The sequence below is a fragment of the Phoenix dactylifera genome, chromosome 11, assembly GCF_009389715.1.
Source record: "Phoenix dactylifera cultivar Barhee BC4 chromosome 11, palm_55x_up_171113_PBpolish2nd_filt_p, whole genome shotgun sequence".
In the NCBI taxonomy this organism is placed as follows: domain Eukaryota; kingdom Viridiplantae; phylum Streptophyta; class Magnoliopsida; order Arecales; family Arecaceae; genus Phoenix; species Phoenix dactylifera.
Genome location: NC_052402.1, coordinates 24859275 through 25003453, shown reverse-complemented (window position 1 = coordinate 25003453; position 144179 = coordinate 24859275). Strand labels below are relative to the sequence as shown.

At 39.9% G+C, this 144179-nt stretch overlaps 6 protein-coding genes across 12 annotated transcripts in view; 3 read left to right on the top strand and 3 right to left on the bottom strand.

Annotated features, from left to right (window-relative positions):
• Positions 1-12, bottom strand: part of LOC103710513 — a 4651-nt gene extending 4639 nt beyond the window's left edge. Inside the window, 1 exon segment of the mRNA XM_026805952.2 lies at positions 1-12. This exon segment is cut by the window's left edge and continues 137 nt beyond it. The gene's annotated coding sequence lies outside the window, so the exon portion shown is untranslated.
• A 12096-nt stretch (positions 13-12108) lies between these two features.
• Positions 12109-34291, bottom strand: LOC103710512 (suppressor protein SRP40-like). 2 transcript variants are annotated; one of them, XM_008796248.2, is made up of 7 exons: positions 33901-34291; positions 21937-22013; positions 19852-19895; positions 18248-19650; positions 17388-17477; positions 17223-17284; positions 12109-12521 (listed from the first exon to the last, which is right to left on the bottom strand). In XM_008796248.2, exons 1-7 carry the CDS (start codon positions 34249-34251, stop codon positions 12416-12418), a joined length of 2133 nt encoding a protein of 710 aa, XP_008794470.2. In that variant the 5' UTR covers positions 34252-34291; the 3' UTR covers positions 12109-12415. The 2 variants fall into 2 exon arrangements, with proteins under 2 accessions (XP_008794470.2, XP_008794472.2); XM_008796250.4 differs by having other exon boundaries at positions 21937-22001; positions 33901-34290.
• A 24159-nt stretch (positions 34292-58450) lies between these two features.
• Positions 58451-60470, bottom strand: LOC103710511 (photosystem I reaction center subunit psaK, chloroplastic). Its single transcript, XM_008796247.4, has 3 exons — positions 60302-60470; positions 59847-59927; positions 58451-58826 (listed from the first exon to the last, which is right to left on the bottom strand). The coding sequence occupies exons 1-3, from the start codon at positions 60380-60382 to the stop codon at positions 58599-58601; spliced, it is 390 nt and encodes a 129-aa protein (XP_008794469.1). The 5' UTR covers positions 60383-60470; the 3' UTR covers positions 58451-58598.
• A 4119-nt stretch (positions 60471-64589) lies between these two features.
• Positions 64590-86309, top strand: LOC103710510 (single myb histone 6-like). Of its 5 annotated transcripts, none has more exons than XM_039131965.1 (7): positions 64590-64803; positions 66438-66622; positions 66813-67033; positions 78675-78759; positions 79794-79877; positions 80530-80877; positions 85877-86309. In XM_039131965.1, the coding sequence occupies exons 2-7, from the start codon at positions 66473-66475 to the stop codon at positions 85889-85891; spliced, it is 903 nt and encodes a 300-aa protein (XP_038987893.1). In that variant the 5' UTR covers positions 64590-64803; positions 66438-66472; the 3' UTR covers positions 85892-86309. The 5 variants fall into 5 exon arrangements, with proteins under 5 accessions (XP_038987893.1, XP_038987890.1, XP_038987892.1 ...); XM_039131962.1 differs by having other exon boundaries at positions 66424-66622; XM_039131964.1 differs by lacking the exon at positions 64590-64803 and adding an exon at positions 64834-65691.
• A 15868-nt stretch (positions 86310-102177) lies between these two features.
• Positions 102178-124330, top strand: LOC103710509 (BTB/POZ domain-containing protein At1g30440). 2 transcript variants are annotated; one of them, XM_008796244.4, is made up of 5 exons: positions 102178-102301; positions 102416-103532; positions 121360-121429; positions 121947-123146; positions 123488-124330. In XM_008796244.4, exons 2-5 carry the CDS (start codon positions 103474-103476, stop codon positions 124034-124036), a joined length of 1878 nt encoding a protein of 625 aa, XP_008794466.2. In that variant the 5' UTR covers positions 102178-102301; positions 102416-103473; the 3' UTR covers positions 124037-124330. The 2 variants fall into 2 exon arrangements, with proteins under 2 accessions (XP_008794466.2, XP_008794467.2); XM_008796245.3 differs by lacking the exons at positions 102178-102301; positions 121360-121429 and having other exon boundaries at positions 102747-103532.
• Positions 124331-136924: 12594 nt separating this feature from the next.
• LOC103710508 (cationic amino acid transporter 1-like) lies at positions 136925-142922 on the top strand. Its single transcript, XM_008796243.4, has 3 exons — positions 136925-137076; positions 138592-139058; positions 141291-142922. Exons 2-3 carry the CDS (start codon positions 138635-138637, stop codon positions 142670-142672), a joined length of 1806 nt encoding a protein of 601 aa, XP_008794465.2. The 5' UTR covers positions 136925-137076; positions 138592-138634; the 3' UTR covers positions 142673-142922.
• Positions 142923-144179: the final 1257 nt, after the last annotated feature.

The window sequence follows — 144179 nt, the reverse complement described above, 5'->3', positions numbered from 1 at the left end:
GGCGATCTTTTACAAATCCTCTGGAGCATTTCCAAAACCTCGGCGATTATTTTGCGGTCAGATCCCCACGTCCACCGTGGTCTTCCCCGTCCTTTTTGGCTGTCCTCACTGGGATCCGCTGCGTCGGTGACTCTTTCAAAACTCCGAGTCCAGCGAACCGAAACGGCCCATTTAAGCGTTGGAGGTGCAGTTCCTTCCACTATTCTATACGTCTATTCTATACGTTTCATAATTGTAAAGCTCGATTTTGCTGTTTCGTGCGATGTGCGCCTCAGGCTTAAAACGTTCGAGTCCGGAGCGTAGGGTCACGTGAGGGCTAGGGAGTAGATTGGGTAACATGGCCGCTGGAGGTCTGAAGCTGAATCTGATGCTGGTCCAAATTTTTTTGAACCGGTGACGGTTTGAGTTGGGCCGGTTGAGGATTGGCTCCTTAATGACCGCTCGGTGATTAAAAAAAGTAGGGATGCAGGAACAGCAGAAAATTTACTTAGAAGCAGCCATCTTTGAAAGAATGTATAATAGCTCACTGATGGAACGCTCTTGCACCGAAGATGAGCAGAGCCAAATGATCTGCTAAAGCTTTGCAACGTAAGAATGCATCAGCAGAGAGCGTTCAGTCCCTATCAATACTTTATTTTTAATATTGAATCAAACCAATCAATATTGAAAACCAAATTGGATTAAACAAACCAATGTTTGCTTGATTTGGATTTTTCTCTAATAATCAAAAAATAAAAATAATAAAACTTTGTTGTGATAGGAGTTGCATCCCAAAAAACAAGACTCTATAATCAATTGGGCATCATCTTCTCAAAGCATTAATCAATTGCGCATGAAAGAATGACTATTATGCTAATTACCTTCAAACATAAGTTTGGGAAGCAGATTATTGGGGTTTTTATATTTTTTATGTATGTGTGCATGCACACACGTGGATGTGGGATGAAAAGAATAATAGTGGCACAACAATCAATCATCTTGAAGAGAATTGGAAATATTACTTGCATCAAGGACCTCATATATGTCTCTCAAGGTTCATACCATTCCAGATATAGCTCAATCAAGTTCATTTTCTTGATAGACTTTTAAGTACAGATATGCCGATTTTGGATGGAACCTCCACTCCATAAATTAAAGATCCAAAAATTTCAGTAGTCTTTAATTAATTATCAGATCAGATCAAGAATTATATAAATAAACAATGATCAACAGAGTTGAAATCAAATTAAAGCAATGCTAGGCCTTCAAGTGCCTGTAGACTAAATAATTTTGAAGAAATTGGGCTAAATATGTTGAAACAAAGGTGGCCCATTGGGCCCGTTTATGACGGGTTGAGCCATCCGGACGCGGGACCAGGTTAGGTGCAGGAAAGAGAGGTGAATTTTTAGAATCCAGGAATTATGCCCGAAGTGAACCAATCCGGCAAATCCTCGGCGAGCTTTTACCGATTTTGACGGCATGGTCCAGGCTTGCAAAGTTATTCCCCTCGGGCCGGTCAAACATACTTCCCGAGACCTAAAAAAAAACCCTCGTACGCATACACCCCATTCTCAAAGGTGTCAGCCCCATCAGACCTCTTTATGGTGTATGGTGTAAGATGATCCCGCTCGTGCGCTACATGTATCTCTTTCGTAAACACCCACACCCTGCCCTATACTTGCAGATAATACTAGGCACTACACCCTATATTCATATAACAAAATAACATAGGTTAGTGTGGAAGAGTTAAGATGCTATCAACCCTAATAAGGTCAAGAGAAAACCCTAATTAGGATGAAAACAAACCCTAATTACCTATTCAAAGGAGGAGGACGGCCGTAACAAACCCTAGCATCTAGCAAGCATGCTTATTTCTAGGGTTTCTCAAACCATTATCATCCGTCTCTTTCTTCCCAACCACACTAACAAAAAAATTATATAGCTGTGCACGTCGCCAACTATAGCCATTCGTCCTAATTAGAACAAAAATAAACCCTAATTGCCTATTAAAAGAAGGACGGCCATAACAAACCCTAGCATCCAACGAGCATACTATTTTTAAGATTTTTCAAACCATCATCATCTTTCTCTTTCTTCCTGACCATACTAACAAAAAAATTATATCCTCCATGGTGTACACTATATAATGTGCACATCGCCAATCACAGCCATGTATTTTTATAAAATTTATTCATCAAGTGCTTGATAAACGGCTATAATTGACCGCCTGCATGACTACGTATTATAAGATATAATTTCTCTGCACTAACATAGATGCATCATTCTGTTAAACTTATTCATAGATGTCACAAAGCCCTAGTGTTGAACTTTGCAACAATGTATTAGATATGGAAGTAATTTTTAATTGAGGACAAGAGATTGGACAGCGATGGATTTGAAGAATGGGGACAGGGTTGTTTGCGGTGAGCGTTTTCTTATATGGATCAAAGTTTGGGAGGGGATTTCGAAATCTGAATGACATGCATATATATAAAAAAATGAAGAAGTTTGAAATGGCATGATAGCATTTTAGGTGCACTCTTCCACTGGGGTTTAAAATGGCCATCATTGTGTACGGCTAGCCAGAGAAGGCCCAGTATGCGGGGTTCCTTCACTGTTAATGGATGGTAGATCTGCCATTCTAGTACGGTGTAAGCCACTGATAAAAGTAAGACATTGACCACAATTGGGGTACGTGTGAGACCTCCAAGGGAACATCCAACTTGTCACCTACTTCCATCATGGAAAATTGGCTCTTTTCTTTTTAATTTCTTTGCTTTTGTTGGTGGTGGGGATGGTAAGACGGCACCTACTCCTTCGCAGAAAGGGTAAGAAGGGCTCATCCACGTGCATGAAGGGTGGTCAAGGTTTTAGTAGAGTTATAATTTATAATGCAGGTAGTGACTTAAAAAATATTTCTATCAACTATTATCATATTTAACAAATCATCAATTAAATAGCATCTAATAGAAAAAAAAACATAATTATTGATATTTTATTTTATTTTTAAAAAAAATTAAAAAGAGCAGATATGTTACTGATTTAGTATTATAAAAGGTCAAATAATACATGTTTCGAGCAAAGAAATGTTGATTTTCATAAGTGTCATTTTGTCTCGAACATTAATAATTAATCTTTCTAAAAGTATCTGCTGTTCAGATTTAAGGTAACTGCTGGGGACAAATATAATTATATTGTTCATTCTTGCAGATATCTGCGAAATACAAGGATCGAGAACTTCGGTCTCAATTATGTTTGCGCCCTTTCTATTCAAATTAACCAACATATCGTAGATCGATCGACTGCTCTATTTTAATCGAAACCTAACAATGATGGATGAATAAGAGCTCGTAGGTAATTAATCAAAATTCTATCATGTGTGGAGTGCAACAAGATAAAAAATGTTGCTACCTTAACCTTTTAGGATATGGTATGTTGATGAACAACATGAATGTGCTGCATCGGCGGACAAACGGCATTCATGATAATTGGTAATCACAACAAACTCGTTTGCACCATCAATGCCGGTGTTCCATTCTTATGAGCAGCAAAGAAGTAAAGGTGGAAAATTAAGCACTGGGTGGGGTCGGGGTTGGGGTGTGTTCTAAATGATAGTCCATTCTCGCCGTGATTTGGTCCTTTGGACGCTTCATCCTTGACTCCATGTACCAAGGGCGGGGCCAATTAAGGGAGTATCTTTTCTGAGGTCTTCTAATCTTCAATAGTTTAATCCCTCTATTTGCTTTCAGGTGGTTGTTTTCAGTAGTAGGTCTGTGGATTTAAATCGTCGAAGAGATATATTGGTCAGAAAAGGCTGACAACCTTGTGAAATAAGTCAAGCATGAGAGCCCTCTCCGAAGGGCAATTTCAACTTTAAAAGCTGCCGCAGTGGGTGACGGATGAATGAGTCCATGTGGTTCTTCCAAAGTCTTAAATAGCTGCCTTCAAAAAGATAGTCCCACATAAGAATATTACATCAATTTAAACAAGAATGAATTGCTCAATTCCTTCGAGATGGATGAAGGTTTGTTGGAGTTTTTAAATGATAGGCCCCCGGCAGCGCTTGATGGCTATCGGAGCCACCTGAACTACTTACCACATTTAGTTTGCTAGGAACACTTGAATCTTTAGCGAATGCAACCAGTCTCCAAGGTTCGCGGTGGAGTGTGCTCGGGTACAGACAGTAGAGCTCAGTCATGGTACCTCTACATATAGGCCTTTAACAGTTCGGGACATCTAAGACTCCTCTTCTGCTCAGGTAGCACCACGTATGGTGTTTTTTACCTGGAGGCCCCACCTTCGAGTTTTCTGAAGGTCAATTTCAATGGGTCGGTACTGAATGGAGGGAGTAAAAGGGGCACCGGTTTTGTCATCAAGGACCATGTTCGAGGGTTGTGGTGACTGGTGGCTGTCGGCTATCTAGCACCTTGATTTTCGGTGTTGAGCTGCAAGCTGCCTGGACAGGTCTTCGCCATGTGCGGCATGCCCTGCAGGCTAGCTCGATCATACTGAAGGGTAACTCAAACACAGTAACCAGGTAGATCTAGAGTGGCCCGAGCGATATGGAAGAGACCATTCCTTGCTTTGAGACATCTGGGTGATGGGCAGAAATAGAGAGGCCTTCAAGCTAAGTATGTATTCAGAAAGGCCAATGGAACCACAGATTTAGTGGCTGCTTATATGGCTTGCCATTTTGGTGGTACCGTATGGAACTGGAAGGAAGAATTGCATAGGCACTTCGTGACATTTTGTTTGCTGAATTTAATGGGTATGTTCGTACTTGTGCAGTATGACTCTCCCACTTTAGCGGGAAAAAAAGAAAGTTAAATAGAATAAACGTCTCTTGTTCCATCTTAACTTGCCATATCCTAGAAACGTAGGCAATTTATTTCAAGGGAAAAGTGGGCACTTTAAAATAGGGGGAATTTCTTTTTCCGCTTAATTTGGAGCAAATTATTCCACTATGTACGGTAGAGTGAGTTAGGAACAATTTAACCTATTTACACTGTGTTAACTTATCCCATAATCAAATACAATCTAGTGTTTGCTAAGTTAAAAGTGGAATAAATTGGTTAAACAGACAATCTTGCTTTAACATTGAATCAAACATGGGATATAATTTTATTTCTTTTTCTATGCGAGACTTGATGAGAAGTATTTTTGCTAGCTATGAGTACACGACCCATCGACACAATTAGAAAAAAAAAAAAGGTCATCAAAATTTACTTTCGATGCTTATATATTGGAGAGCTCAATAAAATTCAGAATGATCATTCACTCAAAAGGAATTAAGCAATCTATGGCAAAAAAAAAAGAAAGGAAAGTTTCTGTGCTAATACAGTACAAACAATTACTTTGTCGTACTTTGGTGGTGGCCGAGCAGGGAAACGTCTGCCCTAGTTGCAAAGGACTCAGAGTGGGGCTGTTGCTGTTGGCTTTTGAGGGAAGGAATATTTTATGAAAATATACAATTAATTTTGTTACTTCCAACTTGGTGCACACTTTTAACCTTCCACAATAACCATCAGCATTCTATAATGCTCTTAGGGACGGAATCAGGCCAGGTAGGGTTGGATTTCAATGCAACTCCGCTTATGCTCGAGAAAAAAAAAAAAAAAAATCAGGCTTTGGATTCGGTCTAGGCCAAAATTCTTTCCAAAATTTTTACCCGAGTCTAACCCGAGCTCAAACTCAACCTTGGCTTGAAACCCGATTGAACTAGCTTGGATCTAGGCTCGAGCTTCTCACCGATGCACAACAAGAGAGGAAGAGAGAGAGAGAGAGAGGAGAGATAAATCACGAGAGAGGAAGATCACAGGGGAGAAAGAAAGAGAGAGATTGGGAGGGAAAGAGGAGAGATTGGGAAAGTGTGAAGCCTATGATATTTAGGATTGACGGTTGTTTTGATAATGCTTGAAGAGAGCTTGGTACTCATTGATATTTAAAATATATCTTTACAACAGATAGGTATCATGGCTATACAACATGTTTACATATACAGCTCACATACAACCAAAAAATCTTGTAAGAGTTGGTCTTATGGTTACCGAATGCAACAAAATGCAATAGCATTTGTTGCTGCTGAGAACTAACTGACCCTAGGCACTATGGCGAGAAGCATGATGATGCTAGAAAGCTCGGTGGTCGGCTGCTCTAGTCAGAATTAGAGAAGGCAAGTGGCACTCAATCGTTGCAGCTGAGATCCTCATCAAATGGCAGCGCTCCGACCGAAAACAGCACAAAGTAAAAAAAATCCTTTAGCCGGAACGTATCTGGTCGTGGACCCTCTGATGCCTAAATCAGTGTGGTAATCAGAGAATGGGAAGAGGTTGTCTTTCAATCTGTAAGGGCGTTCTTTTTTACTTGCCTCCTATGTCTCCTCCTTTTTGTCAAGTGAAGGCGTCTACCTACCACCAAAAAATTAAGGCATGACAGTCGACCAGAAGTGACTGGCTTGAGTACAGCCTGGACGTCGAGCGTGAATACTTTGCATGCGGATGATATTCTACCTGCCACATCTAGGGCTGGAAGTGGGCTCGGGCCGGCCCGAAGCCCATCGGGCCGGGCTGCCTGCGGGCCGGGCTATGGGTTAAAAACTTAAGCCCAATTCTATTTCGGGCCGGGCTCGGGCTGAAATCTTAAGCCCAATTCTATTTCAGGCCGGGCTCGGGTTTTCCATTGGCCCGGCCCGGGCCCAGCCCGAGCCCGGGCCCAATGCGAGGGCGGAGTTAAAAGGGGGAGAAGATTCGAAGAGAGCGGGCGAGAGAAAGAGAAAGCGTGCGCGAGGGGGAGCAAGAGAGAGGCGAGGAACCGGTGGAGGGGGTGGGTGATTCGAGGGAGCGCTGGAATCTGAGCCGTTGTGTCTGCCGCGTGATCGGATCTGCGCCGTGGGTCGCCGGTCGTGGTCGCGCCGGGGGCCGGGGAGGCGGTCGGCGTTCTTCCGGGCGAGCTTGGCCTGCTTCCTGACCAGATCCGAGGCTCTGGTGAGTTGGATTTGGGCAATTTTGAGGATTATTTTGGACTCGGTAGGGGTTTGTTTGCCGGTGATTTGATTCATGGGAGGAAATGGTAGGGTTTAATTTGTTTAGTTGAGTTTGGAACAAGATCTGTGAATAGTTTGAGGGATTACTCTGAAAATCTGTTGATCTTGTAAAATACGTTCATTTCCTCCCGAAATCCTTCATTTTTTTTGGGTACATAAATCTTTCATTTTTTTTCCGAAAAAGGATCATTTCAGTATGTTGGTCCACGAAAACTAGGGATAGTGATCCCAGAATTTGGAAATGATGTAAAATTGTACATGAATTTCTCTTTATTTGTCGTGTACAAAATTTTTCCTTTTTAAAAATAATCACTAAAAATTTATTCTTTTCATTCATTTTTGTATGATTTTGTGGAAATCTCAGGATTTTTTATATATTTTTTGAAATAATTGTGATTCTTCGTAGTTATTCGGTGAATATTTAAAATTTATTTCTTAGCAGTTTATTATGATTCTTCTACAAGATATCAGCAGAGCTCTCTTTCAACTCGCCCCCACCCCCCCCCAGCGGCGGCTGCTCTCTCATGTCGTGTTTTATGATATTGCATTCTGGATTATTCGTAGGTTAGGGCCCAACTGGGCCGGCCCAAATGGGCTCGGGCCGGGCTCGGGCCTTGTTCCTTAAAAATTTTTCGGGCCTCGGCCCGGCCCGAAGTTTGAAAAAAAAATTCGGGCCGGGCTTGGGTAGGGGTTTGGCCCGACCCGGCCCGGCCCACTTCCAGCCCTAGCCACATCGGTGGAATCTCGATGATCACTGGTTCCCCGGTTAGGATTCGGTCAACTATGGGAAGCTCCTGATATGCAAGCTTAGCGGTATAGCGCTGAGCCCTCCTAGTGGCCACTCCTGATCCACTACGTATTGGTGTCGTGGTGTTTTAATTGGTTTGACCTTTCCGTGAGTTGCAGCTAGTTTGAAGGCGTATTAGCATCCTTGTCCAACTTACCAATAGGAAGAGAGAGAAGAGAGAGAGATTGGAAGGGACAGCTGAGAGGTCTCTCAGGGAAAGAGAGGAGACATGAGGAAGATAGAGGAGAGAGGGGAGAGTGCGGCGAGGGGGAAGATAAAAGGGAGAAGGGAGAGCAGAGAAAACATGGGGCAAGACAGACCTACTTACGAGCTTTGATAGGGGCATCGTCAGGCTCAAGCTTTAGGTAGGGCCTAGACCAGGCCAAGGCTAGACCCAAACCTGGCCTAAAATTTTTTGGGCTCAATTTTCAAGCCCAACTTGAACCCATTGTTCTCAAGTCAGGCCCAAGCCCAATCCAAAGCCAGCCCGGCCGAGCACATTTCCAGTCCTAAATGCTCTGGACCCCTCCACTCAAACACGTTTATTATGTTGGGCCTACGACATGTCTGAGAAGGATGTGCGTCAAGTAGCAGAGGTTGCTCCTATGACTTTTGTTTGGCATTTTGTACCATTAGAGGCTAGGACATTATCTTTTGGCAAACCTTTAATGGAAAAGGGAAAAAAGATCAGGATCACCAAGGATCAAACATTCACCAAGTCATGTGACAAGAATATTATTGTAATTTCAAGAAGTCACTTTCAAAACTTATTATTGGAATATATCCACAAATTTAAAAAGATTATAGTGATTTAATTTACTTGCACTAGGTTTTAGGAGTACCATTCTGGAAAAGCTTGTTATGCTTTATAGACGCAAAATCCTACTAAGGATTCAGTGGATGATACTGGCAAGCCTTAGAAATTTTATTTTTCAAATTTGGTTAAGACTTCAGGCTTATATCCATGGTCAACCCCGCTTGCTAAGCGAAGATTCTAGATTTGATTCTTGGATGGTGCATCTCAGAAATCTAGACTTGAGTAAGTGAATTTGGAGCTACTAGCAAGACTCAACTCATTTTCTCTACCTACTCAATTCTCTGTCTCCGTTCATGATCATGTCTATTAAGGAATTCCAGAGATAAGAAAGGTTTTCATCTACAAACATATAAATGAAATGATTTAAAAAAGGTTATATGCAAAACCCAAATTTATCTGATCAAGTTGGGATTTGTACAGCAAGTGAATTTGGAGCTACTAGCCGAGGAGCTACTCAGTTCATTTTCTCCTACCTATACAATGCTGCATCCATGTACATGATCATGTCCATTAAGGAATTCCAGAGATAAGAAAGGTCATCTGCAAACATGTAAATGAAATGATTAAGAAAGCTTATATGCAAAAACCCAAATTTGTCTGATCAAGTTGTGATTCGTAGGAAAAAGAAACTTATAATGCTTGCATATCCACAAGCAGGGCTGTTGCCGAGCAGCTTGTGCTTGGCAAGCTCAATTTGCAGTTAAATGATCGTGCTTGAAGCAGCAAAACAGGCTCGAAATTAATTTCAAGCCAAGTCAAAAATTGACCTAGCACAATCAAGCTCAACTCGATAAGATGAATTAAATATAATAGACCATCAGATTGAGGGTCTAATTAATGTATTTTTTTTTATTTCTTGAATCAATTAAATATAATTTAAGCTTGAATCAAGTATGAAACTAAGTTCAAGTTCAAATTGATTTCAATTCAATTTAGAATTATCAAGTTGATCACCCAAACCCATGTTTAGCTCACTTTAAATTTAAGCTTGAATTGAACTCAAAATGGCGTCAAACAGATTAAGCTTGATCTCAAAGTTCAAGCTTGAAATTAATTTCAAACCAAATTTGATTAGACTCAAGCTTAGCTCAATTATGCACCCAACGACAAGGATCCAAGGCACAACTATGTAAGGATTTAAAAAAAAAAAAAGGTTCCAAGAGTATTGCAAAATAAAAACTAAGAGAGGTTTGCGATGATTTTGAAATCTTCTCTACTAGGTAATCTTTTATTCTATTATCCTAATGCAAGAAGATAATAAATCCGACCAATGGTGAGATTTCAATTATACAAAGCCAATTCTAATAGATGTTTTGAACCTTTCCATTTGACCATGAAAGTGGTACCAAATCGAAGCAAATTCTGAATACTAGATTGGACCCCAGAATAATAAGAATCAAAGTTGGTCAATGTGACGATGGGGGATAGGCTTCATCGTTGAGAGAGAAACAGTTCTTGGATCGCCAACTAAGGCCTCTAAATGGCTGCTCGGTGATAAAAGAAGTAGAGGTGCAAAGATACCCATGAGGTTTGCCTAGATACATCTGCCTTTAAAAGAGTGTGAAATAGCTTACTGATCCAATGCTCTTGCACCAAAGATGACTAGGCTAAACCTGTGATGCAAAAATGCATCAACAAGAGAGCATTCATCTTCAAGGCAAGCACTGATGCAAGTAGATGTGCACAAAGTAAAAGTGAGAATGTTGATTTGAGTGGCACAAACATTGATGAGAATACAATACCCCAAAAGCCTAAAAGTTCCTCAACACGTTCGCCCATGGAGGGTGAGTCAAGAGTTAAGATAACATACTCAATGGACAACAAATGAATATTCTAGTAGTCTCCTTTGTCGGTCCCAAGAAATGAAGAAGGCTACGTTAGCCGAACGATGGTTAATGGTTCAAGGATGCAAGGTAGCCCTACTTTTTCAAGATAAGAAATGATAGAAAAAATGTCTCGAGCCAATGCCCTCTAGCACTGAAATAAGTGTCGAATAAGAGGGAGTTTAGAAGAAAAAAAAATAAAGCTGAATCTGGTATTGTTCTGCTTTATAACAAGAGAAGTCAGAAATTGATTTTTCCACCTTCTAATGAATGAATGCACTTCTTTTGACTTATTCTTCTTATAAAACCACTTTCCTAATAATGTTGTCAAACATTTATTTTTTCCTGAAAGTACATTTTTTACCTTCAAAACTATGAATGACTCATTTAGTTCATAAAAAAAATCTCCTCATTTAAATATTTTTTTTTGAAAAAGCAGATATTTGAATATATGATATTTAAAAAAATAATTTTTACATATTTCGTTGACCATAAGAAAAAAAGGCATATTTTAGAGTATCTTATATTTAGTTGAGCACTTATTTTTCAAAAAAAATAATCTAAAATACATGTTATGCTCTTAATAAAGAAAAAAATCTTACACCGTTCTATATAAAAGCTTAAGAGCACATTTAAAAAAAAAAAAAAAGACACGTTAGTTTTTCTTTTTCATGTCCCACATGAGTTTTTCTTCACCAAAAAATATAAAAGTTATATTTTCATGAAAAAACTACTTTTCTATCTCTCTCCTTTAAAAATTTCAACCAAACATAAAATCTTCCTGTTGACCATATTTTTCCCGCTGCCCATGAACTAAACGAGTCCAAAGGCATTTTGTTTCGCAATACCAAATATGCCCTAGGGAGCGAATGATTCTTACCCAAAAAAACAAATGATTGACTAAGATGAGATAATTAGTGAAGCCGTTGAGCCTTATTAACGGAAAAATGGTGAGCTGCAAGGATGATGGTCGATGGTCACTAGGATCATCTGGTTGAAATTTTACCACACAAGGACTTCTCTGCTCCTTCTAGAAGTGCTGAGCTTAAGTTTTAATTTCTATTTTACTCTGTATTTACATTGTTATCATTGGTAAGTGCGTTCCTTGCTGGCCTAAACATGACTGCCTGTAAGAAGTAAAAAGGACTGCCTGTGAAAGATTTTGAGTTCTATCTGCAGCATAAGAAAGAAACAATGAAAACAATCACCAAACAACAGAAGATTGAAGGGGCATAAAGGATCAACTGAATTAACATACAGGTTCAAAGGAACGAGGCTTCATGAAAATGCAAAGGACAGGAGAGTAAATCTAAACAATCTAATGAAAACTCAGAATTTAAAAGAACTAAAGAAAAAAACTACGGGTACATAAAACACTCCACTAGTAACATGTCTTTAAGCAACATACCAAGAGAGAACCTAAAAGACAAGGAATGCTATAACATTGACAATATCCCGTGCAAGGTCTGTATAGAGTTTATTCAAAGAGAGAACCCTTGCACAATCTTATTTCAAGCATATAAATGAAGGCCTGTACGCATATATGTTGGTGAAGTAGAATTGATCTCATCCAATGCGATGACCCTTCCATAAGAACTACCCAAATTTTAGTTATTTAGAGAGCATGCATATCATACAGCCATTACACTGGCATACAATGGGATCAAGAGCAAATTCAGCAACCAATTGATCAATTGCAGATGTTTTACATCACAATTTTTGAAATATAGATCACCACGTACAAGAAGTGGCAAAACTTTTAACATTTACGGTCAAAATTTTGGGAAATAATGATAATCAAATATTAAATATTTTAAAATAATTACTACAATATCAAAATTATAAGGACTCATTTTTGCAATAGCATGCAAGTATGTTCAGTGACCCGGTATATCAAATCAAGCACAGCCTGACAACTGACAAATGCAAACGGAAGTTTGGGACCTGATTGTTTCACGGGCATCGCTTCATTCCTCATCTGAATAATTGAATTTTATAGAATATGACTGTAGATCAATCTGTCCTCCCTTATAAGTTCCACGCTTCTTCTTGGTCTTTTCATGTCTGAAGTCCCTGCAACGTCAAAATTAAATGATAAATGAGCATTTGTATATTACCAGGTAATAGGGCACTACCTTAAATGATCCATGACAGGAAATACAGTCGCATTTATGCAGATAATATGGAGCAAATCATTGTACAGTAACAAATTCCAGTACTTCCTCAAAAATCAAGAACCATGTCAGAAGGCATGAAGTAACGACCATGGGTGAAGCTTTAAGATTCAAATTAACCACGACCAAACCTAAAGAGTCTGATTTGTCAATTTACACATTGAACAAATTTTTTCCCTCTACTTCTTGATGATAGAAATTTAGACAGATATATATTATTGTCTTAAGGTTCAAAATAAAACCAATCTTCGCTTTTTATAAGTCAACTTTGAATTTAAAATCTTAAATGAGTATGAAATGTACTAACCGCCCAAAGTGGAAAAATGCAGTCCGAAATGTGGAGGGATCACACAAGAATACAGCTCTAAAGCCAACTCAACCAATGCGGTCCAATCATACGTCAACTTCAAGGACAACCAAATCACAGTTCATACCAAGGTTGGATAACCATGAGGTTGGATTTGACTTGTCCTCTACTAATTTATTTTTCAGGATGAGTCAACTAGGCGACTCCAGCAAGTCATATGGATGCTTCTATAAACAATTCCACTACCCAAGTATGGTCCCTACAATCCAGGGTCTCCAAAGGGGCGAACTAGGGACATATGCTTCTATGAATCACTAAAAATATTTGGTTGAGTTAAATATCTACTTAATTTGAATTCAATATGCTCCAATCTTTTAAGAATAATGAAGAGTATATAGATGTTATAGACTCAATGATGGAAACTATATGCAAAACCAAATGGCAGACTAACATTAGCGAAATAGTCATCCAAAATTCCAAGTTGTTCAAATCAATCACGTCCAAGCCATTTTGTCTAAAAAATATACAAAGTCTAAATTAAAACAAAAAAGATCAACACTAAAATTTTGCTGATATTCTTGCTTATTTATTGTGATTAACTAGTCCTTCACATAAGCATAAAAAGATCATAGCCATCTCTAGTTGTTGCCGGGGTAATACGATCTCGCTTCTACATCACTTTCTTGACCCTTAATTCCCACGAACTCAGGGATGACTTGTTCTAACTCAGCAACAACCCAGTTTAACTCAGCAACAGCTCAGCCTACTTCGGCCGAGATAAGGTCTTAAACAAACAAAAATAAACTAAAAATATGACTTGGCCGATTTTGATGATCCAACAGATTCATGAAAGACTCATCAACACTCAGTCAAGTCTTGCTCACTTTTAGTACTATTCTAGTCATCTTGACTTTTGACCCAGTAGCCTTATTTTTTGACTTGATCTCATCAAGACACGATTTGACTCAAAAGTTTTCCAGCCTTGGTTCATAAGTCAAAAGGCAATCAAATTTCAAGCAGAGTTTACATGAAACACCAAATTAAATTCATGGCTCAAAAAGCCCAATCAAAACTTGAGTGGTTTATGGTCAAACCAAATCCAAGTCACAGTTAGTTCTCTAGTCCTCAAATTTAAGCTAAGGATAGTCCTCTGGCCTCGGTCTTAGTTAAAACCAAATAGGGGTAGTCCTTTGACCCTTCTCAAATCCAAGCAAGGATTAGAACTCAACCTATCTTAAATACAAGCTAGGGTTAGCGCTCTGTCCATTGTGAAGTTCAAATCATGATTGGTCCTATGACCCTAGTCAAATCCAAACTAGAGCTAGCCATCTGACTCTAGTTACATCCAATTTGGTTAGTCCTCTGACCCATTCTAAACCAAATTTGGACTTGGTCCTCGAAGTCCATTGTGCAAGATGTGGGGTCAATCCTCTAGACTAACATCCATGGAAGGGTTGCTAACTCGACCACTCAAACCCCAGTTGGTGACCCTCTTCCTGATATAACTAGGGCTAGCCCTCAGACCCTAGCCAAATTATGACTAGAGTTAGTCCTCTAACTCTGTTCAAATTCAAGCTCAGACTAGTCCTCTGATCTTGGCTAAATTCAAACTAGAGTTAGTCCTCTGACCCTGGTCAAATTCAAGCTAGAGTTCTTCCATTGACCTTGGAAAGTTTAAATTAGAGTTAGTCCTCTGACTCCAATTAAATTACCAAAACTATGGTTAGTCCGCTGGACCCGGTTAAATTCAAATGGGAGGATCTGACTTTGGTCAAATTTAAGTTTGATCTCCACATCATTAAACTGGGCAAACTCAAACCAGGTCGACCTCTACATCATTAAACTGGATAAATACAAATCTCAAATTGACCTCCATGTCATTAAACTGGATAACTTCAAATCAAATGGATCTCCCACTGCATTAATTGGGCAAATCTAAATCAAGTTGACTTTATGTCCCCAAAGTGGACTTTAAGTCTTTCAAAAATAATGCACCATTTATTCAAATGTACATCAGATGTAGAGTTTTATTTATTTATTCATTGACGTAAATTAAGGGTATCCCCCTAGTTAAGCCATGTAATATGGAGTGAGCAAATTAATAAAATATATATATTATTATGTTTTATCTTCTTTAATACTTGTGCATAAGGTCTCTTAATCAATGGTGCCTCGACATTTGGGAGTAATTCATGGTGAATCTTGAGTTCATCGAAAGCTATAGACCCGTGTAAACAAAAAAAATGCTCTCCCATAGGGTGAATCTGATAGGATCATAATCAAATATCTCATTTGTGCATCCCTTTATCTCTTCAAAGGAGCACTCCTCTAGAGGAGCAAATTTGGAATTCCACATAGGAATTTAAGTAGGAGAGGGAATAAGAGCATCCGTGGCTCAGCTAAGGAGAATAGATCTCAATCCATTCTATTTTCTTCACCCACTTCCCCAAATAAATGCAAACGACACATATATGAACCCTAACTATCTTGTAACCAAATAATCTGAGTTTCAAAAGTAAGGAAAAAACACCCCTCAAATATGGCCAGCCCCTATAGATGAGCAAGGAAGAGGCTGTGGATAGGATACATGTATGCCCAAGGGAGATGGGGTGTCCATCCGTCTCCTCTTTCCTCTCTTGGATCTCAATCCATTCTATTTTCTTCACCGACTTCTCCAAATGAATGCAAAGGACGCATATATATGAACCCTAACCATCTTGTAACCAATCAGAGTCTCAAAAGTACGAAAAAAATGCCCCACAAATATGGCCAGACCCTATGGATTATGAGCAAGGAATAGGCTGCGGATAGGATACATGTATGGCCAAGGGAGATGGGGTGTACATCGTCTCTCCTTTCCTCTCTTCTTTTCTATTGCCCAACCCAACTAGAGGGTGCCATAACTTACTTCCAAGTTGTGTGTTCAATTCATCATTAATTTAAGCTGTGGCATAATATAAAAACTCTTGATAATTCAAAATTGAGATTGCAATAATCTGTACCGTACAATTAAAATGAGCACTTAAAAATAAAACCCTAACTAGATAAATCTAAAGCAAATTTCAGAAATCTAAGGCTTCAAAAATCAATCACATTTGTTATCAATCAAGGTAGCTCGAAGGGTACCATCAAGGTCTGCCGAACTGGTCCGGTTCGCACCGGTACAAGCCAAAACTGGTAGGCATACCAGTGCGAACCAGTCCGGTTTGTAGTGGTACGCCCCTGTACCGCTTGGTTCCGGCCAGGGCCCGAACCGTTTTCCACCGCCATACCGTACCAACCCGAGCTGAACCAGCCGTACCATAAGTACCATTATTGATCGTTCCAAAAATAATAGATGTCATTTGCCTAGGCAACCTTTAACTAGACTCTGTCTAAAATAATAATTATAATAGAACATAATCGTTAATAATAATAATAAACTGTTTAATTTTTTAAAAAAAACTTCACAGATTATAATATCATTTTTACTATCAAGATTAATGTGTATCTACACAAGATTATATTAAAACAACATTTTAGTCTGTAAATGTTGAAAATAACAAAAGACGCCCGTTACGACAGGATGACAGCTACATGATGGCTGCTTATAGTATATACGTAATACATAACCACATGCCTTATTAATCATCATAACAGCCACTATAATATTATTGCAGCATATATGTTAGACCATGACTGACTCCCTTGTGTCATAACAAAAGGGCAATACAGGAATGTAACAGAATAAGAAATAAAGATTGGCCTAACAGCCACCAAAATATAACCTTTATTTATGTAGAGTATCTTACTCTAAGGGGAACCAGTAGGACCCATTAAGAACTCATTTTCATGCAGTATTCAGTCCAAGAGATAACCCACTAGCTAATTGAATGCTATAAAATATGATAACAAGAAATCTAAAAATTGTGCTATCTACAATTCAGGGTGTCCTAGTGTACGAGGCTCCCACCATTGTGGGGCCTGGGAAACAATCTATGATTCGATCTATCAAAAAATTAACCAATTATTTTTATGGATGAAAGCTCACTCATCATGAAGAAATTAGATAATTTGTTCTAATGACTGACCAGCAATGCAAATCAAGCCTCTAAATGTGAACATAGATTTTCCATCTACTTGAACGCATTAATGATAGCTTCCATGAAGACCAGAACGACAAGCTTGGTTTAAAATAATTTCTATCTTCTAACGGAAGAGCTGATGTCTTGGATTACGTACATAGGCACCCTGGCAAAAGAAACAATTCCAAAAATCCAAAATGGGATTTCAAGGAAGAACGTAAACACATACCTTCCTCTGACTTGACCAAGAATTTCTTGTGCCTTTGCCCCATATCCATCATCTGCACCAGCCTGCCGAATGATGCCAACCAGGATAATTAGGTGTATGATAGACCTAGTAGGTATTGATAGAATTTTGATTAAAAAAAATGGAAGGAGATAAACAAAGATATACCTTAGCCCAATAAGAATTATCTTGAAGTCTCTTGTCAGCAAATTGAACATCATCCGCCTTGACCCTTCGAAATGAATTGACCGTTTGAGGCTGCAACAGTAGCAACAACTTATTAACCTGAATAGTACCTTCAGCTAGAAGTCTCAGGCTTGGAGAATTTACTGAATGCAATTTTCAGATATCAACTATTTGTACTGTAGAATCGGCAAAACAAGAACACAAGTGACATTCTATCACCAGGTGGTAAGTAGGTAACTTCAGCCATTCAGTCCAGTATGAGTTGGGGGATTTAATACTTTGACTGGGCCAGAGATGATTTTGGGTTTAGCATTGATGTTGCCGCTATTTGGCCAGTTCAGAAGATCATTATCATAACCACAACAAAAAAAGGATTAAACCTGTCAGAAGCCTTTTTAGATTGGTTTGCTTAACGGTCATTGATGCCCCAAATGTAAATAAGGTAGTGGTAAAAATGCAAGCCATGAAAAACAGACATAAGAATCAATCATCAAGGTTTTAAGTTTTTTTCTTAAAAGGTAATAACTGTTCACCTTGCTCAAAAAGGTTGTGTACTTGTATCCAACCTACAACCGAAGCTGCATGCCATCTCAACATGCCCATATTAATTTTCACGAGCACAAAATATATATTATATCATATTAAAAGCACGGAGAGTAGTTAGATGTCCTGTTAGAATGCATAGATAGTATAATTATTTCTGTTTTTCAAGAAAAAAGGTTTTTAGGTGGGGGTATTTACATGAGTTCCTGATAAAGCTACGAACCAGAGTCCTTGTTTTTACAACAAATGAAGAGAAATAACCTATATAAGGCAATAAGAAGAACAAATTATGTACACACCTCTGCTGAACTCTTTTCTTTCTTTATTGCTTTTGCTGAGTTGCCTCCTTCCCTTTCCTTCTTTTCACCGTTCCCATTTGCCACTTGATGTCCTACTACTTCCTTCTGGTAATCACATGTGCTAAGATTACCATCAAATTGTTCACGAAGAGGTTTGGTATTCTCATTGTTTTCTTCTGTTTTCCTCTTTTTAGCAGGAACAGGGTTCTCATACTGTGTCAAAGACTTGTTAGATTTTTCAAGGGACCCTGTTTCCTTGTTATCTTCAGTAACTGCTGGTTTGATTTTGGATGCCTTGCCTGCAATATCATTGTCTACCAGTGCCTCCTTTTCTTCAGAGGCTAATCTTTTCCTTTTCTTAGAAATTTTCTTCTCATTTTTAATGACATTATCTTCAGATAGGGGAACATTTTCCTTCTTGACATCTGATTTTCTTAAATCTTTATGAGATGTTCCTCCATCCGCTTGATCAAAGCTGATAGCACTTTCAGAAGTTGATTTGCCTTTCCTTTTCTTCTTCTCCTTATATTCAGAATCTTTATTATCCAATGATTCCTTGACAGAGGGATGCATGGTCACAGAATACAGTAGTTCAGAATCTGTGTTATTCTCATAGACTGTAGATTTGAAGTCCTTTGATTTCTTGTTGATCACATTTTGAGATGCTTCCAGTTCTGATTGCTCAATGTTCTGAGCAAGAGAATCAGAGATTTCTTTAGTTTTCTTTTTCTTTTCATCTTTATGTTTGGCAGTCGACTCAGAATTCTTGGTCAAAGACTTCAGTTCCTCTATTTTATCTCTAACTGCCTCTTGAAGTTTCCCATAGTCACTAGGCTCAGATTTCTCATTACAGGAATCAGAGACCACCTTATGCTTCTTCTTCCTCTTTTCTTTTTCATTTTCATGGGGTTGGGGCAACTGATTTTCATGAACAGAATTCTCAACTGTCCCATGACTAACTTCCAACTGATTCTTTTCAGCATTTTCACCAAGAGAGTCAGACACCAATTTCTTTTTCTTTTTCTTATCTTTAGTTTCAACATATGAGCCCTCAACTGATTTCAACTTTTCTAAGTCAGTTTTATCATCCACACTTGTCGACTCTTTCAAGGTCTTCTCTTGAGAAACTTCAGTATTTTCAACAGAGCAATCTTCAGAAGCTGACCTTTTTGTTTTCTTCTTAGATTTTACCTGTAACTCATCCACTAGTTTGTTTGATATCTTTTCCACAGTATTAACAACTCCATCAGAACCATTTGGCAGTCCAGGTTTAGATAACTCAGTATTTGTACTGTTATCAATGTCGTCACTTTTCTTTCTCTTTTTCTTGTGTGTGTGTTCAGAGACATCATTATAAATATCCTTCCTTTGTGCTTCTGTAGAAATACCAACTTTTTCTGAATCTGCAAGTTTCATAGATCTGAAATCAGAATGACAGCCAAGAAATGGAAAGAGAAAATAAGCACATAGAAGAGCAAATCTCACCACGTGCTTAGTTTGGCATCATTGTAACATCAAAGGATATGTATAATTTGTTGTAATGCACAATAAAAAAGAAAAAGACTACAAATACAGGGACCATGAATCAGAATAAAGGAAAGTACCTTGCTCTTTCAGCCACTCGATGCTAGCTTCTGCATGGCCTTTACTGCATATTTAGAATATTCCAAAGATAATGAGAATGCGAAGCATAAGTAAAAGAACTCCGGAGTAAATCAAGCCAGATTTTTTCTTTTTTTTAACAGGAAAAAGTAGAGTGCTAGGTAAGCTTCTCACAGCATGATAAATAAAACCATCTAGAAGACAAGATGGCTGGTTCAAATCCGTCCTTTCAGCAAAAGAATAAGTGCTTTGGTTAATTTAAACACCAAAGGGGACCCTTAAATTTCATTGGAGAGAGGCCATATTTTGATTCTGTGAAATAAACGTGTTGCCCAAAAACATGACACCACTTTTTTCATTTTTCTTATTGTTTACAGAGTTGAGCTCTTTTCTTAGATATAGGATGACAGAATTTCACGTAATAAGAAGACCATATTCTTAATCTAAGCAGGATTTATTGCTGTTTCCATATTACATGATTCAAGAGAGAAGGAACTCAACTATTCTTAACTGGACAACACTATATGAGCATGGACATTTGAAATAAAACTCATGCTCCAAAAACTGTTTGTCTATAGAGTTGACCATACTCCTAATCCAGGCAAGGGTTATTTTTTATGTCATGTAACATATTAGATTGTATGCATGGGTAAACTTGGAAAAATACTTCTCCCACTGGATTTAAATTTTGTTTGAATTTAAGGATAGACGTTTTTCTCTCTCAATCATTCCTTTCTGTTTGAATTCTATTTTTTCCAAATCTTATCCATCAGAAGCAATTAAGTTATTGAAATGACCAGTAATGTCAATGCTTTTTTTTTCTAAGCATGCATTTGCACATTCCCATATGCAAGTTTTTTTCAAAATGAATATTGAAAAACAGAAAACAAATCAAAATGTTACATATTCATATTTGTTTAAAAAAATTGAACACAAATTGGAATTTAATAGGTGCAACCTTGGTTCACAGCAAGGTCTGTAGAACCGCCCCAAACCGGACGGTTCGGGGCATCTTGGGCCGTACCGACGGTGCACCGGGATGGTTCCGCCAATGAAACCGAGACGCCTCGCCGGAAGGGAAGGAGGAGGAAAAGAGAGAGAGAGCGGGGGAGGGAGGGAGAGGGATAGAAAAGAAGAGAGGCTGGCCGGCGGAGGCTCTCCAGCCTCCGTTGGCCAGCCCCGACCAGCCTCTCTTCCCTCCTCTCCCTCTCTCCCCCGCTCTCTTTTTTCCTCTCTCGTTCTCCCTCTCCCCCGCCATAGAAGATGTGTTGGTACGAGCCTAGCACGACACAGCGTGGGCCCGAACCAACTCGTTCTGCCGGGCAACCGGAACGGCGCTCGATACCGATTCTGTCGTCCTTGGTTCGTCGTCTCGGTACCGGTGCCACACGAGCACAGTGTCAGTACTACCAAGACCGTGACAAGGTTGCTAGCCGCTTAGAGATGTGATGGGAGCAGAGGAAAGGATGTTGGAGAGGAGGGCTCCAAGACGAGCAGGAGAGAGGGCGTAGAGATAAAAGAGAGGGAATAAGAATGAACAGGTTTGATTGTTCACCATTTGAGTTTTAAGGTTTTTTTTTTTTAATTTTCTTTATAGCAAAGCAGATATGTGAATACAAACCACATAAAAAAAAAAACTTTAAATTCAGTTTTGTAAAATTTGAATGTCTATATATGGATCCAAATCCAAGTCCGGTCTGATATAGAGATGCTTAACAGTGTCCAGCTAAATCTGGATACGAATATAAGTAGATATAATCCGAGCTGTTCTCAACCCTATAAAGCAATGCAATGAAGGCCCTATTGAACACCCACTTAATTGGTTGTATAAACTTAGCCCATAGAATGAACAACAATTGATGCAAGCTACCTTCTCTCTATCATTATGTCATTTTCTACAAGAAAAAAAGGGTATTATCCTCTTCTTTAGTTACTTAAATATTCTTTTTCCTCTCTTTCAGCTTACACTCCAAGATAGTTTGGGCAAACTAGTTTAGCCTCTTAGTTCTTTAGGCAAAACACTGTTGCTCAAATAGACTAATGTTTACATTTTCATGAAGATCTAAAATTAATGAGAAAACATATACCTTGGCTCCAAGCACTTGCTGAATAGGTCCTCTAAGTTCAAAATGGATGATTTCCAGCCATCCATCTGCACCAAAAACTATTTTGCATAATCTACTTAGAGAGATAAATACATGTAAGATAACAAAACAAAGTAGCTAAAAAGATGCATACTATGACAAACTTATGACATATTACAAAATCTTAACTCTGTAAATAAAGTAAGATGCATGTAAAATAGGCTTGTTTGCCTTCCAAGCAACCATACATGCAAATCATTTCCTAAACATGTAAGTAGCAACTACACAACGATGAATATGAACTTTAAGATTGAATAAGCATGGAAGGTAGCAACTATACAAAGATGAGTATGAACTTGACAATTTGTTCTATAAACAGTGCAAGCGATGAAGCTTTAAAAGGTAATACTTCACAATTTACACATCAACTAGTTACTAGAACATGCTATACGTAAATGTAGCATTTTAAAAATTGGCTTTGTACGCATGAATAAGCATGCAAAAAATATTCAGGTTTGACAGATGCACAAGGGTGCACAGTCTTATCTAGACTAACAAAACCATGATTATGGAGAGACACGTCTCCACATAGATTGGGGTTTCCTAGGATATGAGTTTTTATGAAGTTCCCTTTTTTCTATTTTTTTAAGGGACTTGCTTCACCATACCTACACTGGACCTTCTTCCTGTAACTAAGGCTCAAATCATAGTTTTGGGCATGAGATCAACGTGCATCAAAATTTTCATATAATAGCCCATACTCCCATTAGCTTGAAGGTCCCAAGAGCTCATGTTACAATGAAGAGTTGTAGAGATGTTCAAAAAGATTTTAATGTCAAGCCATTGTACTGATACTATAGCAGGTACTGTTCATGCTACTGTAACAGAGACTGTTCATGGTACAATAGCAGCAACTTATTTGGAGATGTGTATTTTATCTTTTCTCTCTCTTATGTTTAATTGATGGCTAGGATTTCTTTTTTTGATTCAAGGATCCAGATTTAGTGCTGTTAGGGATTTGACTTTTTGAGTCTATATAAAAGTTGTAATCTTCTTGTTTGAGGGAGAGCTTTTTGAGTTAATTGGATTGAAGAAAAAAGAGAGCCAAGGTCAGGCTGTTCCCTCCCTTTTGTCTTATTCTTTCTGCATATTTTTCTTCTTTCCTCCCCTTTCTATTTTCTACTCTTTTTCCTTTTATTGTATTTTCTGCTTTTATTTAATGCAATTGCTTACTGAACTAGAATCTGATTATATTTGGATTGTTATATACTTGGGTTACACTACTTTGATCCCTTAACACCACCAAAAGCCTTGTTATCCATTATTACCTTTAGAAAGAAACTTCAAAAGCTTTGTTTCCTCCTCATAAAACCCTAAAATCCTTTGCCCTATAACCCTAATCCCTTGCTCCAAGGTCCACCATCGCACAAAAACAGCACTAACCACCTGCTGTCCTACATCACAAACCCTACATGAGTATGGCAGGAAAAGGAGGATAATGTATTGGATCATAAATTTGCTTTTCTAAGTTTCACAAACCGACCTCCTTCATGGCTGTGAAAATCAAACATTAAACCTTTTGTTTTTTTATCATAGGAAGAAATTGAACAATATGAAAAGAGGAGTTTCTTTACAAGTTTCATAAAGTTAACTTATTGTCATTTACCACAAGGCCCTTCATAGAGAAACTACCGGAAACCCACTGAAAACTAGTTTCTTAGTTGTTTCTCCATGGTCTCCACATACTTTTGCATACATTTTTTATAATCCACTTGTTTGTTCCATGATCACATTTCCTATCTCTAGCATTAGCGACTTTTCTCATCCATTGTTCCCGTTGGTTGCTCTTTCATTATTTTTTGCATCAGTTTCTGATGCATGACCATCACCCTCATTCCCTTGGGCGTGACACATTGGGTCTAGGTGAGTGTGGAAAAATTAAGTCCAAGTAGTGGTGTGATTGAGTCCATATAATAAGTGATTTAATTCACAATGGGTTAGTGTCTTCAATGCCTAATCAGATTGAGTCCAATGCGTCTTTGATTAATTAGGATTGATCACATGTCATATGGGAGAGAGTTTTAGGAAATTTGGACTTGATCCCATGCGTATGGAAGGAGTCATGGCGTGTGGTTGAGTTGTGCCTAGTGGAGTTCCAATCCACACACCCAAGATAAGGATTCATGGGTGTCTAGAGTTAGGTGATAAGGTGTTTGATTGGTCAATTAGGAGATTTAAATTTTAAAAGAGTCCTCATGTGGTTAGGAGTCTAACTAATTTGGTGGTAGTCCTTATCTTTTCCAACCTCCATTTCTATATAAAGAAAGGTATGAAGAATAAAAATTAGAATTCTTAAGTGTAGTTTTGAAAGGAAATCCTTGCCTACGTGAAAGAGTCTCTCCCCTTCTTTGGTGTGACGCCACTAGGCTGAAGGAAAGGGGTGAGACGCCTCTTCCTCTCACACCTTGATGAGATTGGTTTGGGTGAGACTCCCACAACCAACTCATCCTTATCCCTTCCTTAATTCAAGCCTCCCTTTGCTCACGCCTTCTTAGATTGCCACATCAGCATCCAGCCAACTCCTTACACCCAAACCCTCCTTGTTTCCTTTAGAATCCCCACTCCAAGTCTTCTAGATTCTCTGAAAGAGTCGACTCCCCAGATCTCGAGTCGACTCCAAGGATACTCGAGTCGACTCCAAGTTTAGTCGAGTCGACTCCAAGTTTAGTCGAGTCGACTCCAAGGATACTCGAGTCGACCCCAGCTGAAAGACAGAAAGCTTATTCTTTGGAAACTCTGCGAGAGCCGACTCCCCAGATCTCGAGTCGACTCCAACATTGGTCGAGTCGACCCCAGCTCGGCTGACAGCATACGGCCAATTTTGCAGAAGTACTTTTGCAGGCTCCACCCACCTCTCTTCCACCCACAAAGAACCCTAGCCACCATTGCCAAAGGAGGGAGAAATTCTACAACCCATCTCCCACTGTGCCAGTTTGGTATCAGAGCAACCATCCCACCTCCGTCATGCGTCAATTGGTATCAGAGCAACCATCCCACCTCCGTCCTGAAACAATTGGTATCAAAGCGAAGATCATCATGAGCATTCGCAACGAACACCCCTACAATCTGGAGAGGCAACTTGCTAAAGCCGTGCATGAACTCACCCAGCAAGTGGCTACCTTGAATCAGAAGGTGGACACCGTTTGGGATCGCCTCTTTTCCGAGCCAAACAATCTTGAAGATGATCATGGCGTTCCTGCACACCCTGAAAATTTAGAAGTGCCGTTAGGACGAGAACCCGATGTTGAGGCTTTCTCCCCAAGGGGCCTATCACCCCAAAGACCACCTAAGGGCCAGCGGATGCCACCTCCAAATATTCCTCATATGGAAAATAATTTCAAGAACCCCTATGTTCATCAAAATCAGTAGGAGCACAACAACTCCGATGAAGCCATGAAGCGGGTTCACGTAGAAGTTGCTGATTATAGTGAAAGCATGGACCCAACCCACTTTCAGGATTGGCTGATGTCCCTTAAAGATGACTTTGAGTAGTTCAGCATGTCCAATGAAACCAAGGTGCGATTCGTAAAGATGAAGCTAAAGAGCTAAGCACGCATATGGTGGCATAGTGTTGAAGAAAAGCTTCATCGACTCCGACAACCCCCTATCAATGATTGGAAGGAGATGAAACTTCGTCTGAAGGAGAAGTTTCTTTTCCTCAACTATAAGGAGACACTCTTCGAAGAACTTCTGAAACATCGTCAAGGAAACTCTTCCGTAGAGGAGTATACAGCCCGGTTCCATAAGTTGATCCGCAGCAACCTCACAGAGACGGAGCGCGACAGCCCCTAACTCGGTACCGATCCGAGCTGAGAGATGACATTAGAAGGGAGTTGATGATGACGCGCATCTTCAACCTAGAGGAGGCATACAAACTCGCCATTCGAGTTGAATCACAGCTGCGACAAAGGCGCCCTGCGCAAGCACCGGTTGTACGACGGTTTTTCGAACGCAGCACCAACCAAGGAGTTCCTTTTCCACGAGGTAACGCCCTTGTTTTCACATCTGAAACCTCTATTAATCGAAGTACATATCAGGATAGAGGTGCCACAAGGGCCAATGAAAATGGTAAAGGTCCTATGCCACAATCTACGCCGCAAGGAAAGAACTCTGTTGAATGCTACAAGTGTGACGGGCAAGGCCATTTCACCATCGTTTGCCCCACCTAAGACCAACGTTTTGCATTGGTATGTGAGGAAGACGAGATCATAGGGCCTTCTGAAGTTCCTCCTTCCTCTCAGCCCGCTGATGAAGAAGAAAATGAAGGAAGCGAAGAACCTGATGAAGAAGCCCCTGTGGTTGAGTTAAAAGCTTCGGATCTATCCGTGTGCGTCGTACGACGGATTCTTACGGGCTGCAAACAGGAGGAGAACGTGGAGGAAGATTGGAGGCGCACCAATATCTTCCACACTCGCATCGAGCATGCCAACAAGTCCCTAAACCTTATTATTGACAATGAAAGCTGCATGAATATCATAACCAAAAATGTGCTGAAAAAGCTGAATCTGAAATCGGTACCACATCCAAAGCCGTATCAAGTAAGTTGGATCGAAGACTCCTCCATCCCTGTTAAACAAAAATGCTTGATCAGTTTTCACTTGGTAAAAACTTCCGAGATGAAGTATGGTGCGATGTTCTACCCATAAAGGCGTGCCATCTTCTAGGAAGACCATGGTTGTATGATCGTAGTGTCGAGTATAACGGTCGATCTAATTATTATTCTCTATATAGTACCAACAAAAGAATTGTATTAAAGCCCCTTCAGATCACTGATTTTGCTCCTAAAAATCTGATAATCCAATGAGTTTTAACTATGAGAAAGTTTGAAGCTTGTAGCCGAGAGATTGAAGCTCGTATGCACTAGTGGCTAGAAAAGTTGGAGCTGAAATTTCAAAATTTGTTCCTCTTGATTTCAAGTCTATATTGGATGATTTTTCTAATGTAACACCTGAGAAACTTCCCAAAGAGCTTCCATTGATGAGGGACATCCAACATGCCATAGATTTGGTGTCCGGTTCAAGCTTACCGAATCTTCCTGCATACCGGCTGAATCCTAAAGAACACGAAGAGCTTCACTGCCAAGTCCAAGAACTTTTGGATAAGGGATTCATCCGAGAGAGCCTCATCCCATGTGCCGTCCCGACTTTACTTACTCCCAAGAAGGATGGTTCATGGAGGATATGCGTAGACAGCACGGCAATCAACAAGATTACAATAAAGTACCGTTTTTCGATCCCGCGAATTGACGACATGCTGGATTTGTTGAATAGAGGCATCATCTTCTCGAAGTTAGACCTTCGAAGCGGCTACCACTAGATCAGAATCAGACATGAGAACGAGTGGAAAACAATGTTCAAGACCAAGGATGGACTCTTTGAATCGATGGTTATGCCCATTGGCCTCTCTAATGCGCCAAGCACCTTCATGCGAGTCATGAATCAAGTGCTGAAACCGTGCATTGGGCGCTTTGTAGTTGTTTATTTTGATGACATTGATTTTCAGTCATGGCCATGTGGAACACCTAGGGCTGGAAGTGGGCCGGGTCGGGCCGAGCCACACCCCTACCCAAACTCGGCCCGAAATTTTTTTTCGGGCTTCGGGCCGGGCCGAGGCCCGAACAATTTTAAAGGAACGAGGCCCGAGCCCGGCCCGAGCCCGTTTGGGCCAGCCCGATGACGAGTCCGGCCTGATCCCGAGCCCGGCCTAATTTACAGGAGTTGTTTACAGCCAGTTGTTTACAGCCAGTTCCAATGTTAAATAAACTCTAAAACCGCCGACTTATTTCCTCTCTCTTTTCATCGCCGGCGAGGGATCGGAGCTCGGACGCCGGCGAAGGAGGCAGCCATAGAGTCTGGCGGCGTTGCGGTCACGATTAGAATCTGTGGCACTCGCGACAGAGGAGCAGTGTCTATATATATATATAGACAGACAAAGGAAAAGGATTGAGGGAATATAATATTCTATTGCGGCGGGGAGGGTGAGGGGTGGGGTGGGGAGTTCTTGCTTGCATTGGAGGGGAAAAGAAGGGGTGGACGCTCGCGCACGGCACGGATGCCGAGGGGATCACTTCGTGGAATCCCCTTCTTCGCCTCCGACGCCTCCTTGCCATATGGCGTAATCCATTCCCCGGCGATGGTTTCTTTTAAATTCTGCCTCCGTTGGCTTGTTTCGTTATGGTTTTAGTCTTTTAGAGGTTTTTGGGCGAGCGGAGGAGGAGAGAAGGGCGATCCGGTGAGGTTTCCGCCTTTTACCAAGGTTTTTGGTTCTTTTTTCCGTCTTTACGCGTTTAGCTGCGATTCGGGCTTGCGAGTCGGGCTGGGTGTGGGCTCGGGCTTGGACAGGCCCGGGCTGGGCCAATGAAATACCCGAGCCCAGCCCGAAATAGATATGGGCTTAATCATTCAACCCGAGCCCGGCCCGAAATACATTGAGCCTAGCCCATAGCCCGGCCCGAGGGCGGCCCGACCCGATGGGCTTCGGGCCGGCCCGAGCCCACTTCCAGCCCTAGGAACACCAGCAACATCTTCACCAAGTGCTTCACACCCTCAGATCAGAAAAGCTTTAAATCAACTTGAAGAAGTGCTTCTTTGCCGAACCACAAGTTTCCTTCCTCGGTTTCATAATTTCAGCTAATGGAGTCGCTGCCGATCCAGAAAAGGTTAAAGCTATTCGAGAGTGGCCTATACCCCGCAACATGCATGAGGTGAGGAGCTTCCATGATCTGGCATCCTTCTACCGAAGATTCATAAGGAACTTCAACAGCATAATGGCCCCAATCACAAACTGTATGCGGGCTGATTCCTTTCATTGGACTCCGACGGCCACCAAAGCATTTGAAGACATCAAGGTACTCCTAGCACAAGCCCCAATTCTTCGACTTCCAAATTTTGATCAGGTATTTGAGGTTGCTTGTGACGCATCCCACATCGGAATTGGTGGAGTTCTAAGCCAAGAAGGTCATCCCATCGCCTTCTACAGCGATAAGCTCAATGACGCGAAGCGCTGATATTCCACATACGACATCGAGTTCTACGCCGTGGGCTAGACCCTTAAACATTGGAGGCACTACCTCCTACACCGGAAGTTTGTCATGTACACCGACCACGACTCTCTGAAGCACATCAACTCCCAAAAGAAGTTGAGTGCACGGCATGCTAGGTGGGTAGGGGTGCTGCAGCAGTTTACGTTCATGCTGAAACATAAGCCAGGTGCAGAGAACCGTGTCGCTGATGCTCTTAGCCAAAAGTCACATATTCTAACTCTATTGAAAGCGGAGGTAATAGGGTTTGATGATCTGAAAATTTTATACCCTACTGATGCCCAATTTCAGTCCATATTTGCGGAGATTTCAGTAGGAGACCGGCGGCAGCATCCAGAATTTTCAGTGCATGACGATTTTCTCTTTCGTGGCACTCGCCTATGTGTCCCGGAGTCTTCACTTCCAGATTACATCATTAGAGAGGTTCACGGTGGAGGTCTTGCAGGACATTTTGGCCGTGATAAGACTATCAGCATAGTGGAAGATCGATTCTATTGGCCAACATTATGGAAGGACGTTAATCGAATCATCAAGCAGTGTCGCATTTGCCAACTTGCCAAGGGATCCAAGACTAATGCCGACCTTTATTCTCCCCTGCCCTTGCCATGTTCACCATGGAAAAATCTCAGTATGGATTTCGTCTTGGGTTTGCCAAAGACAGTTCGAGGCCACAATTCAATCAATGTGATTGTTGACAAGTTTTCCAAGATAGCTCACTTTGTGCCATTTGCAAAAACTTATGATGTATTCCGAGTTGCTGATTTGTTCTTGAAAGAAGTGATTCGCTTACATGGGCTACCAAAGACCATTGTATCTGATCATGATTTCAAGTTCATTAGCTATTTTTGGAAGACACTTTGGGCGAAGCTTGGCATCCGTTTTTCTTTCTCCAACGCCTATCATCCCCAAACCAATGGGCAGACCAAGGTGGTCAACCGCAGTCTTGAAAATCTTCTTCGATGCTTAGTCCGGGATCATGCGAAGTCATGGATCTGATTTTGCCCCATGCCGAGTTTGCCTACAACAGCAGTGTCAACCGGACCACAGGATTGTCACCTTTCGAGATTGTTCTCGAGTTGAAGCCGCGACAGCCCATTGATCTCATTCCGCTTTCCATCAACACGAGGACCAGCGAAGGTGGTGAGAATTTTGCTAGGCACATACAAAACATCCATGCTGAAGTTCGACGTCGTTTGGTCACCAACACCGAGATTTATAAACAATAAGCAGACTTGAAGCGACGTCCCTTAGAATTCAAGGAGACCTTGTGATGATGCGGTAGAGTGCTAATCGTTTTTTCCGCAGAAATTTTCAGAAGCTTCACCCTCGTCGCGTCGGCCCTTTCAAGGTGCTAAAACGATTGGTACCTAATGCATATGTGCTTGATTTGCCTGAAAACTTGCAAGTCAGCCCAATCTTCAACGTGGAAAACCTGCAGCTCTATGAAGGTCACTATGCAGAAGATGAAGACCCTCCAGCCGTACCACCATCATTACCATGTCGATCAGCCCCTAAAGACAACATTGAAGACATCTTGGATGATTAGATCGTGTCCACAAGCCGAGGAGGATATCAGAAATTTTGACGGACAGACCAATTTCAGATTGCCCATGGTTGAAGACAGAGGAAGTCCAACGGCTGAACCGGACCTCTACGAGCTCTACCAGTCGCAAAACTCGACAGAGTCGAGTCTTTTCCAGCAGGAGGGAATTGATGCAGGAGCATCACCCTCATTCCCTTGGGCGTGACACATTGGGTCTAGGTGTGTGAGAAAAAATTAAGTCCAAGTAGTGGTGTGATTAAGTCCATGTAATAATTGATTTAATTCACAATGGGTTAGTGTCTTCAATGCCTAATTAGATTGAGTCCAAGGTGTTGAATGCGTCTTTGATTAATTAGGATTGATCACATGTCATATGGGAGAGAGTTTTAGGAAATTTGGACTTGATCCCATGCGTATGGAAGGAGTCATGGCGTGTGGTTGAGTTGTGCCTAGTGGAGTTCCAATCCACACACCCAAGATAAGGATTCATGGGTGTCAAAAGTTAGGTGATAAGGTGTTTGATTGGTCAATTAGGAGATTTAAATTTTAAAAGAGTCCTCATGTGGTTAGGAGTCTAACTAAATTTTGGTTGTAGTCCTTATCTTTTCCAACCTCCCTTTCTATATAAAGAAAGGTATGAAGAATAAAAATTAGAATTCTTGAGTGTTGTTTTTGAAAGGAAATCCTTGCCTACGTGAAAGAGACTCTCCCCTTCTTTGGTGTGACGCCACTAGGCTGAAGGAAAGGGGTGAGACGCCTTTTCCTCTTACGCCTTGATGAGATTGGTTTGGGTGAGATTCCTACAACCAACTTATCCTTATCCCTTCCTTAATTCAAGCCTCCCTTTGCTCACGCCTTCTTAGATTGCCACATCAGCATCCAGCCAACTCCTCACGCCCAAACCCTCGTCGTTTCCTTTAGAATCCCCACTCCAAGTCTTTTGAATTCTCTGAAAGAGTCGACTCCCCAGATCTCGAGTCGACTCTAAGGATACTCGAGTCGACCCCAGCTGAAAGACAGAAAGCTTGTTCTCTAAAAACTCTGCGAGAGCCGACTCCCCAGATCTCGAGTCAACTCCAACATTGGTCGAGTCGACCCCAGCTCAATTCGAGTCGACCCTAGCTCGGCTGACAGCATACGGCCAGTTTTGAAGAAGTACTTTTGACGGCTCCACCCTCCTCCCTTCCACCCACAAAGAAGCCTAGCCACCATTGCCAAAAGAGGGAGAAATTCTGCAACCCATCTCCTACTGCACCAGTTTGGTATCAGAGCAACCATCCCACCTCCATCCTGCGTCAATTTCCCTTCCAGCAACTGTGAATAAAACTAGATTTTATCCTATACCATCACATTAAAATTGACCTGCTACTTTTCAATGAAGAAATTGAATTGTAACAGCTCACATGATTCAGTAAACTCTTGCCACCATATGTCACAAATAAATCTGCTAGCGACAACCAAATTCTTATCAGCTCAAGACTATTAATGACATCAAGAAAATATAACTAGATGTTATTATGATATTACAATTTAGAACCAGCAATTTACAGAGATATGAAGGGAAAAAGCAATATCTTTCAAAAAGGTACAAAAGCAAAGAATAGCAACATAATGCCTTCAAAACTCCTAAGATAACAAATACAAAGCTCTTTCCTAGCTGCATCTTCCATAAGGAATGTGGGTTTATAACCATCAAATAAATGCACAGTGTTATCCTGCACAATACAAACTAAACATCAACAAATTTCTGCCTTGTTTGATATTTCTAACACAATATCCCTAGGAGAGTCCCATCTCTTCCAACCTCTTAGTCCTTAACCCTCCTTTTCCGGTTTCGCACACTCTCTAAGTCCCCCAGAACCCAGAGTTACTTGGGATTCTTGGCATTGCTGCCAAGTATCAAAATATTGTCGTATTGGAGATGACAGACCAACAAAAATCTAGGCACCTGGACATAACACACACACACACACATATATACATGTGTATGCACGTACAATATTTAGGTCATCATTTTTATGTTTGTCCAGAAAGGGAATTGAAAAGGGGAAGGATATTGTCCAGCAATTTGACACTACTATAAAACCACAGATGTTATCATACAAAAGTAATAAATCATGATACATTGCATTATATGCAATTATTATAGACACAACAAAGGTTGATTTCTAGTTGGGTCATGGCTAACCTAGACTTAAACTGATGACCTTTCATGCTTAAGAATTCAGATATGACATATATGATACAGCAAAAGGCTATTGTAATTCAGTTAATTCTACATTAGAGTGTCGACTTACCTTTGTTGACTTCGTAAATATCATATCATAAAAAGTATAAACCTTATTGAAAGGAGGATTATTTTGCTTCACACCCTTCTTCTAATGAAACAACCATCCACCATCAAAAACTTGGTGATGAGACAAATTTTTATTTCAATCAGAATACATCTTTATCCAAATCCAGTACTTACCTCAAAATTTAGTAAATGACATCTCCAACCAACACCATAAGGTATTTATTTCAAATGTCAACAGAAATTTTAATTATCATTGTTGTAGCGAGCATCAACACATCCATAAAAAGTCAAACACACACACGTGCCCCATCATATGTGGAAAATCTCATAGTTAAAAACAGGTGCCTCAATATTTTCCTGTATATTTCAACAAGTATCCTTGCCACATCCAATAACCTTCATGAGGTAGGCTTAGAGCTTGTTGGATGTGTGCACCAACCATCCTCAAAAGGCAGAAATGGCATTGCTGTAAACTCCACAATAGAGATTAACTCAGAAAGGTTTGCATTTTAACTTATAAAGAGTTCACCATCCTTTTATCACCTTATCAATAGCTACTGTAATGCTTCCTAAGAAATGTTCATTTCGAATTGTCCAGCATACTTATAACCATTTTAGCATTATAATTTTGCCATATTTTTCTTCCAATCCATGTCATCAAAATCACTTAACTATAACAGTAGCACAAGTTCATAATCACAATTTTACATTTTTTACTAATACAAAAATTATCACGGCCATCTCATATAAATCATAAGATTACGTAGTCTGAGGGGACAACAATGCAGCAAATAATTCGAGCTTGAAGGGACTAAATCAATAATGCATCTAAACCAAATTCCTCAGTAGACCAAATGCCATGTAGAATCACCAGAATAGGATTTCAATTATTAAATAACAGATAATATCAACTAACAGCAAATTTTTACTATGAGTGAACGATAAATTTCCCCCAAAAAACAATTCTTTTTTCTTTTTCGTTGGTGGTCGCAGGACGGTAATGATCAAGGATTCTTGAAAGAACCGTACCTCGAGCTGGGCTTCGGACCGGAATGCCGAGAGGGTCTTGAGGAACCCATTGCTCTCAAGGAAGGCGGCGATCGATTGAAGAAGGATTTCCTTCCCCTTCCCCTTGAGGGGCGCGCCCCCGCCTTTGCTCGCCCGATCCAGGTCTAGAGTTTCCGATCCCCCGGGGCCCCCTTCTAGGGTTTCCGAGGACCGCCTCTTCTTCCTCTTCTTCTCCTTCTTTGCCTCCGTATCCTTCCTCCTCTCCTTGCCCTCCTCCTGGGCCACGACGCCGGTGTGGGACTCGAGCATGATTTGGCGAGGAATGAAGAGAAACGGAGTCGATGTGTTGAGACGTTTGGGGTTTTCCCGCATGAGCAGATGGCCAGGGAGGCGGAGGGTATCTAGGGTTTAGGCGATGTGTGGTCTTTTAAAGGTGTCCGGCAGAAGCTTCCGGAGATTGGCGGAGCATCCGACGAACGAAGATTCAGCACGTGACATGCACGTTGCTGATGAGAGGGATTTCTTTTTTTTTTTTTTTTTTTGGTACAATGGTTGTTTGTACCAATTTGTCATGAGCACAGCGAGCAAAATTAATAAAAAAATAAAAAAACGGTGCAGAGATATCTCCCTGACAAAACCGCAGAACCTTTTCTAAATGTTAAGCAGTAAAGAAGACCACTCAGTCAGCTAACAATCGATAATCTTATTCAATGATACCTGATAGGAGGGAAATGGACCGTCCAGTCCACAACTAAAAGGCCGCCTAGTTTTGGCCCAGTAAACGTCAACGCCAATCGGCTGAATTTTCACTTCAGCCTAGAGTCAACCCGACTTCGGGACTCCGTCAAAAGCTCTACCAACTTCAGATATTCGTCGACTCCCCCGACCAAGCATGGAGTGCCTTCAGACATTCGTCGACCTACCCCGACCAATGGGATGCCTACCTCAGTAGTACACCCCGACTTTTAAACTCGGGGCACTCCACCGAGCACACCTCGGAGTCCGGAAAGCCGAGCTACTCCCAACACCCGTCAAGCCGACCTCGTCAAATGCATAACGCGACCTTTTAATGAGTTCGGCCTCACCAACGACCGCACCCATGTGCGCGCCTACGTCCATCTGCATGGCCGTACTTTGTAACACTACCGTATTACATTTTCATATCCGGCCTTCAACAGTCAGACGGCACCTTAACCACTCCGGCCATACCCTATTGTGACTGTCAACACCCTATCGTTCTCAAGAACGGGCAGTACTACACGCCACCAGCCAGCCTAAGCTTCGCGCCACCCGGCTCAGAGCCACGCCCCCTCATGATTAGGGCTGACAGTGCCTCTGCCACCTAGGTTACTCCACCGAGACTATAAATAGCTTGGTCAGGTAACTTCTAAGAGACTTTTGGGTTGGACCAAATCAACCATACTCTAACTTGATCGTCGGAGGGCCCTCACTGGAAACACCGGTGAGGCTTTGTGCAGGTTCGCAGCCGTCGCACAGGAGGTGGCTCTCATCTTCTCCTTTCAATCACCGGTGACTCCCTCGACTCCACCGACGTGGACACCCTCGGGCCAAATTTGAACCACAACATTTCTGGCACTGGAGGAAGGGCCTGAGCCATGACCACAAGGATAATGAGCCAGGGGGTCCCAAACGCGTCGAGCAGCGGGGAATCAGTGCTCGACTGATCTCTCCAAAGCCCACCTCCTACATCGCACATGCCGGTAGACCAAACTTCTCAAATCCAACCAGAGCAGTTTTATTTGCTCGCCCAGCAAGTCCAAACCCTAGCTGTGGTTATTCAAACCCTTCATTTGGCTGGAGTTTCATCAACTGCTGAACTCGATAGGAAGGTCGAGGAAGCGGGACGACAAAACCAGATGCTTTGGGATCAGGTCACGGAACTCCACGAGGAGTGTTATCGATCGAGGAGCAGGTCCCCTCGGAAGTTTGGGAGACATCTCTCCCACCGAAGTTTTGAGGAGTATACTCCTCTTACATCCTTCCGGGCCAAAATCCTCACGAAAATTGAGGGTTACGGCTACCTCCAATCTCCCCCGAAGATGAAACCATCCAAGTCACAGAAGCGTTTAGGCAAATACTGCCGCTTCCATAGAGATCACGGCCACGACACAGAGGATTGCTATCAGCTCCATGATAGGATCGAAATGATCGTCCGCCAAGGCCTTCTGAGCCGGTTCGTTGGCGAATCAACCGACAGAGCGGAGCCCGATGGGCAGACTCTAGAACCATCTGACAGACCCAACGACGGACGCCCCAGTGCGGGTATTATCAATACCTCGTCTATAAGTCTCACACGTTGATGCCGCCCTGGCCTCAAGTGGCCGAGAAGAGGCCACATTCACCGGCCCGAGGCTGGTGACCCCAGATGTAAATTACTTCCCCAAAAAAGGACCTTAGCTTCCCTCAGGTCAGGGCTTTCTCCCTCAGACCGTAATCTAATGAAATTATCTTCCGAAATTTTCTCAAGGCATCTCTGAAGTATCCTAGGAAGCTTGGCGCACAATTTATGCCTTTGCAGCGCGAGTTATATGCCGATAACTTTATAAAGTCGTCCCTAGAGCTTGCCTCAGGGCGCCCTGCAGGACTTAGCGAGAGCCCGAGCGTCTCGCAACTGCAAGTTCCATCTACAAAGTCATCCCTTGAACTCGGCTCGGGATGCCTTGCGGCATCAACGGAAAGCCGAGGAAGAGGACCCTCGTCCGCAGGACTCTACAAGTACGCCCCTGATCTGAGTGGAGAACATCTATAAAGTTATCCTTTGAGCTCAGCTCGGGATGCCTTGCGGCATCAACGGGGAACCGAGAAAGAGCACCCCCCTCTGCGGGAATCTACAAGTACGCCTCTGATCTGAGTGGGGGGCATCTACAAAGTCATCCTTTGAGCTCAGCTTGGGATGCCTTGCAGCGTTAATGGGGAGCCGAGAAAGAGCATCCCACTCCTCAAGAATCTACAAGGATGCCCCTGATCTGAGTGGGGGCCATCTACAAAGTCATCCTTTGAGCTCGGCTCGGGATGCCTTGCGGCGTCAATGGAGAGCCGAGGAAGAGCACCCCCGTCCGCAGGATTCTACGGATACGCCTCCTCTCTTGGAGGGCAATGGCAGGGTTTGTTTAAACCTCGCCGACCTCGGGTAGATGTTTATCACTGAGCTTATTATTATTTCTGAGTTGGCTTCGGCCTTCGGATGGATTTCTAAATCTCGAGTTGGCCTCGGCCCTCGAGTGAATTTCTGTTCTCGGGTAGATATATATTCCCGAGCTCATTATTATTTCCGAGTCGGCTTCGGCCCTCGGGCAGATTTCTAAATCTCGAGTTGGCCTCGGCCCTCGAGTGGATTTCTGCTCTCGAGTAGATGTTTATCCTCGAGCTTATTATTATTTTCGAGTTGGCTTCGGCCCTCGGATGAATTTTTAAATCTCGAGTTGGCCTCGGGCCTCGAGTGGATTTCTGCTCTCGGGTAGATATTTATCCTCGAGCTCATTATTATTTCCAAGTCGGCTTTGGCCCTCGGATGGATTTCTAAATCTCAAGTTGGCCTCGGCTCTCGAGTGGATTTCTATTCTCGGGTGGATGTTTATCCACGAGCTTATTATTATTTTCGAGTCGGCTTCAGCCTTCGGGCGGATTTCTAAATTTCGAGTTGGCCTTGGCCCTCGAGTGGATTTCTGCTCTCGGGTAGATGTTTATCCTTGAGCTTATTATTATTGCCGAGTTGGCTTCGGTCCTCGGATGGATTTCTAAATCTCGAGATGGCCTCAACCCTCGAGTGGATTTCTGCTCTCGGATAGATGTTTACCCCTGAGCTCATTATTATTCTCGAGTCGGCTTCGGCCCTCGGGCGGATTTCTAAATCTCGAATTGGCCCGGTTCTCGAGTGGATTTCTACTCTCAGGTAGATGTTTATCCTTGAGCTTATTATTATTCCCAAGTTGGCTTCAGCCCTCGAATGGATTTCTAAATCTCGAGTTGGCCTCGGCCCTCGAGTGGATTTCTACTCTCGGGTAGATATTTATCCCCGAGCTTATTATTATTTTCGAGTTGGCTTCGGCCCTCGGGTGGATTTCTAAATCTCGGATTGGCCTTGGCCCTCGAGTGAATTTCTACTCTCGGGTAGATATTTATCCTCAAGCTTATTATTATTTTCGAGTTGGCTTTGGCCCTCGGGGGGATTTCTAGTCTCGGGTCGGCTTCGGCCCTCGAGTGGGTTTCTATTCTCGCGCAAATGTTTATCCCGGAGCTCACCTGTGCTTCCGAGTTAACGAGAGCCCTCGGGCAGACTTCTATCCTTAAGTTAATCTATGGTTGTTTGTTTTTCCTTCTCTGATTTTGCTCCCCTGGGCAAGGCTTAAAGCGGCCCGCACTATTGAATGAGGAGCTACGAGCTCACCTCATATAAGGCTTATTTTTAAAATCGGGGGTGTACCGAGCCCGGAGACTTCCACATGTGCTAAATACAACCCCTGTTATATGAGGTGGGCTCGGATCCGGGCCCCACAATTCGGATCTTGATGTTCGAGCATGGAGCAGAACAAACTCAAATACTTATTGAAAGAGAAGAGATTTTATTGATAGAAAAGGCCGAATACAAGGATGCCCGACCTTGTGGTCGGGAGAATTACAAAGGGCCTAAACGGCCAATCTTACAAAAATAAAAATAAAAATCAGTCAACGTTGATAACCTCCACATTGGTGTCAGCTACGACCTCAAACTCGGTTGCGACCTCAGGAGTGCCATCTCCGCCTACTTCAGCAGCTTCAGCTCCGATGCCGGCATCAGGAATGGCTGTTGATTCCATCCCGTCGGCGGCCTTGGGAGCAATCTCCGGCCTGGCCATGGCAGTGGCTTCCATAGCGTTCCCATCCGCCTTGGCAGCTCCATCCAGGTCTGGTTCAAGGCCGCCGAGGTCGACTCCAGGGCAGAACTGCTGAACTTGTAGACGACAATTATCAAAACCTTGGACCATAGCAGCAGTAGCCCCTTCCGCCAGTTCAGTGAGGTACTCCTCTAACTGATAGAATTTCTCACTAGCCTCACGGGCGGATGATTCCACCAGGCTCTCAAGCCGCCTGACCTTCAGCTACCGCTCCTCTGCCTCGCCCTGAAGGCTAACCAGAGCAGCTTTGAGCTCGGAGTATAGCTTGCAGAGGAGCGAGCCCGGAAATGCTCGGCCTCCATGTCTTGGATCTGAGCCAGCCTATCCTTTATTATAGCCTCGGAAGCATGTACCTTCTTTTTGGTCTTCTGAAGCCGCTATGCGGCGGCTGCAGCTTTCTCCTCGGCCTCACGCCGCTGCTGCTCAACAGCGGCCGCCCGATTTTCGACCTCCTGTTGACGTTGCGCAGCAGATGCCGCTCGGGCTTCGAACTCTTATTCTCATAGCTCGGCATGCTCCGTCCTCAGCCTGAGCGCCTTCAGCTCCTCCTGGTCGGTAAGTATGCTGGACATCAACACGTCGACCACGTGAAATGACTAGCACGGAAAGAGAAGAGTGTCAGCAAAAATTGAGCATTCACAAAGGAAGTAAACAACGGACAGAAGGACGGCATTACTTACCCGAAAACTCGTCAGAAAAGGTGGACAGGCAGAGAAGAAGAATGTTCGCTGGAAGAAGAAAGCAATAGCTGGTGCCAAAGTTGACAGAAAGCTTCCGAGAGCGTCCGAAAGAAAGCTCCAACACCACGGCAATGGCGGCTGAAGAAAGAAAATCAAGAGCGAGAGAGGGTCAAGTAATGATCCTAGGACCCCCTTTCCAGGCCTTATATAGGCCACTACAGTGGCTCCGATCAGGCAACATAAATGATCAGACGATCCGGGATCCGCCGCATGGCGGGCCATAAGACGGCCTCAACAAATCTCCCCGAATCACCCCCATTAAATGCTGATAATTATGGAGGGCACTTCAGAGCTCAAAATACTGATGGCTGATCTCTCGCATTCCGCCAGACGAGACGCTTCGAAGAAGGAAGCATTAATGGCCGGCTTTTCACGTTCCGCCAGACTGAGTGCTTCGGGGGATGGAAAATTAATGATCAAACCTTCCTCGTCCTACTCCAGCAACCCCCCAGAAAAGAACGCCCACGTGGAACACTAGAAAATTTCCACGGTGGATTCTACTCAAGAAAATCTGGCAGCTCGAACCTCTCAAGTTCGACGTCGAGCTCTTGGCCAAAAAATGTGCCAAGCCATACCTAGTTCGGTACACACCTCTTCTTGTCTATGTGATTGAAGCACTGGACAATCAGGAGTCTGCCTACTTCCATCATCCGAGCTGCGAGGCAGCTCGACCTTGGAAGTGGGGGGCAAATGATAGAAAAAAAATGGATCATCCAGCCCACAACTAAAAGGCCACCCAGTTTCGGCCTAGTAAACGTCAACGCCAATCGGCTGAATCTTCACTTCGGCCCAAAGTCAGCCGAACTTCGGGACTCCACCAAAAGCTCCACCAACTTCAGATATTCGCTGACTCCCTCGACTAAGCTCGGGGTGCCTTCAGACATTCGCTATCCCGCCCCGACCAAGCTTGGGGCGCCTACCTCAGCAGTACGCCCCGACTTTCGAGCTCGGGGCGCTCCACCGAGCATACCTCGGAATCCGAAAAGCTAATCTAGTTCCAGCACCCATCAAGTAAACCTCGTCAAATGCATGACGCGATCTTTTAATGAGCTCGGCCTCGCCAACGACTGCACCCATGTGTGCGCCTACGTCCATCTGCATGGTCATACTTTGCAACACTATCGTGTCACATCTCCATATCCGGCCTTCAACAGTCAGACGTCACCTTGACCACTCCGGCAATACCCTGCCATGATTGTCAACATCCTATCGTTCTCAAGAATGGGTAATACTACATGCCACCAGCCAACCTAAGCTGCGCGCCATCCGGCTCAGAGCCACGCCCCCTCATGATGAGGGCAGATAGTGCCTCTGCCACGTAGGTCACTCCACCGAAACTATAAATAGCTCAGTCAGGTAACTTCTAAGGGACTTTTGGGCTGGACCAAATCTATCCCACTCTAACTTGATCGTCGGAGGGCCCTCACCAAAAACATCGGTGAGGCTTTGTGCAGGTCCACGGCCGTCGCACAGGAGGTGGCTCCCGTCTTCTCCTTCCAATCACCGGCGGCTCCTCGACTCCACCGGCGTGGTCACCCTCGGGCCAAATTTGAACTACAACAATACCTACTGACCAAAATTTTTGGAGTTTTTTTAATCGATACAGGAAGTTAGATTTGATTTTTAACTCACTCCGGTATTTGGTTAGGTCTCCATCAATCCAACAAATAGATTGTAGCGTGGTGATAATATAAGAGAGGACAATTTTTAGGATTTGCTTGTATTTATATTAGCTTGCCTTCGTATGTTACAAAGATTAGGTGAATAAACCCTCTTATGTTAATTTCTAAAGTTGCTAAATAAATAGAGGAAAGATCTAAGGCTCACAATTTAGGTCGATCCTCATCAATTCCGTGGATGCCATGAAGATGCCAGACTTGCTGATTCTGAACCAACTATTGAGAGTCGAAGGGATTTGTCCCTCTTTCTTCTACTTTTGTCTTCTCAATAGTCCCTTTGAGCCCTCTAATATTGACTAGCATGTTGCTTGGTGCAAAGAAGCCAGAGATGGAGTTCAATGGAGATGATCAAATACAGTGATGGGCGTGGCTACATGCTATTATAGACTTCTCCTAATACACAACGAGAGAAGAAGAAGAAGAAGAAGAAAGAGAGTAGGAAAATGAGAAATTGTTTTTATATATCTTAGTGTTTGCAGGTTGTTTATAAATCACCTTTTTATTAGACTTGAACTTAATTAATGTATATATGGGTTGAGCCATCTGTTGCCCAGTAGATACAACCCAAGAGGGGGGGTGAATTGGGTCTTTTAAAACTTTTATGCTACTTCTAAAACTTTTTGATTAACTATGCTAAGTTGTATAGATGCACAGTGAAAGTTAAACTTAGCAAGGGTTTGATGTATAGACTTCGACTTGATTAAATATGCTTGCAACTAAAGGATGTACGGATAAGAATTAAGCAAGCAATTTATCTAAGTAAGTAAGTGTGTTAGTTAGACAATAACTAGAGGCATTACAAACACAAAGGACATATAGTGGTTCGGTGCACCCCAGCACCTACATCCACTCCCCAAGACCTCTTGGGAATTTCACTATAATCCTACCGATTACAGCCGGTTGTTTTACAAGCTCACAACCCAACTTGTTGTTTTACGAGCGCACAACGAACTCGGTCGGTTTTCCCAGGCTCACCGACTAGAACCTCTCCGATTGTTTTTCCGGGATCACAATCAAACCCTTACACGTTGGTTTTACCCTCGGCTCACCAACAAACCTATCACCGTTGGTTTTTCCTTTGGCTCACCAACAAACCTTAACCCCTTGATTCAATCCCTTGATTGAATCAAGTTACAAGATATTAAAACAAAGTATAAAACAAAACAAAGCTTCTTAAACAAGCAAATATGACTATATAAACAAATAGAGTAAAGAGAAGCCTTCAAACGAGTTTTGAAGATGGAGGAGCTCGGCTTCTTCTTTACTTGATCCTCCTCTGATTTGGCATGAAGTAGAGGATCCCTGAGGCAGCACACGGATGGAGAGGAAGCTTTCGGATTCACTTGGATGCTCTTCTTCTCTCTATTTCGTTTTGGATGGCCCTTTTGTGCTTATGGGAGATTTTCTTTGTAATCTCTTTGAGATCTCTTTCCTAGATGATCTCTCCCACTTCCATGAGTTCTCCCCTAGCTCTCTTCTTGTTTTTATAGCTTTAGATGGCGTGGAAACAAGAATATAGCCGTTAGAGACAAGAAAAAGAGCCGTTGGACACAGTCTGCATTTCCTGACAATGTTACCGTTGGGATTGGAGTCGACTCGCGCGATCAGGAGTCGGCTCGCCTGTTGCAGGAGTCGGCTCGTGTTTTACCGGAGACGACTCGGCCACTGTTCCAAATTTGAATTAATGTGCTTGCCTCGACTGGGAGTCGACTCGTCTTAACCTGGAGTCGACTCGCCAACTTCTGGAGCTGACTTGGCAATTTCGGAGTCGGCTCATCCACTGAAGTCCGTGGATCCAATTTTGAATTTTGTCCTCTCGAGTCGACTCGACTGTCCTGGGAGTCGACTCGAATCTCAGAGCCCGAACTCCCGATCCTCTGTCTTTTGGCTCGTCCAGTCTTGGAGTCGACTCGAACTTCCTTGGAGTCGACTCGGCTCTCAGTTTGTGAAACACAGCCTTCTGCCATCTTGGTGTAGCGCTGCCTTGGAGTCGACTCGAGCTGTCTGGGAGTCGACTCGAATCTCAGAGGCAGTAACTTGGTTTTCTGTCTGTTGATGGTCGCGGAGTCTCGGAGTCGACTCGTGCAATGCGGGAGTCGACTCGAATCTCAGAGTCCCAAAAATGCTCTCTGACTTTTTCCTTGTGTTCCGCTGAGAGTCGACTCTTGCTTTCTTTGGAGTTGACCTACCAACCATCGGAGTCGACTCGCGTTCCACTGGAGTCGACTCGAATCTCAGACCCGAAAACTGCTCTCTGACTTTTCTGCCTGTGACTCCTAGGAGTCGACTCATACTTCTCCGGAGTCGACTCATACTTCTCCGGAGTCGACTCGAATTCCACTGGAGTCGACTCGAAGACTGTTCTTTTGAATTTTTCTTTTGATTTTACTCCTCCAATTTGAATCCTTTGAACTTTAAACTTGGACCAATAAATTGTAGCTTTCTTCCAACTTGAGAGCTTTGGAGGCCTTCTTGTGTTCTTCCAACTTGCTATGTTCCTTGCAAAATAAATATCTTTCTCCTTGCAACATAAACATTAGTATCTATACTTCAAGGTTTTGTGATCATCAAAATCAATCTATGAATCAATCTTTGGGTCATCAATCTCTCCCTTTTTGATGATGACAAAACTTGGAGTATATGCAATATAAAAGATATTGATTTCTAGAAGTAATACATAGCTAAGTTGCATGAAGTGGAAAACATATATATTTAAAAACATACTTCATGATAATGCTTTAGATTTAATCAGCTTAACACAATCAACATATTTAAATTTTAAGCTGATTTGTATTTAATTCAAAGTAATAAAGCATTCTGAGTATATAGCATATACTTAGATATTTCTCCCCCTTTTTGACAACATCAAAAAGATAGTGAAACATTAAGTACAAAGATCAGAGCAGAACACATCGAGTGTGAATTCAAGAGGTTTTTTAATTTGATACCACAGATAGTTTTCTAATCAAGTGTAGGTGGAATCTTGCTTAGGTTAATTCAAGAAGTACCACAAATGATATTCAAGGAAAAATATGAGTGAAAATCTAACCTCTCTTCACTAAGTATGAAAGCTTGTTCATTTAAGACCTTTTGCCTAATCTATTAGGTATTTTATCAATAGGAGAGCAATTCAACTGATTTTCAGAGTAAAAGATCAAAACTTATATATTTGAAAGACATATCATCCTGTTGGATCATTAATTCTTAATGACTTCAAGGTTCTTTTATGATAATAAGAGCATTGGGGCACAAATACCAAAATATGAATTCATGCAATTTTTGATACATCTTAAAACTCTTTTAAAGACTTTCTTTTATTTCTTTAGAGAATAAGCACAATTTGATATATAAAATAATGAATTGGCACAAAATTGAAGTTCTAAAGAGCAAGCCAATTAGGACTCATTAGTGAAGTTCAAAATAGATTTTCTAAGAGATACTCAAGAAAATTTAATACATTGTTCTCCCCCTGTTTCATTAAATTAGAGGCTCTCAAGATTTGTAATTTGGTTCATGAGTGATGCATAAGATATACTAACCAAATAACACGCCTCAAGGTGTATCATAAAGATTTTCAGATTTAAATTTCAGATGATACATATTGGAGAGTATTAGAATCACTTTTCATTTAGTGTTCTTTCTCTCTCCTTTAGTTATAGATTTATGCGATTAAGTTCCATAAGACCTTTCCTTCTGAAATTTTCTTTCTCCCCTGCAATTGATCATTCCATTTAAGAGTTTTAGAATCCTAAGATAATGTTCAATAAGATTGTCAATCTCAAAAATATATTTCAGCTTATTTTCATAAGACTCAAGGTTTGAGATAAGACAACCTTTATAGAACTCATCTCAAGGAAATTAAAGCATGTCTTGCAATATAAGGAGGTTCATCAAAATCAATCCATAAAATTCAAAGTATGCATCAAAATAAAGTGTCTTTGGGATAGGATACTGAATATCTAAAGCTCCCCCTCAAAAGATGCATTCTTCTTTAATCATTTTAAATTGTTGAATTTCAGATTTTAGTGATAAATGTGAATAACACTGAAATTCTGTAATATCGAGAATGTAGAGTAATCTAGTATTATTCCAAAATTTGTAGTAATTACTCTTTCTAATCCTTTACGAACAAGTTATGCTTTCTCTTAATCTTAGAGAAAATGTATAGAAATATTACTCAGAAAATGATTCATTTGAAGCTCAATTTCTTTCAAAAGCATTTACATTTTCTTTCTTTTAGAGTTATTTGAGTGAACTGAAATATTTCTAGTTTTAAGATCATTCACTCTATTGATGGAAGTCTTTAATAATGTAGGAGAGAAAAACATATAGATGATCATTGAAGTATATCTATTTATAGAACTCAATTTCTTAATTATAGTTTTTCTGCAATGGATACATGAAGCACAATAAATCTTTTTAATATCAAAATAAGATCATATATTTAGAAATTTTTGTTTGCAATCAAGATCTTCGAAAGACACATCATTTGAACCAATATTAGTATACTTTGAAGATAAGAAATGATATGTTTCGGATGTGTATCGGAGCAATCACCAAAGGCATCAAAATTAATTCTGTTTTTCTTAAAGTAAGACTTTATTTAAAAAAAAACATTTAGTTTAAGCTTTTATACAAAATCAGATTCTGAATTACATAGGATTTTCAATAGAGGCTCTCAAACTCATACTTTGAGATATGTATCTTCCACATTATAGCTCATCTTAAATGATTACGATTGAAAATACATATTTCAAATATATAAGAGCATATTCAGAATCTTTGTATTAAATGTTGAGTTTTGGTACGAATTTGAACATTATATACCAAATTTAGGCAAGTTGAAGGATAGAATAAAATTTATTTTCCCTAAATAGAGATATCCTTCTCTTCTTCTTTATTCAACTTTCAGATTTTAGAGATGATTGCTAACAACAAATCTGAAATTTCTTTTCAATAAAACTAAGCAAAAAATGTTATGTAGTATTTCAAACATTCAATTAAATTATCTAAGCATGGAGCATTACAAAATATTGAGAATCCATAATTCAGAACATCATGCCATATGCAAAATATATCATGTGTTAAGTCATGCATTAAAATATTAAGAAAAAGAATGTCAAGGATCAAAATCAATTCTTTTCAAATAAACTCCCCCTATTTAAATATAATTTTGCACTGATTTCATCCTTAAAGTGTGTTTTCAAGTGATTAAAAATTTGACTTGATTCTTCTTATATACTTTCATTTACTTTGTCTTTCATTTTTAACTTTCTTATGTTCTATACTCTATTTGCTCCCTATCCGGTGGAGTTGGGAAGGGGCACGAGGTACTACCACTAGCCTCCCTCTTGTGCCGTCCCTAATATGCCCTACACCGAATAGTTGGGTCAAATAGTGCCGGGTACTACCACTAGCCTCCCCATTGGCACCATCCCTATGATGAGCAATATAGAAAGGTTAAACTATTTACTTTAAACTCTCCCTCTATTTAAGTGTAATTCATTACGGATTTTATCCTTCCAAAAGAATGCTCACACAAGTGCTGAATATATTATGCTTGTTTTGCTTTTTCTTAAGATTGGAGTATTTGCCTTTACTTAGATCTTTACTTCTCTTGAATAATGTTCATTTTCTTTTCTTTATCTCTCTTTCATTTTGTTATTCTCAAGTAATTTACATGAAAGAGCAGAATAAAGAAATAATCAAATGTATCATATAGAGGTATATCATGCAAACAACATTTTCATTATGCCCAAGAATTCGTAGCTTCTCACAAGTCATTCTAAATCAAAGTTTTAACCATATACTTGTGTATTTCATGGTTATGATATATCCATAGAAATATTTTAGTTTGAGCAAACCATGAAACAATTTCCAAAAGCATAAGTCAATTAATACATATATGGACATGATATCAAAAGATTAACAATTAATGATTTTAATCATGTCATAATAAGATTTAAAGTTATTGACTTTGCTCAGCTAATTTATGAGAGAGATATCTAGAATTACTTGTTCATTATATGTTCTTCAAGCCAAACTAGATTTCTTATGTGTGAACTTTTGGCTGAAGAAGATCCTCTCTCTTGTTTGCATGTGAATGTTTATTGTATCTTATGTGGAGGTGTCCTTCAAGCTGAAATCACTCATTTTCTTGCTCAAGGATTCTGCATTATTACCAAACTCCTTTTCTTTCTTGAAAGAAAGTCTTTAGTTTCTTTAAGATACAACCCATTCATCCAACATATTTCTAACTAGATGACTCAATTTAAGATAAGATAATAGTTGAATATTGAGTCACTTTACTCAAGAGATTGCCTAAATATAAGCAAGCACATATCACTTGAACTAAAGAAATAGTTTCATTAACCAAGATAGTTCAAGGACAAGCATGTGAGGCAATGGAAAGATTTATCAAGGTCAAATCAATTTCTTATTTCCAAAATCAATTTAGTTTAGATTCTATTTGCTTAAGATAATTATCAAAAGGATATGTTAGCTAGGTTCTAATCAGCTTATCTTAAACGGTTGTTTCTTTCAAAATATGATTCATTAAAGTTGGATTGAAGTCTTGCATAAGGTCACATAATAAGCATACATTCAGGTCTACTAGCTGTATGATAAAATAATTATTCTATCATGCTTCAATACAGCTTTAAACAATAGATCTACTTTGCTCATCCTTTTCAAATTCTACAAGATGGGGTCATAGATATACCTTCTTCATGCCAATCTTCTATAAGGGTTTTCTTGTGGACTAACGTTGGTCAATGAAGATCCCCTTTCCTGTTTGTCTTAATTTGGAGTTTGAGAGAAGATGTTAATTCATTCATCATACGTATTTCAAACTCTCCTTGCATGAGCTAAGTAAAGTCTTCATATAACTCTTCATTAGTAGAACCAAAAATGATGTCATCAATGTAAACTTTGAGCAAGTAAGATATCACAAATTCTTCTTTTTGATGCAAAGATTTATCACTATTACTTTCTATCAAAAAGGTTGCTTAAGCTTTTGTATCATGCTGTTGATGCTTGTTCCAAATTATATATTGCTTTAACATATTTGTAATGAGTGTTTTCAAATATGATGGTTATTTAACATAGATCTCCTTTTTAATGAAATAACCACATAGGAGTGCATTCTACACATTCATTTGACAGAATATAAAGCTCATAAAGCAAGCAGATGATAATAGTGATCTTTACTTCTAATCATGCAAGAATCTTATCAAGATCTATTTCATCTTTTCTTGATTTAATCTTTTAGTAGTCATCATTAAGTGTATATCTGAAAAATCCAATTTGGTTCTAATTAACAAGTTTTTCAGATTGTTATATGTAAAAGATTTAACCATATAATTTGATTTTAGTATTTTGATAATAGATCATTAGTCTCATAAAGAATAAAATGAATTGATACTTCTACATCTAGAATTTTTCATGAATGTTCTATATGCATTGCTTGATGAATGATATCCAAGGATAGAAATATCTTTATTAGATTTGGCATTATTTTTCAAGAGAACATATCAAGCATAACATGTACGACTGAAAAATATGAGAGATACGCAATAGTTCGTTTTCTATTTTTCAGAAGATCAAAAGAAGTTTTCATCAAAGATAGATCTAATAGAAGTCATATGTATGACAAGCAGTGATGATAGCTTTTAAAAATCATTTTAAGTAGATGACTATCATACAACATTGCCTTTTTCAATTCTTCAAAGATTCTATTAATCCTATTTTACCTATAGTGTTCTTGGTGCAGAAAGAATTGTATTCAATATTATTTTCTGTGCACAACTTAACACAAAAATTGGTTTTCAAAACTATGCCGTGATTCATAGTTTGCAAACCTTTATCATTTGATCGCTTTTTGTGAGTTTGTGCCAATGCAGAAAATATTTCAATTTGAGTGCCAAGAACAAGGCTAATGTAAGCTTTTGAAAAATTAGTGTTGGAAACAACATCTCTAGATTTAGAAATTATTTTTGTTTGTTTCCTTAGTTAGCATGCATAGTAAAACTTTGACCTTTAAGAGGATAATCTAAGTAAGCCTATGGCAAGGTCTTTTGAGATTAAGTACATACTAGCATGAGCTGATTTCATATGCCAAATATGGTTTCTTTAATCTTGGTATTCATAGTGCATATATTCAAAAGCATACCAAGTACACATTATCATATCTATGATCAATAAACAATAATGCCATAGATAAAAACTCTCAATCAAGCATATAGAGAATTCATAGAGTTATTCTTAATAAGTTGATTAATCATTTAGCACCTTATCCACTAGTGAGTAAAATGAAATGATTTGATTATATTTCCAAAAGTATTTTCTATATCACAAAATTGATCACTACTAGCAAATCATATCGAATACTAAAGCACAAATAATGATGAGATGCAAGAATTACTGATTTCATTATTATTTTTTTGTTAATAACTTTTTAAGTTTCTTTATGTTCCATGGGTACCTTGGTACACCTATGTGTACATCCTCATTTTCTCATTTTGGGTACCCAAGCTTGCTTGAGTCCTTGAGAGTTAGGACATATGGTTCCTTTTGGAACCCATATCTGTTTAATAGTAATAACTTTACCATTTGATTTAATTATACTAGAACGATAGGTAAAGTTGTTATTCCCATCCTTTTTATTTTTGAAATAAGTTATCTTATTTAATGGTTTGCTTGGTAAATTGATAACCTTTTTCTCTAGAGATTTATGGCTAAGTGAAGGAGTCAAGCTAAATTTTGATTTATCAAAATCAGCATGTTGGCTTTCGAACATCATTTTTAATCTTTCTGAGCTTACGGTGAATTTGTTAATGCAAGATTTTAATTGATTAATTTCTTCGCTTAAGTTTTGATTTTCTTTAATTAAGCTATGATTTTTCTAAATCAATTCTTCTGAAAATGATCTTAAGCATTCATTTTCAGAATTTAGTTTCTCTTGTATTTCATCATTAGAATTTCTTTCTTTTGAAATTTTCAGATTTAGTTTCTTAAGATTTTTATTCTTTACAGCTAATTTTCTACATTCACCATACAAATCATGAAAAGCATTTAATAATTCATCATAAGAAAATTCTTCTTGAAAATTATTTGATGTAAGAGTAGATTCAGTTTTTACCTTGTCTTCTTGTGCCATAAAGCACAAGTCAATTACCTCTTGTAGTTTCTTGGAGCTAATATCATCATTGTTGCTCCTAACCTTTATTTTTTGGCTTGACTCTTTCTTGGTCAAGGCTTTCTTCCTTTTTATCTCTTTCTTCCTTTCTTCTAGCTTCCTCTTTTTCTTTGTCTTTAGGAAGCTGATTTGCCTCGGAGTCGACTCGGACCTTATTGGAGTCGACTCGACTAACTTGGGAGTCGACTCTGAGCTACTTGGAGTCGACTCGACTGAGGGAGATTCATCACCCTTTTCTGCAGTCTCATTGTTAGCATATAATTGAAGCATATGAGAGCTAATCTGAGATTTATCATAAATATTTTCTAAAGTATCCCAGATCTCCTTAGCAGATAAGCATGCAGAAATTTCATTAAACTTTGTTTCTTGAATAGCACAATATAATATGTTCATAGCATTAGCATTTAATTGTGCTAAGTCCTTCTCATTAATATGAGAGAGTGTGTGAAGGTCATTTATTATGATTTTCCATAGATAGTAGTTTTGTGATTGAATGAAAATGCGCATGCGTATTTTCCAATGTGGGTAGTTTATACCATTAAACAGTGGAGGTGTATCAATTGATTGTCCTTCTCCTAGAAAACTATCTATTTGAGTTGTCATGATCTTTGGCTCTAGTCGGTTAAGACTACAAATAATATTTGAGCACCTGCTCTGATACCACTTGTTGCCCAGTAGATACAACCCAAGAGGGGGGGTGAATTGGGTCTTTTAAAACTTTTATGCTACTTCTAAAACTTTTTGATTAACTATGCTAAGTTGTATAGATGCACAGTGAAAGTTAAACTTAGCAAGGGTTTGATGTATAGACTTCGACTTGATTAAATATGCTTGCAACTAAAGGATGTACGGATAAGAATTAAGCAAGCAATTTATCTAAGTAAGTAAGTGTGTTAGTTAGACAATAACTAGAGGCATTACAAACACAAAGGACATATAGTGGTTCGGTGCACCCCAGTACCTACATCCACTCCCCAAGACCTCTTGGGAATTTCACTATAATCCTACCGATTACAGCCGGTTGTTTTACAAGCTCACAACCCAACTTGTTGTTTTACGAGCGCACAACGAACTCGGTTAGTTTTTCCAGGCTCACCGACTAGAACCTCTCCGATTGTTTTCCCGGGATCACAATCAAACCCTTACACGTTGGTTTTACCCTCGGCTCACCAACAAACCTATCACCGTTGGTTTTTCCTTTGGCTCACCAACAAACCTTAACCCCTTGATTCAATTCCTTGATTGAATCAAGTTACAAGATATTAAAACAAAGTATAAAACAAAACAAAGCTTCTTAAACAAGCAAATATGACTATATAAACAAATAGAGTAAAGAGAAGCCTTCAAACGAGTTTTGAAGATGGAGGAGCTCGGCTTCTTCTTTACTTGATCCTCCTCTGATTTGGCATGAAGTAGAGGATCCCTGAGGCAGCACACGGATGGAGAGGAAGCTTTCGGATTCACTTGGATGCTCTTCTTCTCTCTATTTCGTTTTGGATGGCCCTTTTGTGCTTATGGGAGATTTCCTTTGTAATCTCTTTGAGATCTCTTTCCTAGATGATCTCTCCCACTTCCATGAGTTCTCCCCTAGCTCTCTTCTTATTTTTATAGCTTTAGATGGCGTGGAAACAAGAATATAGCCGTTAGAGACAAGAAAAAGAGCCGTTGGACACAGTCTGCATTTCCTGACAATGTTACCATTGGGATCGGAGTCGACTCGCGCGATCAGGAGTCGGCTCGCCTGTTGCAGGAGTCGGCTCGTGTTTTACCGGAGACGACTCGGCTACTGTTCCAAATTTGAATTAATGTGCTTGCCTCGACTGGGAGTCGACTCGTCTTAACCTGGAGTCGACTCGCCAACTTCTGGAGCTGACTTGGCAATTTCGGAGTCGGCTCATCCACTGAAGTCCGTGGATCCAATTTTGAATTTTGTCCTCTCGAGTCGACTCGACTGTCCTGGGAGTCGACTCGAATCTCAGAGCCCGAACTCCCGATCCTCTGTCTTTTGGCTCGTCCAGTCTTGGAGTCGACTCGAACTTCCTTGGAGTCGACTCGGCTCTCAGTTTGCGAAACACAGCCTTCTGCCATCTTGGTGTAGCGCTGCCTTGGAGTCGACTCGAGCTGTCTGGGAGTCGACTCGAATCTCAGAGGCAGTAACTTGGTTTTCTGTCTGTTGATGGTCGCGGAGTCTCGGAGTCGACTCGTGCAATGCGGGAGTCGACTCGAATCTCAGAGTCCCAAAAATGCTCTCTGACTTTTTCCTTGTGTTCCGCTGAGAGTCGACTCTTGCTTTCTTTGGAGTCGACCTACCAACCATCGGAGTCGACTCGCGTTCCACTGGAGTCGACTCGAATCTCAGACCCAAAAACTGCTCTCTGACTTTTCTGCCTGTGACTCCTAGGAGTCGACTCATACTTCTCCGGAGTCGACTCATACTTCTCCGGAGTCGACTCGAATTCCACTGGAGTCGACTCGAAGACTGTTCTTTTGAATTTTTCTTTTGATTTTACTCCTCCAATTTGAATCCTTTGAACTTTAAACTTGGACCAATAAATTGTAGCTTTCTTCCAACTTGAGAGCTTTGGAGGCCTTCTTGTGTTCTTCCAACTTGCTATGTTCCTTGCAAAATAAATATCTTTCTCCTTGCAACATAAACATTAGTATCTATACTTCAAGGTTTTGTGATCATCAAAATCAATCTATGAATCAATCTTTGGGTCATCACCATCTTTTCCATTAGACATGTGGCTAACTTATTATTAGGTCTGGTTGGCCAAACCAAATATTTCCATCTTTCATCCAATATCAAATTCTCGATTGGGCTTGGCATATTGATAAGATTGGAAACCAAGCTGCCTTCTTGTTTGTCGAGTTCACACCTAATATACCTTGACTCAAACTAATGATTAGAGTTGCCTAGGAGAAGATATCAGCTTAAACCAAACATTATATAATCTATTTGATTGATCCACTTTAATCAAACATAAATCTCTTTCAAATTCCCCATGCTTGTAATTTGTTGAGTTAATATGAGTAGTATTCAACCTCAAAAAAGCTTGGATCCAAACTCAATTCCAATTATTAATTGCGTTTGAAGGCAAATTCTGAGCTTAATTTGATGGATATAGAATTGGATCTTGAGTTTAGATTCAGATATAGCATGGATCCGACCGAGTTCGAACCTTTTATAGCCCCTTGGTAGATTGGGAAAGAATACTTGAAATTGTTTAGATTTGAAATTAGTAAGGGGATCCTTAAAATCAGAAATCTATTAGAGGAAGAAAAAGGTGGGAAGAAAGTTAGAAGAGATGAGCTTAGTGGATTGAAGAAACAATGCTCCTAAGTCATTTGAATTTAAAATTAGTAGGAGAATTAGTCAGTCTGGAGAGATAATAATTCGAGTAATTGACAAACAAAAAGATAAAAAAGAATATTTTAACTATGATATTTATTGACCATGTCATTCATGATATGAATTTTCAAATAATGTTGTTCTAACTAAGGGCATTTTTTCTAGTAAATTTATCAAAAGATTTTATTCCATACATTCCTATACTATTCTATAATATACTTAAAAAAGTAAGTGCAATGCATGTTTGAAAATAATAAAAAATAATATTTAAAATATATAAAATTAAATGTAAAAAATAATTTATTTTCTATAAATTAAATAATTAAAATATAAAAGATAAACCTAAGTGTGCAATCTAATACATTAAGATGAACAATTAAAAATAATTCAAAAAGAAACTCGTGTGGATGGGTACCCATTAACCTGCCTTCTTATTAGAGAATTATGACTGTTTGAATTTTTGGAGTTTTTGATTCTGCTTGGTTAATGGGAGGGAAATGGAAGGATGTGGGAATTTTAGAGAGGGGGCTTTTGTATTTTGAAAAGTTAAGGGATGAATACATGATTTAGGATGAATATTAGAATGTATGATACCCTAAATCTTGTTCTTTGGTACTCAAATATATATTGATCTTTTGCAATAAATGATTTTTGATAAGAAATTATTGGTCTGCCTATTTGTCTTTGTGACATGGGAAACGTGGAACTCAAAACTTCCACATTTGGGTAATAGATCATAGTAGATATATGATATAATAGGGAAGCGAGATAATATGGTTAGTTTATAACATAATTTGATATGGGCAGGCTATCTTATATATATAAAAGCTATGGTCAAGTTACAATATAAACAAATATGAAAATAATGAAAGATATATTGGTTATTAGATAATTTTAGAATTATATTTGTTAGAAATTTAAGGGGTAAATTAGATGCTTATATGAAAATATGGATTGTTAAACCTACAGTGAAATACCGATTAGTGTTCTATTATATTTTTTTATTAAGACATACATGGGATGGTGGATATGCTAAGTTTGTGAGACTAGTGTTTGAACCACATCTTGAATATGCACCATGTGGCATATTAAAATGGGTTGGTAAATTGGGTCTATTAAAGTTGCTGATGAGTAATACTATAAAGGAGGATGATATGACTGGTTTGTTAAAAGTGGTTAAAAAGTAGGGTGAAGAGAGTTTGAAGGAGATATCGAGCTAATAGAAATTATTCTACAAGAGAGGCTGAATGTAGTTAATGAGAAAGAGCTCAAAGTCAAAGTTCTGTGAGTATTTGCATCTCGGTAATGCTAACAGGATGGTTGGAGTGGTCTGTTTTATATTTGGAATTAGTTAATCGCCACTATAAAAGAAAAAATTAGTGGTTGTAACTAATTGAGACTTGAAAATGGGGATAGTATTAGGTAGTTATTGATCTAACTGCATGGAGTATAAGAAAGGGTTATTGTACAGAAAGAGAAGATTGCTGGAGAGGAATAAAGGGGATCGGAGTCGATGTGTTGAGACGTTTGGAGTTTTCCCACATGAGTTGTCGAGCAGATGACGAGGGAGGAGGAGAGTGACTAGGGTTTAGGAGATGGGAGGTTTTTTGAAGGGTGTCTGCCGAAAACTTTCGAAGATTGGGAGAAAGTCCTAAGTGTTAGAATTAATTGATTGATTGATTGTGCCAAACTTAGTCGGCCTTACCAAACCTTGTCAGCCTCCTAGTAATATATAAAGGCTGCTCCTATACATTATAATGACGGGCAGAAATATAATTCTTTTATTTTTTTCTCTTCTTTCCTAAATATTTCAATACTAAGGAACTAGGATTTAGCACGTGAGATTCACGTGGCTGATATGAGAGAAAATTAATAATATATATGAGAGAAAAGAATCTGACTTGATTCAAAAGGAAACAAAAAGCGCACATGATTAGAATCATTAACATATTTTTGGGATAAAAATAAGAGGTACTTTTGACATAAAAAACGATATATATATAAAAAAATTTTGATTTAAAACTTATTTTTAATAGTAGTATAGGTAAGCACATGGCCAAGGGTGAATATGTGGGAGAGAAAAACCAGAAAGTGGATTTGATTGAGAGTAAACATGCTTCCTCGAGATAAAAGATAGAGAATAAGATATAGTTTCATAGCCAACTAGTTGACATTGCAGCCATCCATTTTATAAAAATTAACACTAAAATCAAAAAAATTAACATGCAGAATCAAGGAGTGTGGATTTGTTGAACTGGAGAGAGGACTCCCTATTTATTTTAATTTGAAATTAGCAGAAGAACTTTTAGGATTAGAGATAACTTGAACGAGAAAAAATATTGGGAGATATGAGATTGGTGGATTGAAGAGAGATGCTTGCATATCATTTAAATTTAAAATTAGTCAAGGAATTGTTAGCATAGAAAAAACCTAGTTTGTGCAACTGCCAAACAAAAAGATAAAAAAATATACTAGTTTCTATATTTATAGAAAATATTATTGATAATATGATTTTTAGATATATTTTTACAAAGTCAAGAACATTTTGATTAGTAAATTTGATAGATGGAATCTACTTAGTATATTCCTTTTTTATTTTAGAGAAAATAGATAGCATAGATCAGCAACAACTAGAATTCCTAAAAAAGTTTTTCTTTTACATTATAAAAGTTTCTACACAAAATTCTATCCTAATTTACCAAAGTATACCCTTTGCAAATCCAATTTCAAATAGAATCCAGCCTATATTTTCAAAAACATATTTCCTGTTGAATGTTTTTCAGAAAAAAAAAATTGCATAAGATGGTATTATCAAACAAATTGAGCTACTTTTGGATTCTAAAGACCAACTTTAATTTTTAACATACCTATAATATATATGATAAAACTTAAATAATTATATTATTAAATTAATATTCTTAAATTTACTATTTTTTATTTTTTATCACACTTAAATGTATCACACATGCATGCATCCTAGTACTTAGTAAAAGAAAATAGCATTAAGTTGAATCCTGTTGATCTTTGCCAGAAAAAGCCTCAATCTAGCTTCGGCTTAACTTGCTCAAGTTCGTACTTAGGCCTCGTTTGGCAGAGCTATTGGTAGTAGAGCTTTCAGAAGTAAAGCTTTTTGAAGTAAAACTTTTATAAAAAGCTATTTACTGTTTGGTAACTACATTTTTAAAGTATTGTGAGACTTCAATATGTGTTTGGTAAACCAACTGAAAAAGTACTTTTGATATGATAAAATGACCATAAAGAAGATTGCATAGTATTATACAATAGAACATAATAAAATACAATATGTATTAATACATAAATATTATTATAATATAGTAATATACTATTGTATACTATAGCATAATAGTATAACATAATTTGATATTATACAATATAATATATCAATGTATTATGATATAATATAATATAATATAATATTTATATTATAATACAATAATAAATGTATAAAATATTATAATTAATATCATTACATATTATTATTATTATTATTATTTATAATTATTATATTTTATCATGGATATTTTGGTCAAAAAGGAAAAAAAATTATAACTCAAAACAGCTTTCTGACGGGGCCTAAAAGTGCTTTTTCGGAAAAGCTCCATTTTGGAGCTTATCCCAAAAAATTGTTTTAGCTTTCTGGCAAAGCTAAAACAGCTTTTCGATTTTCTTACCAAACACCCCTATTTCATCTAAAAGTACTTTTAGAAGGCTAGAAAATACTTTCTGGCTCTCCAAAAGCTGAATCTAAAGAACATGAGTTTGCATAAATCAATAGAAGCTTAACCGGTTAAGCTCAACAACCCCTTAAATATAATAAGCCAAGCTTGAGAACTACATGGCTTTACTTTGACTTGTTTTCACCCCTACTAACCTTTCACCAAAATCAAATTGTTATTATTAGACTTCATGCTAGCAAGTCCAAGCTATCGATCTATCCTGTTGCTTCAAACAATTGGACATATATTGTTGCAATACATTATGATCATGATTGTTCAATTTTATTTCCTAGTTAAAGCTAAAGTGTCACTGCAAGGTATCTACTTCTCAGGATTTATTTTCCTGGTTCTCATTGATATACAGGGCCTTAAATCTTAGCGTTTGGATACATCATAAAAATCAGGTAGTTGATGAAAAATTGTATATTCTCTCTAGTGGTCAATAAAGTTATGCTTACATTAGAATCATGCATATATATAGTGGCCAAGCTAATGTAGCATGAAGAGTGAAAGGTAAATCAATAATCGGAATTAGGGCATTAAATCATACACAAAATTATACTAGAAATAGAATCCAATAATAAGAAAACATGTTAGAATTATTCAACCGTTAAAAAAATTAATAAAAAAATCCGGCAAAAACTTCTGAATCTAAATATTTGCTGGTCGAATTCTCTCCACGAATCTACCAACCATTGTAAAGCTTGGTATGGTAGTAACTGCTCATTGTACCCTATGTTGTATCACAAGCTACACTCTAGTCTTTGACTGGCTCATATTCGTTGATCATTACTACTTTCTTTCGATCCAATACATATGCTAATCGATATAATGCATTTACTTTGCCGGAGTAATACGTGGATGACATAATTATTTTTTTATGATATGAATAAAGTGTATAGCTTTCTTCTTTTGGTTCTTGCAAGCCTTACAGAAATGTAAACATTATATGTTGACACTAATTTGAGCTCATTTCTGGTCGGAACCTCCGGTTGATGAAAGAACTAATTTACAGCTCATTTGCAAAATAGCAAGATAAGTAGTTGTTCTTTGCATTAAAAGAAGTTGTGTACACCAGCCAATCTATAGAAAAACTATCATGAAGGAGAGGCACTTTCTTTTATATGATGCCCAGGTTCTTGAGACCCAGGACGATTCCAACGCCCATTATGTGGCCTACTGTCCCACATGCCAAGGTATCAGCCAAGGTGAATCCGGCCGGATCGCCGGTCTGCAGCCCGGATTCACGCACCTCGAGCTTCAGCCCTGCCGTCGCCTTCCTGTTAGCCGATGGTGCCAATCCAAACCTCCCGGCGAACAGCATCAAGGTTGTGGTGGTCACCATTATCTGCCCAAATTACATAGATCATCCCATCAAAGAACATGGACATGGTCTGCTTGTCATAAATCTCGTCTAGAGTTGAATTCATATACCAAAACATATCAAGATGTAGTTAGGTTTTGATGTCATGATTGCTTGTTCTCGGGCTTAATTTCCATTCATCAGAATATTTAAGTTCTTTTGTGTACATATTTTCCTAAATATTGAAATTTATATAAATACTCTTCTAAATTGATATTTGCATGTACATCCTTATAAAATACTTGCTTTGCATGTATACCCTTTTATTTTCTTTTTTTCTTGTATATGTATCCATACCATTTAATGCCGTAAAAAAAAATAGCAGTTTAAAATTAAAAATGATTGAAACATCCTTAATGAATAGATAGGTAAAAAGAAACATTTATAAGGATATATATGCAAATAATACTTTGCGAGTGTATTCATACAATTGTATATATTTAGGAGACTTTACATGCAAAAAATTCTAATTTTATTTTTTTTTTCTATTTCAACTTGTTTTAACACTCAGATTTGTTTAGTGCCTCCTCCTCAATATTTTTTATAAAAATATTGCTTAAGAAAAAAATAGTATTTTGTGAGGGCATGCATGTAAATATTAATTTGGAGAACATTCATGCAAATTCTAATATGTAGAAGGGTATCTATGCAAAAAATCTAAGATTTTTTTTTTTGCGTGTATACCCTTCTAAATACATGACATTGCGTGAATAACCTTCAAAGTTGCTATTTGTGTGTATACCCTTATAAACGTGTCTATTCATATATTTGCCTACTATGGGTATTTTCATCATTTTAATTTTAAATCGCTAACTTTTTAACGGCGTTAAATGGCATGGATAGATACGCAAAAAAGAAAAAAAAATGATATACATATAAAACAAGTGTTTGATAATACTATATATATAAATATCAATTTTAGAAAATTATTCATGCAAATTTTAACATTTAGGAGGGTATGTGCGCATAAAATTCCATTTTAAAAGAGTTGTCTGCAGTGCTTACAATGTTTGTTGGTGAGCCAATGAAGCCACAGCGAGCACCCAAAGCTCCTTTTCCCCGTTGCCTGGTCGGTGGCAGCATCACCTGCCAAAAGAACAAGAGAGAGTTGGCCAGAAATGGTTGGACTCATACAAGAAAATGATTGTGCAACTTAAACCATAACATGCTTCCCTTCATTTCTTTTCAAAAATACATCTTTTTTGTGTAATGATTACTAAAGTTGAAGAGAAATAGTAGATAAGTTGTATAGAATACCAAAGTCTAGAACTGTGAAGCATAGTAACATCAGGAGCTTATATACCCTCTAACCTTTGTTTTGTTAGCATTTTCCATCTCTACAAAGTCATGAAAACCCACTGGAGTTCAAGGAGAATCATGCAATGGACTCCAGTGGTTTTTATAACTTGAAACTCATCACAAAAACTTTTGAGGTGGGCAAGTAGTGGTATGTAACTTACCATGGATGGTTGGGCCTTGAGGCCACTGAAGTGTGGGAGAGAAGTCATGACTGTGGGTGGAGTGGCGAGCTTGGAAGCCATGGCTTCTTGCCAGTGTAGGAATCAAGAACTACCCTTCGTTGGGTTTTCAGGTCTGGGACTTGGAAGAACCTTTAAAGCTTTGGAAATGGAAGCCTCGAAATCTTGGCCACAAGAGAGGCTTGTGGCCTCAGGCCGCCAGCGGATAATCTCTAGATTTCTTGGTGCTGACGTGGCTGTAGCTGGTTAGCGTTTGCCAACTGGATAAGATATCGTTTTGAGACACCGAGTTTGATGCTCAGTCTAACTGGCCATTTTGGGCTGAAAATTTCATTTAAACTTGGGTTGGGTTCAGGCATGACCACATCTATGGATTAGCTCTTTTTTTCCCTATTAAGGGATTTATTGATCTCTTATCTGGTGTTTCAACTTAGCTGAAGGCATCTCGTGTAGCACCCACTAAGATGATCATTCTTTTAGGCTAGATGTGCGTGTGCTCATCAAGATCAAAATTATCCTAATTAACATGCATTTGCTCAGTTTAAGCTCATCTATCTCAAATATCAAAGCACAATGTTCCTACATTTATGACTCTCGATTTTTTTCCCACCGCCTAGTTTTTTATAATTTAGACATTTATTATTGCCCTACTAAAGTTTCAAACTGCTTTTAACCAAACACCTTCAATTGGAATGAATAATTTTTAAACAAAAATACCTCATTCTTAATTGGCATTTCTTTTTCTAATGTGGTGCTTTGAAGCCTTCTTTGTATGCATCCCCATAGAGTTGCTATTACGCGCTTTTCCTTCAAGTTTAAGATTCTTTCTCTAAAGCGCAGCCTAAACCTTGCACTTACAAAATAAATCCTCAATACTTTTGCTAATAAAGAGAATATGAGAGTTTTCTGAGTGCTAGGTTTTCCATATACAAACATTTTTCTTGTTTTTATTGGCCTCCCAAAACATAGTTGAGAAGCGATTCAGTCTAAGAGTTAGTATTTTTCTTTTAATTCCTCCCCCATCAGTATAGACTGCAATTCTATGAGGTAAATGTCTTCCTTCGACAGCTGCTTGGAGTGACAAAGAACAGGGTCACCCCACTTATTTCTAATGATACCGTCAATGCCAGAGTAACTTCTTGATGTAAAGCTGTCAGTGTAAAGTTTAAGCCATTGAGGAGAGAGCTTTTCCTATAAACAAGTCTTAACAATGGAGCTTTTAGTACAATTGGATGGGATCGATTTGTTTCCAAGCTGGAACCAGTCTAAATTTTTTTTGGTCCAATATGAATTGAAGTTACTTGGATTAATATTGGATTCAAAAACATGATCCATTTCAAATTTGAATTGGATTTGGATTACTAAATTTCCATTCCAAACCAAACTGATTCCCTTTATCTTGTTCTAGTTGATACTCATTTCATAAACTTTAACTCTATCTTTGGTTGGGGTCATGAGAGGAAGGATAGGTAGGGTTGGAAAGATGGATGGCCTCCATCCACCATTTGATCCAAAAAAATCTTAGGAATGATGAATATTCGATAAAAAAGGAGAAATTACCTATCCATCCTAACCCACCAATTTGCATCTTCTTAAATTAAGAGGATGCAAGGAAGGATGGATGGAGCATGCAGGGGGTGAGTTTCTACACTGACAAAATTAGCTCTCACTAATTTTTGATAAAACTCTAAAACTTTTCATTCTTTTACTAAGACAAGAGACCCTCACTAATTTTCTGGCAAAATCTAACCTTTTATTAATAATATTACTTTTTTATGAAATAATAGTTTAGTAAAAATAGCATATAAATATCATCCAGCCTCCATTTTATTCCTTCTATACCAAGAAAAATTATTTTCTGCACTGCGTACATCACGTTGCCATGCATGCGGTATATCACAGTCATTTGTTTCTATAGCGATGCATCGAGATGAGCACTTGATGAATGGGTCCCACAAGAATGAGTGGCTATATACACTGCATGCACGACCATGCGGTTCATGCATGTACGGAATAATTTCTTCTATACCAAATAATGAAGGAAATCATTCTATCCATCTTTTCACGTTTCTCCAAAGCATGGAAAGATGAATAGAAGACCTATCCATCCTTTCCTTCATCCATCCTTCCATCTCTATCCATCCTCTTTTGCATCCATCCATCAGAGAGAATATAAACTTTTCACATAGCAAGGTAGCTACTTTGGATACTTTCTTCTTCTTTTTCTTCCTTAATATTAAAAAGGCCAGTTTCAATCTGCCCACAGGAATCAGCGGCTGATATACTGCGTGCACGACCACGTGGTGCATGCATATACAGAATAATTTCTTCTATACTAAACAAAAAAGAAAATCATTTCTATCTATCTTTTCATGTTTCTCCAAAGCATGGAAAGATGAATAGAAGACCTATCCATCCTCTCTTTCATCCATCTTTCGGTCTCTATTCATCCTCCCTCGAATTCAGCCTTCAAAAAGAATACAAGCTTTTCACATTGCAAGGTAGCTACTTTGGATACTTTCTTATTCTTTTTCTTCCTCAATATTAAAAAGGTCAATTTCAATGATCCCTTTTTTTTCATTATATATCAATAATAACAAGAGAAAAGGTAATTGCCTTTATAATGTTAAACAATGCAGTGTCACAATTCATTATAACATAAATAATGGTTGCCATTTTACTTATACTTTTCTCTCAATGAAATCTATTTATTTTCGAAACAAATTTTTTGCGTACTTTTTCACCTAAAAATGTTGTATTGTTCGGATTTAATCTTTCAATCAATGAATAATGAAATCAAAATTTAATGCCAATATTTTCCTATTATAGCCCATTATTTTATGATATATTGGTTGTTTTATTCAATAAAAAATCAAAACAATATATTTTTTGAGTAAATAACCACCATTATAACCATTATAATGGACAATTAATGGTTTCAACAGGTCTGTTATAATGAAATAACACCATCATTAAAACCTTGCCTTCTTCTTCTTATACGGCATGTGATTCAAAATACATTGCTATTTGTTTGCCTATAATTATATAGGTTGCAGTTGCAAATGCTATAATTGAATTGTAGACTGCATTAAATAGCAAAAAACGATTCGAACTTTATATTTATAACTACAAGTAAAATTACACGTAGTTTCAACTACAAGATTTATTGCAAATGCAAGTAGCCACCAAGGAGTCCCCTCACCATTCTCAAACAATTAAAATTTGATGTTATAAAATTTCAACATTAAATATTAATTATTTTAATAAAATATAATAAATAATAAATTTTAACATAATAACACATGTAACTATTATAATATCAAATTATTTTATTGTGATATAATTCCTATAGCAACTGCCGTTATAATAATCTAATAATAACTTATAAATAATATTTTGTCTATTATAGTTATAAGAATAATATGATGATTATTGTACTATAATAGAAAAATACATTACTATAGTTATTAAAATTCTAAAGTTATAATATACATTTAAAAATATAGCTATTATTATTCTTATCATCATAATAATACACTTATTTAATTATTATGTATCATAATTAATTTCTTACTGTAATATATATTTATAATATTATATAATAATGATAATTATGTTATAATAAATATTATCCTGTAATTATGAGTTATTACACTAAAAAATTTAAACTTTTGTTAAGTCTAACTACATTTCAAGGGCTATTAAGTTAGCAATGAACAATAACTAGAAATGCCAATATAACATACAAGAGATTAACTATGAAAAATTGTCCAAAATTTGGCAAAATTGGGTCCGAACCTAGATTTCAATTTTGCTAATTATGATACTTTGGGTTTGGACCAGCGATTAGGGAATGAGTATAATGCAATCGAAGTCACGTAATTTTGACCTTGGCTAGAGAGCAAATCTTAGAACTTAACAAAACTAGAGTTTTTTTTTTTTTTTTTTCAAAAAGTCAATACATATGCTCGACATGGTATGGATATCCAACAATTAGCATAAAAAATTCACCTAATTATTGATTTTTCACAAAAAATCGAATTATCTTTTTTAGAGAAATATGCATTTTGGAAACCCATTTTTGTCCCTTGTTTTATTACAAGAAATCCAGATAGACATCTATGGGATGTTCACTGCACTTGATGGGGACCATACAGTACACGTTGGAGTTGTGGGAAGCGCACCGTCCCCCCTCCTGCCACGTGACAGTTGGGCGCTTTTTTTGGTTCAAAAGAAGCATTTTTCTCATTGTTTCTTTTAAATTTCCATCTCCCAGGCTCTTACATCCGGCGCAGCACAATCGCCAACTATTTTTCCTTCCAAGTTTATAAGCCCTGCGGCCTCCGGTCGGAAATGGCGTCTTCGTGAAGGCAGCCGCGATGACGTAAAACTCCGGCCAGAGAACTCTCCCCCTTGCCCCCCCCCCCCCCACGCGGCGAAATCCCGTTAGAGAGCTCGCCCTATCGCCATCACGACCATCCAAGGTTGTACCTTTCTTTCTCTCCGTTTATATCTTCCCTCGTTACTATTTTTCTCTTTAAACCGTTATTCTCTCTTAATTCCTTTTGGTTCTTCGTTTTTTTCTTGTTTGTTTTTTATAAAATTTTTGACCTTTTATGACGAGTTTCTTTGTATTTAGAAAAAAATGGCGATTTTTTTGCACCCAAATCGTATCGTTGTTCGGTTCTCTGAAAATTTATATTGTTTTGTTTGTTTTGGCGGTGATTAGGGTTTATGGATACGAATCTGGATCCTTCCTTGATATCTTTTTAAATTCGGGCCTTTCTTGTGGTTGGTCTGTGCGATTTGTTGGCTGATTTGAGTAGTTTAATGCGAAATTAGGTTGGGTGGGTTAGAATTTGTAGAAGTTCGGCCACTTTTTTCATGGAATTAGGTTTTCGCATCTAACTTGTTCTCGAGTTATTTAACAATGATGACTTTGAGCTTTGCTTCAGGTCTCAGTTTCTATGTTTCCTTGAATGTTGCTGATTCCCTTGGTTCTATTTACATGGGATTTTGACTTCTGAACTGTTTTCTATAAGTTGACCACTATTTTTTGATGAAAATTAATTTTTGAAGTCAGTTCGTTAATAAGATTTGCAATTTTTGTTGGTCTTGTGGGTCTCCTACAAACTTTCTTGTTGTGCTGTTTGAGAAGTTGATATTAGTTCTATGTGTCCTAGAGCTATGTGCTTTTCTGTCTACTTGTATCATTTGGGATTCATATTTTATGTTGATTTGTTTCTCAGCTGAAAGGCATTTGTGAACTTCTTATATCTTGGTATCGAAAGATGTATCTTCATGATAAAGAAGGGATGAAAATACAAGTTTTGGAATCACTGTTGAATTTTCTGAGCTGTGTTACTGGAAGTGTAAGTTATGCAATGGCTAGAACCTAAAATTTATATGTTTCGTTGCTATTTTCCCCCAACTCCGCTAGAGGATATCGTTAAGTTTTTTAATATTTTATATGTCCTTTTTCCGTACATGTGGAGACCATGATCTTCAGCCCTTTCCGAAGTGAAAATTTTAGAGTTCTCTTGTAGTCGGAATTCCAGTCTTTTGTTCGTGCTAGTCAAGTATTATTGTGATATATTGGATGACTTTGGAGATGACTGGAGTTTGGCTGATTATGTTTTGCATTTGACTTTTTTTCATTAATTTAAATTTGAATCTGACCGTGAGATTTGATTTTTCCCTCTAGTGTGACCCATTTTGGTCATTGAGTGTATTGAGATATCGGATGACTGTGGAGGTGTTGAAGTGATTGGAGTTTGGTTGATTATGTTTTGCATTAGACTATTTTTCGTTAATTTAAACTTGAATCTGAACTTGAGATTTGATTTTTACCACTAGGGTGACCCATTTTGGTCATTGAGCATATTGCAATATATTGGATGACTGTGGAGGTGACTGGAGTTTGGATGATTCTGTTTTGTATTTGACTATTTTTTGTTAATTTAAATTTGATTCTGAACATGATATTTTTCCCCCGAGCATGACCCATTTGGTCATTGGGCATAAAATTGGTGTTGCTTTCTTTATAGACTTACAATTTGTGATTTGTTCATCTGTCTGTGTATTGATGTGGGAGTACATGTTAGAGGACTTGAATCAGTAGATTCCTCTGGAAGGGTTTTGTGGCTTTTCTCCATGGGGGCTCCCAAGCAGAAATGGACAGCAGAGGAAGAGGCTGCTCTCAGAGCTGGAGTTGTTAAACATGGGGCTGGCAAATGGCGAACAATATTGAAAGATCCAGAATTTAGTGGCATCTTACGTTTGCGGTCCAATGTTGATCTCAAGGTGAGTCTTTTATTAAATTGATTTATTGATCAAATTCAGTTATTGTAAAATAATTTAACTTGTCAGACTTTAAATAAAAAGAATATTGAAAGTGGTAGTATTGGTACATGATAGCTTTCTCAATAATTTAATGTGATTCTAATGCTTGATGCTGAATATCAATCTAAAAATGCATTGGGTTGGTTTACAGGACAAATGGCGGAATATGAGTGTGACTGCAAATGGATGGGGATCTCGAGAGAAGGCACGGATAGCCTTGAAAAAGAGCCGACAGATTTCTAAGAATGATGATAACCCAAAGGTTCTCAATACGGAAGTTGAGGATATTGATAATGAAATTGTTGACACCAAGCATCTTGCAATGTCTAGTGAGAGTTTAAAGTTTTCTGGTCCAAAAAGATCTATCTCAAGGTTAGTGTATAATTGCATCATTAATTCCTGGTTTGAAGTTATAGACATGCAGATTTGCATCAGGCAGTTATGCCGGCCTTTTGCTATCTTAGTTGTAATTTGGACTCTAACCCAGTAATTTGAGGTAATTGTATTTGCTTTGTAAAGGGCATATATCTCTACTGTTATAACACAGACTATAAACTACTGAGAGATTTGTCCATGTTGTGTGCGATTCCGTCAGTGTGCTAATATAAATTTGAGGGCACCAAGCACAAATCTCCACGGTCCCACTATTCTCCTTACCTCTATAACCACTCGCATCTTTTAATAGATTCACCTCACTCTAAAGTAGAGAAATAATCAGAGTATACCTTACAAAGTTGGATTGTATTCATGTAGTAACATAGTCAATAGGATCTGTTTTTTAGTCAGATGGAAAATAACAACCTTCATCTTATGTGAATTGCATGTCACAATTACACCTTATTGGGTGTGTATCGGCATAGGAGATCCCTTTTCATGAGGGTGCTTGCACTTGTTAATAATTTGGAGATGAAGAGCTTTGAGTGGGGATATTGTAGGAGCCTTAAGATTTGGAAATGTCAGCTATTGATTGGGAATATTTGTCGGTATGAACTTATGAGCCAGAAGCTATGAGAGTGTGATGGAATAAAGATTTAAGAAAAATGACAGTTATTCTGGATAGGAAATATGGATCCATGCAAGCATGCTAGGATATATAGGGATATAGGATGTTGTCTTAGTTAGGCATTGATGAAGGGATTAGAAGGGATAACAGAACATGCATATGGTCTTTCCTGTCTTAAAGAGCATATGGTAAGCTACGAGCACAAGGAATAAACAATATATTACAATTCCCAGGACATGCATGGGCAGTGACATGCCATATTTAGATCTTGCATTTTAAGTAAATTTTAGTCTACATATATATCGATGAGATGAGAAAAATTAAATGCTAAATTGGAACTATTTAAAAAACATCGGATGATATAACTTGCACAGAGACGGGGTGGCCGAAAAGCTCAGAATCTCCCTTATAGTATGGTCATAAATCCAACATCATCCCTCCCCTTACAAATTTGGCATGGCTGCCAGCAACACGTAAAATATTGCCTATTTTATTAGGAAGTAATGTTTCTCAAATTCGGAACAATGATCGGTTATAACCCATTCTGATAGATACCTTTCTCTCAGTGCAGCATTTTACATGCTTAGGAAGTTGAAGAATTCTTCTCAAATAAGAAAGCCTTACTTGGTATGATCATATGGAAAAATCACCGCTTATATTGCTTCCATTATGTTTTCAATTGGCTGCAAATGATTCTTGCTGGAGACTAGCATGGTTTTGCCACCATTTTCCCTCTCCCTTCCGTTTCAAACTTCCAATTGTTTTCCCAATTATGCGTCATAGGTGACACACAAGGATACAACACCCTTCCTCTCTCTTTTAATCACAGCAGAAAATAAGTGCTACTCTTTTCACATCTTGTCATGTGTTTCTATTGTGCATGTGCCTCACGTTAAGACATGATAAATTTTTTTTAAGCTACTCTAAGGTGTCCTTTCAAATTTTTATTACTTTAAATCTTTTATGTTTTCTTTTCTCTTTCATTCCTTCATCTTTTTTAAGGCAAGTACCTGCTAACATATAGAAAAAATATGGTTTGAAAAATATTGAGGCTATTTTTTTGGCTTTTATACTCTTTAGTAGCCGAATTTAATAAAAAAAGTTATTTGTTCATCGATATTAGGCACTCATCGTTATGATATAATCAATATTTCAACCCATAATATCTTGCCCAATATAATTTGATATAGTTTGGTATGTAGGCCACTAAGGTTTCAAGTCTTATGGGATGGGGCTGTCCCAGTTTTTGTGGAATGGAATGCACCGCTGTTCTGCCCATCTCAACACCAAGGATGGGGGATGTCCCAAGACACGCAGGTCAAGATGCTTGGACGATGGCAGAATGGTCCCATCCTGATAGTTGGGATGGTACCCCATCTCGACATCCCACGAGATGTCCTTCCGGGATTTGAGACCATGTAGACCCCTATAATATCAAAATGTTGGCTAGGATTTCCTACTCAGTCTTTTACCATTTTAACTTAATTTATATATGTTCAATATTCAAATTAATATCTTAAAATAGTAGTTAATCTTAATCTTGGATTTATCGTATCTACCCAGATTTTAGTATTTCGATTCCTAAGATATTGGTTGAGACCCCAAATATCTTGACCCTTTTCCCTTTTTGCCCAAGTTTCCATCTCACCCGAGATATACTAAAGACATGGTCCATCTTGGTATCAGCTACCCACCAAGATAGCCAAGTTCTCAAGGTTTTGAAAAGCTTGTTACTAACATCTATCCTAATCCGATTCCTTACTTGAATCTATCTGGATATGTACATGAATTTTATCATCTAACTAATATTTGTAATCATAGCTGTCTCTGTCAGATAAAAATAGCTAGGAATATGAATACGCAAATTCTGACATATTTAAAAAATATACAAATCAGTTTTCCGCCCTCTCTAATCTCATATAATTCTCATGAACTACAAAAGGGTAATAAGTGACAACATTGACATATTTTCAATGTGATGTTTCTTCGTCGGTTGACATCTTTAATTTAGCGAATTGCATTATTAACAGTTAGACGTTTAACCAGTGTAATCGAATAGAACTATAGGATCTAGTAAAACAGTCATGTGATCAAAGTTTTAAATATCAGTGGGATGGCAGAGCTTCGATCATCTCTAGTGTTGGGATAGGGCAATCTCCCTAGCATCGGGACAAGATGAGTCGAAAATTGGATTAGGATAGGATGGGATGTCCATCGTATCCAGTGCTGCGATGCGGGGGCATCCCACTCCATGGACATCCCATGATATCAAAACCTTGGATTTGATAGTGGATGCAATCATTATTTTCTTTAGAAATAGTAAAAGAAAGTCGGGAGGCCTGTATACTTTGAGTTAATAAAACACAAAATGCAGTAATATCCTTTCCTCAAAGTTTAACTTTCTGATTTATATCTGCAATTTTGTCCATATTGTTAATAGCTGATTTCATCCATTTTTATCCCTAAAATTACATGCACATGCAATGCATGCTATGGCAAAAAGGAAAAAAACATACACATGGATTAAATAAAATATATTATATTTAAAAAGCACTTTATGAAATTAAAGTTAATGATTTTAATTAGTTTAGTATAATAATATTCTGATTATAAGCTTTAGGAAATTATAATTAATGCATTAAGTATAAGAAACTTTGAAGAAATATGTCATTTTATACTCCTTTGGTGGTTCCTTAAGACAGGCATGTTCCCACTGCACTGTTCTGTGTACATTTATATGTTTGGAAGCGTCATAAAGTTAAATACTTCTCAAGATGGATGATTAGAGAAATGATAGACTTTCTGCCTAGTACATTAGAGGCATTATGTTCAATAGGTAATCATGAGCTTATCATATTGAATGCAAGTAGAATAAAGAAATACAAATAATATAAATAAATAACTTATAACACTTGAAGTGCCTGATCTTACACTATTGGATGTAAAGTTGTTGAAGTATTACTGATTCAAAATACACTGAATTAAAGTGAATCTTGGAGATAAAATTAAAATTAAAAGCAAATATCAGTTGTTGCATTTTTTTAGATATGCTATGTGCACCTTACACGCACTTTGTTGTTCTTCCGTTAAGAGATTCCCATCAATTTTATTCAAGGGCCAATTAATCAGCAAACTAGAAATACCATATGGGCAAAGAAGGCAATGTGATGTAGGGAGCTGGGAGTGGTGTGGAAACTTAGGGCATGAACTAAAGCGAGTTATAAGAGGGAGGGAATATAATGCCAAGGTTTTTATAATCACAAAAGAAAGAGGGAGCCAATGCGTGCGTAAGAGAGAATTGTGCCAACTAAGGAGTTACATTAGCTCACATTTTTGAGTTTCACTAGAGATAAAGATGATGGGGGCACAGTTATCAGAAAGAGCAGTAGAGGAGATCAATCTCATGATCTTGGGAAGAGACCAGATTTTAAGCACAATAAGTTATTTTTAAAAAAAAACAAACTTTGGCAAGGCCTAAAGGCAGGATGGACTGCTTGAAAATCATTATTTGGAGGTCCATGCATAGTATCTTTTATGTGCTCCCTCGCATGCGTAAGATCTTTTATGTGTTCCCTCACATGTTGATGCAGCAAAGAGTGATTGGAAGTATTCACATAATCACTTCAAATCATGCATTGCCATGTCAGCACATAGGGGAGCACTTAAATCACTGTGCATGGTTAAGTATGAAAGGGGAAAGATGTACTACTCATGTATACAAGGAAAGAGAGATGTGAGGTTCGTTGCATGAGATTGTTATGAAGGGAAGGAAAGAAATCAAGTCATGAGACATGTAAATAAATAAATGGAAACAAGCCTTGGATTCATCTAGCAGCTAGTGATTGGCTGACTTGTGAGGTAGAAAAGAGAGAGTAGGCAGAATTAGAAAATATAAAATAAACTGAAAATAAAACAAAAAATCCAATATTAGACAGAACATAAATACAAATGTAAAAATAAAATAGACAACTGAAAAAAGTTAACATTGAAAAATAAAAACACACTAAAAAAATAAAATGTGGGAAGAAAATTTGATGGATGGTTGTGATGCTATCTAAGAGGTACCGATACTTCAAAACAGGTGTTGTGGTAGTATCTAAATGTCGGATATGGACACAGATCCAATACTACCCGATACATGTCCGATATGGAAAATAAGTATCATGATTGTTTTATATTTATATTAGGGCTCAGATACTTCTAGGATATGTCTGGACATTTCTTAGATATTCCCGGGATACTTCTACGATACTTTTAAACTTAGCGGTCGGCCACTAGGCTTGGGTCAAGCAGGTTTTGAACCCGAATTTGCATCCAGGTCTAATAACTTCAACTAAATATGGGATGATACCTAATCTCTCTCATGCCCTATGTTCTACCCTAAATCCCAGTTGAGAGAAAAGAAGGAAGAGAGGGAGTGGACGGCTTGCTGATTGAAAGAGAAGAGAGAAAATGTAGTATGCATTTTTTTTTTGTGTTCTGCATTTAAGTTTTGAACAACAGAATTTGTATCATATACCTGGCTTGCTGATTTATTAGTTCTTTTCTCTATATTTGTTTATTTTGTTGCTAGATTGTTTAATTTTTCAGCCCTTGCTCTTGCTAAGTTTTGCATTTTGCTGCATATTTTCTTATTATTTTTTGTAACTTTTTTAAATTACGTTTCTGGCTTGCTGGCTGCTGTCTATGTATTTCCGGTAGAACGGAATATTATATTGCTGCATTTGTGTGTCTATGAACTTTTAAATGTTTGCTGGATGCATTCTTATTATGTTCTTATTTATTGAGTTTTCTGTTGTTGATATTTATTAGGTTTTTAAAGCACACATTTAAAAAATACCATATCCTGGACATGTTTTATCCTATTTTTTGCAAGATTTGCTATATCGACGTATTCGTATTGTGAATCTGTATCCATGCTTCCTAGGATGCCATTTGTTAATATTTTTGTTATCATTTATTTATTTCTTATTTATCTGAATCTTTAAATAAACTTCTACTTTTGATTTGGTTAACTTTTCTTCTCTTCTAAGAGAGTGAGATAATGAGGACGGAGAAAGCAAGAGAAAAAGGATACAAAATGGATGGACGGAGTTTGATTACAATGCAAAAAAATGAAGCCTAGTTTTGTCAGGGAAGGAAGATGTTAAAATTTTCAAGAAAGTGTATTGAGAGAGAAAAAAATCTCATTGAAGAAGAGGTGCATGAGAGAATCATTTAGAGTCTGGTTCTTCAGGAAAGAAATCAGTTGGTTGCCTAATTGGTTAAGATATATGAAAGAGATCTTGAGTGCAACTGATTTATAACTCAAACAAGTGGAGAAAACATATTTACTAGAAAGATTTCTTGATTAGACTTGATCAGATTCACGGAGATGAGTTGAATAAGTGCGTTTCTTTTTTTTCTTTCTTTCCTTGTTGTGGCAGGTGGACTATAGATAGCAGTCATGAATGGTGCTAGTGTAAGGCAGGATTTTCCTAGATTTTTTATGAATTTAAAAAAAAACTATCTTTTTTAAATAGAGTACAGATGTTGATTAAGGTGAAGTAGTGATAGACCATATCATCAAATATTTTATAATCCAATATCATAATGATTGTAGTGGCTGACCAATTTGGAGTTGTACTGACATTAAGTTATCTTGGTCAAGTGGAATATTTGAAGTTTTGAACAATTACCAAGAGAACCAAAATATTGAAATCCCTTGGCCAATTTATAACAATCAATATGTTGGATTATTGGATGATATAGCAAAAGGAAGACAATTACTCTTTTGTTTAATATTTTGATTTTGATATTTCCTGATTTTAAACCCATTGTAAGAATGTGCATGTCTGTGTACATGTAAACAGGCATGCGCGCAAGGTCATGGTTTGCAGCATCTGTATGTCTACTTATTGGTCAAGACCTCAACTAGATAATACTTAACCGTGCTTATCATTTTTTAAGCATCATTTAAGATGAATTTTAGTTATTGTATACTGTGAATACAATGAGAATAGATATTATATGCACATGATTTAGTATAGAAATCTAAACCACCCATCTTGACTTCCATTCCTCACCTGTCCTCTTCATTTTCTTTGATTCTCTTTTTTAAGCTCTTGACATCTATTCATGTATACACCTCTTTCTTGTATAAAAGAGCACAGCACCCTTAGTTCTTTGCATGCAATTTTCTTTTTTTTTTTGCTAATTATCCTTTTATCCTGCGAATAGGCTTTTTCTCATTTTGCCGGACAGGGTCATAAAAACTAATTGTATAATTTGAAGCATATGGACTGTAGTTGCAATGGATATGGAAATGAAAATGGAAATGAGGTCTCAGTTGAAGCTGAGGGTCCAAAATTATGTGATTGGAGAGGCAGGCAACATTTTGCAATGTGTATATTGATGATTTTGCAACTTTCTTATGGAGCAAGATTGACCAATTTGACTAGCTATACAACCTCTTGATTAGAGGTATAAAGAAGATCATATATTTCTTTTGACTTCCACTTCGCAGTCGTGGTTCGCAATGGCGAACTTTTAGATTTTAGGTGTTTTTTTTTGTACATTGCTTTTAGATGCTTTAAGTGACATCATTTGTTTCCATTACCAAGCAAGCAGCATAAATGAATTTCTTCCTCCACTTCATTCTTCAGGTTTTTTTAAAAAATCAACTAGGAAAGGCAGAAAAATGGTCTTGTCCGAAGAAATTAAAAGTACCAATTCTTGCTTTTGTGAAACCTCTGGATAAGCCTCAAATAAAGTTATTATAGCCCTTGTTATATGCAAAATGAGCTTTGGCCCTTATGTTTGGGGTCAAATTACTCTATAGGTCAACGAGATTAGTTTTGTCACACTAAATTATTGTTTTAGGGAAATTGAACAGAGGTCCATCAAGATGGCGGCATCTAGTTCTCTGGCTTTTAGGGTGTAAAACTTTCAGTTGGTGAGGTACAGATTTCTCAAATTCTATAGGTGAATCTAATTTGACAGGATATTTTTGCATAGCCATTGAGCTCAACCTGCGAATAAATAGAGCTCCAAGTGCTGAAATCTGTCTGGCTAAATTGAGCTTGTTGTTTTGACACTTGGAACATGGAAATAGAAATTTGTACATGGAAAATATGCCCTAGGAAGCATTAAATATTGCACCCCTGTCTAATCTTCTAAAATACAATTGAGCATAGTCTGTCTTGGATCTTATTTCCATAAAGTTGCTTGAAGTGGTCTCCTCACCATCAACTGTTGAGGTGATCCTTGTAGGTCAACGAGAGAATTCTGTTCTGAACAATTTTGTTACTTTTATATCTATGATACAGAAAAAAGGAGAGATGAAAACTTGACTAATAGAATGAAAGCTGGGTGGGTAACTTGACATTGTGCTTTTGGGGTATTTTGGGTCTGAAACTTGCTTTCATGATGTGCGGGAAATTTGATAAAATGACATTTTATATTGGGCAATGAAGAGGGTCTAAGCAAATATGAATGTAATGGAGTTGAGAATGGCATGATTGATATGTGGTACGACAAGAAGGATAGCTCGAGGAATAAGTCACACCAGTTAAAGACAAAGGAACAAAGAACTCATTGAGATGGTATAGGCATCAGCAACAAAGATTTAGAAACGGTCTCGTATGAGAGATGCTTCAATCTATGTTGATGGTCAACAATGAGGAGTCTAAGACTAAGCTAAAATGGATAAAAGATGTGAGAAAGGATATGTAAGGGTTTGTGGTAATGCCAGAGATGACCCTTATCATGAAAGATGAGAATTAGGCATGATCCATTGACAAGGATCTATGTGGTTGACATTGGATAGTTGCAATGAGGCTTGATGGTTGAGGAATCAGCGATGCTATATATTTTACTGAAACTTCTGTTAATTCCTATGAATGCATCAACATAAACATAAATTAAGATATTTTTCCCAAACATTAATAAAATTTTTGACAGTCCTTTCATTGCTAATGCCCCATTTGGTTGCACGATAAAGATGAATAAACCGGAACAAAGCTATCTTTTTCTGTTTATTCTACTTTACTCTTCCAAACACTAAAACTTTATCCCTGAAAAGGGACTTGGACGGGCAGTTTTGAGTTCCCTCAAAAAAAAAAAAAACAATTTATACTCATGGAATCTCCAAAGCTGCATTAAGTTCTGGAAAGTTGGTCAAATAGAGTTATTCCTCCATTTTCTCTCCAAGTTGTTTTTCCTTTTTCACTTTCCTGGATAACTTTATTCCTGAACCGAACGGCGCCTAAGGGTCAAGTTGTTTGTCAGTTTTTATCAATTGCATATACAACTATTGATGTCAGAGGCAGTTTTCTGATAAATTATGTTAGCAACCTAGTTCTTTACACTCCAGCATAAAGAATGTGAGCCTTCGTACGTAATGCTTATGTCATTGTCTCTTTGGAGACATCTAATGAAAGAGTTTAATTTGATGCTTGAATTGATAGTAAGTGATAAATGTTTTCCTAGTTGGACTATCTGAGTGGCTTCTTCTTCTTCTTCTTCTCATCATCATCATCATTATTATCTGATAAATTACATTAGCAGTGTCCTAGTTCTGTATACTCCAGCATAAGGAATGTGAGCCTTTTTGCATAATACATGTGGTGCTAAACAATGACTTTTCATGGTCTCTTTTGAGACATCCAATGAAAGAGTTTAATTTGATGTTTGAATTCATAGTAAGTGATAAATGTTTTTCCTAGTTTGAACTATCATCATTACCACCACCACCATCATCATCATCTTCTTCTTTTTCTTCTTCTTCTTCACCACCACCATGTACCTATTCTTTGAATATAAATTACATTAGCAGTGTCCTAGTTCTCTACACTCCAGCATAAGGAGTGTGAGCTTTCTTGCACAATGCTTGTGCTAAATAATGATTTCTCATTGTCTCTTTGCAAACACCAAATGAAGGAGTTTTTGATGCTTGAGTTCATAGTAAGTGATAAATATTTTCCTAGTTTGAACTATCATCGTGGTCGTCGTTGTCATCATCATCATCATCATCATCTTCTTCTTCTTCTATTACTACTACTACTTCAAATATCTCCTGGTTTTAATTCTTTGAGAGGAACTCCAATGGAACCCCTACTCTTTTTAACTCTCTGAAAGCAACTCTGATAGATGAAGTCCTTCTCCTTCTTTTTCTTCATTTTTGTTTGTTTATCTGCCATGCAATATGATACTTGTTGAAGGACCGATAGGTACTGCCCTGATGCCATTGTACGCGTTATTGAGAATTGACTTCACTGTGGAGATAGATTACTAAAATTGGAGAAGCATTGGGGCTTCTTTTCATAAATGAGTTGGGGATTCAAATATTATTAGATTTGCTGAGGAGTCATTGAGGTAGAAAGTATAGCTACTTAACAAGGACCAACAACATTGCCCCTCTTTTACCATATTTCTTATGATATTAGAGCTTTTGGTGCAACCCATTTGGCGGACAATCGTGGCTAATTTTTTGAATGCTTGGAAGAAATTTCTCTGCTCTTGTAATTCTTTTTCTTTATATATTGGATATGTTATTAATAAGGAAATCAAGTTCAAACTTAAATACCTTAAATTGGATGTTCTTCCATCATGAGACTTTCTGGAGTGCACTGTACTTGATATAGTAAATTGATTTATAGTAGAAATATGTAGTAATCTTGCAATGCCTTGCAATAACTTTGCTATGAAAATGGCCTCTGAATTGGAAGCTTCAGATTTTTCGATTTCGTTTGTCATCATAATTATCTTGTTTCTTATTTTAACAAATACTACTCTTAAATCATAATGAATAACAGATAGCACAAATACGTTTTTTTGACTTGTTGAATAGGTTTCTTTCCGTTTTGATAACTCCTTTTTTTAGGAATGGAGTCTTTATACTATTTGGGAAAGATGCAGATGTATGTATTGAAATTTTATTATTTTGATTTATTTAGAAAGCTGAGACGTATTTCAAGTAGTTTATCAATACTATCTGCTTAATGCCGCAAATAATGTAAAAGAAACCAATTTCAAAGTAGAATTTTTGGCAATTCTTTGGCTTAAACTAAGTTGATGTTGATCTTCAAACTAGATTTGCTATATGGGGTTTGCTCTATAACCTGATGTCTGATATGTAGCTCACAAAAACTCGTAAGAAATGTGACATCATTTTGGATGGATATATAATTTTGATTAGGTTTACATGGTTTGCTTCTTAATGTTTGCATTATTTTTGACTATGGAGGAGGGGATTGATGTCTTAATTAATAGTGAATATTTCCAAGTTGGTGTTTCCCATCGATTTAGTACATCTAATAATATGTCATGTTTAATTTTTTGGTTTTTAAACTATTTTTTAAATATTTCTCCTTATGTTTATTATATTTCTTAAATTATCTTTTTGTTGGGCTTCCATGATCTTTGGGCATCTGTCTACTGCCTAGATGCTAAATGGCCCCTTCTTTTGCTTACAGCAGTCGCTAAAACATTGTTGAAGGCAAAAAAAGGGGATCAAGATTGATGGATAAGAGATGTCACTAGTGGTGGTTTTATTTACTGCACACACATTTGTTGCATAGTACATTAGTAGGATATTGGTCTTTTTTCACAATACTATTTATAAGATTATTTATTGCCTTGTAATAAGAAAAGGGAATGAGAAAGAGCTGCAAATAGCTGTATGTCGTAATTAGGGCGGCATTGGCAGCAAGATAGAGAGGCACAAGTTTTCTGCACTATACTTGTGTCAAACTTCCATGGTATCTTTCTCAACAAATTTCTTTGTTCCACACCATAACAACTGTGGTACCATGCCATCATCGTCGATATTATGAGTCAGATTATTTGATATAATACTTCTTGTAATTATCTCTTTCTTTTAGCTTAGCCAATTTTTTAAATGTTTTTGTACCTAAACTTTTCATCCAATGTTGAGTTTTCTTGTGACTTGGTTCCTACGCCACTTTGGACCTATCAGTTATCCCTAATAATTTCTAGTTGTTTTATTTGATTTCTTTCTTATGTATGTAGGCTGGACAATCTTATAATGGAAGCGATTACTACTTTAAAGGAGCCTACTGGGTCCAACAAGACAGCTATTGCCATGTATATAGAGGTGTTTTTCCAACCTTTGGCTGATTTTTTTTTTTGTTTATTTTACTTGGACGAAAGTTACTGTGAAAGTTTTATCTTATTTAATTGCAATTCCCTGGATGAGTGGCAACGAAACATTTAGTTTTAGTTATTTGTTTCTCTGATTTTATTGACATTAGAAGCTGGATTCAGAAACTTATTTGATTTGTTTGATCTTAAGGAAATATAAGCTAATATTTTTCGAATATTTACAATAGCTATATGCCTTGGGCATATGATCACTGTATAGGTCTGCCACACTGCCTTACACAATGGCTTGATTTTTTGTTTTTATACACTTTAGTCTCCCATTTTGTCTGCTCTAGGAAAATTTTCTTTGGAAACCATTTCCTTCAGCTTTTCAATTTTGTAACTACTAGATATAATATTTGAACGGAGGTTAGATTCAGTTGGCATGCCCATCCACATATTTAATTTGAATTTCTAGCTTCTTTTCTATTCGACTAAAATAAATGAATGTGGGCATCTTATCTTAGAGAATATCAACATTGCACTTCTCCTTTTCATGGAGAACAAATAGTTCCTCCTTTCTATTTCGGTAAGAAAGAGAGAAAAGGGGCTGAGCAAAATATGTGCTTAACTTTTAGCATGTTCACTTCATGGAACATGTGCAAGTGTGTAAGTTCGAGCATGACCTTGCATAGATGAAATAAAGGCTTCTTGTAAGATATTTAGTCCAAGGTTAGCCGTCTTCGTACCGGACCCTATATTGATGCTATACTAGTACAGTGTCGGTATGGTACGGTACGAAATTTTTTTAGCATACCGACATAGTATGGTATGCTCTGTATCGTCCGGTTTGGGCCGGTACGGCATACCATGATTTAGTCATAATAATAAGAACACTATTATTCATATTTCAGAGCAGGCGATCATGCATTTCATGTCAGATTATGGGAATCCTTTGCTAAATGAAGGTGTTGCCACTGGGATTTTTCTTTTCCTTTTCGTGTTGAAGATGGCCGATAGTTTTATCAATCAATATGATGCATGCAGGAACAATACTGGCTTCCCCTGGATTTCAAACGGTTGTTGTCTGCAAAACTGAAGGCATTGACTGCAAGTGGGAAATTGATTAAGGTAATTTACCTTCTCATGCAAAATGCAAAAGTTATATTAGATCATGGCAAATATTGTAAGATGCATCGCAACAGTATTGGGCATTGATACCAGTGCATTGGATTTGTTCATTTTCCTCTATAATAATGGAAAGTATCTGGTGCTTTGGAATTGACTTGCTATGGCTCATTTCGAACTGTCTAATCTTAGGTAAAAATTGGTCTAGATACTCATTTATCATTGTTTAGATTTAGTATTATAGCTTAATATAGTTGTTTCAGACTGGTCCTTGGCAAATTAACAAGCTGTTGACTGAAGCATTCTCATGGTCTACCCTTTAATAAAGCAAATAGGGTCACCATCTCTGACCTAAAATCCAGTTATATTTAAGAAAAAAGATTATGCTATATTGCATGTTTTTCTCATTAATTTTCCTTATGCTGCATTGGTTAGTTTGAAATCTTTGGAAGACTGATTAGAGAGGTTGATGAAGCTGGAGCATGTCTACTGAATTTTGTTAGGGTGAATTGATGGAGTGTTGGGTGGAACAAGGGAGTTCCCAATGAGTTTTTAATAATGGTAATTAAAGAATTAGGTGGAGAAAATCATAGTTGTACTAATAGCTCACTTATCTAAAAAGAAATCTTCAGGAATCTTGATATTGCCACTACAGGTGAAACGCAAGTATAGGATAGCACCAAGTTCAGTTTTTTCAGAAAGAAGAAACTCCAAGGTGTTTCTCCTTGAGGAAATGAAATTGGAGCCTCCCAAACCAGAAAGGGATGATATAAAAGTTCTTACAAAAGCTCAAGTTGATTCTGAACTAGCACAGATGAGAAGCATGACTGCAGAGGAGGCTGCAGCTGTTGCTGCTAAGGCAGTTTCAGAGGCAGAGGCGGCCATTAAAGAAGCCGAAGAAGCGGCAAGAGAGGCAGAGGCTGCAGAAGCTGAAGCAGAAGCAGCAAAGGCATTTGCTGAGGCGGCTATGTTGACGCTTAAAAAACGGAATGCAGCTAAACTGGTAATGTTGTGTGTATATGTCTCCTCAACACATGCGCACACACACACATGTGATTTGTAGTCAGTATTTTGATGCTTTAGTTGATTGACTCTTATTTGGGTCTTTATTTCAATGCACATGCCTTCTTTTATGGTATGCGTAGCCCATATTTGAGCCCTTATTCACAAAATTGCAATCCTGTCTTCCTATTTTATGCCTTGTATGGTTCAAATAGCAATCAAGGGACTCTGTTTTGTTTTGTTTTGTTGGTGGAGATGTTAGTCTACAACGTGTGCCGTATTTTTCAGACTTCAGACATATCAAGCAAGTGCCTCTTGTTTCTGTCAATTTATCTTGTACTTTGTAAAATTACCTACTTTTCTGTTGTTAAAGTATTCAGGATTTCTCACTTTTAATCTTGAATATCTTTTTTTGGATGTGTATTGATAAATGACTGTTGTCCAATTAAGTCACTCATTTGTGTCAGGTTTTATGTGGTTGAACTTTCCCGAGGATATATTGATTTCTCATGTATTTCTTTAGCTGTAAAGCAGTTTTAGAAAGATGTGATGTTTCTTATACATTACAAAAAAAACATATTGGGGTTCGGGGTTAATTATTTGGTTGGATTTCAAACTTTATCTTGTTTCACTTCCCCCTCAACTCAATCAAACATTCCACTGATGCTTTTTCTTCTTTTAAGGGTTTGAGGCAACATGATCCTCTGCCGGCCATTTAATCACCTTGATATTTGAGGTCTTCCACGTGTTTTAATGGTCACTTTTGGAGAATCTAATAGTTAGAAGTTCATATATTCTAGTAGGTCTAGTTTGATAATGCATCTTCAGGGGTTCTTGGGTACTATTTTGCCATTTTGTTTTAGTCTTTTAGGTTTGAGGAGAGTTTTAAGAACAGTTGTAAAAAATTCTTAGATATTCTAAAATAGTTCCTATTCACTGTCTTTTTCTCTCCTTTTCCTTTTTTCCTTTCTCTTTTCTTCTTCCTCACTTCTCCATCATCCCCATGATGAGGGCCCTAATTATGATTGCACTTTGATTGCAAATTTGCAATATCTATTGCTGCCATTAGATGTAGCTATGGATTTTCCATCTGCTGACCTAGAATAGGTTGTGAGAGTCAGCTTAAAGATTCATGTAGGATCTTGGTTAAGCAGATTCGGGTATCCTAGGCACTTGCATAAAAGTCAAGCACTAGGGAAGGTTCAGCAGCCATCTAAGCTGCCTCGTAGAATGTTGCATCTTCTCTCCTTTTTCCCCCCATTTCCTTTTTATTCCTTTTTTTTTCTTTTTCTTCTTCTTTGTTTTAGGAAGGAAAGGGTGATTGGGTAGTGGGTGGGGAGGTTTTGGTAAGAGTCTTGATTTGTTATTTCCAAGGTTTATCGAACTGGTACTAGGGGTCATATTGGCCGGCAATCGATTCAGTACAGTCCAGGTCGTATTGTGCCAATCCAACACGTACCAAACTAGGGAGAGGGAGTTAGGGAGAGGGAGGAGAGGGAGAAGGGGAGAGAGAGGGGCCCATGAAGAGGAGGGTAGAGGGAGGGAGGGAGGGAGAGAGAGAAGTGGGATCGAAGGATGTCGACGATCGCTATCGGAGAGGAGAGAGAGGGAGAAGAAGAGAGAGATGTGGAATGATCTGATGGAGGAACTAAGCAGGTGGCATCGATGCGAGAGGCGTTCACCTTGTTCGATGCTTAGAGCCCTTCGACCACTAGCTCCATGACATGGGAGAGAGGGGGACCTATCTCGTCAACGGTGGTTGGCATTGAAAGAGAGAGCGACAGAGCTAGGGCACAATCGGAGGATCTTCCATCTTCGAGAGAAATCTTCACGGGGTGAGGGAGAGAGTTTATAGGCCACCAACCTGCAGGGCTGAACCATCTAGAGTCGGTGTCAGTTCAGTACGTGCTAAACCACCTTATTGGGTTGGTTTGGTGTTCTTTAGTTGTTTTGCTTTAGTCAGCAATGACATTGTTGTCTTATATATTTGATACTTGGAAGTACTTTGAGTATCTAATGTTACTTTTAAAGGCTTGATCTGGTCACTTTGTTACAACTTTTTCATGCATTAAGTAATTTAAGAATTTGATGTTGATTTTTAAGGTTTCACTAGGTTGTGCTGTTGCAAATGTTAATTAAAACTAGTGCAATTATAGGATTTAAGTTTTTCGGATTGATTATTAGGTCAAATGCTTGATCACTTTTGTGTGGGATGTGGAATCATTCAGTTATGTTCATACGGAAGAATTCTTTGTAGACACGGTTGTACCGTAATTGCCAAGTTGTGAAACTTTAAATGGAAATGATGATGAATGAAATTATCTCATGCCTTTGTTGTTTTCTTTGATATGTGAAATCGCTTAGAGTCTTAGACATATAGATGGATACATGACTAACCACTATTATGTCAGATTTTCATCTACAACAATCATGTTCGCATACGGTGTAAAATCTTTGCTTTCCTAATGAAATAAAGAAAAGGAGTTGCTAGCCTTTTTGTTTCTTACAAACATGTTAAATGAGGTTGGAAATTCTCCACCAGGAAACTTATCTCTTAATGGTACTGGTGTTTAGGAATTAAAATATTTTGAAGAAATATTTTTTGTTGAAGAGGATGTTTGGAATGGGTTAGAAACATTTCTTCTGCTAAATCATGTTTTCCCATTTGGGAGGGTTTGCTGGTGAGATCAAAACCTCGCTACAATGTGATTTGACACTGGATTGTTTGGGGGAAATGTGAGGGAATTGACGGTTCGTATGCCTATCAAAAATATGCAATGTGCATAAGGCTAAGAGTGGGAAGACTCGTATTAGAAGGTTGGGATTGTGACCACAGCTCTTTTAAGAAGTGATTTTACATGTTAGATATTTTGGGTCATTGAATAAGAGTACTGGTTAGAATGTTGAATCCATTTTTCACTTCACTTTCCCGTTACTATTTTTTGTGCAAGTTTGAATTGCGAGTAGTGCAAATCTATAGTTCCTTCTATAAAATCTCATTCCCACTATGATTTCTAGGTGAGATTTGCAATTCTAAGATTTAGAGGGTAACGAGAACATTCTCATGAAAAAAAAAATGCCGAGTGAGGTAGTATAATGATGGAATGCTTTACCTCTTAAGTTGATCTTTCCTATGCAGGGGGCTTTAGAAAGTTGGGATGCTTCTTATTGGATATCACGTTTTAAGACAAATATAGATTCAGGTTTTGTGATATCCACAATGTGGTCCAACCTCTTTTGATGTTGTTGTTTGAAGCTTAAATTTGATTTTTATAGGAGATGCCAAAGTGCAAATTTGTTTTTAGTTTCAGGCAATGAAATGCTTTGGTGCTTATCATTAAGCAGAAAACGCTTTGACCTTTACTTGTCCATTTTCTCCCACCTGGTTATCTTAGAGCCAACGAGATTCTATAAGTCCAGCAATAAGTGGGCTTTCATTTTGAATATCCTCTAGTTTTTGTTACATGCTATTATATGGTGATATTGTATGACTTGTTTGATAACTTCAATTCAAGAGGAACTAGTTTTTCATTTGGCTGGTTACTCTTGGAATAAAAAACAAGGAAAAAAAGGGAACTTTACAACCTTTTGAAGTGAAAAGGAGATGGATAAGGTTGTGTGGGCTATGTCGTTGAGAGGATTAAAATATTTCCCATCTACTCCTATCATCTTTCTCATGGGTAATTTGAACCAGATTCTGGTGCAATCTGACACCCCTTGCACATGTATAGACATTTTCTTGGACCTAGAGGTGGGTGCTAGGTGGATAGTTGAACTCTCTCTCCACATGAAGTGGTGACACATGGCTCAGTCGAAACTAGGATGGGGAACAACTAATGGACTGTCCCCTCTTTCTGATGGACAGGCACGTAGCAGCAGAATAAGGAAATAGCAGCAAATAAGGAAATGGACTGTCCCCCCCCCCCCCCCCCCCCCCCCCCCACCCCGGGTTTTTGCTGGACCAGCAAATAGCAGAACTAGCAGCAGAATAAGGAAATGGAGAGGAGGAACGTTAGGGGACTTACTGGATCCATAAAGTTGCTCATCCTACCACAAATATGGCAAAGGTTATCCTACATATAGGTGAATGGAAGTCCAATTGACCCGTCATGACCTTGTACCCTACATTTAGAAGTGGGGTGGGCAATCCAGGGGTTTGCTTTCCATGAGGTTTTGATTTAGTATACTCCGCAACGTTGAGCAGAAGTCACAAAGTTAATGCATCTTCATCAGATGGTTCAGGATAACTCAATTTCTTGTAAGATGCTTTGAGGACACCATATGTTGCCATTATCATCATCACTCAGATCTGTCCTGTTTGAGGAAGTTCAAAGGCTCATAGATCATGTGCATAGTGGTATAGTACCCTTAATATACTAAAGGCGAACACCAATGTTGACATTCTCGTCAATGACCAGAATTCAAGAGGGCAAGGGAAATTGTAAGACAGATACTCATTTTCATCAATTATATTGACCCAACTAAAGTTCAGTAACCTTCACATGGCCCAGGAGAAAGAATTAGTTTTCTGTTCCCCTTAAATTTTGAATCTGGCATTTTATGTACATTATTATAATGCCTCATACTTGATATTATGTAGAGCATCTATTCTTTTACATATTGCTTGTATGGTTGTATGACTGCACCCATTCTTTCATTTGACAGCATCTTAGTTTAATAGAATAGATTAAAGGAGGCATTCCTCTTTGAAGGACATAATTAAGTGCAGTTTCATCTGAAGTGGGAGAAAACATGAACCTGCATACAATAATCATCTAATGAATTCTCTAAAGATTCAAAGTTGGCTCCACTACCACCTATGGACCAATAAAGTGTCAAGTCAGTCTTTTGCAAGAGTTTGCATATTACTACTTTCATATCTAAATTGCGGTATGCTGCATAAGTGACTTTTCCCTCGTACATTAGAACAATTTCAAACAGACAATTTGGAATTTATAATTTTTAAAACTAAACTTTTTTATCTTTGCGAATTTTTGCAGATGGTTCGAGTTTGATAGGGAACAACTGGGTTATTCTGCTGTATTTCCTCATTTTCTCCATACAACATTGCCAGACGTGCTGCCTCTTTGTTTTGTCAAATATGTATATGGACAAGGTCTGTATAGCTTGGATAATGCAGGTCTCCTGTAAATAATGACCCTGGGAAACCTTTCTTGGCTCATGATCCCTGGCTGGAGGTTTCCCAGTCACCATCAGCTCCTTGACCTTATCATTTTGTAAGACATTAATGTGCTGTCAGAAGTGTCAGAGTGGAGAGCTGGGTTTCCATCAACTGAGAACTTATTTCAGTTACTTGGTGCATGACATCATTTGGACTTGAGTTGTGTTCTGTTGTATGTGCTCTTTCTTTGGTTTTGCTGTAGAAGCGATTTAATAAAGAGGATTGAATTTTATTCCATCTTTACAGGCTAACTCTTTGCTTTTTGAAAGATGATATGGTGATAAGGTTATGTTTTTGGTTACAAAATCATGTAGACCTAGAAGTGCAGCGGTTGCTCTTCCTGTCATGTGGTGTGGAATTTTTCTGGTCAGTGAGGTCATGGCTTCTGATCATATTTTTGTGAAGCTCTTCTTAGAAAAAATCGCTCGGGCTAAAGCCACAGGCAATATCAAATACCATGAGGCAATGCCAGAAGCACTATTGTCTTGGTGAAATTTTGTTTTCTTGAGGTCTGTTTCCCCTGCATTTTCTGGAGGTCCTGATCAGGTGATTCACTGCATTTTCTTGTTTGAATGCTGGAGGTGTCCTAAATATTGTGCTTCCTCAGCCGGTCGTGACATTTTGTTTTCTAATCTTTCCGGATGAATATGTACTTATGTAGTTTGTTATCATCCATCCTATCAATTGTTTTTTTTAAGAAGTGCTTATTTGTACCTGAATATATTCATTGGTGATTGTTGATGGAATTGTTGCATTGATAATATTTTTTATTATAGCATTATTGGCTGCAATTATTTTCAGGCAAGGTTAAAGAGAAGGGATATGACCATATTTATATTTTCATGTATTATTGTTTGGCAAATATGGATATGGATATCAATTGAATGTTAAAATTTATATTCATTTTATTTTTTAAATAAATGTGGATACAAATCAGATGTTGACAATAAGGATGTCGATATGAATATAAAATTGGCTAATTAAAACTTTGAATCCCTAAATTGAATATATTACTGTATGAAAAATAATTAAATTAAAGATATGTTAATATTGTCACTTTTTTTTTAAAAAGTTATTAGATTAAATAAGATTGTTAATAGAATTAGATATTCAAAAATAAAACAGACAGTTGTGCATAGATATTTATATCCATTTTATTTTTCTTATGGATGCAAATATTGATACAGATATTGGTCGAATAGTAAAAATTGGATACATATTTTTATCGGATGCTAAAATTTGTATATGTATTTAGATAGATTTAGATATAAAAATAACTTTAAATAGGTATTATTCTATTCATTTTTGCGTTTTGTCTTATATTTGGAGGAAAAATGTTATCCTATGATGAGGCAGCTTACATTAGAGAACCTTTTTTTTTCTTGGAAAATGCTATGGGGCACCTACCGGCCACCCAAAAGGTTTCTCATGCACTCAATACTATACATGGTGCATTATGATCTATGGGAGGCAGCCCCTGCTTTATCAGTTCAAGGTTTCTGATCTATATTATCTTCATCGATGACTTCTATCCTTTAAAAGGAAGTCAGATTTCTTTAGATACTTTTTTTTTTTTTGGTCAAAACGGTATTTCATTCATATACCTCTAACGTGAATACACCGAGACATATCAAAGAAAAGTAGACAAAATAAAGCATGTGGAACGCCCTCTAAACTAGACCAGAAGGCCTCCCCAGTATGTCGGGCAACATAAGAGGCGACCCAGTCTACTGCACTGTTCGCCTCTCGGTAGGTATGGGCAATCTGACAGGAAGTCAGCTTTCGTACCAGACTGCGTGTGTCCCGTATCAGAGGGTGACCATCCCCATACGTGTCCACACCTCGTATCCAGTCAATCACTGTAGAGCAGTCACCCTCGAGAACAAGTCTGTCGGCCCCCAGAACCCGTCTCGCGACCAGAACGCCCTCCCAAGCAGCCTGCAACTCTGCTCCCACCACCGAACAGCCAAAAATACTCCGTCCTCCAGCAGCGATAAATGTACCATGGTGGTCCCTGATCACGAAACCCACGCCCCCAGATGCGCCATCCTTCGCCATACCACCATCGAAATTCATCTTAAGATAGCCAGGGGGTGGGGGTACCCAAGAGAAGAAACTAAACCTGGACGCTGAAACAGCAGTGCAAGTACCCCAGATATCCCTAGTCCTCCCAAGTGGAGCCGACGTGGCCAACATAGATGTCTCCGCTGCCTGCCGCAGTGCTCTCTCCATCACAGCCCGTGGGGGTAACCGCCCGCCCTCGAAAAGACGGTCATTCCTAGCCAGCCATATGTGATAGGCTAGGTAAGCCACAATGGAACCCGTCTCAGCATCCCTCGGCCTCCGAGTAGCCTCACGCAAATACCGGAGCATATCCTCCACCGACTCCCACAAAGGAGGGAGTAGCGCGGAGGCCGATCTCCAACACTGCACTGCTATCGGGCATTGGAGGAGTACATGGCCGATGGTCTCCTCAGCATCCAGGCATACCTCGCATAGTGATCCCATCCTCATCCCCCGTCTGGCCAACATACTCCTGGTCGGAAGGCAGCCCCAAGCCACCTTCCATAGAAAAAGCGCCACCCGGGGATGCACCCTCATCCTCCATATCCATCCGCCATCAATCCGCCTCTCCGGCTCCCTACTGGTCCACACATGGATGTCCCTGGCACGCACCCTCGACCGGCCTGTCGGAATCCAGACCAATCTGTCAGGCTCCGCCCGGAGCGGGATCGGTAAGGCCAAAATCCTCTTCGCCAGGTGCTCCCCAAAAGTCTCCCGAACAAACACCTCATCCCATCTCCCCTCCCCTGGGACTAGCAAATCACTAACTCGACGTCCCATCAGCCTACCCGTGTCCACCATGGCCGGTAGCCTGCTAATCGGTAACTCAGTCACCCAACTATCCTCAAGGACATCCACCGACATACCATCCCCGATAGCCCATCGGATCGCCGGAAGTACTAATGTAGCCCTAGCACTGATCTCCCTCCAGATAGGGGAATGGAGCCGCCCCGCCCTAACACCAACCGTCAATGCACCGTACTTAGCCCTCATCAGGGAGGACCATATACTCTCGGGCTCCAGCATGAGGCTAGCTGCCAACCGCATAACCGAGTCCTCCCGTCGCGCCACCAAGGACGGCACTCCCAAGCCACCATGTCTAACCGGCTGACAGACCACCTCCCAAGCCACTAGATGTGCTCTGCCTCTGTCACCACGCCTCCCCCAGATAAAGTCTCTGATAAGCCGCTCAACTGATCTCAACGAAGATACGGGGAGGACAGCGTGGGATACAAGATATATTGGAATAGCACTAAGTACTGACCGTGCCAATGTGACTCTACCCATCATAGATAATGTATGCATCTGCCACCCCTCCAACTTGTGTCTGATGCTGTGCTCAAGAGAGAGGATATCTCCACTACGCAGACGTCGCCCAAGAATCGGCACACCCAGGTATGTCAAAGTGCCCACTTGCTCACCAACACCCATAATCTCCATAATAGCTGCCTTTATCTGAGCCTTGGTCTTCGGACTGAAAAGAATAGACGATTTCTCCAAGTTGATCCGTTGACCAGAAGCAGTACAGTAGGCATAGAGGATCCTCCGGACCGTATGTGCAGTCTGCCTGGTCGCCCTAGCCAACAGTAAGCAATCATCAGCAAATAGCAAGTGGAAAATCGGCATGGCCCTCTGCACCGGCCTATAAACCTCCAGAGTCTGTGAACCCACTGCAGATCGAAGAGCTCTGGATAATGCATCTGCACAAATGATAAATTGCAAGGGGGACAATGGACATCCCTAGCGAAGTCCAACAGATGTATCAAAGAAGTGAGAAGGTGTGCCATTTACCAGAATGGAGAAGGAGGGGCCCGTCACACAGCCCATAACCCACCTAATCCACATCTCATGGAGAAGGAGGGGCCCGTCACACAGCCCATTTCACGAATGGTAAATAAATAACTTGATTTTAAAAAAATCAAGATTTTTCAGTCAAATGGTGGTGGGAAATTCGCCAAAAAAGAGTTTCTCGATCATTTTTCGGTTGGCGAATACTGGAGGCACCCCGAACTTGGTCGGAGGAGTCGGCAAATATCTGAAGGTACCTCGAGCTTGGTCGGAGGAGTCGGCGAATATCTAAAGTTGGTAGAGCTTTTGGCAGAGTTCCGAAGTCGGGCTGGCTTTGGGCCGAAGTGAAGATTCAACCGATTGGCATTGATGTTTACTGGGCTGAAATTGGGCGGCCTTTTAGTTGTGGGCTGGATGATCCATTTTCCCCCCTATCATTTGCTTCCCACTTCCAAGGTCGAGTTACCTCACAATGGAAGTAGGCAGACTCCTGGTCGTCCAATGCTTCAATCACATAGGCAAGAAGAGGTATGTACCGAATTGGGTATGCCTTGGCATATTTCTTGGCCGAGAGCTCGACGTCGAACTTGGGAGGTTCGAGCTGCCGGATTTTCTTGAGTAGAATCCGCCGTGGAAATTTTCTAGTGTTCCACGTGGGCGTTCCTTTCTGAGGGTTCACTGGAGTAGGACGAGGAGGATTTCGATCATTAATTCTCCATCCCCCGAAGCACTCCGTCTAGCAGAACGTGAGAAGCCAGCCATTAATGCTCCCTTCTCCGAAGCATCTCGTCTGGCGGAATGCGAGAGGTCAGCCATCAGTATTTCGAACTCCGGAGTGCCCTCCATAATGATCAGCATTTAGTGAGGGCAATTTGGGGAGATTTGTTGAGGCCGTCTTATGGCCCGCCACGTGGCGGGTCTCGGGCGTTTGATCATTTAGATTGCTTGATCGGAGCCGCCATAGTGGCCTATATAAGGCCTAGAAAGGGGGTCCTAGAATCATTACTTGACCCTCCTCCGCTCCTGATTTTCTTTCTTCAGCCACCATTGCCATGGCATTGGAGCTTTCTTCTGGACGCTCTTGGGAGATTTCTGTCATCTTTCGCACTGGCCATTGTTTTCTTCTTTCAGCGGATATTCTTCTTCTCTGCTTGTCCACCCTTTCCGGCGAGCTTTCGGGTAGGCATTTTATCCCTCCTTTCGGTCGCTCGGAGAGTCTTTCGTCTTCCCTCTAATCTTAAGATCAAGGCAATGGACTCGCTGACGAGGGCATCAATGTTCGATGTAGGTCCATCGCAAGCTCAGGCCTCTTCCGAGATGGAAGAGGTTGAACACGAGGTGGGGCCAAGCCCTTATGGAACCGGCTCACTTATGAGCGACGAGGATCTGGGCTCGGTTCAAGCCTGGTTCTTCATTCCTCCGGAGTTCGTCCTTGAACTCCCGGACCTCGGAGGCTGAGTCACTAACCCACCTAATGGTTGGGTCGGAGTGTACGTAGATACACTCCAAACATGGCTGAGGTTTTCTCTGTACGGATTTGTGGGGGAGCTCTTGACGGCGTATGACTTGGTGCCTATGCAGCTCACCCCGAACTCATGGAGGCTAATCATCGGCTTCCTCGCCCTTTGCCTGGCACATAGCCTGTCCCCCTTAGTGAATGTCTTCAATAGTTGCTTTATATTAAAAGGCAACCCTGTGGATAAAGAGTGGTGGTATTTCTCCCCTCGAGGAGGCCGTAAGCTATTTGGGGGCCTGCCTACTTCCATCCACGGATGGAAGGATAATTTTTTCTTTATCTCCTCCGAGCAGTCGTGGAGATTTAATCTGACCTGGAGCTTTCTGCTGGCCTCGGTGAATAATAGGCTCCCGCAATTATCACAGTTCAAGCAGAAGACCTTAGATAGTTTGCTCGGACTGAAAGAAACTCCTCGGCTCCCTGACCTGCTGAGCGAGGAGGCTTTAGTGAATCTTGGCTTGAGCCTGGCTCGTCCCGAGGGTAAGAGTAATTTGACTTTTCCTTCTTTCCTTTTTACGTTGGGGATGTTGATAAGATTTTTTGTCTCTAGATATTGCAGGGATGATCTTCAACACCAAGACCTGATGGCTACATATAGGAAGAAGAGGGCCGCCCCTGAAGGGGTCCGGCTTGAAGGGAGGCCGAAGAAGGCAAAAGTCGCCCCCGGCCTCGAGATCGATCAGAGAGAGCCCGAGGTTGCCGCCCCTGTTCTAGCCGGACCCAGCCGAGGGCTTATAGAAGAAGCCAAGGTGCCCGGAGGATCTTCCCGACCGAGTAGCGATCGCACATGCTAACCAAGTCCCAGAGATCGCCACGATGACCTAGCCGTCTGGACTGGATTCCGAGCTGGTGTGTGGGCTCGGGACTTCGGTCCCCCCCACGGTTTCATTATGCGCCGAGGTTGCGACCTTCTTCGAAGTTCCGACCTTGGTGAGAATCGAGCCGATGTATTTCGAGTCTGGCAGGGAACAAACACAGCACACACCTGAGGGCAATTCGGCCCTCGAATCTGAAGAGGTTGCTTGCGGGCTCGTGCGCATCATCATGCTTCCGCACGACCGCGCACTGATGGAGGAGAACCTTGGCGACCTCGTCCATCACATTTACTCGGCGAGCATGCGGGTAAGTAATGCCGTCCTTCTGTCCCTTGTTTACTTTCTTTGTGGATGCTCAGTTTTTGCTGACACTCTTCTTTCCGTGCCAGTCTCTTCACGTGGTCGATGTATTGATATCTGGCATACTCGCCAATCAGGAGGAGCTGAAGGCGCTCAGGCTGAGGATGGAGCGTGCCGAGCTCCAAGAACAAGAGGCCGAAGCCTGAGCGGCATCTGCTGCGCAACGTCAGCAGGAGGCCGAAAATCGGACGGCCGCCGTTGAGCAGCAGCAGCACGAGGCCGAGGAGAAAGCTGCAGCCACCGCACAGCAGCTTCGGAAGACCAAAAAGAATGTACGTGCTTCCAAGGCCATAATAAAGGATAGGCTGGCTCAGATTCAAGGCATGGAGGCCGAGCATTTCCGGGCTTGCTCCTTCTCTGCAAGCCATATCTCCGAGCTCAAAGCTGCTCTGGTTAGCCTTCAGGGCGAGGCGAAAGAGTAGGAGCTGAAGGTTAGGCGGCTCGAGAGCCTGGTGGAATTGTCCGCCCTGAGGCCGTTGAGAAATTCCGTCAGTCGGAGGAGTATCTCGCTAAACTGGCGGAAGGGGCTGCTGCTGCTATGGTCCAAGATTTCGACAATTGTCATCTCCAAGTTCAGCAGTTTTGCCCTGAAATCGACCTTAGCGGCCTTGAACCAGACTTGGATGAAGCTGCCGAGGCGAATGGGGACGCTGTGGAAGCCACTGCTGAGGCCAGGCCAGAGATTGCTCTCGAGGCTGCCGATGGGACGGAATCAACAACCATTCCTGACGTCGGCGTCAGAGCTGAAGCTGTTGAAGCAGGCGGAGACGGCACTTCTGAGGTCGCAACCGAGTCAAAGGCCGTAGCTGACACCAATGTGGAGGTTATCCACATTGACTGATTTTTACTTTTATTTTTGTACGATTGGCCGTTTAGGCCTTTTGTAATTCTCCCGACCACAAGGTCGGACACCCTTGTATTTGGCCTTCGGTCTTTTCTATCAATAAAATTTCTTTTCTTTCAATAAGTATTTGAGTTTGTTCTGCTCCATGTTCGGACATCAAGATCCGAATTGCATGGCTCGAATCCGAGCCCATCCCACATAGCGGGGGTTGTATTAAGCACTTATGGCTCCTCATTCCGTAGATGTTTACCCCCGATTTTAAAAATAAACCTTATATGAGGCGAGCTCGTAGCTCCTTATTCAATAGTGCGGGCCGCTTTAAGCCTTGCCCAGGGGAACAAAATCGAAAAAGGGAAAACAAACAACCGTAGATTAACTTAAGGATAGAAGTCCGTCTAAGGGCTGTCGTTAACTCGAGAGCACAGGCGAACTCGGAGATAAACATTCACCCGAGAATAGAAACCCACTCGAGAGCCGAGGCCAACTCAAGATTTTGAAATCCACCCGAGGGACGAAGCCAACTCGGGACTAATAATAAGCTTGGGGATAAACAAATACCCGAGAGCAGAAATCCACTCGAGGGTTGAGGCCAACTCGAGATTTAGAAATCCACCCGAGGGCCGAAGACAACTCGGGAATAATAATAAGCTCGGGGATAAACATCTACCCGAGAGCAGAAATCCACTCGAGGGCCGAGGCCAACTTATGATTTAGAAATCCACCCGAAGGTCGAAGCCAACTCGGGAATAATAATAAGCTTGGGGATAAATATCTACTCGAGAGCAGAAATCCACTCGAGGGCTGAGGCCAACTCGAGATTTAGAAATTCACCCGAAGGCCGAAGCCAACTCGGGAATAATAATAAGCTTGGGGATAAACATCTACCTGAGAGCAGAAATCCACTCGAGGGCCGAGGCCAACTCGAAATTTAGAAATCCACCCGAGGGCCGAAGCCAACTCGGGACTAATAATAAGCTCGGAGATAAACATCTATCCGAGAGCAGAAATCCACTCGAGGGCCGAGGCCAACTCGAGATTTAGAAATCTACCCGAGGGCCGAAGCCAACTCGGAACTAATAATAAGCTCGGGGATAAATATCTATCCGAGAGCAGAAATCCACTCGAGGGCCGAGGCCAACTCGAGATTTAGAAATCCACTCGAGGGCCGAAGCCAACTCGGGACTAATAATAAGCTCGGAGATAAACATCTACCCGAAAGCAGAAATCTACTCGAGGTCCGAGGCCAACTCGAGATTTAAAAATCCACCCGAGGGCCGAAGCCAACTCGAGAATAATATTAAGCTCGGGGATAAACATCTACCTGAGAACAGAAATCCACTCAAGGACCGAGGCCAACTCGAGATTTAGAAATCTACCCGAAGGCCGAAGCCAACTCGGGACTAATAATAAGCTTGGGGATAAACATCTACCCGAGAGTAAAAATTCACTCGAGGGCCGAGACCAACTCGAGATTTAGAAATTCACCCGAGGGCCGAAGCCAACTCGGAAATAATAATAAGCTCGAGGATAAACATCTACCCGAGGTCGGCGAGGTTTAAACAAACCCTGCCATCGCCTTCCAAGATAGGAGGCACATCCGTGGAATCCTGTGGATGGGGGTGCCCTTCCTCGGCTCCCCGTTGACGTTGAAAGGCATCCCGAGCCGAGCTCAAAGGATGACTTTGTAGATGCCCCCCACTCAGATCAGGGGCGTACTTAGAGTCTTGTGAACGGAGGTGCTCTTTCTCGGCTCCCCGTTGATGCCACAAGGCATCCCGAGCCGAGCTCAAAGGATGACTTTGTAGATGCCCCCCACTCAGATCAGGGGCGTACTTGTAGAGTCTTGCGGACGAGGGTACTCTTTCTCAGCTCCCCGTTGATGCCGCAAAGCCTTCCGAGCCGAGCTCAAAGAATGACTTTGTAGATGCCCCCCACTTAGATTAGGGGCGTACTTGTAGAGTCTTGCGGACGGGGGTGCTCTTCCTCGGCTCCCCGTTGACGCCGCAAGGCATCCTGAGCCGAGCTCAAAGGATGACTTTGTAGATGCCCCCCACTCAGATCAGGGGCGTACTTGTAGAGTCTTGCGAATGGGGGTGCTCTTCCTCGGCTCCCCGTTGATGTCGCAAGACATTCTGAGCCGAGCTCAAAGGATGACTTTGTAGATACCCTCCACTCAGATCAGGAGCGTACTTGTAGAGTTTTGCGGATGGGGGTGTTCTTTCTCGGCTCCCCGTTGATGCCGCAAGGTATCCCGAGCCAAGCTTAAGGGATGACTTTGTAGATGGCACCTGCAGTTGCAAGACCCTCGGGCTCTCACCAAGTCCTGCAGGGCACCCCGAGGCAAGCTCCAGGGGCGACTTTATAAAGCTATCGGCATATAACCCATGCTGCCAAGGCATCAAATGTGCGTCAAGCTTTCTAAGACACTTCAGAGACGCTTTGGAAAAATTCTGGAAGATAACTTCATTAGATTACGGTCTGAGGGAGAAAGCCCTGACATGAAGGAGGCTAAGGTCTTTTCTTGAGGGAGTAATTTACATCTAGGGTCACCATCCTTGGGCTGGTGAATGTGGCCTCTTCTCGGCCCCTTAGGGCCAGGGCGGCATCAACGTGTGAGACTCATAGATAGAGTATTGATAATACCTGCATTGGGGTGTCCGTCGTCGGGTCTGTCAGATGGTCCCAGAGTCTGCCCATCAGGCTCTGCTCCGTCGGTTGACCCGCCAACGAACCGGCTTAGAAAGCCTTGGCGGACGATCACTTCGATCCTATCACGGAGCTGATAGCAATCCTCCGTGTCATGGCCGTGACCCCTATGGAAGCGGTAGTATTTGCCTAAGCGCTTCCGTGACTTAGATGGTCGCATCTTCGGAGGAGATTGGAGGTAGCCGCAACCCTTAATTTTCGTGAGGATTTTGGCCTGGGAGGACGTAAGAGGAGTATACTCCTCAAAACTTCGGTGGGAGAGATGTCTCCCAAACTTCCGAGGGGACTTGCTCCTCGATCGATAACACTTCTCGCGGAGTTCCACGAGCTGATCCCAAAGCATCTGAATTTGTCTCCCCGCTTCCTTGACCTTCCTATCGACTTCAGTAGTTGACGAAACTCCAGCTGGATTAAGGGTTTGAATAACCACAGCTAGGGTTTGGACTTGCAGGGCGAGCAAATAAAACTGCTATGGCTGGATTTGAGAAATTTGGTCTGCCGACACATGCGATGTAGGAGGTGGGCTTTGGAGAGAGCAGTCGGGCACTGATTCCCGGCTGCTCGATGCATTTGGGACCTCCTGGATCATTATCCTTGTGGTTACGGCTCTGGCCCTTCCTCTAGCGCCAGAAATGTTGTGGTTCAAATTTGGCCTGAGGGTGACCACACCGGTGGAGTCGAAGGAGTCGCCGGTGGTTGGAAGGAGAAGACGGGAGACACCTCCTGTGCGACGACCGCGAACCTGCACATAGCTTCATCGGTGTTCCCGGTGAGGGCCCTCCGACGATCAATTTAGAGTGGAGTAGATTTGACCCAGCCCAAAAGTCCCTTAGAAGTTACCTGACGGAGCTATTTATAGTCTCGGTGGAGTGGCCCAGGTGGCGGAGGCACTGTCAGCCCTCATCATGAGGGGGCATGGCTCTGAGCCGGGTGGCATGCAGCTAAGGCTGGCTGGTGGTGTGTAGTACTATCCGTTCTTAAGAACGGTAGGGTATTGACAGTCACGGCAGGGTATAGCCGGAGTGGTCAAGGTGCCATTTAACCATTGAAGGCCAGATATGGAGACGTGACACGGTAGTGTTGCAAAGTACGGCCATGCAGAGGAACGTAGGTGCGCACATGTGTGCGTTTGTTGGCGAGGCCGAGCTTGTTAAAAGGTTGCGTCATGCATTTGACGAGGTCGACTTGATGGGTGCTGGGAGTAGCTCGGTTTTCCGGATTCCAAGGTGAGCTCGGTGGAGCGCTCCGAGCTCGAAAATCGGGCGTACTGCTGGGGTAGGCGCTCCGAGCTCAGTCGGGGCGGGTTGGCGATACTGGAGGCACCCAGAGCTTGGTTGGAGGAGTCGGCGATTATCTGAAGGCACCCCGAGCTTGGTCGGGGGAGTCAGCGAATATCTAAAGTCGGTGGAGCTTTTGGCGGAGTCCCAAAGTCGGGCTGGCCTTAGGCCGAAGTGAAGATTCAGCCGATTGGCGTTGATGTTTACCGAGCCGAAACTGGGCGGCCTTTTAGTTGTGGGCTGGACGATCCATTTTTCCCCCTATCACCCAGCATGAGCATAGACACGTAGTTGAACTTGGCCTGGTCATGCTACATCAGGCTTCTATTCTGAAACGCTTTTGGTTCAAAGCTTTTCCGACTGCCAAATTTCCTATGAACAGTTTATCACCACCAGTGCTGGGAATGAGACGTCCATACACCCATCTTTTGGGCACCATTGTTATCCATATCTCAGAAACTATGCAAACAAATAAGTTTGGTTTCGGTTCTTTGCCATGTGTTTTTCTGGGATATAGTGAGCAACACATTATGGTGTTTGATGGGAATGTCTTTCCTTCTAACTCAATCTGATTCAGTACATGAGGATGCGGAGCTATCCGTGTTTCATAGATGGCTTGATCCATGTGAAAAAAAAAAATCATTGTTCACCATTTGGTCCCATTACTTTTGATCATGCCAGGCTCTTTAACAAGCCGTTTTCCAGGCTCATGTTGATAACCATGGTACGGTTGTCTGCACTAACGCAAAAGTTTCCCATGATGATGCTACAATGGCACCACATCTTGATGTGACCGAACAAGTTGCATGCTCCTACAAGCTGATCTCTGCATGATAACCAACTTGAGCTACCATTGATCGTACCATACCGATACTGAACTAGTATATAATGCAGAAAATATACCGACATTCAATATGCCGAATCGGATATCATACCAGCATACCAATACTATAATAGATTGATACAAGTTTCAATACCGAAACGAGAAACTTTGATCTAGACCCATCATCGTTTTTTTTGCATGCTAACCAATGCAATCCTTCATCTCCTCTTACTCCGTTGCTTGTACTTGTACCATCTCACATGATGATAAGCAGAAGTAAAAGATAGTGTATTTAAACCAAATACAAATAAGCTCTCTTATTTATCTCTACAACTACTATTCTTATGAGCCAAAAAGTGAAAATGCCTAGAAACACCCTGGGATTGCTGATTCACTTGTTCGATTCACTTGAATATCATTCAATCTTCATGATCTTGCTAAATTCCTTAATTCAAACTATTTATATTATTTTGTGATAATTCAGTAGCTCTGTACATGACAATATATCTCATATTTCATGCTTGTATCAAACACATCGAATTGGACTATCATTTTATCCATGAGAAGGTGGCTCTTAGATCGCTCGTCACTTGTTTTTGTCTCCTCTAGATACCAACTTACAAGTACTCTTACAAACCTATTTGCCTCATGCCTTTCGCGATTTGCGTATCAAACTAGGCCTTGGGCCGGGACTATAATCCAGTTTGAGGGCGAGCATAAAACAAAGTAGTACGACGATTTGGACGCATAATGGAAACTGGACCAATCAAGTCATAATATGTGATGGGATATCACATAGGAAATTTTGAATTTGTCTTTGAAATTCTCCTCCATTCAAAGTTTTCTAAAGTGACAACATTCTTAGTTCATATTCCTTGCAAATCCACAGTTAAGATCACACAAGGCCGCTTCAAGATCTATAGCTAAAAATGATTTGAGATCTATACAGAATACGATCCAATGACTAATATCATGAAAAAAAGAGATCAATCATTCTTTCAATACAACCCAAACTCTTGAGATTGTGTGGACAAAAGCAATCGAATAGGAAACTTGTAATATAAATAGGTATAAGAGAATCCACACTCCTTGTTTCTATAACAAATACTATGACATTAATACTATAAGAATACTATGACATTAATAAATTTTGCATAAAAAATTCGATCGATTATTGATTTTGTCAAAAAAAAGGTTAAACAATTTTTTTTTGTTTGCAAAACAATAAACACATAAAAATTTCCTGACAATATTATCTTTGGATATAAGTACTAGATAGGAATACATGTTTATTGAAAAACTGATGCATATAATTCGAATATCCCTTACATATTCAATTAGACTATTCCTTGTTTTGCACTTCAATACAAGCATAAATCATTCCGGAACCTTTAATCATATATCATTTTATGAACAACGATCTTTTCAAACAAAATCTATAAATAATAATTTTTTAATGCAAAACCCACTTGAGATCATCATGGGTCCTTGTTGAGTTTTATGCTAAACAGCTAAATGAGTGCTCAAGGTGCACCTATTTCCTACCACAAATGACATGCTAACTCTTTAAGTTATTATCTTAGCCATGGCCACATGCTAAAGTTATCCTATTCTCTGCTATCCTGGTAGCATCTAGCATGATCTCTTGTTCCAATTTTTTCAACATCAATCACCATCAAATTTATGACACACATTAAACCAGCGCACAGGTAGTTGGTAGTGATTTGTACCCTTAATGCAAGCATTCAAGTAGGTTAATGTAGCTACCAGTATTGTTGGTTTAAAGGGATGACCATCTTCTAGATGTAGACCTAACAATCTGTACGTAAATAGGGGATCTTTCATCTATCTTCCCCCCACCACCTTATAAACCCTAATAAGTGATAGAAAATTATATGATCCTAAGCTTTGTCATCACCTTAACACCCTCCTAATATTCCAATCCAGAACCTCCTATTTATCAACTTTTTAACACCCAATGACCCAATCCACCAAGCACATTTTTTTTATAAAATTCCCGGTCCCCCTAAAACCATGCACGCCTGACATGATGATGGATGGAAGAGGGACCAAAAATAAAAAATTGGTCCATAGCTCCTTATCTTTACGTAGGGTACCACAAGAGGGACCGTATGTTAAAAAAAAAGTTATCTAAATCTTATCTAAAAAATCAAGCTGCAAGATATTATTTAATTTTTTTTAGCTCCATATAAGTATCCAAAAACTATTCAGTGCACGATTGCGTAGAACTTGTCCGTCCGTTTAGTGGCTGGTCGGTGTATGTAGTCCGTTCGATAAGTCAGCCAGTCGTAATCACACCGAGCCTGCTGAAGAACTTTTTCCCAAGTTTGTTAAACCGAAGAAAGATTCTTCTCCTTCTCCTCGTTCTAGGAGGGATATGAAGGTATATGATATTGTCGCTCGCATGAAGAAGATTCTTGCTCTGATGAGCATTAAGGATTAGCTGCGATTATCATCTGGAGCCCATCTCGTTTAGTTCTCAAAATGTCATTAGCCAAGAAACACATGCCCGTACGGTCCTCACCGTTCGAATCCAAACCATATCCATAACATCTGCATAAATATGACACAAGAAACAGCATTTTAATCGTGCATCAAGATATACAAGTGATCCATGTAAGTAGATCAGCGTATACAAATGACAGGAAAATGAGAAGAAACTGCCGTTGATCGGGTTGCTAGAGGTTCTGGATACCAATGAGTTAGAGTCCTATCTTTATGATAATTAATAATCTTAATAAAATTTTAATCGATCTCATCCATCTTTTTCTCGCAACAAGATGACGTAAATCCTGGCACAGGAATTCTCCTTGGCCAAAATGATTTATGATGGTGCACCATGACTTCATAATTATGCGATCATGATGGTGTAGAAAAGGGAAGCATCACAAGTGAGTGCTGCTACTGTTGAATCATCACTCCCTCACAACGGCTAGAATCCCGGAACCATCATCTACTCCGCCATATACACCAAACACCATGACTACAAGCCATTGTGGACGGATGGCGCGGCCACCTCAACTCCAAGGCGGGTCGGAGTTGGCAAGGCATAAACCAAAAGGCAAGCACGCAGAAGCCATGTTTCGAATCTCAAAAGCATTGAAAAAAACAAATTATAAAAATTTCTATAAGATTTAAATTTACCATACCTATATCCAATAAATTATAAAACCTATCCTTACAATCAATTATTTAGTTAAATTAATGACATTAGTAGATTTATTTATTTTACATAAAAAAAGTTAAAATTATCACTTAGCGAGAAAAAAGATACATGTATTCTTCCTTGTGTTCTTTAATGACTAGTATTATCATTGTGCGAGAAGGAGGATACATGTATTCTTTTCTTATGTACTTATATGGCTGGTATATTGCATAAAATTATTTTAGATATTTTTATATTTTTTTGGATATTTGAATTTTATTAAAAATTAACAGTTTGATTAACATTTTGTTGAATTATACATTAAAGTATTAGATAAAAATAAAAATAAATATACATTTTTTATGTAAATATAATTCATTTTTAACTTTGATTTTTTTATATAATTTACATTAAAAAAATTAAATTATAATTTTTTTTGAGAGTCTTATATTTCACTACCCCAACGAATTAGATAGATCACACGGCCGCAATCAATTTATCATATCACTTCCGTACAAGGTTCCACTGTGTGCTAGCTTCGTTTGGCCTGACCCACCTTTGAATTTTTTTTTGCTTGCTTTGCCTCTTTACAGTTTCCACATCTTCCGCACCCACATGGTATTAGTTGTACGTTGCTTCGCCCCAATATTATAATTTACAAGCAATAAATTAGTTGCCCACAACTGATTAAATAACATAAAAATGATTTTTTTTTGGATTTTTTTCCCTTCAATGGGGGTTGTGGTTTGATACCGTTGGGTACTACTGCTCAGAGGGAATCTCTCTGCAGTGGAACCAGAAAGGCCTTGAAGTAAAACGACTAAGAATTGCGAGCAAAGAAAGAGGAGGGTGGAGAAAGAGAAGGGATTGAACTGAGAAGTAAGGTCAAATACCCCACTGCTTTTGAGGTTGTTCAGCTAGTTTGTTTAGAAGTTTAGAGCCTATGGTTTTTTTTTCTTCTCCCCCTTGCTGTGGTTTTGGTTGTCCTTTTTTGACAGGTGGGCTCTGAATGGGATGGTCCCCATTCTGCAATTGCAATATGCTGCTTGGAAGGTTATGTTGAGGAAGTAAAAGAAAGGACAGAATAGAAACTGCCCTTTTGGAGGGTCTTCCATCCATCTTTTCTTTTCCCATTTTGGCTGTTTAATGGGGATTGGGTTCCTTGTGGGATTTGCTGGTCTTTGGAATTTGTGGGTGATGGCCTAAAGTTTGGTGCTTGGAGGTCAGGAACTTTTGTTTCCCTGGGTTCTTGGTTTTCTTGGGCTTTGTGGCTTGTGGAGCATCTCTGGTTTTAGAGGTTTTGGTGGGGGTGGGGGTGGTGGTGGTGGATTTGGCACTGGCTTCTGGGGGTTTGGCGGGTGGGAGAAGGTCTGTTTTTTCCTTTTTGTTGGGTATATGCCCTAGAATTGGTTCTGGGCTTAGATTGGTGGCTTGGTAATGTTTCGGTGGTTCGGATGCGGAAGGTCTTGCTTGGAATGGCTTAAAGTTTGGATTTTGGGGGTGGGATAGGGCTGAGATTACTGGTTTCTGGTCTGTGATTGGGGTTTCGTGGGGGTGATTCATTAAACTGCAACCTTTGATGTCTTTTTTTTTTTTTCTTTTTTTGATGGAATGCAACCTTTGATGTCTTTTGAGGTTTTACTGATATTTCAACTGGTTTTTGGTTTCTGAAGTTGTTGTTAGGCTGAAACTTCCTGGGTTTTGCTCGAATTTGGATTTGTAGTTGGTTTCAGCTTGGTGGTGATGCTTTTGGGAATCCAGTTGCAAGAATTTTGGATTTGAAACAAAGATTCTCTCTCAAAAGTTGTTTGTCAAAGCTTGGAGTCTTAACTCACTCTGTGCTTCACTGAGGTATATTAGTTTCACAGAGAAGAGTTGACGCCCCTGATTCAGGAGTGTATTCAGAGGTTGGTATCATGGATCTGTGGTCCTCCAGGCTTGTGTAACATGCTTGTAGAGTAGTGTTCTTTTGGAGGTTCTCTAGGGTTGCTTAGGCGCGGCTAGGTTCTCTTTTAGGTTCTCTGCCCTGTTCTTTCCTTCTAAGGTTTCATAGAACATGGCTTGTATGAAGCTGGGGTCAAAAACTGATGCTTTCCGAAGGCAAGGACAAGCCTGGTATGCTGCATTCTCTTCTTGTAAAATTTATTGATTAAATTATCTTCATGTTCTGAAACAGCCTTGTGATATGCTTAATTTGTTCTGCTTCTGTATTCTTCTCTATGATCAGTCCATGCTAGTTAACAAGTTTGATCTGATAATCAAGGGTCTAAATGGGGAATGTAATTGTTTAGACAACCTGTAACTTTTTGTATACTTTGTGGATTTAGGAACCTGTTTGCTTGTACTTTGACATTTGTATATATATTTATAAAATTGACAAACATATGTGCACGACCTCACAAGTATAAATACCATGCATAATCTTTTCATTGTATGTGGACATTATTTTTTTGTTTTTTTTTCTATTATATAAAATCCAGATAATATGAACTGCTGTGATGATGTGTATTAGAAAATTGGGATCTTTTCTAGTTAACCACTATATACCTTTGTTGATTGAACTACTCCCTGTATGATTTATACATCTTTCTTTAACCTGGTACTCATTATGTGAGCATATCTCAAAAGTCTGCTCAAATGTGCGATATGAATTTAAAGACTGATGATTTACATCCCAACTGTTTTTTCTTATATAAACCTTTTTCTTTCTGCATAAATCTTCTACTAAACTATATTGTTCGAGAGGAATTTGATGATATGAAATAATTCATCTCTGTTTTAAAAACTTCAACTGTGGTGTTAATGATGAAATGGAAAGCAATCTTGAAGGCATTTTCATAGAGAGCCAGCCAATTAGGGATCTTACCGCTTGCATGGAAACACATTTCCTTGTGACCTCTGTCGGCTGTGCAGTTGATGACTACTATTTCAGTGAATCGGTAATGCTATCTTTTCTTTGGAGCTTATTTTCGAAGGAGTGACCTCACCAGTGAATGAATGATGCAGCGAGTAAAGGTTGACCCTTGAAAGTGCAAGGAATTAGGAGGCTTTTGAAGAGTTTGACTAAAAAATTGTTTCAGAATCAATGAAGCAGCTATTAAGGGTTGACCTTTGGAAGTGAGGAATTAGGAGTACTTTCCAAGAGTTCATGTAAAACATTGTTAAATTGTGTCCAAGCAAATTTAGTTGTGCCTTCTCCACAGGATTGTAATCATTTAAACCCCAATATGTCAAAATAAAATGGAGCATATAATTTGGTAAACCACAAGTGTTTAGATAGATTCTTAAAGCACTAGAGCTATGCTCTTACAAGCTTAAACTCAGTTATATTTGAGGATCAACTGTGGAGCATATGCAGTACCAAAGGCAGCAGTCTCGTGTAATTATGCTGATTGCATCTTGTGGAATTTGATGATCTATATGATGGTACGTACGAAGATTCAAGCTTTATCCATGAATATTCTGTTTGTACATTTGGTGTATTCTTATGCACTTCAGACATGTCAGTTATAAGGAAAGACACCAATTTTTAGCTTACACTTTATCTGCCTTTTCTTTTAAGTGAGATAATGTCACTGTTGACTAGGTGTCAAATTTGGTTTACAATGAGCAAACAACTCTTGTTTACGGGCATTCTACTGTATTACACAAGCACCTTTGGTGCTTCGCTATATGATTGGCTGTCACAGGTAGAAGACAAATGAAATATGCCTCCTATAGTTTCTCTTCATTAACATGGTGGTTGCTTAAGAATGCCAAGTGGGAAAAACAAAACCTCCCTTTATTTTAGGTGATCATAACCATTTTTCACTAATATACACACAAGTGCCCTCCTATAATGAAAGAGCACAACTGTCCACTTCATATGCTTCTGCTCTTTCTATCTCTTATGGATATATAAACAATCAATATAGCTTGTTTCTCTCTTGATTTTCCGTCATGGAATATCTCGCTTGCAAATACATTGCAGGTTCATAATAATAGTAAAATGAAAGACGGCCATTTGGTTCTTTAGTTTCTCATTTATGACCAGCCTCTATTCTGCAAACTTGTTTTCTGAACATCTTGTTAGATTTAGCAGGGGCTTAGAAGGTACTGCTATTTTGCTTGCAATTTTGATGATGCTGAGGTTTCCTAGGCTCAAGCATCTTCTCTTCAAATGTATGCTGTTCACTTGCACTGAAGTCTTAAGTAAAAAGGAAGTGTTTTGAAATTGAATTAGTGATCGTGCAACCAAAGCAAAGAATATTGTCTTTGAGACATATTAAGGGCAAATGAAGCAATTGAGGAGTTTCAATTTCTCATACATTAGACATCTTTTCTGTCCAAAATGTTAAAGTTTTGATATAGTCACTATAGGGTTAGACTCATGGGCATCTGTTCTTGAATGAGAAAACCAGATGAAATGAGATCTGAAGGTACCTGTGGACCTGCTCCTACCTAGAAGCTTTAGTTGTTAAATAGTCTAGTGCTAACACATCAGGATATTCGAGCACAAAAGGATACCACTTCAAAAGTTTAACATCCTGCCTATGTTAGCTTAAAGCACTGGCGCTTGGTATTGCATCTTGATTTGTTTTATCGTAGGATAATTTTGTGCAAGTGATTGCAGTTGCACTATAATCTCAACTATTCAAGTTCTAAAGAATATTTGCTTAAAGCTCCCAGGCATTAAAGTTTTGCATCTGTTCATAATTATTGTCAAATATTATAGTTGGAATTGTGATTTCATAGGTTATGTGTTTAGAGATAATTGTGAAGCTTTAGTTCTAAGTAGGACTAGAAATAGGATCGGGTTGGGCTGACTTTGGGGGGCTACAGGCTAGGCCCAAAAGACTTTAGGCCGGATTTGGGCTTAAATATAGGGCCCATTTATTTTTTGGGTTGAGCTCGGGTATATTATTGGCCTGGCCCAAGCTTGGCCCAATCCTGAGCCCGCAAGGTCCAACATGGAGCCCGAATTCAGGCTAAGCAAGCCTCAAACCCTTCATCATCCTTCCTTAAATCTTTGAGCTCACAATAGTTAAATATTGGTGTTTTCAAGCTTCTATAGAATCTTCTGAAGGCATAATAGTTGGATGTGATTCAAAAAATGTTAAAAGGATCAGAATTCTGAATTATCAATGAGAAATCTATTTATGATTCAATGAACCACAGTCCACTCCGCAAATTCGGGCCGGCCCAATCGGGTTTTGGTCAGGCCCGGGTTGGGCTCGGGCTTGGGTTTTTCAAAAAGTTTCGGGCCTAAACTCGGCCCGAAGCATGAAAAAAAGAAATTTGGGCCAGGCTTGGGCCTAACCCGGCCCACTTCCAACCCTAGTTCTAAGTGAATGCATAAACCTGTGCTGAGCCCGACCTAATGCAAGGATTTCCTTATCCAAATACTTATAGCTTAATATGCTGGTTTTGTATAGTTTGATGTTTTGATCTGGTTGAACATAGTTGTCAATGTCTTCTTTGTTTTAAGCAGCAAGATATATGTTTGTTATTATTAGCCAATTTTCTTGCATCTGTTAGCGTCCCTCATATGCCATGAAAATTTCGAAATAATTTTCAGATTGCAGCGGAAAACATATGCGGGATCCGTTCATCGCATGAACGTATTTTAAAACCTTTCGTTTGTAGATAGATTAGAATTAAATTATTTTAAACCATTTTAAAATTATTAAGAAGATCAGATCTTCACCTTGTGCGGGTAGATGGTCTCCGCAAATCTGATTCACGTGGTATTTGATCAAGGCTCAGTGAAAGCCGCACACGCGTCCGGCCTCTACGGGTATCCACACGAAGTATTGAACCGATTGAAGCTTTCGTATCTCCCCGGGGTGCTAGCTCCCTTACAGAGATGGCTTTTGATGGCTGAAGTCCTCCCTTTCAATCAACTCTTGAATGCTTAGGGAGGAGGAGGAAGAAGGATGGATCAAAAGGAAGGAGAACAAAAACCCGCAGCCTTTCCTTTTTCCTTCGCGTTGGAACCGAAGAAGGAGATGAAGGGACCACGCTTCACAAGCTTTTCTTCCCTTCTTCTTGCGGCTGAAAAGAGGTATGGAGAGGGGCTACTTGCTGCCGAAATCCCAAAGAAAATTGGCTTGAAGGACGGGTCGAAATCCCTTCTCTTTTGAAGGCCATAATAGATAAGGATGAGCTCCTGTCCTTCAAGCCAATTTTCTTTGGGAGGGGCGTAGCCCCTCCTTTTCATCTCACGCAAGCAAGGGAGGGGCGTGGGCCCCTCCCTCTTCTCCCTTCTATTCTCACACCCCACTTAATCACATTAAGTGGGGTGGGTTTAGCCACATTCATAGGGACTCAATCCTTTTCTAAAAAGGATTAGATGAACCCAATTCAATTCCTCCAAATCCTAATCCAATTAGGATTTAATTGAACCATGACTCTATTGAACTCTTCAATCCTAATCCAATTAGGAGTCATAAAATTAATTAGATTAAATTTAAAATTAAGTAGGACTTAAGAAAATCCTAATCTAATCAGAACTTGTTCGAATTTCAGCTCTGTTGCCCAGATAGACAACCCAAGAGGGGGGGGGGGGTGAATTGGGTTTTAAAATTAACTTAGATATTTAAAAACTTATGGATGATTAATTAAAAACTATTGTAAGTTATTTAATTAATGCTAAGTGCTGTGAGTGATGTGAGAGGAAGAAGATAAGAGTCAATCAATCACAAACACAAGATTTTATAGTGGTTCGGAGCTAACCCTTGCTCCTACGTCCACTCCCCAAGTCACACTTGGGAATTTCACTATAACCCCCTTGGATTACAGCCGGTTGTTTTACAAGCTCACAACCAAACTTGTTGTTTTACGAGCTCACAACGAACTCGGTCGGTTTTTCCAGGCTCACCGACTAGAACCAACCCCGATTGTTTTCCCGGGCTCACAATCAAACCCTTACACACGTTGGTTTTAAACCGGCTCACCAACCAACCTCAATCCCCTTGATTCAATCCCCCGATTGAACCAAGTAAATACAAGTGTGTAGAAAGAAAGGAAAATAAGCTTCTCAAAAGCAGATGTAAAACAATATAATCAAAATAGGAGTTTAGAAGCCCTCAAACGCTTTTAAGCTGAAGTAGAGGAATGGCTTCTTGAACTCCGATCTCCTCTCGAATGAGTAGTCGACTTGAATGCAGGAGGAGGAGGCTTTAATTGCTGGGAAGATGTAGTTGGTTGCAGTAAATGCTGATCTTCCCCTTTTTCGTTGAAAAGCACGTTGCAGAGCTTGAAAGCTTGAATGCTTGGAGTGGAATGGTTGTTTTCTGCCTTGCTACAGTCTTCTGTGGCTATTTAAGCCAACCCCCACGGAAACTAGCCGTTACACTGCTTTTTCTGTCCGTTCTGCACACTCTGCGCAGCCTGACAATATGACCGTTGGTGGGTTGGAGTCGACTCGCGCGATCAGGAGTCGACTCGGCTGTAGCGGGAGTCGACTCAAGCTTTTCCGGAGTCGACTCGGCAACTGTTCCAAATTTGAATTAAAGTTGCCGTCACGACTGGGAGTCGACTCGTCTTGACCCGGAGTCGACTCGCCAACTTCTGGAGCTGACCTGGCAATTTTGGAGTCGGCTCATCTACAGAAGTCCGTGGATCCAATTTTGAGTTTTGTCCACTCGAGTCAATTCGACTGTCCTTGGAGTCGACTCGAATCTCAGAGCCCGAACTCCCGATCCTCTGTCTTTTGGCTCATCCAGTCTTGGAGTCGACTCGAACTTCCTTGGAGTCGACTCGGCTCTCAGTTTCCGAAAGTTGGTCTTCTGCCTTTTGACGTGAAGCTTGTCTTGGAGTCGACTCGAGCTGTCTGGGAGTCGACTCGAATCTCAGAGGCAGTGACATGGTTTTCTGTCTGTCGATGGTCGCGGAGTCTCGGAGTCGACTCGTGCAATGCGGGAGTCGACTCGAATCTCAGAGTCCCAAAAATGCTCTCTGACTTTTTCCTTGTGTTCCGCTGAGAGTCGACTCATGCTTTCTTTGGAGTCGACCTGCCAACCATCGGAGTCGACTCGCGTTCCACTGGAGTCGACTCGAATCTCAGACCCGAAAAACTGCTTTCTGACTTTTCTTTGTGTACCTCTTGGAGTCGACTCTTACTACCCTGGAGTCGACTCGTTGAACATTGGAGTCGACTCGCGCATTTCAGGAGTCGACTCGTTGACAGGTTCTGAGATGAGGCTTTCTGTTCTTCTTTCTGTTCTCAGTCGGAGTCGACTCGTACTAGTCTGGAGTCGACTCGAGCTCGTGCCAGTGAACTTGATACGCTTGGAGTCGACTCGTGATATTCGGGAGTCGACTCGAGTCTCAGACTTTGGTTCAGCATACTTCTTAACTTATCCAAAATACTATGAACCAAATCTAGAGACACTTGGACAGGATTTTCACTGAAACACTCAATTGAATTCATTAGTAATCACAAGATATACTCAAATGCTTTGAGCTCATCAAAATCAAATGGGGTTTTAATCAATCACTCCACAATCTCCCCCTTTTTGATGATGACAAAACTTTGAGTATATGTAAAATGACTTGCTCAATAAATAATGAAATAAAATCCATAAATGAATTCAAATGTCTGATAATTTAATTTATCCAAGTTTGAAAGGAGTGAAACAACAAATTTCGGAGTTAAAGCTCCCCCTTTCATTTGGAATTATATAAGCCTTCATATTATGCAATCAATTGTTTGGCTTATATGTCATTAATGATTTAGTTTGATTAAAATTCAGATTCTCCCCCTCAACATATGCATTCAACTATGTTTTGATTCTCTGAATTTCCTTTTAATGCTTTGAAGTTTTTGAACTGAATTTTTGTTTTTAGAGGGAAAATCTGTCAATTTGTTCTTGAGTAGGATTCAGCTAATCTCCGAATATCCCTTGAATAGATTCTGGAGATTACTCCATTAGGAGCCCCAAAAGAGAGATAATGAGCCTCGAGGTACCGAATCCACTTAGAACAAATTTGTGTGTGTTTTTAAGAGTTTATCTTTTTATTTATTTCCATTGATTTCTTTTACATATTTTTTCATATTTCTCCCCTTTTACACATTTTATACATATTTCTCCCCCTTTTTGTCATCATACCAAAAAGGAGGAAATCAACCACAATCAAATGGCACATAATTGAAAATAAGATGTCTACTCATTGTATTGATATGAATTGAAGTAGATTTGAGCATACAATAAGTAAAGTAACACAATACAAAACAAAACTCAAACACATCTATGTCCTCCTCGAGGATGAAGCTCCCCCTCTCGAGGATGCATCTCCTCCTCTGGAGGATGTGGCTCCTCCTCTCGAGGATGTGGCTCCTCCTCTCAATCGGCTCTGCTCCATGAGGAGGGTGACTGCATCTGTGACATGGCCAAGCTGTGTGATGATAGACGTGGTGGCTCTGCTATGTGTAGTGGAGAGCTCTGTCACCGACGCCTGAAGCCCAGTCACCGATGTCTGAAGTGCGTCCAGCTTGTCGATGAGTACATTCGACAAGCGCTCGGCCCCCTCGGTGGTGGTGTGCATGTCACGACCTATCTCCTCTCGCATCTGTCGAGTGGAGCTCGTGACCTCACTCATGCTGTGGAACTGGGCCTGGACCAAACTCCGGACATTGTAGATCTCTTTCCGTACATGAGCCGTCATGTCAGTCACGGCTGTCAAGGAAGGGACCAACTGAGAAGATACGGGTGCAGGAGTGGGAGCAGGCACCGCACCTCGGAGCTCTCGAAGCAGCTCATCCCGCACCTCTCTGACTATCTCCTGTCGCAGCTCCCGGAGCTGCTCAGGATCAATCCGGACCGCCATAGAGGGTGGTGCCGAGAAGGAATGTCCGGCGGAGGTGGTAGGAGCAGGAGGAGTGGATGGAAGGTCTGGATGGTCTGGAAGGTCTGGGTAGTCTGAATCGGGCTCAGGACTGGGTGATGGTCTGGTGGTCTGAGCGGTGAGGGTAGACTTCCTAACCCATACCCCCTCTCTCTTCCGAAACCCCATCATGTGCATGGTCCCCGTACACAAGCGATCTGTCCATCGCAATGCACGAGAGGGTTCCCTCTCAGGAATGGGAATCTCGTACTCCCTAAAGAGAAGAGTAAAAATCATGCCGTATGGGAGGTTGAGCCTAGGTCTATCTAGGGGCTCACACATATACCTATAGATGAGTTTGGGGAAGTTGACCGGGGTGTCCTGAAGAATGTAAGACATAATAGCTAGGTCCCTCTCATTTACAAAATCAAATCTTCCTGTCTTAGGGAAGATGGACCTGGACAGAATACTCAAAAGGATTCTCACTTCAATAGGAAGTGAGCTAGCAGATACCTCGTCTAGGGGGGACTGAGGTGGATGCCCTAAGACGACCGTAAGGGCCTCAACTCTATCCTCAGGGTGTGCGGGAGCCACCCCTACTAATGGAAGGTGGAGGATGTGGGCAATGAGATCCTCCGTGACACGCACAGGGACACCTACTACTGTGCCCTCGATACCTCCATCTCCCCGATGGACGGTACTATAAAACTCTTGAACAAGGCCAGGGTAAGTGGGAAGGTCCAAAGTGAGGAAGTACTCTAGGCCCTGGGCTCTAAGCCTGTCACCTATGGTGAACCCTTCCCGGGAGAGATAGTCAAAGTCGACATACCTCCCGGTGGTGACGGCCTTCCCGGCCAACGGCCTTGCGGGAACCGCCCTAGGCGGGGAACGAGCCGGAGGTGGTTCCCTCGCGGGATCGTGCCGCGCCTTGGAGCGCCGCTCGGGACCGGCCTCGGGACGGGACCTCTTCCTAACCACGGTCTTACGAGGCATCTTGACCTAAACGGGAAGAAACACCTAAAGGACGGAGAAAGGTCGACGGAGGAGACTCGGGACGGACAGGAGACGACCTAGGAACGGACGAAAACCCTAAGAACCGGTGAAAAATCGACCGAACAGAGGTTGGAGACGATCGGGGACGACCTAGGAGTCGGCTCTAGGGCTTTTTGAACAGTGGCGGCTTGAAAGAAAAGTGTTTGCGAAACTACAAACCTAGGGTTAAAAAGTCGGATCCCGACTGCGAGTCGACTCCCCTGAGTCGCGAGTCGACTCGACCTCGAGTCGACTCCAGAATATGCGCGAGTCGACTCTCCTTATGCGCCTGTAGACTTCGAGTCGACTCCCGACAATATGCGAGTCGACTCCCCCTCAGCTGCTATCTTTGCGAGTCGACTCCCGCAAATGCGCGAGTCGACTCCCCCTTAGGAGCCGGCTCTGAAACTTACTCGAGTTGTCTCTAACTTTGGCACGCACCTAAAACTCATGCTATAATCGTGCCAAATGAGGGAAAATCACCTAATTATGATCTGATTTGATGATCATTGAAAAGAAACTCTATTTTAACCACATTGTAATCATCAAAATCAATTATTCTAGTGAAAACCACCACTAGGATGGATCAATCACTCCTAATCCCCTCCTAAGCACACTAAACCTCTCTTCACTTAGGGGTTTTGTAAAAATATCTGCTAATTGATTATCAGTACAAACAAATTGGAGTGTCACATCACCATTCAATACATGATCTCTTATGAAGTGATGTCTTATCTCAATGTGCTTAGTTCTTGAATGTTGAATTGGATTTTTAGTTAGATTTATGGCACTTGTATTATCACAATTAATGGAAATTTTATCTTGTTTAATGCCATAATCTTCTAATTGTTGTTTAATCCACAAGATTTGAGCACAACAACTCCCGGCTGCCACATATTCAGCTTCAGCAGTGGATAATGCAACCGAGTTTTGTTTCTTGCTAAACCATGAGATAAGGTTTTCTCCTAGAAATTGACAAGACCCGCTGGTACTTTTTCTATCAAGCTTACATCCAGCGAAGTCTGAATCTGTGTATCCTATTAAGTTTAGACTAGATTCTTTAGAGTACCATAGCCCTATGTTCTTAGTTCCTATTAAGTATTTAAAAATTCTCTTAACTGCAGCTAGGTGTGATTCTTTAGGATTAGCCTGATATCTAGCACACATGCACACACTAAACATAATATCAGGTCTACTTGCAGTAAGATACAGTAAAGATCCTATCATACCTCTATAAAGTTTTTGATCTACAGATTTACCTGATTCATCTTGATCTAATTTGCATGATGAGCTCATGGGGGTGCTGATTGATTTGTTTCCTTCCATATCAAACTTCTTGAGCATCTCCTTGACATATTTTGCTTGATTGATGAAGATGCCTCCTTCAGATTGTTTGATTTGAAGCCCGAGGAAGTAGTTCAGCTCTCCCATCATGCTCATCTCAAACTCACTCTGCATCAAATCAGCAAACTCTTCGCAGAGGCGATTGTTAGTAGCACCGAAAATGATATCATCAACATAAATCTGTACTAATAACATATCTTTGTTTTGCTTTTTCAAAAATAATGTTGTGTCTACATTTCCCCTAGAGAATTCATGTTCTAATAGGAATTTACTAAGTCTCTCATACCATGCTCTAGGTGCTTGTTTTAATCCATAAAGTGCTTTGTTCAGTTTATACACATGATTAGGGTTGATGATTTTCAAAACCAGGAGGTTGTTCTACATACACTTCCTCATTTATATACCCATTTAAAAATGCACTTTTTACATCCATTTGAAATAGTTTGAAATCTTTAGAGCATGCATATGCTAATAATAGTCTAATAGCCTCAAGTCTAGCTACAGGAGCAAAGGTTTCATCAAAATCTATGCCTTCTTCTTGATTATAACCCTTTGCTACTAGTCTAGCCTTATTCCTTATAACAATTCCATTTTCATCTAGCTTATTTTTATATATCCATTTTGTACCTATTATTGGATATTCAGAAGGTCTCTCTACTAGATCCCACACTTTGTTCCTAGTAAATTGGTTTAGTTCTTCTTGCATTGCATTTATCCAATTTACATCATTCTCGGCTTCTTCTATATGTTTGGGCTCAAAGTGTGAAACAAAAGCTAGATGGTTATTCAAATTCCTAAGGGATGCTCTAGTCCTAACCGGTTGAGATGGATCATCTAGAATGAGTTCCTTAGGATGCCCGTGAGCATACCTCCAAGCTTTTGTTAACCCATGATCCACAATAGGCTCTTGGCTTGATGATGCTTCTTCAATCAATTTTTGATTATCATCTTGTAATCCCATCTCATCTATCTTTTCTTCAAGTATTTCAATATCATCATCACAATTAACCTTCTTACTAGATGAGATGTCATTAGAGTCATCAAAAACAACATGTATAGATTCTTCTATAACTAGGGTTCTTTTATTAAAGACTCTATAGGCTTTACTAGTTGTAGAATAACCTAAGAATATTCCTTCATCAGATTTAGGATCAAATTTTCCTAGATTATCTTTTCCATTATTATGGACAAAACACCTACATCCAAAAACATGAAAGTAATTAACTTTTGGTTTTCTGTTTTTCCACAGTTCATATGGTGTTTTCTTTATAATGGGTCTTAATAAAACTCTATTTAATATATGGCAGGAAGTATTAATGGCTTCTCCCCAAAAGTACTTAGGGAGGTTACTTTCACATAACATCGTTCTAGCCATTTCCTCTAGAGTTCTATTTTTCCTTTCCACAACTCCATTTTGTTGTGGTGTCCTAGGTGCAGAAAAATTATGGGTTATCCCCTTTTTACTACAAAATTCATCAAATAATTGATTTTCGAATTCGGTACCATGGTCACTTCTAATGGCTATGACTGAAGACTCTCTAGCATTTGTTACTTCCTTATGGAACTTCTTAAACATAGAAAATGCTTGGTCCTTATGCGCTAGGAACATGACCCATGTGTACCTAGAGTAATCATCTACAATAACTAGGCCATATTTATTTCCACCTAGGCTTGTTGTTCTAGTTGGACCAAATAGGTCCATGTGTAATAATTCTAGAGGCCTAGAGGTAGAGACACATTTTATGGATTTAAAAGAGTTCCTAGATTGTTTGCTAAATTGACATGCCTCACATATTTTGTTCTTTTCAAATTTTAATTTTGGCAAACCTATCACGGAGTCTCTTTTAACTAATTTAGTTATTGTGTCCATGCTTGCATGACCTAACTTACGGTGCCATAACCAACTAGCATCATTATCTTTAGTTTCATTTACAACTAGACATTGGTTATGTTTTGCAAGATCTTCTAGGTCTACAACATATACATTTCCACGTCTAATCCCTTTAAAAACTAAACTATTATCATTAGGATTTGTTATAATACATAGTGATGGTTTAAACATAACATCATATCCTTTATCACATAATTGACTAATGCTTAACAAGTTATGTTTAAGACCATCAACATATCTAACATTATCTATAAAAGTAGAAGAGGTGATTTGAACTTTACCAATACCAATGATGTGACCTTGGTTGTTGTCTTCAAACGTCACAGCACCTCCCTTCTTAGCTTCAAGGGTGAAAAATTGGTCTTTATCACCCGTCATGTGCCTTGAGCAGCCACTATCCAAATACCAGCAGTTCTTGTTGACCTTGGCTGCAAGACACTCCTACACAAGCAAATCATGTCATCTTAGGTATCCAAGTTTTCTTGGGTCCTTCATGGTTAGTCAAGTTGGTTCCTTTTGGAACCCATACCCGTTTAATTTTTCTTTTAGTTTTCCTTTTCCTATAGTCACATGCATTTGCCTTATGTCCTATATTTCCACAACAAAAACAGGTCATTTTCTTAGTTTTATTTTCTCCAGCTTTAACAAAGAAGTTACTAAGAAGTTTTTGTTTATTTTTCGGTTTATACCCTAAACCCGCTTTATTGAATACGGCTCGTTGACTGTTAAGTATCATGTTTAACTTTTCAGAACTATATGTGAATTTTTCAACTAAGGGTTTGTATTTGTTAAGTTCTTTAGTTAATGTTTGATTTTCGGCTTTTAGATCATTTAGTTCTTTTGTTAGATCCTTGTTTAAGACTTGTTTATGGTTTTTGAGTTCTGAAAGTTCCTTAGTTAGTTTTTCATTATCTTTAGTTAAGGTATTAGTTTTCTTAATTAAGAGTTGGTTGCTTGTCTTAAGTTCTAGATTTTCTTTGGTAATAGCATCTTTATCCTTAATTAAAGAATCATACTTACGGATATAAGTTTGGTTAGTTACTTTTAGTTCCCTGTTTTTAACATTAACATCCTTATATTCAATCATTAGTTCGTTAAACGCATCATAAAGTTCATCAAATGAAAAATCATAGTGCGTATCGGAAGTTACCTCATTTTCGTTGGCCATGAAACAAAAATTGGCCTTCTCTTCTTGTTCTTCATCCGATGATGAAGATGATGCGTCGGAGTCCGATAGGGTGGTGACAAGGGCTTTCTTCTTGTTCTTGTACTTGCTGCTCTTCTTTAGTAAGGGACACTCAGCTCGGATGTGTCCCGGCTTTTTGCACTCATAGCACCCGATCCCCTCACTTTCCCTTTCCTTACCTTTGTCCTTGCGGTAGGAATTTGAGGGGCCTCTCCTTTGATGATAGGACTTCTTGTGGTTGATGAATTTTTTGAACTTGCGCACAAGAAGAGCCTCACCACCATCTTCCTCATCTTCTTCTTCTTCACTGCTGCTGCTGCAAGACAAGTCCTTGTTAGAAGAAGTAGATTTTAAAGCTATTACCTTTTTCTTATGGGAGGACTCTTCCTCGTTGTGTTGTTTCATGGTAAGCTCATGCGTCATAAGGGATCCAAGGAGCTCTTCAAGTGGAAGCTTGTTCAAGTCTTTAGCTTCTTGGATTGCCGTCACTTTAGCTTTCCACGACCTTGGTAGACACCGAAGGATTTTCCTGACAAGTTCACTGTTAGTATAGTTCTTGCCAAGGCTTTTTAGGCCATTGACAATATCAGTAAACCTAGTGAACATGCATGTAATTGTTTCGTTAGAGTCCATTTTAAATAGTTCATATTTATGAACCAAAATATTTATTTTGGACTCTTTCACTTGATTCGTGCCCTCATGGGTCACTTCAAGTCTGTCCCAAATCTCTTTTGCAGAATTGCAAGTAGAGACCCTATTGAATTCATTACGGTCTAAGGCACAATAAAACACATTCATAGCTTTAGAGTTTAATTGTGCCTTCCTCATGTCATGTTCATCCCAGTCCATTTCTAGTTTAGGTACCTTAACACCATCTACGTATATGGATGGGATGTATGGCCCATTTACTACAATGGACCACATCTCATAGTCTTGGGCTTGGATGAATATTCTCATCCTAGCCTTCCAGTATGAGTAGTCAGATCCATTGAAGAAAGGGGGTCTTTGGGTGGACTGACCCTCAATGTGAGAAGATCCAAATGGGGTTGTCATTTTGATCTTTTAACTCTTGAGTGGAAGAGTTTTTGGCTCTGGTACCACCTGTTGCCCAGATAGACAACCCAAGAGGGGGGGGTGAATTGGGTTTTAAAATTAACTTAGATATTTAAAAACTTATGGATGATTAATTAAAAACTATTGTAAGTTATTTAATTAATGCTAAGTGCTGTGAGTGATGTGAGAGGAAGAAGATAAGAGTCAATCAATCACAAACACAAGATTTTATAGTGGTTCGGAGCTAACCCTTGCTCCTACGTCCACTCCCCAAGTCACACTTGGGAATTTCACTATAACCCCCTTGGATTACAGCCGGTTGTTTTACAAGCTCACAACCAAACTTGTTGTTTTACGAGCTCACAACGAACTCGGTCGGTTTTCCCAGGCTCACCGACTAGAACCAACCCCGATTGTTTTTCCGGGCTCACAATCAAACCCTTACACACGTTGGTTTTAAACCGGCTCACCAACCAACCTCAATCCCCTTGATTCAATCCCCCGATTGAACCAAGTAAATACAAGTGTGTAGAAAGAAAGGAAAATAAGCTTCTCAAAAGCAGATGTAAAACAATATAATCAAAATAGGAGTTTAGAAGCCCTCAAACGCTTTTAAGCTGAAGTAGAGGAATGGCTTCTTGAACTCCGATCTCCTCTCGAATGAGTAGTCGACTTGAATGCAGGAGGAGGAGGCTTTAATTGCTGGGAAGATGTAGTTGGTTGCAGTAAATGCTGATCTTCCCCTTTTTCGTTGAAAAGCACGTTGCAGAGCTTGAAAGCTTGAATGCTTGGAGTGGAATGGTTGTTTTCTGCCTTGCTACAGTCTTCTGTGGCTATTTAAGCCAACCCCCACGGAAACTAGCCGTTACACTGCTTTTTCTGTCCGTTCTGCACACTCTGCGCAGCCTGACAATATGACCGTTGGTGGGTTGGAGTCGACTCGCGCGATCAGGAGTCGACTCGGCTGTAGCGGGAGTCGACTCAAGCTTTTCCGGAGTCGACTCGGCAACTGTTCCAAATTTGAATTAAAGTTGCCGTCACGACTGGGAGTCGACTCGTCTTGACCCGGAGTCGACTCGCCAACTTCTGGAGCTGACCTGGCAATTTTGGAGTCGGCTCATCCACAGAAGTCCGTGGATCCAATTTTGAGTTTTGTCCACTCGAGTCAACTCGACTGTCCTTGGAGTCGACTCGAATCTCAGAGCCCGAACTCCCGATCCTCTGTCTTTTGGCTCATCCAGTCTTGGAGTCGACTCGAACTTCCTTGGAGTCGACTCGGCTCTCAGTTTCCGAAAGTTGGTCTTCTGCCTTTTGACGTGAAGCTTGTCTTGGAGTCGACTCGAGCTGTCTGGGAGTCGACTCGAATCTCAGAGGCAGTGACATGGTTTTCTGTCTGTCGATGGTCGCGGAGTCTCGGAGTCGACTCGTGCAATGCGGGAGTCGACTCGAATCTCAGAGTCCCAAAAATGCTCTCTGACTTTTTCCTTGTGTTCCGCTGGGAGTCGACTCATGCTTTCTTTGGAGTCGACCTGCCAACCATCGGAGTCGACTCGCGTTCCACTGGAGTCGACTCGAATCTCAGACCCGAAAAACTGCTTTCTGACTTTTCTTTGTGTACCTCTTGGAGTCGACTCTTACTACCCTGGAGTCGACTCGTTGAACATTGGAGTCGACTCGCGCACTTCAGGAGTCGACTCGTTGACAGGTTCTGAGATGAGGCTTTCTGTTCTTCTTTCTGTTCTCAGTCGGAGTCGACTCGTACTAGTCTGGAGTCGACTGGAGCTCGTGCCAGTGAACTTGATACGCTTGGAGTCGACTCGTGATATTCGGGAGTCGACTCGAGTCTCAGACTTTGGTTCAGCATACTTCTTAACTTATCCAAAATACTATGAACCAAATCTAGAGACACTTGGACAGGATTTTCACTGAAACACTCAATTGAATTCATTAGTAATCACAAGATATACTCAAATGCTTTGAGCTCATCAAAATCAAATGGGGTTTTAATCAATCACTCCACAAGCTCTAAGACAATTAGGACTTTATAAATCCTATTCCAAGTAGGACTCTAATTTAATTTGAAATCCTAATCCAATTAGGACTTCATGAATCCCACTCCAAGTAGGATTCATAATCAAGTCCAATTAATTAAATCTAATTAATTAAATTAAATTGCAATCCGATTGCAATTGTTCCTTCTTCCAACCACTAACTCTTAGCGGGTTATCCATTTATCAATCTAATTGATTATTTGTGATTCCTAATCACATTCAACCATCGGATCGGTCAATACCTCTAATGTGTGTGACCCGATAGGTTCTATTCTGACTGGTAGTAAGATATGTTGCGATCTCTATCACAATATCATTGAAAACTCCTTTCAATGGGTTGAAACAATTTCAACTCAACTCACCAGGGATTATCGACCATCGAGATGATCCCTGCGAGTCTCACCATCCACCAGTGACACCTAGCAGTATGTGGTGGCCACCCAGCAGAATAGAATGATGAACCTCTAGGTGCAGTTATCGTATGATACAGTCCTTCTATCGTGGATCCCTACAGACCGGAGGTCATGGATAACTCGTCAAACCCCGTCGTCTGTCATATGTTTAGATTTGTTCGACTTGAGTTCGAGAGTAGAAAACTCTTTTCCACTATATATTCTGCCCTGGCCAAGGTCTTAGAACTCAGTCTAATAAATCACATAGGATCACTCCTCATCTATCAAGGTCGATAGATTCCATGTAAGTGCATACCCTACTCCTACAGTGAACCTACTGCAGCCAATCTATACAATAAGGACCTATATGACTAGAGACCATGTATATGTGCAGTCAAACTACAATAACCTCACTGTGAATAGCCGAAGCACCGCAGGTCAAAGGACCAGTCACACTACTGCAACATCAAGCAAGTCACTGACGAGTGGATAGACATCCAAGTGACTTCTTGTCTTGGTCATGCTCAGTACCCTTGTTCTCTAACAAGCACCTGCACTATCACTTCAGTGTTCCTACACTGTGGACTCGAGTCTCGTCCATCCATAAGGAAAGCGATCTGTGCACTGATCGGATCGATCACCATCCTCGTAATGATCCATTGATCAGGAGCATTTAGAAATTAATCACCAATGATACATGGCTCAAATTCTCAACTCTTGAGAATATGTATCATCATCTTATTAATTTCTTGGACGATTCATAGACACATAAACAATATGAATGAAAAAATGCCCATTTATTATTCAATAATAATAAAGTCAAGTACAAATTTATGTTCCAGAATTAATAATGTGTCTGCCAGATTGGCTTCTAGGGCATACATCTAACAGCATCTTCAATAACTAATACATGAATGTTGCTGTTGATGGATTTTCCAAATTTTTCATGACTCATGCTGAAAGCTCTGTAATGAACTTTGTGTGCTCATCATGCCTAATGATAAAGCGTATATTCCAAATTTTTTATGACTCATGCTGAAAGCTCTGTAATGAACTTTGTGTGCTCATCATGCCTGACGATAAAGCATATACCTATAAATTACCTTACAATGTATGACTATCCTCCATGTCCATAATTAAATATGAGTTGCATGAGAATCATTCTCATTGGCCTGTGCAATTTCAGGTTCTGCACAACTGGACTTCCCAGTGATGTTACTGTTGAAGTTGGAGATATGTCGTTCCATCTTCACAAGGTAAAATCTTCATTGATGAAATTGAACTGGCCCATACTCATTTGATGAGTATATTTTGATTCTGTTCTATATGATGTCTCATGATTCTATGACATCATTCTGTTGGATCAGGATATTGATCTCAGTTTTACAAGCAAGCTTTCTTTCTCTCTTTTTTCCCCCCCTTTTTTTTGTAGTGGAACCATAGAGTTTCCACCATTTCTTGTTGGAATATGAAAAGCTTTAGATGTCCTTTTTGTTGCACATTTTCTTCATCCTTTTTCAACAAATATCACCGAATGTAATTTTCCTAATGACCAGAACCACAAGTCATCAATCTTAGACTAATGCCAGTCACCTTTTTCTTTTGGTTCATCGGGATTGAAGGACATATTAGTGAAATCTAAAGGATATGACGTTGGCAACAAAAGTTTCTGTTATAAGATGTGCCAAGAATCCATGTTAGTCCTATCAAGAAAAAGATTTAGATAAGTGATAAATCTGACTCCGTTCATATGATCATATTTCTTTTTGACAGTTCCCTCTACTATCCAAGAGTGGTCTTTTGGAAAAATTAATTGAGGAGAAATCTGACGATGAAGAGGGCTGTGTCATACAGCTACATGATTTTCCTGGCGGTGCAAAAGCATTTGAGCTTGTTGTTAAGTTTTGCTATGGTGTGAAGTTAGAACTTGCTGCCTCAAATGTTGTGTACCTACGCTGCGCTGCCGAGCATCTTCAAATGACAGAAGAAATTGCAGAGGGCAACTTGATTGCTCAGACTGAAACCTTCCTTAACCAAGCAGTACTCCGTAACTGGAAAGATTCATTAAAAGCACTCCAAACATGTGATGATCTTCTCCCACATGCTGAAAATCTTCATATTGTAAGGAGATGCATTGAGTCATTAGCTGTTAAGGCATGCACAGATCCAAATCTATTTGGCTGGCCAATGATGGAGTATGGAATCATGCAAAGCCCTGGTGGGAGTGTCCTGTGGAATGGGATAAGCACAGGAGCCAGACCTAGACAATGTAGTTCAGATTGGTGGTATGATGATGTCTCATCTTTGAGTCTACCCATTTATAAGAGGCTGATCTCAGTCATGGAATCTCGAGGCATCAGACGGGAGATAATTGCTGGATCATTGACTTATTATGCCAAAAGGTATCTTCCTGGACTGAATAGACGTCATAGTCTGGGAACTGTAGCTTTGACAGCTGCACCATCTGAAGAAGAACAGAGACATCTACTCGAAGAGATTGATCGCTTGTTGCCTCATCAGAAGGGTGTGACATCAACTAAAGTTTTGTTTGGGCTTCTTCGCACTGCCATGATTCTGCGAGCCAGCCCATCATGCATTTCTAACCTGGAGAAAAGAATAGGAATGCAGCTAGACCAGGCCACCTTGGAAGATCTACTTCTGCCGAACTTCTCATACTCCATGGAAACACTGTATAACGTGGACTGTGTCCAGAGAATTCTTGAACACTTCTTAGCCATGGATCAGGCAACTGGTGGGGCCTCTCCTGGTTTGGTTGATGATGAGCAGCTGACAGGCTCGCCTTCTTTGACACGAATAACTACTGTTGCCAAGCTAATTGATGGGTACCTGGCAGAGGTTGCACCTGATATCAACTTAAAGCTGCCAAAGTTTCAATATTTGGCTGCTGCAGTACCTGATTATGCCCGACCACTGGATGATGGACTATATCGTGCTATTGACATATATTTGAAGGTAATTATTTTCACATTTGTTCATAACTCTGTGTTCCAGATATGCAACTTTTCAATACTTCTTAATTCATTCTATTTTCACAAAACAAAGATATCAAGCTTCTTCTTTGCCCTCCTGTTTTTCAGAAAAATCTTTGAAACTGGCTGTCTGTTAATTGAATGAAATGCTTGTTTTGTCATGAAAGATTAGTTTCATAAAAAAATAATGTGGATCCCTACCATTATTCCTTCTGGAATCTTAGGTACAATTGTTCATTCGTTGTCCTAATGTTCTGGAGTCAAATTTGACATTGTGCCAATGAAAATAGTTTCTGAATTCAATTCAGCAATACATATATACAGGCACACCTATGGCTAACGGAGTCTGAGAGGGAACAACTGTGCCGGCTGATGGACTGCCAGAAGCTCTCCCTGGAAGCCTGCACTCATGCTGCACAGAATGAACGGCTCCCACTCCGAGTGGTGGTTCAAGTCCTCTTTTTTGAGCAGCTTCAATTGAGGACCTCAATTGCCGGATGCTTACTTGTCTCTGACAACCTTGATGGGTCACGGCCCCTGAGGAGTGGCCTTGCAGGCTCAGGTGAGGGAGGTGGATGGGCTACAGCTGTTAGGGAGAACCAAGTCTTGAAAGTGGGCATGGACCACATGAGGATGAGGGTATCTGAGCTTGAGAAGGAGTGCTCAAGCATGAAGCAAGAGATCGAGAAGTTAGGCCGTGCGAGGAGCGGATGGGGCGGTGTCCCGAGAAAGTTTGGATTTAAGATGAAGTCCCAGATGTGCAGTGCTCAAGAGGGTTCTGTGAGTGAACAGCAGAAGACTGGGAACAGGAAGATTGAGAAGCTGCAGGTAAGACTTATCAAGCACAAGAAACAGGTGTCTACAGATATGTGAACTCTCTCTCCTGATCAGCACCACATGACTGTGATATTAGTTTTCTGTCATTTTTTGATTCAAATGCTTTCTGTTTTAGATTCACACTATTTGTCTAGTAAGATGTGAATGCATGGTCCTCGATTTTCCTTCATGTTTCTTGAAAGTTGTAACATAATGCTAGAACTGCAGGTTGGAAAACATTCCGTCTTTGCCAAAAAATTGTTTTTGAGTCCTTGTCATATAATTTTCTTCTGTAATGCCACATTAACTATTGATATTGCTGAAAAACCCAAAATATTCTTTTTGTAGCTTCTTGTTCATGTCAATGGCAAAGATTGGGCTAAAATTTCCAAATTCATGATGGTGTTAATTTTGAGTTGTGTGCTCATCTCACCGTTACCATACAGCATGCTCTTTCCTTTTCTGTCCAAATTTTTCTGAAGCGGAACCCTGTATTTAGAAGCTAGACAAATAGCAGGATAGGGATGGGGAGTGACCATGAGTGGCTTCAATTAAAAATAGGTGTTGCATTAACTAGTTATCAAGTCATGTTTCTGAAATCAGTTAACGGATGAGTTCACACCATTCGACATCTATTTTCAGTTAAAATGGCTTTGCTTTTTTTTTTTTTTTCGAAATTGTTCCTTAGAGGTTAGAATAGATTATAAGATGTTTGTTTCGGACCGAAATGGTCAATGGATGGAATCTTGATATTTCTTTGCATTGTATTTATGCGGAGCCTACTAACTTGGACTTAATTCGACAAGCCTAGTCCTCAATTGGCGGTCATAGGTTTTAGAAAGCTTATCCATAAAGCCTTGATAGTTGACCTACTCCTATTCTTCAATTAAATGTAGATCTGGGTAGGTGTTGTGCCAGTTCATTTCTAATTTGCTGCTGAAGGAACTTTAAGAATTCAATTCATGAATAGTTATCAGCTTTGATTGAAGAAGTTGGATGGTCGTTTTTAATTAGCTGACCTCTTTGGCTATGGGGAGTTGAGTCCTCTTGCACGGCCAAGAAGCAAGACATCCATGAGAGTGGCTAACTCGCACTGGAATTTGTTGTTTTTTGTTTTAGAAACATTGAACAAGCACAAAATGAGTTGGCTTATGTTGGTGGGCTTAGCATGACAGTTAGATTCTTTCCTCTTCTATTTTTTGGATAGAACAAAGAGAAGATTCAAACTACAGTTATCTAGATCCAAATACTCGGAAGTCCACCATCCAAGATTCGAATTTAAAACCTTTTATTGCTACGCAAAGGAGCATGATCACCATCGAGGCAAGTCACTTGACACCCTCTAATTAAATTCATGTATGAGATCATGCAACCAATTTAAAAAGGTCTGTAATTTTCAGTATCCTTAAAAGTTCTGGAACCATGCCATCTGCTATATTCTTTCATCTAGTCTTCACTCAAGAATGTCATATAAGTTCATATAACTGCAATTTGGCGAGCCATATCAGATCGATATTATCATTAGATCTTGCAGTCATTGATGACAATTTTATCAAAATTTGTTGGCAAAGTAGCCAGAACAAAAGCTCACATGCTAACTTAGGATTCATGTAGGACCAAGCTTGATATAAGAGCATAATGTTCATACAAAATGTCACTGTGAGATCGCAACTCTTTACTCAACGTTAGTGTTTGTTTCCATAGCATGCCGGAGCAAGGCAAATACATCCAGTCCAATCCATATGAACACAGACTTTGCTGAGAAATATACGAATTTGATGCGTAGGGAACATGCTTTTGGAGATGAATGAAGTCAGGCTGACATCCAAGTGGTTGGCGATAATGTCCAAGTCTTGCGAATAATTCCAAAAAGAGCTAAGAATAGATTGGACTTGGAGCCATCTCCAAACCTTACTCCCATCTTTCCAATTTGGCTGCTGATATGTCTTACCTTTAGAATGCTGAGAGGTTCATAGCCCTCTTTCCGTCTGAAACCGTAGTAGCATGATATGGAAAAAGATTTTGACACATCAAATTCGTTTCTCATGCACAAATTCTGTAAACATTTCCATGTAGACCTTTAGAAGCTTCCTTACAACTGCTACAGAAAGAAAGGTTGTAGAAAAAGACTTCCTTGAGCATGCATTGGGTGCTCGTTTGACTGCAAGATTTGGTGGACTTGATTTGCTTTCAAGTGTTCACACAAACTTTTATTTTAGACGAAAAGTCGCTTGGTTTGACAAGTCCAATTATTTCTTTTATATCCAAAGCATGTGCACATGAGATAGTATAAGAGTTTGTCTAGTAGTGAATGTTCTTCCTTCTCTTTCCTTATTAAAAATATATTCAGAAATTTGGATTCTAGATGATTATACACTCGAATGATGAACTAATCAATGAGATGGAAGGTCGAAATACCTACGTGGATGAAACTAAGGGTGCAAATGGATTTGCTTAGATTTGGATGGTTTGGCATGCAAATAATGAGAAATGTTATAAAAAGTTCGTCCACTTGGGTGTAGGTCTAATGTTTAGTTCAACTAAACTAGGTGTATTTTTTTTTTTTTAGAATTTGAGCCGATGGAGGGACATTATTGATCAGCCATGTTTATGCAACTAAGCTCCAACCTAGTCAGATGGACCAATAAATTTTTTCATGATATTTTGAACTAGTGAAAAAAATCAATTATCAAAAATATATAGAGATCTTATTCTACCCTCAAAGTGACAAATGTTTCCTTGTCATGTCTAATAGAGATTGTGCTAATGGTTTTACCGCCCCATATGGATGGTGATTGAGGTTATTTTTTTTGACGGTTAAACATATGGCTCAAGAAATATTGAAAACTATAGAAGGACAATATTCGATCATGTCATATAAATGGAAAAACAATTATCCATATCAAATGCCTAGAGAAGCACCTTGATATATTCGAAACTTATAATGAGACAAGATACAACCACTAAGCTGTACGTAATTTGTCAAAAAATTTCACTCATAACATGATAAGTATTCTTTCATCATGAATGAGCAAGAGCCCAATTCTCGCATCCTCCTGCAGATGGAGGAGATTCATGGTTTGAAAATACCGAATCATTATCTAACTACAGGAAAAATGGTTATCCCCGATACCCAACTGCCGATGCTAGGGAGAAGCATCGGCAATTTGGCTGGTGCGCCAAAATTTATGCACGTGTGTAAATAGCGTCGGAAGATACCGATGCTTTCTCTAAAGTAATGGTGAGAGCCTGACTTAGACGATGCTAAAAGGCGTCATCAGAAATCAAAATAAATACGACGCTTTAGAAAGCGTTGTCGGAGGCTGATTCCCCAACGTTGATGCTTTCTAAAGCGCCGAAGGCATTCAACCCCCCTGCCACGAACGACGCTTTAGAAAAGCGTCGTCGGAGGCCATTCTTCCCCTCCCAATCCCCAACCCCCCTCTAGCCGCGCCCCCTCCTTATGAATCTCTAACCTCCCTTCTCTCTCCGTCGCTTCTCTCTCTCTCGCGCGCCTCCCTTTTTTTTTCAATCGATCCATAGCTTCAATCTTCGGAACGACGATCGCAACCTCTGCTTGGCCTCTATTTGCTACGTGGGTTTAGGTATTGATCTCTTTCGATCTCCCTTCTCATTCGAGATCTGCTCTAGATTTTTTTTTCTCTGCTTGGCCTCTATTTTCCATGTAGGCTCAGGTATTGATCTCTCCGAGCTCCATTCTTGTGCGAGATTTGCTCTTCGTTTCTTTTCCTCTGCTCGGCCTCTATTTACCGCGGGGGCTCAGGTATTGATCTCTCTGAGCTCCCTTCTCATTCGAGATCTGCTCTTCATTTTTTTTCTACTCAGATCTGTTATTGTGGATGAGATTTAGGTTATTCGTCTTTGATTTTAAACGTTTTGGCATGCTATAGTGGCGATTTGCTGATGGATTAGAGTTTTGTTGCTCATTTCACTGTTTTAAGATTGTTAGGCTCTTCTTTGTGAATTTTGGGGATTTTCCTGTTGATTATATTTTAAGAATCATTTTTTGTTGTTCAGTGGAACTTACTGGCATCGTTCATTCTAATCTCTCTCCCTCTCTCTCTCAGGTCGGGGGGTTCTTTTTGATGATCGATCAGCTAGCAAATCTATGATTGTTTTTCTTCTCATAGTGGTTGGTGGGCTGGGTTCCACAAGCAAACCCATCAAGCCATCCCAAGCTATTTCCTCTCTCTCTCTCTCTCTCTCATGGCTCCATGGGGTACCAAATACTTTTTGTTCCTCTTCATGTTACTGGCAGAGTTGAGCTTCTGCTTTGCATCTCAGGTAGGTTTCTTTTGATGATAGCTTTTAAATTTTTCTTTCTTCTTTTTGGGATATGACATTTATTTGGCAATAAACCACTTTTTATACTTCTCAGGCTTATATCATTTATATAGGAAGCAGAAGCACTGATGACCCAAATGAGGTATTGAGACGGAATCACCAAATGCTTGCTGTTGTTCATGGAGGAAGGTTTGAACAGGACTAATATTCTTGTTGCAAAGGACTAAATTTATGGAACTTAGAATCACCAATAAAAAAGCAAGAATGGAAGATTATTAGTAGTTATCAAAAGTTTGAATGGAGACTGGAAGGATGACCTCTGACCTTTAAAATAGAAAAATCTTTTTAAATATTTTTTTAAAAAAATAATTATAACGACGCTTTAAAGCGCCGCAAACTAAAAAAATAAGTAGTTAAAGCCGATGCTTTCAAGTGCCGCTAACTGCTCAACGTGCATAAGCAACGCTTTGTGGATTAGGGCTTTTAACGATGCTTTTCAAAAGCGTCAGCAATTTTTTTTTCACCCTCACCTAGCCAATGCTTTTGCGATGCTTTAGAAAATGTCGGTGGAAAAATTACCGACACTTATAAGCGTCAGTATAGGCTTTAGAAAGCACTAGAAAAGATAAATTTTTTTTTAGTGTCTTCTCAAGTATTTCAATCTAGGTACTCACTCGGATGATTCTTTTTTTATATCCCTTACCAAACAAGAATGAAATAGAAAAATCAAACCAGATATTTTTTTTAATTCAATGTCAAATTGGCAAGTCTGGTTTTTCATTCATGATAATTCATATATTATGCGATAATCATGATTTGGTACATGTATGGCTTGGGACCTATTAAATCATGAAAAAACTTGTAAAATACATGGTCCACTGTGATTGGAAGATTGAACATCTTCTTTTTGGTGAATTAGAGAGTGTTAGAACTTGAAAAGATTTATATGGCACTATTGTGCTTGAGTGATGTATCATCACTTGGATATATAGATCATCATCATCTAATTTACCTTCGAGTGATGTAATTTTCTACTATTTTAACCGTTATTGTTGTTCCAAATCTGTAGAACTTAATTTTTCTAGTCTTGTTGTCATAATTAATAATCGATCTAATGTAGCACATAAGGATTCATCTAGTGCACAATCCAAGTTGTAGTCCCCATGCGTCTGAGGTTTCTTTGGGGCATCTTGGTTCGATCTCCTCGTTCAGGTGCGGAGGGCAAGCGAAGCAGAACAAAAGCATCCGAACTTCGAGATCGATATCTTTCCAGCTCGATTCCACAACCTCGATTGCTGACCCTTACTGAGCAAAGCCTTCTTGCAGAAGGAGCTGCTCGGCTTCCATCGCCTCAAAGGCGCATTTGGTCTCACCACATGCCAGATTGTTATGGCACATCCCTAAGATTGTTACCCCATATCAGCAATCCGCTATAGCATAACCCCAAGTTTGTTAAGATGTGATCCTGAAAGAAGGTTTTGGTCCCACCATATGCTAGATTATTATGGCACATCCCCAAGATTGTTACCCCACATCAGCAATCTGTTGTAGCATGGCCCCACATCTGACTCCAGTTACAAATAGGTCCAAATGGTTCTCCAAAAAAAATAACAAAAATTAATCTTGGCTTAGGGAAGACTCTATCACTCTATCTCTTTGTTATTTCTTTTTTCCTTTGTTTGCCATCCACAATACTTTTACAAACTTAAGCATCAAAGGGCTCGATCGAAAACAATCCAGCAAGCCTTTACCCTTGTCCATTATCTTGCATGTCCCAAAGGCAGTCCACATTGACATCTCAGGATCGACAACGACAAATTGACGCCATCAATGGGAAAGAAAAGAGAAAAACCATGAGGCTCCGAAGGAGCAATCGTCGGGTGTCTATCAGACCTACTCCAAATGGTTCCCTATGCAGTTTTTTAAGGTCCAAATCTTTAACCCCCTACAGGAGGTGTTGATACAGGATGATTCGACCTCCTTTTCCAACAGATACAAGCCCTGGCAACAGTGGTGCAAGATCTACAACAAAAAACCAATAATCCTTTGGCCAATCAATTGAATCACTAGGGGGTTTCAACATAGAATGGTGACCACTGTCAGCCCTAAAGCCCAGCATGGGGCCAAAAGAATGACCACCTCTTCCTCGACACAAGCTCCAACTTTAAAAACTCTCTCCCATGTCAGCTAGAAAAAATCTCTAACAGGAAGGCTGGCCTCTGTCGCAAGATTGAGGAGATGCAACGTCAGATCGAGGTATTGTGGAAGTATTGGACCGATGTAGGAGATGACATAAAAGCATCAACAATTCACCTTTCGACAAGGAGATCCTAGAGAAGCCCCTACCAAGAAGATTTAAGTTGCCAAAGTTTGAGCATTACGATGGTGCCACTAACCCGATGGATCACCTAACGAGTCTTAAAGCTATCATGCTGCTCAAGGGAGATAAACTTGGAGAGCTGAATTTCAGATACTCCCATGGAGGCACTCCAGACTTAACTGGGACCTCTGTCTGGTGAACCTATATAACTAGGGAGCTAAACCCAAAGAGCATAACTCTAGGTACTCCATAGAGATGCCCCAAAATTAAGTGGGACCTCTATTTTGTGAGCCTACATGGCATGTAGGCAGAGAGCTAAACTTGGAGAGCCAAACTCTAGGTACTTCTATAAAAATATTTTACAATTAACTAGAACCTCCATTCTATAAGCCTATGCAGCTAGGGAGCTAAATCCAGAGAATCGAACTACATGTACTCCCATGAAGACACCCTAGAATTGACTAGGACCTCTGGAAGTCTTAGTTCAACTAGGCTCAGATGGGAAAAAGCATGCTAAGTTTGATCATCCGGGAGTCGCCAACCAGAAGAATACAACCGATCATAAGTCATAGCCTCAACTAGGCTCAGATGGGAGAAAGCATGCTCAGTTTGATTACTCGGATATTGTTGACTAGAAGAACCCAACTGATTATAAGTCCTAATTTCAACTAGGCTCGAATGAGAGGAAGCGCGTTCGGTTCGATCAACCGAACGTCGCCAACTAGAAGAACCCAATCTATCATAAGTCCTAATCTTAACTAGGCTCTGACAGAAAGAAATATGCTCAGTTCAATTATCCAAGCATCACATAAATCCTAGTCTCAACTAGGCTTGGAGAACCCAATTAAATGCTAACTCAAAAGCTTGCAAGGGGCTATGCTATGCTCCAATGATATCTCTTGGTCCATGATACTATTATCAACCTCAAGAATTCTCATCTTATCAATTTATGTATGCCAAGGATTCTCTATACTGTATTATTCAATGTCACAACCACTATGGGATTCCTCCCATGATTTAACTTGTTCGCAAGAAGCATTATTTCCAAAATACTTATTGCTACCTCAACTGGTCCCCTCTTCGTATGGTTCATCTCGTCCTGGCTTTTTCTTATTGTGGTTCTTGAATTTATCTCTCTCTCTCTCTCTTGACTGGTCTTCAAGAGCATTATGTCATTGTCTCATTTGGCTTATCCTGGATGATGAATTCTGTCCATTATTGTTTCATTTTGACTATCTATCCCAACTTGGCCATCTAGGCATTCTAAGGATGACCTGATGCAAGCAATCTAAATAGTCAAAATCCTAACACCTCATCCTAAAGCTAAAGGAAGGATATGTCCAAGGGGCTACTTGCCTTTTCCTGATGAAGGATTTTCATCTAAAGAGTCTCACTTCCTCTTGGAATGACTCCCATTGTGAACGAAGCATACAAGGTCTGGTTGGAGTCTAGCCATTCCTTCTGATACTCCCAGAAGCCCTAGCAGAAGAACTTAATGATCCCCCATTGGTAGTTGGCTGAGGATTTGAATTCCTCAACAGCTTAGAGGGCCTTTCCCTCAGCGTCAACAATTTGTTGCCTGGCCATCAACAGGTTTTTTTCGATTCTAAAGGCCCAAATCTCAGCTGCTTCAATACTGTCTTCAGTGGCCCTTAGCCGAACCTCCACTTCAGCGATCTTTCATTGAAAATCGGCACCTAAAAGAGCCGACTCAGCAGCTAGCCTCACTCGAAGATATTTGAGATTTGTCTCCACTTCTGCCATCTTCTCTATAGCCTGTCGAAGAGACAACTAAAGCACTTCAATATGTTGGTAGAGACATCTCTCCCACAAGGGATTCATCAGAATGCTACACTACAACAAAGATAGAAAAAGTGGTCATGAAATTACTACACCTAGGAATAATTCTGCAAGTTGGTTTTGCAAGGGGTCATCCCTTGCCTTCTTATAGGTGGTTAGCCCAGATTGATTTGTATAAATGGATCGATGGATGCATGTCTTGTTCCTTTTGCTCCTAATAATGAACATCTTCTCAAAAGACCAAGAGACAGAGTTCAACTGTCGAAAAAAGGAGACACGACCTATGGGTTAATGTCTTTTTTGAAATAATGCTAAATCCAATAATAACTACTCCCTTCATCCGAACCAAAATAGAGCTTCGTGTGCGGAAGTAGATGGATCAGTGTTATGGCAATTAATAATCGATCTAATGTAACACGTGAGGATTCGTTTGATATGCAGCCCATACTGCAATTCTCACATGTTTGAGGTTCCTCCAAGCATCTTGGCCGGTCTCCTCGATTGGATGTGGAGGGTAGGCCCGACAGTGCAGAAGCATCCGACCCATAAGGCCAATATCCTTCCAACTCAGTTATGTAATCTTGATTGTTGATCCGTGCTGAGCAAAACCTTTGCCTAGAAGGAGCAGCTCAGCTTCCACCATCTCAAAGGTGCACTTGGTCCCACCACATGCCAGGTTGTTACCAATCCGTTGCAACATGACCTCGACTTTGTTAGGTTGCAATCCTAGAAGATTTCGACGCTAGCTATAAATATGTCTAAATGGTTCTCCAAAAAAATAATGGAAAACAATCTCAGCTTAGGAGAGACTATGTCTCTTTATTCTCTATTCTTTCCTTCTCCTTTATTTTCAATACACAAAATCTTTATTGACTTAAGCATCGAAGGGCTTGGCCAGAGCCAATCTGGTGAGCCTTCACCCCTTGCCTATTATCTTGTAGGTTTCGGAGGTAGTCTATATTGACACCCTACGCTCATCAGCAACACCTCTACTTTTATTTTTAGTCCCATAAGCACTGTCTATGCGATGAAGGCTAAAAATATCCAATGAGGTTTGGTCACAATGGCCGGATGCCTCCAATCGGAAGATAGCAACGACACAGAAACATCATTTCCCACATTCTCACACTATGTGATCACTTGTTACTCTGCCCAAGAAACAACTTCTATCCATGCATGGCTTGGGATGTAATAAATCATGAAGGAACCCATAAAATGCATAGATCCTTCATATTGGGAGATTTGGACATATTTAGTTCTTCTTGGATTGGAAAGGGCTGGAATCGGAAAACAATTATACGGCACTATTACCTAGTGGAGCTTGAGTGATCGATGTATCATCACTTGGATATATAGATTATCATCATCATTATCATCTAATTTACCTTCCAGCAATGCATTTTCTACTATTTTAATCATCATTGTTGATCAGAATTTGAAGATATTTTTAAGTATTTTCCATCGGCTTCCATGCTGAAAAGAATATTATGCTGCCCAAAAAGCTACCCTTGATGGGAGTAAAACTCAATGACTTGTGCAACTAAAGAATAGGTTCAATCTGCGAAGGGCTAGTATATATATGCCATCACTGTACTCAAAGCTCCCAATATTATTTTGGAAGGGGACTTAAAAATGGTCATCACTTGGATCTCTAGCCTCTTTGAGGACTTGAGGAAAATGAGCTCCATGCTGAACTTCTTCAAAACAATTTACATCATCTTAGCTCACGAATTTAGTGTACTCTAAAGCTATGGATTGAATTTATACTAGGATCATGTAATATAATATCTTCTACAGAAAACCTGATTTCCAGCCTTTCCGGCTTAAGCTATTTTGGTAGCTTATCATATTTAACTCTAATTTTATCTCTAGCATCACAAAATCTAATAAGGCTGGTCACGTTGGCCGACTGGCGGAAATGCCGCCAGCCGGAAGATAGCAACAGCCCAGAAACGGCTCCTTCCGCATGCTCACACTATGTGGGCCCCCTGAAAGAATCCCAACATCTTTTTGTTACTTAGTTATTACTCTGCCCAATGGAATCAACGCCGCTGGATTCTCCTGGTGGAGAGTCTGGAGAGACAACTCTGGTTCACATCGGGTGCACTGCCGACATCGTAAAATTAATTATCAAAAATTTTTAGAGGTCTTATTCTACCCCAAAAGTTACAAATTTTTGCATGTCATGGTGATTCAGGTGAATTTTTTGCGGACAGTAAATCATGTGGCTCAAGAAAAATTGGAAACTATATAAGGCCAAACTCCAATGATCTCAAAAATTGGAGGATCATGGTTTGAAACTACAAAAGCCTAATTTTCTCGAGTATTTGAATCTAGATGGTCAATTAGATGGTTCGCGTCTTTATATCCCTTTGCAGAGGAACAAGAACAAAATCAAAAAATTGAGCCATTACTTTTTTTATAATTCAATATCGAACGAAAACGTCTAGTTTTTCATTCACGATACTCCATATATTATACTATAATCATGATTTGGATAGGGTTTGTACATTATAATGCAGTGTGTTGTGTCATGTATGGCTTGGAATGTGCTAAATTACGAAAAAAACTCGTAAAATACATGGATGATTGTTATTAAGACTGGATATATTTAGTTTTCCTAGTCCCTCAAGCACCATCTATGTGATGATGGAGGCCAAAAAATATATAATGAGGTTTGACCATGATGGCCGGCCGGCCGAAATGCATGCCTCCAAGCCGGAACATAGCAACAGTCCAGCAATACTCTTGCCGTATGCGCCCACTATATGGGCCCACCAAGATTCCAAACAACTTTTTATTGCTTGCTTATTAATCTGCCCAACGGAATCTCCGCCCATGGATTCCCCGTGAGGAGGCCGGAGAACCAAGCCTTGTTCACACCGGGCGCGTTGACGGTGCCGTAAACGCACCTGCAGCTTTCTCTCGCGCTACTTCCGCCAACTTTCTCGCATCAAAAACCATCAAGGTTTAAAACGACTGTCGTTATAATATTATAACCGGCGTTATAATTATTCTAAATAACATTCATTATTTTATCTATTATTTTATTATACTAACAACCTCATCGTGGTAGGCCACTTTAGCTTCGACTGGAGAGCCGATCAGCCGAGAAGAACAATCAAGTCCTTAATAGCCCCAATAACCGACAGCCCTGACAATCCGTAGTCGTGGCAGCACCACGGCCTGCGCCCTACTAGCGCTGCCTATGCGGATGACTCCCACGCCGCAGCTGTACTATCGATCGTTATCTGACCATCATTACACACCACGTCCGATCAAATAACAACAAAAAGGCGGCCCGAGAGACCTCAGGCGTGACATTCGTTCCTCACTGAGAACTATACTTTGCTGAACCTCTCTCCCTTCTATACTGCTACCAATCTATTATGGCTTAGGTAGGCAGAAATTCTCCGACAAGCAGAATTTTTTTCAGGCCATCTCCAAAGGAGCCTAACACCCGACACCCCACTCTGCCTGCTCAACTCGCTTCCAGTCGACTTTAGGATTGTCCGAGCTGCGCGCTGACCTCAGACCGAATTCAATGACAGCACACCATATAATTACAATAACGACGACTATTTAACAATTTATCATTTTTAAATAAAATAATATTGTAAATTCAATTATCATTTTTCATTATCATCCATTATTTTTTCATTAGTATCTTAACTATTCTTGTAACTACTTTTATTTTAATAATAGTACTACCATCAATCCCTAGATTGATGGAGTAAGTTGCCTCCATGGATCTGTAAAACAACAAATAGAGAGTTTGCCGGTTTAGCTCCAATCGGATCCTTGATGCTCAAGACAAAAAGAATTTTTTTGGTGAAAAATGAGGAAGAAGAAGAAAATAGAGAGAATAAAAGGCACGGTAGCAATAGCTGCAGTAATGCTGATGTCAAGGGACACACCCTCATAGCTTATCTATAGTTGCCATATTCTCGAATTTTCTAGGAATTGTATCTTAGCAACCTAAAGTCATGCTATAACCATCAGAAATTACATTATAACAGTTAGAAGATTCAGCATAACCGTGGAAGGTTATTATTGTAATCTTAATCCATAGCTCGATGGAGGGATGGATTATCCTTTCAATTTCTATATAGGATGAGAAAACCACAAATCGAGATGAGAAGGATGTCCTCTCGATCTATGGGGCTTTATATCGGATGGCGTGCAATCTGGAAGATTTTTTAGTCTACGGTCGAGATAGACTTGGTTCGGCTACGCGAAATGCCACATCAGTTCGGTCGTGCATTTTCCACCCCAACAAATCGATAAATCCAAATCATAGAAGATATTTATGTTAAATAAGATTTTTGTAGTTATCGCCCAGTCAACAACCAAGATATCGCATCGGCGGTGATACGGCGAGTGGCCTTTATCCCCTTTAAAACTTTTGTGGGAGTTTGTTACGGTGGAATAACACCGTCGCTGAAACGCTGCCTTCAGGTCACGACTATCAACAGGTGATCGAGACGGACACGTGCTAACCCGCCGCTTTCCAGTTGGATTTGACCACGGACTCGGGGTTTTTGATACCAGAGTATCTTCGGAGCAAGTCTCCCCTCCTCCCCTTCTCTCCACTCGCCGTGGAGGAATATCCGATCCTCCTCTCTATTCCGGCGGTCAGTCCCCGTTATTCCAGCGCCGGAGATTCCACAAGGTAGTTTATTCTAGATAAATATGGTGCTCTTTTGTTTTCCTATATATATATGTATATATATATTGGCTCCAACTCTCCGTCGACATCTATTGGAATATTTTAATTCCCGTTTTCATTGTTTTACTCCATATTATAATAGATTTCGTCTCATCCAGTGTTCTTGGGGATTGAAAATAAACATGTAAAATAATTAGGGGGCATGGGGTTTATCTCGAAGTGGATGATTGGGTTCCGTTCGGCAAGCTTCACTGGTCTCATCGGCAGTGGCTGTTGTTTGGGTATATATTGTTGGAATCTAGCGGTACTCGCCAGCCAGGGAAGGAAGCTGTGTTCGTTTTCTTTGTAGAGTTGTGATGGTTTTGTCTTCTGTGGTTTTTTTCTTTGATGTTTTTTTTATTGTGGTACCTCTGGAAATTGGAAAGGTCTAAGCTTAGGCTTCTACTTCTCTGCTTAGTTTTCATAGAGCAAGAGGGTGGTTAAAAAGAAAAAAAAAGGGCCTTGACAATTTTCTCTTTCATGCTGTATTTTATTTTCTTTCCTTGCGGCCTCTTTACTGCCGATCCTACCCGAGGAGATTCCAAAGAGGCCTTAGAATAGTTATGACTGTGAATAAACCCGTCAAAGGGAGTTAGCTATTGAATTATGATGCCTACGGACATGAGATGTTTCTAGGATGAGCATCAAAGGATTTTTAAGGCTGCTTAAACAGAAACTTAGTATTTCTAATGAGTCAATAAAATATTTATTAATCATTTTCTGAAATATAATTAAGAATGAGAAGTTGCTGTTCATCCTTTTTTTTTGTTGTTGTTTTTTTTTTAACTCGGTTTTAGTTTATTCTCATGCCAAACTCGCTCTTGAGTTAATCATGATTAGAAAAAAAATAATAGCAGAATATAGAGATGGATTTTATTTAACATATATCTCCGTGCGCGCTAAATAGGCTATACACATCACAAGTATATCATGCACTGAGTGCATTAATCATTGAGATGAGGTAGAATGAATGAAACCCACATTAATGCATCTCATTGATTGATGGCGTGCACGAGCACTATCTTGCATCACCAATCTTCTTTCTCCCTATCAACCATTGGATAGCAACCTTTACAACTCTCAAAGCACTCCAAACAATTTTATTCATCCATTTGCAGAGATTGCAATCCAACAATCGATTTGTGAGAAAGATTTTGTCCCTTTTTTTTTGTTTTTTCTGAAAATTTTCCCTAGCCTTCCCTTTTGGCGTGAAGCCAACGACACGCTATCCTAAAGAAGAGAACCATGTCCGCATGGCTTTCGGTGCGAGTCAATCAACTTGCTTGGAAAAATTTTTAAAACATAAGAGTCCAGCTGTGAAGCATGGCCGAAACGTCCCTCCCTTCATAAGTTAGGGGACGTACACACCCAATAGAATAGAATACGGCAGAAACTACGAAAGCCTGGAGCATTCCCCATCGCTTCTCTTGGTTGCTTCCACCTTGTAACAACCCTTCTTTCTCTCTTCCATTCTAGCAGGGAAAGCGAGACCCCTCGAAAATATTCTGCTTAGAGAGAGAAAATGGGAGCCGGAAGCGGCAGCGGCGGCGGCGGCGGCGGGGAGGTGAAGAGAAGAGGGTGCTCGTGCACCAAGGAGGACTTCTTTCCGGAGGAGTCGTTCAAGAGCTGGGTTAATTACCGGCAGGCGCTCCGGGAGACAGGGATGCGGCTCCGGGACCGGGTGACGGCCCGATCGCATGACTTGACGGAGCTGCACGAGGTGCGGGCGAGGAGCGGGCATGAGATGAAGAGGAACCTCTCCTGGTGGGATCTCATCTGGTTCGGCATCGGCGCCGTCATCGGCGCCGGAATCTTTGTGCTCACCGGCCAGGAGGCCAATAGAGATGTCGGCCCTGCCGTCGTCCTCTCCTACGTCGTCTCCGGAATCTCCGCCATGCTCTCCGTCTTCTGCTACACCGAGTTTGCTGTTGAGATCCCGGTCGCAGGTAAATAGTTTTATTTGTTTGTTTTGTTTGTTTGCTTAAGCTTTGGGTTAATATAAAGGCTTTAGTTGGCGATTCCTGTGGATAAATTAAGGTGCCAACTAGCCTTAATAGTTAAAAACTCAGGGAAAATAGCCTGTGCCAACTAGGTCAGTGATTGGTTTGATTAATTTTTTTTAAAAAAATAGAATTGTATTGGATTTTTTTTGGATCTATCAAATTTATCAATTAATAAAATATTATTCGATTCGCAAATAAACTTTTATAATATAAGTATATAACAATCATCAATATAAGTATATACATAACTAATTCAGTCCTTCTCTTCCATAATAAATTTTTCTCTTCAACTTAATTAATTTCTCCGAGCAAACTTATTCCTCTTCTGTCTCCATGTTTCTCTTTAAAAAATCTTATTTATCTCAAATCTCTATCTCCTAATTTTTAATATTTTACATTATTTATTATTTTGTGTGGATAGTATTAATTAAATGGCTAGTTGGTTGGCTGTTTGGTATCAAAAATCAAATTAATGGGTATAAGTTCTGTGGATTATAAGGATTTTGTGCTGAAGATTCTTCCAACGGAGTGGGGAGGATATCGAAGGTCTTCTTTCATTCTTTTGGCAAGGCTACCAAAAGTCTTCCGAGTCCCTTTCAGAGGGCCGGTTGCTTGACCCGACCGTCATGCACAGCTCTTTTGTGGGTCTCATTTTTTTAAAAACGAGTACGATTGACCCACCTCTGACATCGATGGTTCCCTGTGCAACCAGAAAAAAATCAAGGTTTGACAAGTGCGCTCATGGATGCGAGCAAAGTTCAGTGCTTTTCCAATACAATTTTATTTTTAAGAGAAAGGCATGATAAAGGTCAATAGAACTTGAATTCAGTGGCTGCTATTTTTTTTCTAAAGATCTGTTTGGTTTCGTGAAAAAATTAATTTTTATATTATATTATTATATTTGATAGAAAAGTGAATGAGGAAGATGATAAAATAAATGGTATGTCGGAGAATTACCAAATGAAGATAATCTAAAAATATTATTTTTAATAAAAATACTCTCACTTATATTATATGAATATTATAGTAATTATATTATATAATAAATACTAATATTATATTCTTAAGATAACCACTGTTGCACTTTGCATTGCATTGCTTTAGTTCCAGTTCCATGTTCAATGCGATTAACTGAGTGGCCGCAGTGCTTACTTTTGTATAAAATTTTGTTCAAAATACATTGAATCTGATATTTACTTGAGATAATTTGAGGTGTAGAATGGATGTGTGTGAGGTGGGACTTAATATTTTTCTAAAAATTATATTACTCATTAGAATAATTAATGATAAATAAAATATGAATAATTTAAGTATTAAATAATTTAAATTTGTTCGGATATATAATTATCTTATGCTCTTTTCGTTTCCTTTGCATTATATCTGACTTAGATATTGAATTATAATGGATTTAGGAAAAATACTTGCAGGGTCAAGCTGGCTAGGATAGTCTATAGTGAAAAGGAAACTATATGTGATTAAAGCAAAAGATAATTAAGTTGCAAAGAACTATTGAGTTCTGTGTGTGTGTTTAAATTGTCCTAGCGATTTATAAATGCTACTGTTCATGAGACTGAAACACATGCTAATTCATTTTCATCAACAAAAAAGATTAGAGGATAAAAAATTCATCTAGACCTTGAATTCACAGAATTAAGTCAGTTAAGTTGTGTAAGAAGATGTAAGAAATACATGATCTGTAATATCTTCCTAAGGAGTGAAATCATTCGAATAGTCCTACCACTTGTGAGAACCTTCGTATTTTTTTTTCAGAAGTATTTTAATCCTGTATACTCTTTGCAAGTTCAGAAATCATGTTTATTGGGATACAAATTTCCATCCAATTAAGCATTTTACAAAAACTTTATTTCAAACATTTTTGACAGTTTTTCTTTTTTTTTTTGTTTTGTTTTTACCAATGAAAAAAATTATCCGTAAGAATTCTTGAGAAGAAAGAGCAAACCATTTTTTATCATTCTTCTCGTGTTTCCAGTTTCCGCTAATTATCTACCATCTTCCATGTGTTTAGTAGTAAAATTACCCAGGAATCGTAGTCTGGAAGATAATTAATTACGTTTTGTAGCTTTGCTTCCATTCTAATTACCATCTTTCCTTGCCTTCGTGTTGCTTCCCTTGGGTGATATATATGCTTGAATGGCATCAACTCGATCTCTGAAGGTGGTTCCTTTGCCTACCTCCGGGTGGAGCTCGGTGACTTCATGGCGTTCATCGCGGCGGGCAACATCCTCCTCGAGTATGTAATTGGTGGTGCTGCTGTGGCCCGTTCTTGGACCTCCTACTTCGCCACCCTGCTTAACCACGACCCCGAAGACTTCCGCATCCATGTCTCCGGCCTCGCCGCCGATTACAACCGCCTCGACCCCATCGCCGTTGCCATCATCACCATCGTCTGCATCGTGGCCGTCCTCAGCACCAAGGGCACATCCCGCTTCAACTACATCGCCTCCATCATCCACGTCGCCGTCATCATCTTCATCATCGTCGCCGGCCTCACCAAGGCCGATGCCAAGAACTACACCCCCTTCGCCCCTTACGGTGCCCGCGGCGTCTTTAAAGCCTCCGCCGTGCTCTTCTTCGCATACGTGGGCTTCGATGCGGTCTCCACCATGGCCGAGGAGACCAAGAACCCTTCCAAAGACATCCCCATCGGCCTCGTCGGTGCCATGTCGATCACGACGCTTGCCTACTGCAGCCTCGCCGTCACTCTCTGCCTCATGCAGCCATACAAGCAAATCGACGTCAATGCAGCCTTCTCGGTAGCATTCGAAGCCGTCGGGATGGACTGGGCCAAGTACATCGTCGCCTTCGGGGCTCTCAAGGGCATGACAACCGTCCTCCTCGTCTCAGCCGTCGGCCAGGCCCGGTACCTGACCCACATCGCCCGCACCCACATGGTTCCGCCGTGGCTAGCACAAGTGCACAGCAAGACCGGCACTCCGATCAACGCCACCGTCGTCATGCTCTGCGCAACCGCCACCGTCGCCTTCTTCACCGACTTGGGCATCCTGTCCAATCTCTTATCGATCTCCACTCTATTCATCTTCATGCTTGTCGCCGTGGCTCTCCTCGTCCGCCGCTACTACGTGAGCGGCGAGACCTCCGACTTCAACCGGTATAAGTTTGTCGCTTGCATCGTGCTCATACTGGCATCGTCGATCGCGACGGCGACCTACTGGGCGCTGAGCAAGAAGGGATGGATCGGGTACGTGGTGACGGTGCCGATATGGTTCCTGTCGACGTCGGGTCTGTGGCTGGCTGTGCCGCAGGCGAGGGCGCCGAAGCTGTGGGGGGTGCCGATGGTGCCATGGCTGCCATCGGTGTCGATCGCGATCAATATATTCTTGCTTGGATCGATCGACTCGAAGTCGTTCATGAGGTTTGGCATCTGGACGGCGTTCCTGCTGATATACTACTTCTTCTTCGGTCTCCATGCGTCGTATGACACAGCGATGGCCACGACGGCCTCGCAGCCGATGAAAAGGTTGGAGGAAGGGGGATCTGGGCAGAAGGCAGCAGTGGAAGCCACTAATGCTAAGTAAATGGAGTGGTGCAAGGAGAAGATCAGGAGCAGCTACTAATATAAGATTGTGTTTTCACGTTTTCTTTTCTTGTTGGCCTTTTGAAAAGAAGAAAAAAAAAAAGGGAAATGAGTTGCAAGAGTGTGAAACTCTAGTTTGAGACGAGAACGTCTTAGTTGGAGGGTGATGTTAAAAAGCAGCAAGTTTGTAGCTGGAATTGTGTGAAAGTATCAAATGCTAAGCAATGGTTTTCAAAAATCAGCTTTGAGAATGACAGCGAGCTTCTTGGTGTTCCAACTCCAAGAATTCCGATTCTCTTGAGATACTTCTGCCTACATGGTGTCACCAATGTATCATGTATTCTCGAGTGACATCTTTCTTTAGGAAGGAGTCTTACATCCGAAGGACTTAATTAGAGAGCTTTATGCTCAACTTGTTCAGGAAGAGACAGACTATTTTGGTTGGTCATGGGTGCAAAACGTAGCATCTTTAACATTAGTATGATATCAATTTCAAACTATGAGCACCAATTCATGAAAAGGCAATTCAAATACGAATTTTATGCTCTATAATTGTTCTACTAATGTAGATTATAGGAATCAGTAGAAGCAAATCTTTAATCACAGAAGACCTAAAGGCTGGTGATGGTCCAACCGAGCATCCCCATTGAACCTCACCTAGCCAACCAATCTGACGATTTGTTTGTTACCCTCCCGATGGTGAGACTTTGGGCACTTGGTCGATTCTTTTGATTTGCCAGATGTCTCTAATGGGTTCAGTGGTGGTTTGAGTAAGCTGAGATTAATTACTAATCCCATGAACAACTGCTAATGAAGGCCCACATTTGAGAAGCTCTCAACACATCGAAAGCAATGCACTTCCAAAGTTGCTCTAATTCTAGTGGAGGGACTGAGCACACACTCAGTGATTCAGAAGAGGCTGCACACATGAGTTTCCTGCATGGTCCCCAATGAGGAATCCTGCACCAGCAGAGTCGTTCATCACTAAGACACCGATCCATCAAACTCAATCTTGAGTGCTGGAAAGGACTGCCAAGCAACGGGAATTGGATGTAGATTATGATGATCGGTCATCAATTAACGATAGCAAAAGATCGAGACTATTATATAGATCAAGATCAGAGAAATTAATTTGTGCATCATACTAGAAGAGCTATTGTTGGCCATTTGTCACTCATATAAGAGGCCATATATAGGTAGAGAAAGCTATTTGGACAAGGACAGGTTAGTCATATAAGAAATCATCGGCAATCATCAAGGAGGAAGTTACAGGGAGAAAGAACCACCCAAAAGAGGATAGTTATTACTGTAAATAACTACCAATATAAATGTAAGTTGGAGGAGAGGGTTTCACTTGAGATCTCCCACTCTTAACATGGATTTTTGACTATTATGATGTGGACAAGATTTCTATAACTTTTCTATGTACCACGATAGGCGTTGAGAGGATTTTACATCCATGATCCTGGTCCAAAGTTCTCAAACATGAAATCTCACTTCATCTTGGA

Bases quoted from the DNA above. Each gene is read 5' to 3' on its own strand.
- LOC103710512 (XM_008796248.2), bottom strand. From the start codon at position 34,251: ATGCGGGAAAACCCCAAACGTCTCAACACATCGACTCCGTTTCTCTTC. The intron at 22,014-33,900 runs GTACGGTTCTTT...TATGCAAAATAG, and splicing joins GGTCCGAAGCCCAGCTCGAG to TTTTTGGTGCAGATGGATGG. The intron at 17,285-17,387 runs GTATATCTTTGT...ATCATTCGGCAG, and splicing joins ATAATTCTTATTGGGCTAAG to GCTGGTGCAGATGATGGATA.
- LOC103710511 (XM_008796247.4), bottom strand. From the start codon at position 60,382: ATGGCTTCCAAGCTCGCCACTCCACCCACAGTCATGACTTCTCTCCCA. The intron at 59,928-60,301 runs GTAAGTTACATA...TTCTTTTGGCAG, and splicing joins TCAAGGCCCAACCATCCATG to GTGATGCTGCCACCGACCAG. The intron at 58,827-59,846 runs GTAAGCACTGCA...TAATTTGGGCAG, and splicing joins TTGGCTCACCAACAAACATT to ATAATGGTGACCACCACAAC.
- LOC103710510 (XM_039131965.1), top strand. From the start codon at position 66,473: ATGGGGGCTCCCAAGCAGAAATGGACAGCAGAGGAAGAGGCTGCTCTC. The intron at 78,760-79,793 runs GTGTTTTTCCAA...TGATGCATGCAG, and splicing joins CTATTGCCATGTATATAGAG to GAACAATACTGGCTTCCCCT. The intron at 79,878-80,529 runs GTAATTTACCTT...TTGCCACTACAG, and splicing joins CAAGTGGGAAATTGATTAAG to GTGAAACGCAAGTATAGGAT.
- LOC103710509 (XM_008796244.4), top strand. From the start codon at position 103,474: ATGGCTTGTATGAAGCTGGGGTCAAAAACTGATGCTTTCCGAAGGCAA. The intron at 121,430-121,946 runs GTAAAATCTTCA...TCTTTTTGACAG, and splicing joins TGTCGTTCCATCTTCACAAG to TTCCCTCTACTATCCAAGAG. The intron at 123,147-123,487 runs GTAATTATTTTC...ACATATATACAG, and splicing joins CTATTGACATATATTTGAAG to GCACACCTATGGCTAACGGA.
- LOC103710508 (XM_008796243.4), top strand. From the start codon at position 138,635: ATGGGAGCCGGAAGCGGCAGCGGCGGCGGCGGCGGCGGGGAGGTGAAG. The intron at 139,059-141,290 runs GTAAATAGTTTT...CGATCTCTGAAG, and splicing joins TGTTGAGATCCCGGTCGCAG to GTGGTTCCTTTGCCTACCTC.